Source organism: Cricetulus griseus (genome assembly GCF_003668045.3).
Source record: "Cricetulus griseus strain 17A/GY chromosome 1 unlocalized genomic scaffold, alternate assembly CriGri-PICRH-1.0 chr1_1, whole genome shotgun sequence".
NCBI classification, from domain to species: Eukaryota; Metazoa; Chordata; class Mammalia; order Rodentia; family Cricetidae; genus Cricetulus; species Cricetulus griseus.
In genome coordinates this window covers 140,467,520-140,611,698 of record NW_023276807.1, presented here as the reverse complement: position 1 = coordinate 140,611,698, position 144,179 = coordinate 140,467,520, and the positions used below count along the sequence as shown (strand labels likewise).

Genomic DNA, 144,179 nt, shown 5'->3' with positions numbered 1-144,179 from the left:
TAGAATTCTGAATTTTAGGAGATTCTAATTTCTATTTACATTCACCTTTAGGAAAAGCATCTTCAATGATGTGGTAACTTGAATGAGATGCCCTAACTACAAATGTTAAGCATTTGAGTATTTGGTTCCCCGTGGATGGCTGTTTGGGGGATGGGGGGGGGGCTTAGGAGGTGTGTCCTTGCTGAAGGAAGTGTGTCACTGAGTGACAGGCTTTGAAATTTCAAAAGACTCATGCTGTTCTGAGTTCCCTCTCTCTGCTTCCTGCTTATAGTTCAAGATGTGAGCTCTCAGCTTCTATTCCAGCCATCATGCCTGCTACTTCCACTTTCCATCATGGACTCTAACCTGGATCTATAAGCCCCAGATAAGCTCTGTCTTCGATAAGTTGCCTTGGTCATTGCAACAAGTCTTTCTCTGTCCTGCCAGCCAGCTCTCAAATAACAACACAGAGACTTATTAATTATGAATGCTCATCCTTAGCTTAGGCTCGTTTCTAACTAGCTAGATAAATTAACCCATTTCTATTAATCTATGTGCTGCCGCATAGCTTGTGTCTTTTGCTTCTCCTACTACACATCTGCTTCCTCTATGTCCAGCTGGTGACTCCTCATTTTATCTTCCCAGAGCTCCCTCTATCCAGAAGTCCCACCTATATACCTCCTGCCTAGCTACTGACCACTTAGCTTTTTATTAACCCATTCATGGTGACCTATGTTTATACAGTGTGATCAAATTATCTTGCAACAAGTCATGGTCTTTGATCACACCCCCAGAAAAGTAATGGTATATACTAATACAGATGGTATAAGAATGGAAATTTCCATGTTGTCTGTCTTACACCTTCATGCCCACCTTCTTGCTGCTGCAGAGCTCCCAAGTTCATGTTTGTGGACATAAGTGTGTAAATATAAAGTTGGAGCTTGAGTGGCCAGCTGCTTCACTGATGGTGTGTGCTTAGAATCCCTAATGTGTTCATGTCACCTACTAAACCAGGTAGTCAACTAGCTTTCCCAAAATATTAGCAACACATGGGTCCTCAGGTTAAAATGAGTTCAATCATTCTCCTGGGAAGAGGAATTTGTGGAATAAATGGGATCAATGTTGGGTTTTTGCTTTTGTTTTGAGGTCTCTTGTAGCATAGACAGGCCTCAAACTCACTTTGTGGTGGGAGATGACTGAATTCCAGCCCCTGCTTCCATCTATCAGGTGTTACAGTTACAGCATGTGCACTGCACCTGACTTATTTTTGTTGCTGATGGAGACAAATTTTCATCAAGGAGCCCAGAGTGACCTAGAACCTCCATTCTCTCTCTCTCTCTCTCTCTCTCTCTCTCTCTCTCTCTCTCTCTCTCTCTCTGTCTGGTTTTTCCAGACAGGGTTTCTCTGGGCTTTGGAGGCTGTCCTGGAACTAGCTCTTGTAGACCAGGCTGGTCTCGAACTCACAGAGATCCACCTTCCCCTGCCTCCCGAGTGCTGGGACTAAAGGTGTGCGCCACCAAGGCACCTCCATTCTCTTAATTAGCCTTTTAAGTGTTAGGATGACTGACATTTGACACCAGGCCCAGCTGAATAGTCTGCAGAGAACAACTAAAGAGAGTATAATATATGCACTAAAGATCAGCCACTGTTATCTAACATACTTGCCGGAACATACGCCAGTTATGTAAATACCGATGTTTTATTGATCTGCACTTATGCCACAAACTATTACTGAGCATCACTTAAGGGCATTTTGTTGTTTTGTTTGAAGCAGAGTCTCTGTATATAGCCCTGGCTGGCCTGAACTTGCATCAATCCTACTACCTCAGCCTCTCAAGTGATGGGATGACACATAGAGGTGTTCTGCCATGCCCAGCTTTGCTTCTGAAGATTTTTGAATATGTTCAACCACATTGAGTATGGTCTAACAGCCCCAGCATCTCCAGAAGCACCCATCCCTGCAGCCTAGTTGATGTCCTTACATACATCACACCTGTTACCCTAGCCCTTGGCTGTTTGTGCAAAAATTCCAGCAGTTATTCCACATTCCCATGAATGCACAGTTCCTCCCTGGACCATGCTCTGGTCTTCCCTCTACACACACACACACACACACACACACACACACACACACACACCCGCCAGGCGCTTCTCCTTTGTCTCGTTGACTCATCTGCAGTTTTCTACCTCATCAGCCCTTCCTCAACGTCATGGGGATGTCATTGACCCGCGCCATGATACCTCTTAAATTATATGTATTTCATGTGTATGAGTGTCTTGCCTGCATGTTAATCTGTGCACTACATGAGTGCCCACTGCCTGAGGAAGCCAGTATAGGGCATCAGATTCCGGACTAGAGCTATTGATGGTTGTGAGCTGCCATGTGGGTGCTGGGAAATAAGCCATATTCTCTGAAAAAGCAACCTAGTGCTCTTAACCACTGAGACATCTCTCCATTCCCTCATAATACCTCTTAAGTGATAGTTTTGCATGCTCAGAATGGTTCTTGTATTTATGTCTGTCCACTAAGCAGTTCTACAGTCCAGGGTCAATGTGCTAGACTTCAGTTTCACTGTTTACTCTCAGGCTGACTGGCAGTGTTTCCACATGCTCTCTGTGTAATGGATTGACATCCCAACACAATGCTGTCTCTTCTATAGAAAGTCCATTTCCCTCCTTTCTTTCTTTTTTGTTTGTTTGTTTTGTTTTTCCAGACAGGGTTTCTCTGTGTAGCTTTGGAGCCTATCATGGCACTCGCTCTGGAGACCAGGCTGGCCTCGAACTCACAGAGATCCGCCTGCCTCTGCCTCCCGAGTTCTGGGATTAAAGGCGTGCGCCACCAACGCCCGGCCCTCCTTTATTTCATAATCACATGCTTCTCATCTTACATTTTTATTATTATTGGCTTGTATGCGTGGTATGTGTGCGTGTTCACATGTGTGTGGGTTCACATATACACATGTGTGTACAGAAGCCTGAGGTTGATACTGGATATCTTCTTTGATAATCCTCTATCTTAGACATTGAGATAGGAGGGGGAGGGCGGTGGAGAGACGGCTCAGTTATTAAAGCTGGGTTTACAAGCAAAAAGATAGGTGGTAGCATCTCTCATATGAACTCAAAGCCCACTGAGTCAGTCCAGCCAGTCAGTTTGCCCTAAGGATCCTGTCTCTACCTCCCAAACGCCAGGATTATGGGTGGGTTGCCATGCCTGCCTGGTGTTTATGAGAATACTGGAAACCCATAGTTGGTTCCTAATCTATTTACTCACTGAACCACCCTCCCTTCTTTCCCTACTTTCCCTTCCCTCCCTCCCTCCCTCCCTCCCTCTCCTGAGGCAGGGCCATATGTATCACAGACTGGTCCCAATAAGCTAAGTAGTCAGAGATAACCTTGGACGCAGGATCTCCCTACCTCCGCCCACTGAATACTGGAGTTACAGGCCTGCACCACTACTACCAATTTATGTGATGTTGGGGATGGAGCCCAGAGCTTTGTGGTTTAGGAAACAGTCACTTTGGAAGCTAGGAGGCCAGGACTCAAAGCCTCCCCTGCGCACAGAGGTACAGACAGAACAATCGTGAAGACCCACCGAGAGCGCCAGACATAGAAGCACCAAGGCCTGGTGGGAGCCTGACGAATCGTGTTTGGTCGCCTGCATTCAGAGAATGTGAATTCTGCAGAATCCCCGACTTCTCCCTCTAGATCCAGGACCGGAAGGGGCGAGGCGGGCTGAACATCTCCGGCAGCCAATGGCCAGGCCTGGGAACCGGCTACTGCTTGGCCAGGCCCTGCCCTGAGTCTTTGCTGGGATTGGCTGGCTGCTCTCTGAGCTCTACTTTTGATTGGCTGCCTGTTTATGGCCCCGCCCCACTACACGATGCCTGGTTTCCGGGTCTTTCGTTTAGGGTCACAGGCTTGGCGGTGAGTGCCCCACAGGTAAGGCATCAGGGCAGCCTCCCCATGTCCCCTAGAGCTTTGCTCGCCTTGAGCTCCCGGCAACCAGAACGGAGGGGTAGCATCCCCTGGCACCCTGGCGACAGCGCTTTCTCAGGACCGATCAGCCAGGGTGTCCCCAAAGCCACAACAGGCTCCAAACAGCAAGTATATTCCTGGCCTGGAGCAAATGGAATGACCCAGGCCATGAGTACTTGGACACTGAGACATCTTGAGTGTTCCCGAATACTTCTGCTGCAGCTGCCAGATCTGGCATTCGCTTTAAACTAAACAAAAGTAAAACACCCCAGGATGATGTGGTAGACTTTGGGGAGCCCCTTTTGAGGGCCTTACCCTGCCTGGGGGGTGGAGGGGGGTTGGCTAGGGGCAGGTGGGATGTTGGGGATGAGGGGAGGAATAGGGAGAAGGGATTGACATGTGAAGCAAGCTTGTTCCTAATTTGAACTAATAAAAGAATAAAATAAAAAAATAAAAAGTAAAAAAAAGTAAAACACCTCCAGCAGAGAGGTGGTGGCACATACCTTTAATCCCAGCACTTGGGAGACAGGGGCTGGCGGATCTCTGTGAGTTTGAAGCCAGCCTGGTCAGGACATGTTTCAGGACAGTCAGGTGCTACACAGAGAAACCCTGTCGTGAAAATACGAAGAAGAAGGAAGAAGAAGAAGAAGAGGAGGAGGAGGAGGAGGAGGAGGAGGAGGAGGAGATAAAAATACCCAAATCGTCCCTTCCTGTCACAGAAAAGATAAAATACCCCAAATCGTCCCTTCCTGTCACAGAAACCAGTCTTCGAAAGAAGTCTCAGCTTGCTTTTTTTTTTCCTCCAACATCTTAGTGGAGGCTGCAGTGGTCGAGGCCACTCTCCAAGCTTCATCATGCCGCCTAAGGATGACAAGAAGAAAGATGCCAGGAAGTCTGCCAAGAAAGACAAAGACCCAGGAAATAAGTCTGGAGGCAAGGCCAAAAAGAAGAAGTGGTCCAAAGGCAAAGTTCGGGACAAGCTCAACAATCTAGTCCTGTTTGACAAAGCTACATACGACAAACTCTGGAAGGAAGTGCCCAGTTATAAGCTCGTTACTCTAGCTGTGGTCTCTGAGAGACCAAAGACTCGAGGTTCCTTGGCCAGGGCAGCTCTTCAGGAGCTACTTAGCAAAGGGCTTATCAAGCTGGTTTCAAAGCACAGAGCCCAAGTAATTTACACCAGAAACACAAAGGGTGGAGATGCCCCAGCTGCTGGTGAAGATGCATAAGCAGGTTCAATCAGCTGTACATTTGGAAAAATAAAACTTTATTAAATAAAAAAGTCACAACTGAACCAGAAAAAAAACTTTCATTCTTGTGAAGTTATTTTTGAAGTCATAGAACAAGAGATGAATTCACACTTACCCTGCCCGACCACCAGAACCACATAGAAAATACCTGTGTACACTCTGTGGACAGAGGCTAAGGCACTGACTGACTGAGACAGTGGGTATGCATAGCTCTTCTCTACTTAGGGTGTAAAATAGCTCAGAGTATCCATGCTCCCAAAATGCCTTAAGTCAGTCTCTCCATCCTTTCTGCAAAGACAAAAGATTATACAAATTTATAGCCAATGGCTCCCCCATCTTAGCCCTTTTCTAGTCACAGCCATGGAAGCCTCCTAATCCTTATGCCTCTCCAGTGCTGGGATTATAGGCATACATGGCCACACCCAGCAGAGCATAGCCTTTTAAAGTAGGCTTTAAAAAAAAAAGATTTTATTTATTTATTATGTATACAACATTCTGCTTCCATATATATCTGCACATCAGAAGAGGGCACCAGATCTCATAACAGATGGTTGTGAGCCATCATGTGCTTGCTGGGAATTGAACTCAGGACCTCTGGAAGAGTAGTCGGTGCTCTTAATCTCTGAGCCATCTCTCCATCCCTAAAGTAGGCTTTGAAAGCCAAGAGTGATAGCACATATTTGTAATCCTAGCACTGGGGAAACACAGACAGGAGATTGCTGCAAACTTGAGACTGACCTTAGTTACATAGTGAGTTCAAGACTACCCTGGGCTACATATGGTAGCATGAGCAAATAGTGCCATATGATAGCCTGTTATGTGCAGGAATTGTGCCTAGGATGTGACTCAGTGGCAGAGCACTCACTTAACCTGTATAAACTATCCCTGGGTTTGGCTCCCAGCCCTGAAAAACAAAGTCATAAAGACTTGTTATACTTGGAGCATATTGCCAATGTGTGTGGTCCTCACTGACCATACCTGCCATCTGTTTCATCCAAGTGCTTAAGTATCCATCACTGTTTGGAAGAACACACATTGTCATCTACCAGGTAGGACTCTTACAAGGTAACCGCCTACACTACCATCAGAATGAAATCCCTGGACTCAGGGCAGACAGACTAGATCCAGGTCATTGTATGATAATCAGAAGGTACTCCCTGTGGTTTACTTCAAACTAAAACATTCTAGAGCCTTCCCACAGACCCCAGTGATGGGGGAGGTCCTTCTGTGTATAAGTTGTCTTATTGGTTGATAAATAAAGCACTGTTGGCCAATAGGAAAGCAAGATAGGAGTCGAGGAGGATTCTGGGAAATGTAATAAAGAGAAGTCTTGTGATACAGGAAGTGACATAGCAGGCAGACTCAAAATATAATCAGGGACAAGCAGGAAATCGCTCTCTTCCTCCTCCTCTCTGGAAAGCTATGGATTCCTTCCAGACTAATATGGTTTAACCAAGAAAGACCCCTTAAAGCAGTGGCCCAAAACAGCTGAGATGATGCATTCATAGACCACTACAGCCAGGTTTCTGTGTTTTATCATGATCCCCATGGTATGGATATCACTCCCAACCAGCAGAAAGCAGTTTGGAATGAACAATGCCCAATTCCCAAATATTGTTTATAAATGTTTGTTTTCATTTAATTGGGGTTGGCTAAAAATGGTAATGATCACAGTCAATCTCTTTTTAAAGGAAAAAAGGGGAATAGGATATATTGGTATGGATTTTCATTTATTGATACAACTTTAAGGATAATTTTGTGATGTGTATATATATTTCTCCTCTTGTTTAGGTATTGTGTTTATACAGATCTTTTAAAATGTAATAAATAATAAATACAGATTATATAGTCACCTATAATAGTCAGAACTTATAATTAGGTTAGTTAGGTTTTCTAGATATACAGAGATGTATTTGAGATGGATAGATATTCTTCAAACCTTTCAAAGACCTACAGAATATATGGCATTTAAGCAGTTTAGGGGTTTTTTGACAGTGAGACACACTGCTCCTGGCACACCAATTACATCAGAAAGGAGGATGAGATTCGAAGAAACTCAATATGGAATTTGCCTTCAACATGCCTTTGGGCAATAAATGCTCTTGCCTGGACTGTTTGATAAACTGGACATGCAGGGCCCATAGGAAGTGACTGCTGAACTTACAAAACAAGATGGACAGTCCTGAAGGGTTCCTGCTTTATTGAGAAGTCTTCCAGACACACTGTGGCCTATAGGCTGAAGATAGATGCCCCAACGTTACAGAGGAATTTTGGGTGACTGTCCAGGTAGTGAGATGTCTCTGTCAGATCTAGAGTTTATATATTATCCTTCTGTGGTCTTTGATGGAGTTATAGTTTTCTTTAGTTATTATAAAAGATAAGCTACATATGAGACTTCAGACTCAAAGATAGGATAGATGATAGAATATTTTCTTTAAATCTTGCTAAATGTTAATGGACTAAATATTGTAACTGTAGTTCTTACTTGATAACTGAGCTGTCAGATAAGAAATCCTAGTCATTGGCCAGCAGCATTGTACCTAATATAAGTCTCTCTGTGTTATTTTGGGCACCCACATGGTGGCGGAGCTCAGGCAGCTTGTTGGAAAGATTTATCATTACACCCCAGTAGTAAATTACACCACGAAATAATCTTCATCTTGGACCAAAAACTTCATCTCCATATATTTGAAGGAACTCCCTTCCCTGACCTTGACATTTCTGACACCCTTTTCTACAGCTATGTCTTAGTTAGAGTTTCTATTGTTGTGAAGAGACACCATAGCAAGGCAATTCTTATAAAGGAAAACATTTAATTATGGCTGATTTACAGTTCAGAGGTTTAGTCTATTCATTATTTTCATGGTGGGTGCCATGTAGGCAGACATGGAGAAGGAGCTGAGAGTTATACACCTTTATCCTCAAGCAGCAGGAAGTGAACTGAGTGCCACACTGTGTGGAGTTTGAGCATAGGAGACCTCAAAGCCCACCCTGTAGTGATATATTATTTATGATTTATTAAAGGTTGCCTGAGGATTCAGAAAAGCAAAGTCATCTTCAAGCTATAGAGATCAGGCAGTGGTGATAGACATATTTAATCCAAGCAGCCAGAAGCTAGGAGGTGGTGGTACACACCTTTAATCCTAGGACTTGGGATTAAGAGATATACAGATCTCTGTGAGTCCACGGCCACCCAGATCTTTACAAGATTGAATCAGTCTAAAAGAGAATTATAGTTCACACTTTTAATCCCAGCACCAGAAGGGTATAAAAAAACAGGAGCAAGCAGTCAGTAAGAGGCATTCATTCTCCAGCCAGGCTGAGGAGAGCTTACAGTCTGAGGCTTGGTGAGAGCTCGTGGAGACAGGATTGCCCTGAGGAAGAGGAAAGAAGCTAGTGGTCAGCTGCTTTTGTATTTCTGATCTTCAGCTTGAAGTTTGAGCCCCAATATCAGTCTCTGAATCATTTCTTTTTCATGTTACACCACCCCCACAGTCACATTCTTCCTCCCACACCCACTCCAACAAAGCCACACCTATTAATAGTGCCGCTCCCTCTGAGGGCCATTTTCTTTCAAACCACCACAAACTGTTACTCTGAAATGTAAGGCTGCTGTACTGTTAGGTTTTGTTTTGTTTTGTTTTGTTTTGTTTTGTTTTGTTTTGTTTTTGCCAACTTGATGTCTGGGAAAAGAGAACCTCAATTGAGGAAAATACTTCCATCAGATTGCCTGTGGACCTGTGAGGCATTTTCTTGATTAATGATTGATGTAGGAGGGTCCATTCCACTGTGGTGGTGCTATCCCTAGGCAAGTAGCTCCTGGTTGTCTTAGTTACTTTTCTATTGCTGTGAAGAGACACTATAACCAAAGCAGCTTATCAATAGTTTGTTACAGTTGCTTACAGTTTCAGAGTGTTAGTTCACAATTACCCTGTCAGGGAGCATGGCAGTAGGCAGGCAGGCATGATGCTGAAGCAGTAGCTAAAAACTTACACCCTAATCTTCAAGTTAGAGAGAGGGGACAGGGAGGGAGGGAACACTAACTCAAAGCCCACTCCCAGTGACACACCTCCTCCAACAAGGCCACACCTCCTAATCCTTCTCAAACTGTTCCACCAACTTTGGAACAAGCATTCAAACATTTGAGTGTATAGAGGCCATTCTCAGTCAAACCACTATAGTTGTACTTATAAAATCATAATTATAGCATAATAACAATAATAACAATAACAACAGTAATAATAATAATAATAAAGCAAGCTGATTAAGCCATGGGAAATAAGTCAATAATCAGTATTCCACCATGGTCTCTGTTTCTGTTCTTGCCTCTACAGATACCTGCCCTTGATAGTGCAGTGATGGACTGTGATAAGGATGTGTAAGCCAAATTAACCTTTTTCTCCCCACGTAGCTTTTGGTCATGTTCTTTATCACAGTAGCAGCAAACCAGGACAGCCATCTTTACCATATATTTTGCCTATTTTTGGTCTTAGAACCCAACAGAGGCACATGGAAAATAGTCACATGTAAGGTCCAACATAACTAATAATAAAGGTCACAGAGGCATCCAATTCCAACCTGTGTGTCACAGGTACCGCTCTGACTTGGTCTGAAAATGGCCTTTGTAATTTATGTATGAAAAGTTATATAAAGATCTCAAATGATCAAGATAATGTAGACTTGGCTATCTGTCACCTTCCTAGCAGCTATCCCTGTAGGGGGGAAATGCCTATCTGGCACACTGCACTGCTAAATAAGGGACATGGCACACCATGCTCCTGAGTTTTCCCAGAAGTGAGAACAGTGAGTTCTGATGAGCATGAATAGCCAGTAGGGGCTTCAGGTGAGTCTGCACTCCCCATGTCTCCTTGTATGTGCTTTTTCCACATAGAGACACTGGTGGTGTGGGTGCTCACTGTCCAATCCAAGGTAATGTGCCACTGAATCACAGCTGATAGGCTTTCTCTCTCTCTCTCTCTCTCTCTCTCTCTATATATATATATATATATATATATATATATATATATGTGTGTGTGTGTGTGTGTATGTGTGTGTGTGTGTGTGTGTGTGTATGTGTGTGTGTGTGTGTGTGTGTGTGTGTAATAAATACTCCAGAGTAGTTTATCCATGCCTTTTACTAACCCACGAGCATATCAGTCTTGTCAGGGGGACACCCTGGTTGTGGGAGCCCACAAGTGACTCAGCTTCCATCTGGAGTCTATTCTGACTTACAGGTCATTAGTGTTCAAGCTTGCTTTGTTTCAGTCTCCTTGAGAGCTGTGATAAAGTTCTGATGAGCCCATGGGAAAGAGCATATTATCTAACTAACCAATTTCTGATGCCAGCAGAAAGGCACATAGAGATAGGAATGAAGCTGCTTGCTGCTAGTAGGACTCACATAATAGATATGGAGCCTGACTGCTGCTTGATTCAAGGACAGTGAAGGGAGCTGGTTAACTGACTATGCTTCTCTTTGTTCTGCTTTGCCTCTAGTCTATATATAAGCAGGGTCTAAATTAAACTTGGGGGCTGTCCCGTTTGCTGAAAGGTGTTTCTGTCTCTGTTTCTTTTATCTGTCTTTTCTCAATCATCATGCCCCCCCCCTCAGGTAACCAACCTGACTCATTGGAACAGGCTCCAACACCTGATGATGACCGCAAAGGCATAGCCCACCTTAGCTGTGAAGCAGATTGCTACATGCACATCTTGGAGCCTGCTGTGGCATTGGGGACCACTTAGATGCAGCCGATGACTCACAATCTACCCACATACCACAAACTCATTGAGCAATGTGGACCCTTTCTCCAAGTTTGAGAAGGCTGACCTGAATATTTCCCTGGGACAACACTCCCTGCCATTATGCAGTGCCACTTCTAAACTCCCAGACGGCGTCCTCTACACATGGAGCAGACAACTGGGAAGCGCTTATGCAGCTGTTGGCAAGCGGCACTGCCTCTATGTACATAAAAAGTAACGTCTGATCTACAGTGGAGACATGAACAGGTCAATGCCCAACATCAAATAAAGGCTGTGCTGTTGTTTAATTGGACTGACCTGCTTCCAGGAGTGAGAGCCTACTTTAGTGGAACATGGGCCTGTACGGTTCTCTTTGATCTTGTGAGCTTTTTTTCAACCTTGTTCTAATCTGTGTTCTTACCTTCCCTGGAGCTCTAACTCCTGACCTCTCACCTAAGTCTTGTCTGCAGTAATCGAGCCAGCTGTTGCCAGTGAAACTTCATGTCAGTTTTCCAGTGGACCAGGGAAGGGCTTGACAGCCCATCAGGATGGACTAAAAACTACTGAGTCGGAACATCTGAGCAAACAGCAGCTGCAAGGACAAACCTCATCTAAACTGCCCTTTGATGCATAGTACAGACCTTTTTGCAGATTCAGCTGTCACAACCCTCTGCAGGGAATGTCCTGAAATCGAGGAGACTGAGAACTAGGGATCCCCAAGGGACTGAGTGGCATAGACAGGCCTTATCAGTTCTTCCCTCTGAAGACTTGCATCACACACACACACACACACACACACACCACTCTTAGCTTGACCTGGATTTTAAATGTTTCTTGTAGAATGTTCTCTTGCAGTCAGATAGAGCATTAAAGAACAAGAGCTGTGTCTGAAGGATATAGCATGCCAGGTATAGCACCGTCAATCTCATATATTAAGAACCATTAAACAAAGATGCAACTTGTAGTGCCTGGTGCTAATGGTATGGATTTAAGCAATGTCACAATGTCAAAGTCTAAACTCAGAAAGAGAAGAGCCCTGAAATGGGGATGCTGTCATTGGAATGGTAAAAAATGTCTACTGGGAAGGAAATGGGAACTGCTCATCAAGTATCCCAGGTATTTTTTAGACAGAGGAAGCCTCAGGGTGCTGGGTCTCTTGTTTCTTCCGTTTGTATGGCTTTGCCTGCCAGTTGTGGGAATAGTTCCAGAATCACTAAAGATGGCATAAAATCACTTTTAAATTTTAAAACTCAACTTTTGCCACAGAGAACCCCTATCTCGAAAAAAACAAAACAAAAATCTCAACTTTTGAAAACATTTTAACTTATAAAAAAGAGATCCTATTTCTATGTATTTAAGTGCTCCATGGGCATGCAGTGTCCACAGAGGTCAGAAGAAGCCACTGGATTCCTGGAACTGGAGTGACAGACAGACCCTTGTGAGCCACCCTGTGGGTGCCAGGAACAAAACCCAGGTCCTCTGCAAGAGCAGCTGGTGCTCTAGACCACTGAGCTGTCTCTCCAGTCCCAGCACTCAGCTTTCATGGTGGGCAGGGGCTCTTTTAATACCTCTGCTTCAGAAGAAACTCAAGGTGAGCTGTTTGACAAGTGTGTTAGCCAGCGCACAGTCACAGGGACTTTAGCTTCTGCTTCCATCCAAATAGGAAAGCTATGTTAATCAGTTAATCATGGAAGTGTGTGTGTGTGTGTGTGTGTGTGTGTGTGCACACGCGCGCGCGCCCCCGCGCGCATGCACACACATAAGCACATGTGTGTGTTTTCCAAATTTAAAGTTTATTCCTTGGTGCTTATGCCTTTGACCTTCTTGAATTTGTTTTTGGAGTTCAGCACACACTTTCTAGTACTCCCAGGCTCATCTTGTATTCTTCCTGCCCATCACCTCACTCCCAAGGAAAGCATGGTTCTTACCCTTAAAAAATGGTTTTAAAAACTAAGATCTGGGCATGAGATGTACTCAGTATTTGCACTAGTTGGATATCTGTGCATCCACGCATTGCCTCCCTCGGGGACATAGCTAGGCCTCAGATGTGCATCTATTAGTCCTTGTATACACAAATACTATGTATCTAGAATGATTTAAGTTAGGACGTTCATATTGATTTCCCCAATGCTCAAGTCAGCACAGTAACTTTCATTCTCATCTCATTCCTTCATTGTTTGTAGCTTCATTTCTGTGACTGTCAGCCCTGCTTCCTATCACTTGAAATTTATTAACTTCAATTCAGCTGTGCTTAGAATTCTATGAGGTGCAGATTGCTAAGCCTTGTTCCTATGAGAAATGAATTCCCATCTCCAATACAGAATTTGTCTTTCTCATCAGCTTAACAGTATGTACTTTAAGCATTGTTCTCAAAAGTTAAGGCTACTGAGGGAGGATTGTTATGAATTCTAGGCCCATCTGGTCTACAGTGTGAGACTGGGTCTCAGAAGACAAAAACAAAAGTTAGATCAAGGGATGAAACCCTTTTGTGGCAGCGGCAGCCAGTAATTTTTGCTGTTTGAGAAGGCAAGTCAGGAGAATGCCGAGTTCAAAGGCTGCCTGTAAAGAATCAGCTCAAGGGCAGCCTGTGCAATTTGGTGAAACTTTTGTCTTCAAAAAGTAAGATGAGAGCTGGAGCAGAACTTACATGTTTGGATCTATGCCTAACACCACAAACAAGTAAGAGTCAAGTCTGCTCCCAGATTTATAGACGTGCATACATAGTCACTTCTTTTAAAGTGGATTCATTATTATTGGAATTCAGATGATCTAGGTACAAAGTAGAAGCAAAAAAAAAACAAAAACTATTCGCTTTGAGATAGTTTCCTCTTAGTTTTGCCTGCATGTACGTCTGTGTGCAATGTGTGTGCTCAGTGCCCAGGACGACCAGAAGAGGGTGCCAAATCCATTGAGACTGAGGTTACAGTCAGTGGCTGCTATGTGAGAGCTAGGTATTAAACCTGGGCCCTCAGGCGGGCATTGGTGGCTCATGCCTGTAATCTCAGCACTCGGGAGGCAGAGGCAGGCAGATCTCTGAGTTTGAGGCCAGCCTGGTCTCCAGAGCAACTGCCAGGATAGTCTCCAAAGCTACACAAAGAAACCCTGTCTCGAAAAACCAAAAACCAAAACCAAAAACAAAAAAAACAAAAACAAAAACAAAAAACAAAACAAAACAAAACAAAAAAAAACTGGGCATTCTGGAAGAGCAGCTAGTGCTTTGTTTTCTTTTTCTTTTTCTTTTTTCTTTTTCCTTTTAATCATTGAGCCATGCTACACACATGGACTCCTGGAGAATAGGTAATTTTGACTTTTCTGGTTACTTCCTTTCAACTTTATAAAATAATACTTGAATGTAGCACTCTTTTTGAATTTTTTTTTAAATTTGAATTAGAAACAAGATTGTTTTACATGTCAATCCCAGTTCCCACTCCCTCCCCTCCGCCCCTACCCCCCCCCAACACACACACACAAACAACTAGTACCCTACCTATCACATATCCTTTCTGCTCCCCAGGGGAGGGTGAGGCCTTCCATAGGGGGTCATCAGAGTCTATCATATCCTTTGGGATAGAGCCTAGGCCCACCTCCGTGTGTCTTGGCTCAGGGAGTATCCCTGTAGGTGGAATGGGCTCCCAAAGTCCACACCTATGCTAGGGATAAGTCCTGAACTACTACAGGAGGTCCCGTAGATTTCTGAGGTCTCCTCACTGAAACCCTGGGTCCTGGGTCTGGATCAGTCCATGCTGGTATCCCAGCTATCAGTCTGGGCACCAAGAGCTCTCCATTGTTCAGGTCAGCTGTTTCTGTGGGTTTCACCAGCCTGGTCTGGATCCCTTTGCCCATCACTCATTCTCTGCAACTGTATTCCAGTTCAGTTCGAATGTAGCACTCTTAACCAAGTGTCAGAGAGAGCAGTTTCATTGTTCCCTGGTAACAACTCTAACTCCTGATTTACTATCAATACCTTGAGGTCTGGAAAGTAAAAGGAAATGCTCCAGCTGACAAAAACAATGTGGTATACATTGTTGCAACTGAAGAAATGCATACTAAAGTAATTGTCTCGGGAAACTGGAGGTGACATTCTGTGTCTTCCCAACCAAATGCCAAGCGAGATCACATTAATTATTCCATGTGAAATAGGACATTTAAAACCTCTCTTTGTCTGGGAATTTTATTGAGAATGCATTTTTTTTTCTTTTTGGTTTTTTGAGTCAGGGTTTCTCTGTAGCTTTGGAGCCTGTCCTGGAACTTGCTCTGTTGACCAGACTGCCTCTGCCTCTCAAGTGCTGGGATTAAAGGCGCGCCACCACTACCCAGCCTTGAGAATGCATCTTAAGGAAATATTCTACCCTCTCATGTCTTCCTAATAATAGACAAGTCTCTTCCCTGTTTGTCTTCCCAGTGAAGAGTCTCTACAAGGATATCCAAAGAAGCTGAACTTATTCTTATAAAAATATATATTGCTAATTATTCCTATACCCCACCCCATCCCTCATCCCCCACCCCCCCTCGTATTTACCTGGCCAAGGGCAGCTCTGGTTGTTCTTCAGCAGCTATCTACACCTGACCTGCACCTGAGCATGGCTGGAATTTCATGCCTAAATGTGTAATCAGGCTCCTTTTCAAGTTCAGGACCATAAATCCAAGATAGATTTCTCCTGTCTGTCTCACAATTCCAGTGTGTGCTCTGCAAAATCATGGTCATAGTCATGCATGGTGTCATATATCTATAAACTCAGCACTTGCAAAGTGGAGGCCAAAGGATCAGGGGTACAAAAGGATCAGGAGTATGATCCCTAGTTATAAAGCAAATTTGAGGCCAGCATGGGCTCCGTGAGACCCAGTCTCAAAATCTCAAAAGAAGCAAACAAACAAAACCCCCAAATCATTGTCATGCTTCATGTTTTTTCTTGGAATATTCTTAGACCCCCCCCCCCGCGCTCTATGTTCTCATCAGATGAGCTGCCTCATGCTTCATGGGGAATAGAAGCAATTAGTTTATCTGTTTCCCTTCAACCTACCCCAGCCAGTATCCACACTGTCACCCCTCTTTCCATGAAGCACCCTTGCATGTATCAGTATCCTTACCTCCTATTCACCTTCAACATCTTCATCAAAGCGTCTGTCAATGGAATTGCTCATCAAAATTTCCATGGCCACCATCTTGCCAATAATATTACTAAGATTTTTTCCAGATTTATTTTTATTTATGTATATGTATCTGCATGCTGCATATTTGTGGGTTCCCACAAAGGCCAGGATGGTGTTTCAGATATCCTGGGCTGAAGTTAAAGGTAGCCACCTGACATAGGAGCTGGGACGTGAACTCAGGTTCCCTGCAAGAGGAGAAAGTATTCTTAAACACTGAGTCATCCAGTCCCCTATAAAGTTCTTAGATGAACCTACAGCACCATTCTGCCCAGTTGACCACTCTTCCAGTTGCCTACCCAAGTCACACTGATGGTTTTTTATGTGTCCATTTGGCTGGATTTGGGGGTACCGAGGAAATGGTTCAAGCATTGTGATTGTTCCTATAAGGACAGTTTTTAGCTGAGACTAACATTTAAATCTGTTGACAACACATAGAATTAAAGCAGGTTTCCCTCTGGTGTGGGTGGACCCCAACCAATCCACTGACCGTCGGAATAGAACCAAAGCATTCACAGAGTCCTTAGCGTATGCTACACATATTCTAGGTCTTAGACATAGACAGCAGACAAAACGCCGTCTTTTAGTCTGTCAAGAAGAGATGATTCTCAAAGAAATAGCACCTTGTAATGCATTAGAGTGAAAATCAGCAGATCATGTGATTGGGGTCACTAACAAGCTTCCTTGCAGACGGCAGGACAGAAAATCCAGTGACAGCTCTGTTAGAACACTTTCTTGCTGCCTGCTGGAGTTTTCACCTAATTCTTGGGATTCAGGTAACTTGTTAAAGATGACTATAATAATAATAGAACCTTGTCTCCTTGGGTTCTGAGAATGTGTACTGAATATCAAGTGTCGGTGGCTGCCATACAGAAGAATACTGAGTATCTTTTTCTTATTTAAATAAGAAGCTTGAATATGGCTTCTACAAGAAAGAACCATTTAAGCTGAGATCTAAAGTAAAAAAAGGATCCGGTCTTGTGAAATGGGTTGAGGATGACTATTGCGGGTGGAGGAACCAGCAGGCCCAAAGTGTGATGCTGGCTCTGGGGAGGTAAGTGGTCATATGGGGGCCTCATCGACCTGCCTAGGGATTTGGATTTTATTTAAGTGGGATGCGATGGTAATTTGGAGTGTGACATGATGAGAGTTGTCACAGTCTTATTAAGATCTCTAAAAGGATCTCACCATACCAGGCTGGAAGATGGGCTTTCAAGTAAGCAAGAGAGCGGTGTAGGGGGACACTGTAACCACACCTCCTAGGGGCTGGCTACAGGTGTACCCAGCCACGCCCATAAGGGCGTGGTCAGGGTGACATGGCAGAGGTTTAAGAGTCGGTAGCCCTTCTTTTTCCCTGCATCGTCAGCTTGCTATGTTTCCTGCCAGCTGGCTAGGTGCTCTGTAAGTGGGGCATACCCCTAATAAAAATACCCTAATCTTATCTGGTTATGTATTGGTAATTCATCGCTTATAGAGTGGGCAGAGGATGGGCTTTCAGGTAAGCAAGAGAGTGGGCAGAGGCCTGGTTAGAACGGGGTGGGGAGCAGGTTAGGAAGTTTGGAGACTCTGCCAGAATATTTGGGGGAGGGGTTGGTTGTTTGTTTATTTTGGAGGGGGTGTTTTGGGTTTTGATTTGATTTGATTTGGTCAATGTGCTTGCCCGTGTGTGTGTGTGTGTGTGTGTGTGTGTGTGTGTGTGTGTGTGTGTGGTGTGAGGTGTGGTGAATGTAAGAGGAAGTTTTCAGATGCCCTGCTCTTAGTAACTTGAAACAGGAGGCTCTCACTGCACCCCGGCACTGATCATTTGGTGTTGTAATTTGGTGAGGCTGGCCACCAGCAAGCCCCAGTGTCCTTCGGTTCCCACTCCCCTCCCAGCACTGGGGTTATGGAATCATATAGCTATTCCTGGTTTGAGGTGGTGGGGAATAGAACTCAGGTCCTCACATGAGTGTGGCAAGTGCCCTGAACCTAAATCACCTCCTAGACCTTATCTTGCTTTTTAAAACATCATGTGCTCTTTAAGAGTTGTTTTTAATTACATTTATTTGTGTGTATGTTTGTCCATGTGGTGAGATCGATCAGAGGACGAATGATGGAGTCAATATTCTCCTTTTACCATGTGAGTACTGGGGATCGAACTCAGGTCTTCAGGTAGAAAGGCGAGTGCCTTCAGCTGAGCCACCTTGACACTCCTCCTATGTCCTTCTTGGTTATTTTGTTTTCATTTACAGATAATTAAAATCATAAGGTCCTCCAATATCTTTCTATTAGATTCCTCAATGTGGATAGAAAATTACTTTCTTCCAATTGTGTTATAAATATTGTTTCAGCTAGGCATGTGGCACACACCTTTAATCCGATAACTCGAGGCAGGGACAGTCAGATCCCTGTGAGTTCCAGGCCAGCCAGGAAACTGACTCAAGACAGACAAGCAAGCAAACAACCTCAAAGTAATCATTCCCTAGTAATTTCCACTAATTTAAGCTTTGTTTTACTCTCTTTTAAAGGTTGGAGAAATACAACAGTGTGTGTTTCTGTCTTTTAATTCACTGTAGTAAAATTTTATGAAACCACTGAAATTCTCTAATTGCTGCATAATTGACTCTAAAAATTACTAATAGCCATGCCTTTTCACATATTCTTTTATATTTAAATTCACTTATTTTTATGTGAGTATATTTTTCCTCCATGGTACTATAGTGAAGACTGAGGACCTACTGTACACTATGCAAGCCTCTAGCTAAACTGTATATCCCACCCCTCCTTGTGAATTTTTATAAACATCTTCTCTATATTTTATATTTAGCAGTCATTGTAGTAACACACCAATTTTATATGCATTCATGTAATTATAAGCTAAAAAGGCATATAAAATACTCAGTCTTGGGCTTCAGAATTTTGTATGTAACCAGCCATTCAATGTCTCTCTCTCTCCCTTCATCTTTTGTGCAACAGTCTCAGCATGCTGAAGAACACGCTCTTCATATATTCACACTAGACCTTAGACAAAAGCCATGAAGCAATACCCCACACCTGCAATTCCCTCTCAGTGACTCCCATTAATGAATCTAAAAGCTAGCACTGAAATGGCATTTGCTGTATGTCAGAAACTGTCCTGAATACTTGACATATTCAAAAGCAGTAGTAAATACTAGTTGTGTTTGAATTAGCTTTTTTAGTCCTGAAGTGAACATGTCTAGAGTCTCTTTACTGAAATTTGTTCCACACATTTCAACATACAGGATCCATCACCCCTCTGGTAGCACCACTATCTCCATCATCATGAGAAACAGGCTGCTCAGAGACTTGCTACTTGGTTCTTCTTTGTTGTCGGTTTTGCCAGACATTGTGTTACTGTGTATCCCAGGCTGATCTTGGACTCATGACCTTCCTGCCTCAGCCTCCCCAGTGCTGGGATGACAGGCATGTACTACCAGATCAACCTTTCTGATCTTAAATTATGGACATCAAGTAACTTTGGCTGCAGGGTCTTAAAAGTGTGAAAGTGAATTTGGTTTGACTAAATTGAATTGGAACGTCTAGGAGTCATCGGTATGCTATGGATGTGTAGGTAAAGAGAACAAGAGCATCAGGTGAAACCAGATCATGTTGCTCCTGCATTCCAGTGACCAAAATACCCAGGAGGACGACCTAAAGAGGAAGGCTTATTTAGCTCATAGATTCAGGGGATTCAGTCTAGGCTGAGCTTCGTGGACTTGGACAGAATGTCCTATCTAGGCTGATCTCCTTGCACTTGGACAGAAGGTTCTAGCACCTACAGCTCATGACAGAAGAGCATCTTTACCTCTTGGCTGACAGGAAGCAGAAAGGGAAGCGAAGGGAAGGAGAGAGACAGGAAGGGAAGGAGGGAGAAGGGAAAGAGGGAGAGCCATGAGTAATGTTCCCCCAGGGGCCCACCCCAGTGGCCTGCTTTATCTAGCTCTCACCACCTAATATATTAAGAACTTTCTAGAATATCACCAACAGCTACAGACCAAGCATTCAGCGAAAAAGCCTGGGGGGAACATTTTATATCTCAACTGTAACAAGTGTTCACTAATTAATTTTTTAGGACTGTAATTCTCAAACATGGCTGCACATTTGAATCATTTGGTAAGATTTACAACTGACACTAATGCCTGAGTCCCACTTCCAAGGACTCTGACATAATTGGTCTGGAGTGTGGCGTGAAACTTTTGAAATTCAGGTTATTCAAAGGTATGGCCAGGTTTTATAACCAGTAACTTAAAGTAGTCTTAAAGCTATTTCCTCCCAGGTGTGTTGGTGCACACCTTTAATCCCAGCACTTGGGAGGCATAAGCAGGCAGATTTCAGTGAGTTCAAGGCCTGCCTCGTATGAATTTACAATGAGTTCCAGGACAGCCGGTGCAACATAGCAAGACCATGTCTCAAAGAAAAATGAGGAAACAAACACAAACACAAAAAGCAACCTATTGCCTACATTATACAAATTCCAGATTGGAGGTTTGTGTTACCTACAGTAAACAAGTATGTGTTGCATGAGCGCAAGTAAACATCATTTATCACAACACTGTTGAATAGTCCAAAGGAGGAAACCCCAATATCCATCAATAAATAAGTGGGTAGACAAAATGTGGTGTGTACAATACAGGGAGATATTATCTAGCCTTAAAAAGGAAGAGAATTCTGATGCATGCCACAAATATGGGTAAACCTTGGCTGAGTGAAATAAGGCAAACCAGGAGAAAATGTATGATCCCATTTGTAGGTGTGAACACAGTCAAATTCTTGGGGACAGGAAGTAGAATAGTTGGGTTAAGGGGGACCTGAGGAGTTTTTGTTTAATGGGTACAGAGTTTTCTATTTGGAATGTTGAAAAACCTTCTGGAAATGGGTAATGGTTGCATGACATTGTATGTGTATTTAATGCCACAGAATTATATGCCTATGAATGGTTTTTTAAAACAGATACATTTTGTGTCCCAGATATTTATTTGTTTGAGACAGGGTTTCTTGAAACCCAGGCTAGCCTCAAACTCCCTAGGTAGTCAACAATGTCCTTGAACCTCTGCTCCTCCTTCTTCCACTTCCAAAGTGCCAGGATTACATATATTTTAACACAAGATGGGGCTGGAGAGTTGGCTCAGTGGTTAGGAGTATTGACTGCTCTTCTAGAGGACCTGGTTCAATTCCCAGCACCCATATGGCAGCTCACAATTATCTATAATTCCAGTTCCAGGGGACCAGACACTGGTGGCAAAACACCAATGTACATAAAATAAAAATAAATTTAAAAAACCAAACAAAAAAACCATACAAAACAAAATGAACACAAGAAAATACACACACACACACACACACACACACACACACACACACACACGCACGCGCGCGCATAGGTGCCTGTGAAGGCTAGAAGAAGCCATCAAATTTTCTGAAGCTATAGTTAGAAGTTGTTGTAAACTGCCTAACATGGGTACTGACCACCAAACTCAGGTCCACTGGAAGAACAGCCAGTAATCTCAACTGTTAAACCCTTTCTTTAGTCCCTACTTATATTTTTAAAATTAATTTGTTTGTATATTTGTTTGCTTGCGTCTTTTAGGGATAAGATCTCACTATGTATCCTAGACTGTCCTTAAACTCATTGTGTAACTCAGGCTGGCCTCAGATACATAGCAAACATCCTCTCTCAACCATCTGAATGCTCAGATTAAAGTGCACGCTGCCACTCCCAGTTCCTCATACCATTTCCAAGGGAAGCTAAAAACTGCTAGCACTCTTACACCCTCACACATGTGTAGACAAGTAGGGCCTGGAGCTGAAGTCTGTAGAGCTCTGCTGTGAAGACCATTGTGTATGGAGCCTTTTGAAGCCAAGATAAAAGGTGTCTCAGTCACCCTCACACCTTTGATGCAGACCTGCCTGGAACGCACATGGACGTAACCAAAGCTGAGACATCCCTCCACTATTTCTTGTTTTGAATGTCCAGTGAGATTTAATGGGCAGCAGCTGCTTGAATTCTACACTGAGGGGAGGCTAGGAAGAGGAATGGCTTGCCATTATCTCTGAGTCACTATTTCTTAAGTGACACAAGTTATCAAGAGAAGTGTGAGTTGCTTCTGACTTGATGATTCTCCAAAGAGAAAGATGAATGAACTGAAATCTCTCTCTTTGGTATCAGATTTTGTGAGGAAAAATAAGTGTGGTCTTGACTGATGAAAAGCAATGAATGACATTGTCAAGGGAACCCCTCAGGGATTATAGTCCTGAGGTTCCACTATAGTAGATGTCCATAGCAACCTTTCTAGCATGATTGTCCTTCACAGATGATAAACTGATGTTGAACACATGTAGGTGTGTCTGCACCAGAAAACACAGAGTTCATGAGACCTGCCACACACATGCTTCCTTGGCAAGAGGAAGACTAGAACCTCACTGATTTGAGGTGTGCCAAACCAGTGCGGCTGCTGCCATAGACTCTATTAATTCCCATGGCTGCTCTAACATGTATGTGCCTTGAAGCAGTCTGTATGTATTAATTATTATACAGTTCTGGAAACCTGGAGACCAGGAATCAGAAATCAGTTTCACAGAGCCAACATCAAGGTGTCAGCTGGGCCATGCTCCCTGGAGGCACTGGGGGACAATGATTTTTTACCTGTCCCAGTTCAAGAGCTGTGGTCTTTGCATTTCTTGATTAGGGTCCCCTTTTTTCAGTTTCAAGGGCAGAAGCACAGCCCATAGTGCCCTCCCCACTTTAGTGGCTACATTGTGTTCCCTTCAGTCCTGTCATCAGATCTTCTTCAGTCCTCATAGGCGACCCAAGACAATTGTCCCATCTTTAGCTCCTGAGTTGAACTGCATCTGCAAAGCCCTTTGTGCCATATAAGACTCCAAGATTAGGAATCTTTAGCATTTGAAGCTACATATTTCATCCTATCTGATCAAAGAAACCCACGTTACACTTTCATCTCCAAAAGTACAAATGCAAAATAACTTGGTATCTTATTTATCTATCCAGAACTGTAAAATCACACACACACACACACACACACACACACACACACACACACACACACACATTACTTGAGACATGTAGCATTACTACTGTTGGGGCAGGAGCCACATTGGCATGGCACACCTCCAACCCATGCATTCTCGAATCTTCTGCTTGCCAAGAAACTGTGTTCTAAGTTTCTTGTAAAAAAGGTTTAACTTAAATATTTTGATATTTTAAAATTTGTTTATTTCATGATATGACTGTTTTGCCTACATGTATATATGTGTACTAAGCACGTGTGTGATGCACATGGAAGTCAGAAAAGGGTGTTGAATCCCCTGGAACTGGAGTTACAGATGGTTGTGAGCCACCGTGTGGGTTCTATGAACCAAAACCGGGTCCTCCGGAAGAGCACCAGGTACTCTTAACTGCTGAGCCATCTCTCTAGCCCCTGGATAGATAAATATTTTGAAGAATATCCCATCTCTAAACTCAGGAGCATGAAACAAAGCTGTAAATTGGCTTCACAACAAAATGTAAGTGTTAAGATGGATAGATGAAAGGTTGAAAATATCATAAAGCCAGTTTTACAAAGTATTAACAACAGAATGTATATGGTAGTTTTAAGGGATTTAATTTTATAAAATTATTTAAAATTTGTTGAATACTCAAGATGCTTCATAGTCAAATGCCAAGAAGATTCAAAACATTTGTGGGGGAGGGATGGAGGGACGTGCGTCACACACACACACACACACACACACACACACACACACACACACAAAAAACCATTAGCAGATGCTTCGCAAAGTTATTTCTTCGTAGCTAATCATCAGATGAAAAGATGCTCAGTGGGCCAGCATGGGAGTGAATGTCTGTACAGAGAAGGATCCATTCTTCAAGGCCAGGATCACTCCCTGCATGTGGGTAGCTGGCTCAGCAGAAAAGACCCTTGCCTGAATTCCATCCCCACAAACCCATAGGCTAGAAGGATAGAGCCAACCCCCTGAGGTTGACCTCTGACCTCTACATGTGCACCATGGCACAACCTTCCCCCATCCTCTGTCCCATAAGAAAATATTTTCTTAAAAAAAGTCATCCCCAGCTAAATGATTCATTCCAGTCCAGCCTGGGCTATATCGGACATTGTCTCAGAATAAAAACAAAATGAAAGCTCTCTTAATTATCTTAATTATCACAGAGATGCAAATTAAAAACATAGACAATTCAATTATCAGCCACCAAAATGGAAAAAATAAAGTGTGGATGGGAATGTTGAACTTCAACTCCTATATGTTGCTGATGGGAGTAAATTAACACAAATATTTCAGAGAACTAAAAATATCCAGTAAATCTGAACATGGCCATAACTTTGATGCAAGACTTCTGCTTGCTGGCATATGACCAAGAGATACACTTAGCATGTATCATGCTTCAAAAGATGTCATCGCCATGGCCACAGAAGCAATGTTTTAATAGTTTCAAAATGTAGATGACTCCAATCAACATTTGTCTGGATATATTTTATTGCATTCACACAATGGAATGGCATACATCCTCGTGAACAAACTACAAAAAAATATGGGTGACCCTCACAATGGCAAGTTAAAGAAACCAGAAACAAAATACATGTTGACATGTGTAGACACAAAGCTCTATCAGAAGGCAGGGTACGGTCCGAGGGTGGAGGAGAGTGGTTAAGTGTCTGAGGGGAAATATTTCAGGATGTTCATGCCTGAGAGTGATTTGTTTGTGAAATTTCGACAAACTGCATTAATTTTCCATGCATAAATTACCCGTCGTCTGTTATAGTGGAATAAAAAAGAGTCTGCCAGAACCTATAAGCGACAAGGGATCACAGGATTTGACATTTGAAAGACTCAGGTCGGATTTGAGAGACATGATCTGATTTGTATTAGGGAGAGATAAGTAGAGGATCCGCAGGAGAGAGGCCTTACCAGGCTGCTTGCAGGAGTAATCCAGACTGGGTGTAAAGCAAGTGCCACCCGAAGGAAAGACTACTGTGGATAGAGAAACAGCAGACATGATGGGACTTGTCTTTTTTTTTTTAAGTGTGTGTGTGTGTGTGTGTGTGTGTGTGTGTGTGTGTGTGTTTGCAGATTTTTTTATTTGAATTAGAAACAAGATTGTTTTACATGACAATCCCACTTCCCTCTCCCTCCCGTCTTCCCCTACCATCGATGGGACTTGACTTACTGTCTCCGAGTTCTTTCTTGAAAAATGCGAATAGTTGGATGCTACTTTGATGATTTAATGTTTAGTTGGTTGTAATTGCCATATTCCTCCTGCCCACGAGATCAATGCCCCTTGTATAACTACACAGAACAAGATAAAGTATAGAGCTAAGAAGGCTCCAAGAGAAATGAGTTGACAAGGTCTAGGCGACCCATCTTCCCCCAAGCACAGGTAAAACCACCACCCACTTGGGACTGGGTGACACAGGACAGAAGACCGATGGTTGGAAGAAGACGACAAGACCTTCCAGATCTTCGCGAAATGGGTCTAACGAACCAGAACTGCACTGTACTCTGAATTCCAACAGTCACTTTCTTCTTCCGGTGTCAGAAGAGGTACAGTCCTTCGGCGGTGCAGGGATTCAGGCAGTAGGAGTGGAGCTGGGGTTTGGGCTTAACCTATTACGTGCACTGGTGATTGGCAGTGATTGGTCCTGCGAACCCAGGGGCTTTTGTCAGATCCTGGAGTTGTTTTACTTCTGAGTCACTCTGGTTAACCAACCGCTCCCAGCTAGGGGACTTAAAGGTACTGCCATCTACCTCGGTCGTGAGAAGGGAGCCTCTTTCGTCATAATGGAGCCTTCTGCAGTGCCTGAGGCAGGGTTTGGTACCCTGGGTACGGGAATTAATTGCTCCTGATGTTCCCACTCGTTCTGTAGCTCATGATTTTTTTTTTTTTTCCTTTTGCTTAAGTGGGATAAGGCGACATTTATAGTTTAAGTGCCTTCCCTGTGCAAACACTAATCCCCTCCCTCAAAGGTAATTCGACCGCTCCAGTAAGGGACTGTCAATGTAGATCAAATTCCTTCACTTAGTAACTTCAAATTATCTTATACTTAATATTGTAAAACTTGAGTGAGAAGGTTCATAAAACGTGAACAGTGTTTCAAAGCTTATGCATTCTTGGTGAGAAGATGGGGTAGCTGCTGTGGAGAAAATTGGATGGCTCCTTAGAAATTAAAAGTAGAAATATCAGGGAATCCACCAATTACTTCTCAGTAAATATGTAGAAGATTCAAACAGATACTAACACACCAATATGTAGCTTAACGTTCACAATAGCCAAAAGGAGGAATTTGTCCAAATGTTCATCAACAGATGAACATAAATTCAAACAATATTCATCTGTTGTTTATACATACAATAAAACATTATTCATTCTTCAGAATTACTACCTTATGGATGAATTGTAGAAACATACTCCGTGAGGGCTTGGCCTCAGTTGACAGCATACAAGCCTAGCATACAAGAAGCCCAAAGTTTGACCCCAAGACTGGGAGATAAGCAAGAGGATCAGAAGTTCAAAGTCACCTCAGTGACATAGTGAGTTCCAGGCCCACTAGGGTGGCATGAAATTGTCTCAGAAAGAAACAGACAAAAACCAACCAAACAAACAAACAAATAAACAAACAACAAAAAACCCAACAGAACAACAAAAAAAGGTGTGGGGGCTGGAGATAGGCTGTGTTTGCTGCTGCCAAAGAGAACACTGCTTTGGTTACAAAAGCCACACGGCAGCCTACAACTGTTGAGTTCCAGTAGACCCAGTGCTCTCAGGCAAACTCAGAGTACACTTACATGCAGAGAAAACACTCAAAGCAATAAAAATATCTCTACAGACTCTGACCTGAAAACTAAGCAAAATGTTCTTTTTCAGTGTGTTACATTCAACTCCAAATGCATGCAGTATTTGCAGTGTGGGTTCCAAAAAACAGGATTCTAGATACCCAGCCATACACAGTGTATTATTCAGCCTGGAGACATCAGCATGCACTTTGTGATGTACTTGAAAATTAACTATATTGATTTTTTTCCCCATGAGTACCCATAGAAGAACTGTTAGCTTCAAACTAGCTCATTCTTTTGTTTTCTTTTTTTTCCAAGAGAGGGTTTCTCCTGTAACAGCTCTGTCTGTCCTGGAACTCACCTTGTAGATCAGGCTGGCCTTGAACTCAGAGATCTGCCTACCTCTGCCTCCCAGGTGCTAAGATTAAAGTTGTGAACCACCACATCCGGCTCAAACTAGCTAAAATATACAGGCCAAGGGCAGTTTTTTCGTTAGATTCTGTGTGGAGGTGTGTGGTGCTGTCTGCCATAGTGCGACACTTCAAGTATCACTCCTATTTACTGATAGTTGGGGAAACATAAACTTACCCTTTTAGGTGGAAAAAGGAAGGCTGAGGTGGTATAGTGCCTAAGCCTTCAATTCCCTGCAAGTTATTTGTATTTTTCCTCAATACTTCATGAATAGCTTGTGAAATTAACCACATAGTAGCTGTTGCTGGCATTGATTGGGTCATCTAATATAGGTTCTCAACCTGTGGGTTTTGACCCCTTTGGGGGTCCACAAATCTTATTTATATGACAAATCTTAACAGTAGCAAAATCATAGCTATGAAGTAGCAACAAAAATAATTTTATGGTTGGCGGTCACAACATGAGGAACTACATGAAAGGGTCACAGCATTAGGAAGGTTAAGAAACCACCGATGGGCTGGGCGGTGGTGGCGTACGCCTTTAATCCTAGCACTTGGGAGGCAGAGGCAGGCGGATCTCTGTGAGTTTGAGACCAGCCTGTCTACAAGAGCTAGTTCTAGGACAGCCTCCAAAGCCACAGAGAAATCCAGTCTCAAAAAACAAAAAACAAACAAAAACACTGATAGGGCTAAGTCACCTGATAACTTTGTTATATCTGATACCTCATCCAGTTACCCACAGAGTTCATAAAATGACTGAGGGCCAGAAATCTGAGGTGTGCCTGCAACCAATTAATTATGAGAAAAGTAGCTGCAAAGGTAACTCTCTGAAAGAAAACTTGCACACGAACAAAAAAGTTCTGGACAGATGTTCTCATTGTTACCTTTGTTGACTTTGCAGAGGCCAAAGCAAATAGAACAAGAACCTGTAACTTGGGTATAACATTCAGGATACAGACAGTTTCCATTGGTCTTGGGGAAATGTCTGAACATCTCTAAACTTCTTTCATTGGCTTCTTGAGTGCATTGTGCAGCCTGTGAAACTGGGAATGGTAATGCAGTACATGGAGTTGTTAATCCAGAGCCTAGCAAGCTCCTCACCTCAGGGTGAGGAACTAAGCCTGAGAGCACACAGGCCTCACATCTTCAAGGTGAGCTCGAACACTCAGATACCTGCAAGCTGTAAAACACCAATACAAAGCTAGAGACTGATGTGATTCTATATGGAAATGTCTCCAAAGGAACGAGGAATCCTGGCAGACAGAAATACTCAGACTGACAATAAAGAAATTCCTTCTGGAGTCTTCCTTTTTTTTTTTTTTTTTTTTTTTTTTTTTAGACAGGGTTTCTCAGTGTAGCCTTAGCTGTCCTGGAACTTGCTCTATAGACCAGGCTGTCCTCAAACTCTGTCTGCCTCTCTGCCTCCCAAGTACCGGGGATTAAAGATGTGCACTACCACAGCCTAGCTTGTTTGGTGTTTTATCAGCAGGAAACAGAAGGGCCAGGCATAATGGTGCATACCTTTAATCTAACTCAGAGTTGGGTCTCTTGAGTTTGAGGCCAGCATGGTCTACAGAGAATTTCAGCACAACCAGGACTACAGAGAGAGAAACTCTCAAATGAGAGAGTGGGAGGTAGGAGACTAAGGAATGTTGGGCAATTTTAAATCACTTTTTTCCTTTATATCCTCAATCCTTGTAAAAAATTGTAACTTATATAAACCTTAAATTTCTATTTTAAGTGGACTCAACAAGTGCATACTCAAACCAACAAGTCTATACCTGTTACCTTCCTCATCTTAATTTGTGTGGTCTCATATTTGTAACATAGCAACCTAAACACATTAATTACATGAAAGCCTACATGAGGTGCTCTGGGTATACTTCTTAATTTACAGATTTTGAGTATTTGCCTACATACATACTGTATGTGAATCAGAGCTTGCCTGGTACCCAGAGGTCAGAAGTGTCAGACCCTTAGAACTGGAATTGGTTGTGAGCTTCCACATGGGTGCTGGGAACCAAACCCAGGTCCTCTGCAATAGTCAGCCAACTCTCCAGACTGCTTTGCTATACTTTCAAAAATGTTTTCAGAGGTGCCCAGGATTCCAGTTTAAACTGGTGTTAAAGACAACCAAACAAAACCCATCAAATCACCCAAGTTTGCTTTTGAGACAGGCAAAACTACATGGTCTATATTTTGAGAGCAAATTTGTTCTCCCTATTAAATTTCAGTTAAATTTCTGTAAATTATACCTTTCAATTAAAGTGTTTTCCTTGTCCATTTTCTGGCTAGTGCATATACCTTCATACTGAGATTAGGAGAATCTTGGCAACCCTCGTTTTAGCCTTATGCTCATCTTATTAGTCAGTTTAATTCAAGAGCAGAATGTTTTGCTTCCAGCTTCCTGACTCCTGTCTTCTGCATCATCCACTCAAGATCTTAGGGTTCCTCAGAGACACACTTAGGATTCTAGTCAACATAGTCTCCACCTCAATCAAAGCCCTTCATCTGATTCTGTCAGGTAAGGACCTAGTCTTTTTTTTTTTTTTTTTTTAAGATTTACTTATCATGTAGTGTTCTGCCCGCATGACAGCACCAGATCTCATTATGGATGGTTGTGAGCCATGTGGTTGCTGGGAATTGAACTCAGGACCTCTGGAACAGCAGCCAGTGCTCTTAACTGCTGAGCCACCTCTTCAGCTCCAGGACCTAGTTTTCCAATCTTATTCCTCTACAAAGGACCATCTACAGATTGTCCAGTTTTTGAAAAAAGAAATTGAGGCAACAGGATATAGCCTTTACAACAGCATTACCGATAACCTATAAGTGAAAATTTGTACTGTGCTGCCCTGGGGTACAGGGCTACTGAGCACCTGGCGGTGTGGCCAACATGATTGCAGCCAAGTGTGCTGAGTTATCTAGTTTGGTCACAGAAGTGCTTTTATTAAACATTAGAGCTATTGTATAAACAGAAACATTTGATATTCAAATACAATCATAACAGCTATTGATAATTTTATACATTGTATCTTGATCCTTGTCTTCATCTATTAGCAACCAACTTTGTATCCTTGATGCCAGTTTCCTCTACAGTGTGACTTTGTTTGAAAAATAAAAAAGATTAAGTGCCATGCAGACTAATGACAAGTTAGATCCCTGGAATCAGGTAAAAGTTGGGTGTGATGGCCCATGTCTGTTCAAACAGACCCTTGCCCAGATGACCTTGGGCTCAATATTTAGCACTATTAAGTTCCAAACCTGGGCATTCAAATAAATGGCCGAGCAGCAGACCTGGCTCCCAGGACACCTTGGTCCCTGTAACAAGATATGGCTTACATACCCCACCCACTACCCTGAACTCTACCGCCCAGGGTCTGGGCTGTCCTTCCCCCAGTCTTTCCCATACAATCCAGACATTTTGGTATCTACCCTTTGGCCTCTTGGCTGCTGCAGCTGGTTCCCCTCTCCCCACATAGCCCACCTCATTCTGGTTATGTTCACTCTGGACTCAGCCAGCTGACTCCACCTCTATCCACATTAAATGTTCTCCACCATACCTAGGAGTAGCCATGCCCTTTCCTTTTTCTCATTTAATGTATAAGAGGTGATGTTTGTTAAGGACAAAACAGCCCCCACAGCCCAATGTACAGGGCACCAAGCCTGACATGACAGCCCAAGGTTGATCCTAGGGACCCACATTTTAGAACATACTATTCCAAGTAGTAAGGAGACACAAATGATTATTTTAGAATAAGACCACTATGAAATTGACTCAGGAAAAGCCTTTATTAAGATTCTGGAAAATCAGTGATACAGCAATATACAAATTAACATCTTGACTGCTGGCACATGACTAGACAGTAGCAAAGAACTTGTCCTAGCATTCAGGGGACTACAAGCACCACCTCCCACATGTTGATATTCAAATGACCTAGCCCTAGAAAGTCATTTAAATACCCTCCTTTGCTATATAGAAGTCCCTAATATATCATAGCCAGGTATGATGGCACAGTCCTCTTAATTCCAGCACTCAGAGGCAGAGGCGGGCTAATGTGAGTTCCAAGGCACCCAGGCATGGAGAAACCTTCAGTACAATCTATTACAAAGGACATTCTCACACAGCCCAGTCCTTACTCTGTATCTGGTGCCCCCCCACACACACACAGCGTTTCTCTGTGGCTTTGGAGGCTATCCTGGAACTAGCTCTTGTAGACCAGGTTGATCTCAAACTCACAGTGATCTGCCTGCCTCCGCTTCCCAAGTGCTGAGATTAAAGGTGTGCGAACCACAGCCCAGCTTTACTTCTTATCTGTAAAGTGGGATTACAGCACCTATCTCAGTAACAAAAGTGGGTGGAAACGAATTTGCTTCCACACCCCTAATCCAAAGAGGCACGTGTGAGCCTACTTCGTCTTGGAGGCATTACCCGCTTGGAACCCACTTCAAGGCATTCAGCTCACTTGTTTCTTGTAGCTTTCAACCTATAAAAAAGTGAATAAAAAATGCTTCAGGTAAGTGGGAAAAGTATATTTTCATCCGATCTCAAATTTCATTTCTAGGTTAAGTAAATGTACTCTTCTGTAGTTTTCTCTGGATCAAATTTAACAGCCCAGTTCTTAAAAAATCTAAGCCACTACTTAATAATCGCCAGAAGCGATGCAATTCTGGCTCATCTGTGACTCCAGACAGGATCCAAGGAGGAGGTGTACAGTCTCCTCCATGGGTTTTATGGAGAGTTTCTTTACCCTTCTGTGTTAGCCTCTTAAAGTACCGCGACAACCTTAAAAGGGCACAGGAAAGGGCGAGTCGGGAGGCCGTAAGTAACTCAACAAACACGGGCCGGGAACACTCGGCCGGCTGGGCCACGTGGCCCGGGCCTGCCTTCGACCAATGCCAGGGGACGTACCTGCGATTGGGTCCGGGGCAGACGCACGACTGGGCATTGGGGACCTGGCTCCGGAGGCTCGGCCTGCGGAGAAAAAGGGCGGTGGTGAGGGCGCCCGGGCCGGACAGCGTAGGGGATTTTGTGTCTCGAGCGGCCCCGGGCTGGGCACGGCCGCCCGCCCTGCGGGCCACCGAGAGCTGCTCTACCCCTCCGTTCTGGCCGCCGGGAGCAGCTGAGCTCGGGGCGGGCAAAGCTCGAGGGGACACGTGACGGTGCTCCCGCAGGACACCCTCCCTGAGGACACTCACCTCCAAGCCGGGGACAGAAAGACCGAGGCCGGGCACTCTGCGCTGATACTAGCGCAAGGGAGTGGGGCGGGGCTGGCCAGAAAGCCGCAGCCAATCGGCGGGCCGTTCGGAGGCAGGACAGGAAGAAGAAAGCAGCCAATCCTCAGAAAGACTGTGGGCAGGGCTGGTAGGGCGGTCAATCGTCGGGAGGTTTCGGATCCGGCAGGCAGGCGGGCGGCGCCATTGGCTGCCAGCCACCGGCCCTCCACCCACTGTGGAGTTTTCATAGGACCCCGTGCTAGGCGTCGTCCACGCGGGGGATCTGGTGGTCTCAGGAGCGGTCCCAAGTTCTTCCAGGCTGCTCCAGGTCAAAACATTCCTTTCCTCAAGCTATGCCGGTGCTCGATGTGTTCGGACTTGGATCTGGTCTTGTTCATCTAGTTTACGCCCAGGGCCTCTCTCTAACCCTATAAGGACCTCCCTTTTTCCGAGTTCATTTTCTTTGTTCGTGGAGAATAATCATCAAGAAGTAGGGGTTTGGGGGGAGAAGTGAGGTGGGCCACCATCAGTGTAGTCAAGGTGACAGACTCGAACTTGGCAAACAGTAGATGAACGAAGTAAAATTGGAGTATAGCCAAAATGATAATTTTCCACATGCTTTCCGATCTGTTTGCAAGTTAATTCCTTAGAATCTCTTTTTCATCAGCCTCAAGGTGTAGATGGGCAAGGGGACATGTTGAACGACTTACAGGACCAGAGAGTAGCCTAGCAAGGGTGATTCTGCGATTTGAACCCAGATCATCTATCTGAACCCACTATGAGTGGGACAGAAAGAGGGAAATGAACAGCCTCTGTTTGATTGGAGATCTATAGGCAGAAAGAACAGTGTTTGTTCTGGGTCCAGAGGTAGAAAAGGAAAGTGTTTACCCACTTGTGGGCCCCAAAGTGTAAATGGAGCGAAAAGATGCTGGGACGGTGTGGCTTTGGATGAAGGTGCTTATGAAGGCTTTCGGAGGGCCCAATTACATTTGTACCAAGAATAAAAAGCTGTACCAGTGTTTCTGCACAGGAGAATGGTGGGATCTGGTGTCAGGCATGGTTAAGGATTGACTAAAGTGATTTGGGTAGAAGAAACTGAACAAATTTTAGGAATAAGTGTTAGCAGTCAGCCACTACCATGTTGAAATGACAGGACACCAGTTTATTTGGACAACGGAGAGACATTGCTTTTGTTTCACTGTAGCAATTGTAGCCCAGCTAAAAACAAAGACGCTTGGAACTGAAAAATAAATCTCAGGAGACTAATTCAGTCATTCGGTAGCAACCTGGAAGGATGATTCTGGAAGGGTGATTCTGTCCAACTGTATAGCCTGACCTCAGTGCTCTACCCCTCCCAAATCCTCTTATATTACTTTGAAACAGTGTCTCACTAAGTTGCCCAGGTTGACCTTGAATTCACTGTAGTGCAGGCAAGCCTGGAACTTTCCATCCTTTTGCCTCAGCCTCCTGAGTAGAAGGGACTACACCCCTGTACCACCATGCCTGGATGTATGCTTAACATATTTTTAAAGAAAATTTCCAGGGTGTGAGATGACTTTATTTGCAAGTTTTTTTTTAATAATTTTGGAAGAAGGAAAAATTGCCAAACATGCATAAAAAAAAAATTCAAGGAGCCACACCTGTGCATTCTTCTCCCAGGAAACAACTATTCAGCCCAGACTACTTACTTTGTATACTCGTTCTAGCTATCTTTTTTGTTTTGTCCAAGTATTTTAAAACAACTGAACCCTCATTTATTTCACCTCTAAATACTTCAGTATTTACTTATAAAGAAAAGACACAATCATGCTTGAGGACAATGCCAATGTAATTGCTTAAACAATGGCTCCAAGTTCACACCCAGATTCTCTGTTGTCATACAATGTTACTTCATAGTGTGTTCCTTCCTATAACTATTCAAATAAGGTTCATTCATTATGCTTATTTGTGTTTCTTTTAATCCTCTTGTCTAGAAAAACAATGACCTATTTTGTAATGTCACTGACTTTTTAGATAACTTTTTGAGATTAAATGCAAGTGAACAAATCAGTATTTTTAATATTCCTCTAGATTTTATAATCACTACAATTGTCTACTCCCAGATCATTTGCACAGTCTGTGTTTTATTAAACAAACAAGCCCCATAGGGCTGGAGAGATGGCTCAGCAGTTAAGACACTTGTTCTTCTTGCCCAGGATCAGAGTTCGGTTCCTGGCACCCACTTTAGGTGGCTTACAACTGCCTCCAGCTCCGAAGTCCTCCTCTGGCTTCTTTGGATACCCACATGTTCATACACAGATTCACATGTATACACATAAAAATTAATAAATACATTAAAAAAAACTCCAAACTTCACCAACCCTTGGAAAACATTCTCTATGGATTTTTCTTTTCTACATTTTCATAGAAATGGAATCACACATGTGGCCTTTTTAAAATTAGGCTTCCTTCATTGAGAGTTGTTTTCTCCACGTTATATCACAAAGCACACATCAGTTTATTTTATGGTTGACCAATAATTGCCTTATAAGGAACAGCATTTTGTATAGCCATTCATCAGGTTTTGTGTAGTCTCTCTCCTGCACCCTGCAGTCCTGGCAGACTTTGAATTCCTCATATATAGCCACAGCTAGCCTTGACCTGCTTCCTCGTCTTGCTTCCAGGGATTACAGAAGGCATGGGCCACCACACTTTACTAGTTTTTACCTCTAGAGACCAGGCCACTGTTCTGGAGTTTGACTGATTGTTTATTTCTGATGTTTTTGCTTCTGTTTTTCTCATAAACTTGAGAGAAATTTCATGTTCTTTATGGTTTGATTGTCACACTTCAGTGTATGAATTAAACCCCCTGGTCTGCTTGCTAGTCATACAGATTACCAGCCTGTATTACCAGAGAGTAATTAAAAAATTAGATTTATTGATTTTTATTTTATGTGTGTGGGCATTTTGTCTGCATTTATGTCTGTGTATGGTGAGTTTGCCTGGTGGCCAAGGAGGTCAAAAAGGGTATCAGATTACCGTATGGGTGCTGCATGGATCTTTGAGTTTTCTGGAAGAGCAGCCAGTGCTCTTAAGTAGTAAGCCATTTCCCCAGTACCAGAGAATGATTTTAAATGTTCTCTGGGGAGCCTGGGACTTGGTATATTTAACAGATCAGTTGTTCTGTTCTCAGATACTGAACACAATTTCAACACATGTATGTAAGAACTATATAAAAAAATTCCTAAGTGTTCTTAAATCTTGGCTTTAGCAACACCTAGCATTACATAGGAAATGCCATAAAAACAACTGTCAGGCTCCCTAATACGTTTAAAACATACATTTGCAAATATCACTTTTAGAATGACTAAAAAGGGCCTAAGGTCTGAGGTGAAGCTGGACATTTGCCAGAATGATGGCCATGAGAATAACGTGTGGTGTTTATTAACCTCCTGTGCCAAGTTTAGCTTTATAGGTGATGAAAGCCAGATGCCTCTGATAACTAATTTATTGTACAGGTCTTTACAGTATTGACCTCCAGATTTGCAAATGTGCTCTTATTAATTAATGAGAGAGAGAGAGGGAGAATGATACAGTGCACGGTCAGAGGGGGCAACATTTGGTTCTCTTCTTCCACTTTGGGATCCAGGGAGCCAACTCAGGTCACCAGGCTTGTCAACAAGAACATTTACCTGATAAGTCTTCTTTCCAGCCCAAATGTGGGGAAACCAAAATTATGAATCCAATACCACTTTCTTATATTTTTGGTTGTGAGGCTAGCCTTTAACAGCTGAGCCATCTTTCCAGCTCCCGATACCACTTTCTTAAGTTGACCCAGAACAAATCAAATTATGACTGTTGTAATATGGCTGTCATTTTACCCTAGAAGTAGGTCATAACAAAGGGCAACCATTACTGCTTTCACATATTGTCACTATGTAAACAATGCATTTTACAACAGAAAAGCTCCCAAATATGAAGAATTGTTTTCTCTCAAGTTCCTGGAAATGCGTTTATAATCCCTCAATAGATAAGTAGTGCATTTTATGATGTGCTAGCCACTCTCCAAGCTGCATATGAAGTTCCATATACTCTGATCTCATAAGCTGTTAAAGAAATGGTAATTAAGACGTGCAGGGAAGTGGTTGTGCACACCTTTAATCCCAGCACTCGAGAGGCAGAGGCAGCTGGATCTCTGTGAGTTTGAAGCCAGCCTGGTCTACAGAGCAAGTTCCAGGACAGCCAGGGCTACACAGAGAAACCCTGTCTGGAAAAAGCAAAAAAGAAAGAAAGGGAGGGAAGGAAGGAGGGAAAGAAAACAGAGGGTAACTACTGGTACTTTTGGGGGGGGTTGGGGGTTTAAATGAGAATGGCCCCAGTAGGCTCATATATTTGAATGCTTGGTCCCCACTTGGCAGAACTATTTGGGAAGGATTAGAAAATGTGGCTTTGTTGTCTCGACATGTAAGCTTTCAGTTATTTCTCCAGTGTTTTGCCTCCCTGCTGGCTGCCATCTCCATGATGGCCACGGAATCTAACACCCAGAAACCATGAGCCCTCAAATGCTTTCTTTTATAAATTGCCTTGGTAATGGTGTTGGTTACAGCAATAGAAAAGTAACTAAGGCAAGGGGGCTTTGAGTGGAAAAAAAAAAAAAAGACATGGATTTCAGGAAAAGTAAATGATGGCTTTCTGAAAGGGGTTTCTGAAATGGCTGTAGCACTGTAGCATGCACAACTTGATGGGGTGATCCACTAGACACAGGGAGTAAAGGACAAGGGATGAGCAGAACCCTCTGCAGTTATTCTTAATAGATTTACCAGACAATCAAGAAGGCAGAGTGGACAGCTTAGCTCTTCTGTCGGGGCCCAACTGACAAGAGCAGGGCTTTTAGTCCCTGGTTCCTTGAAGGGCAGAGTCTTGATTGGGTTTCAACTGCACAGCATTCTTAAAACTGTAGGGACTATCCCCCCAACATCAGATCCTCTATAATTTGGCTCTACACAACAAAGAACTAATTTCCCTTGTGAGTCATCAGGAACACAGTATGGCAACATCCACCTCCTCACACCCTGAACTATTCTTCCTCTGGCCCCAGAGGCCCCCCACCTTTCTTGGTTTATGTCATCTCACCAGGCAACACACATCATCATCTTGCATTCATATCTGAAATGTGAAGTAGCTCAATTGTCATCCACTGTAGTCTTGAATTGCTCACCTCCCTCAGGGAACACATTTTCCATATTTTATTTAAGTCTTCTAATGCTTGACATTTAGAACAAAACATGCATTTAGTTGGTTTTCCATAAAAGATGTTCCATTTTTATAGCTTCATTTGTCTTTAGTTATTGAATTTTAAAGAGCATTGTTGAATGCATTGACTCACAGAGGTAAAATGAAATACTTAAAAATAAAAAAAAAGCTTCCGATGTAGAGATCTCCTTGTCAATTGTGTTTCCTGCTCAGGAGAGAAAGCTAGATCACATCTTCTAGCAATTTTCTCAGCATGTGCTTCTGAAGAAGGATGTAGAATAGGTTCCTGGGGATGAAGAAATCCTGGTACTCTCCAATGGGCACACCCCCTGAGTGTTCCAGAGAAGTCCTGCCAACATTTAGCACACAGATAGGGCAGCAACAAAAGGCTTGGGCACTCTACCAGGGCCTTGCAGGGGGCACAATTACAACTGTCCAGTTTGAGAGTCTTCAGTTGCTGCCAATGTCTTGGCATTGTTGTGTTCAGGCAGAAACCTGGCCTTAGGAGAACTGGCGGAGGTCAGGGTTTGGGAACTCAAATGCTTATTGTTGCCAAGAAGGTTGCATAAGAGGTGAGGAGGCCTGGATAGAAGATTGTGGTGAGTCAGGGAGACATATCACTCTTGAAGGAGGCCACTCAACTCAGCTACTTCTGGCCACAGTCGGAATGTGGATCCTGAATTGCTAAAGCTTTTGAAAGCTCAAAGATACTGATAATGTGGTTTTGTTGTTGTTGCTTTTTTTTATTGTGTATATGTGTGTTTGTGTGTGTATGCACACATTTGTGTTGATGCATATGAGCAAGTGCATGTGAGAGACATGTGATAACCTCTGCTGTCATTCCTCAGCACTGCCTACCTTGTATTTTGAGGCCGTCTTTCTTTGGCCAGGAGCTCACTAAGTAGGCTAGGCAGACTGCTAGGGAGTCCCAAGGATCTTCCTGTCTGATTATCTAGTACTAGGATTACAGGGGCTTGCCACCATGCCAGGCTTTGCTAAAGTGTGTTCTGGGTATTGAACTCAGAACCTCATGCTTGCAGGATGTAGTAGTTTGAATGTAATTGATCCCCATAAGCTTATAGGGAATGGCACTATTAGAAGGTGTGGCTTTGTTGGAGTTGGTATGGCCTTGTTAGAGGAAGTGTGTCACCAAAGGGGTGGCCTTTGAGGTTTCCTATGCTCAGGATACCACCCAGGGTTTCAGTTGATTTCCTGTTGCCTGCAAGATGTATGGCTCTTGGCTACTTCTCCAGCACCATATATGCCTGCATGCAGCCATGCTCCCCGCCATGATGACAATGGACTGAACCTCTGAAACTGGAAGTGAGCCACCCCAGTTAAATGTTTTCATTTATAAGAGTTGCTGTGGTCATGGTGTCTCTTCACAGCAATAAAAATCCTAACTAAGACACAGGACAAACACTTTACTGACTGAACTATCTTTCTTAGTCTCAATAATCTGAGTTTTTGATGGTTTCTTTTCTGTCCACATTTTCTTTGGAGATAATGTATCATGTTGCCCAGGCTAGCCTCAAACTCATTATGTAGTCAAGGCTGGCAATAAACTACTGGATCCTCTTGTAGTGTTGGGATTACAGGTGTGCACCATCATGCTTGGCCTTGATAATCTTAAGTTTCATGTGAGTTCATTATATTTGAGAATATTGGCATTGATTTAAATGAATCTTAAGCAACAGTTCAACTAGATCTGTCTATTGGCCTTCACTTTAGAACTTTGGAAACAGAGAGCATAAATACTTTAAATTAATGCCAAAAACTAACAGAATAGAATTAGATTAGAGATGAGTAAAAATTGCATTATAGCAGATTTGTCAAAGCCATTATTGGAGACTCAAACATTGACCTTGTAGGGACAAGTTAAATGTGCTATGGTTAGGAACTAGAGGCCAGACTTCTGTGGATGGGAGCCATTGTCACATGGCTGTTCAGGATGAAATGGATCCCTCAAGCCCCGTCCCGCAAAGCTCACATGCTGAGGACAGTGGGCTGGTGTTCTGGTCCTTCTGTGGGAAGGCTGTCCTATTACAAGGTTCATACTCATCAAATGGAAAGGGGGCGGTGTATATACAGGGATTGCTTTAGAAGACCCTCAGTCAACCTGTGGGTTGTGACCCCTTGGGGGTGTCAAACGACCTTTTCACAGGGGTCACATATCAGATATCTTGCATATCAAATATTTACGTTACAATCCATGGCAGTAGCAAAATTATAGTTATGAAATAGCAACAGTTACGGTTGCAGGACCAGAGGGGTGTCATCACAACATGAGAAACTGTATTAAAGGTTCACAACATTAGGAAGGTTGAGAACCACTGCTCTAAGCCTTGACTTGCTGTTGGAGAAAGCAGTGGGAGGAATTTAGACAGACTGCTCTTGTCTTTCTGAAGAGTGATAGGCAGATACTATGTTCTGCTTGGATTGGATTTCAGCATAGAGTTGTCTGCTAATTAGCTAGGGAGAGAAAGCATGGCTATACAATTACAGCACACAGACCGACCAGTCTTCCTCATGGTTAGCTGAGGACATTTTAAAAAGGAACCCAAACTTTGAGAAATTAAATTGAGTCTTCGGAGAAACACCAGACTTAAGTAAAGTCATATCGGGGAGTAATTCTGGGAGGCTGTAGTGCAGGAAGCAAACTTCTAAGTCTGGCTCACCTAATGCTGCTGAGGTTCTGAATGCTTTTGGTTCTAACTTGGTTTAGTTAGGTGAATCTTGATGTCATGCTTAGCTATTCCAGTTTATTCTTTATTTTTAAATTTAAAATTACTTTTATTTTATGTGTATGGGTGTTTTACCTGCATTTATGTAAGTGTACCACTTGGGTCCCAAGTGCCTATAAAAGCCAGAGGAGGGTGTTAGATCCTCCAGGACAGGAATTACAGATGTTGTGAGCCATCATGTGGCTCCGGGGAATCGAACCAGCCAGTGCTCTTAACCGCTGACCCATCTATTTCTCTTTATTTGAGTTTTTAAAAATTGATTGCTTCTCTGTTGCTATTTACAGTTGCCGACTTAATTTGTCTAACTTCTATTTTATTTTTCCAGTTTTCAGTGCTGGGAATTGAACCCACAGCCTTGAGGCAGCTCTCTGCCATTCAACTACAGCCCTACCTACCTGCCCATCTCATTTAGTCCCAAGGAGAGGTTAGATGAGTCCCTTGGCTCACTAGTGGCTTCATGTCTGTGTTGGTGCTTTTGTATTGAAACCAAGATGAAAGGAACTAGGATACTATGGGGCCATTGCTAATGGTCCAAGCTGGCCTAGAACTCAACATCCTCCTGCTTTGGTCTTCTATGTGCTGACCAAAAATACATTTAGAAGCATTATGAAGTTATCTATGGTTTGCCCTATTGTGCTATAAGCAAAACCACAATTTCTTTATTAAAATACAGTGTTTAAAACAAATTACAGAGTGAATATAACTGTGTTGCAGTTCACTAAAATTCATTAGCAAGCCATTATCTAAGTCCTTGGAGACTGTAGGACACAGAACTCTGATATTCTGCTGGAGGTAAGTTAATGGAATCACCTCAACACCAGTTTAACATTGTCTCCCAAAGTTCATACTCATGAGGTAGATGGCAAGCAGATATGTGCACATGTACATTGACGGACATACAAAGTTCCAGCAACATTTTTGGTGATGAGGTCATGTAGAAAAAAGAATACAAAACACCCAAATCTATTGTAGATGCCTGAGGAGAGTTTCATATAATACACTAGAATACTATGCAGCCTTGGAAACCAATTAATTAAAGCTTTTTTCTTTCTTTCTTTCTTTCTTTCTTTCTTTCTTTCTTTTTCTGAGACAGGGTTCTCTGTAGCTTTGGAGCCTATCCTGGCACTTGCTCTGTAGACCAGGCTGGCCTCCAACTCACAGAGATCTGCCTGCCTCTGCCTCCTGAGTTCTGGGATTAAAGTCGTGTGCGACCAGCAGCTTTTTTTTTTTTTTTTTTTTTTTAATTCTAGGATGATACTCTAGGCCTTGCAATATCGCAGGCATGCAGGTTACCACTGTGACTCAGTCCACCATGGCCTTTCTGAGCAGCATGGATGAATCTCATAAATATATTTAGGAAAAGAAACCAAAGCACAGATACATGATTTTTAATGTGAATGTACAAACAAAAACACACAGAGAGCCAAACTATGGTTTGGAAAAGAGGAAGGGGTTTCCTGGGGGAACGGAAGAACAATCAGGAGGGGAGGTCTCCCTAGCCCGCTCTGATTTCTAACTGGCTTCACCTGGAGCATCTTTGCTGTCCTTCAACTTTCCTCACCTAGGGTAGCCATCAGAGCAATGCTTTTTCAGTTACAATGTATTATCAAGTAAAGATCTAATCATACTCCAATCTATCTCAAAAGTCCTTCAGTGGCGATCGAAACAGGCTGACTATTCTGAGGGCTTGCAAAACTGTAGCCCCAGGAAATCCATTAATGGAACTACAACATGACGCTAGATGCAGTTATTCCATTAGAGCAGTGCTTCTCAACTTTCCTGATGCTGCAACCCTTTAATACAGTTCCTCATGTTGTGGTTGTTAGTATTCAGGCATCTGTTCTGGCCTGTCCTTGGGGTCCTGACAGGACACGCCCTCAGCTGCAGCCACTAAGAGCACCACCTGTGCTCATTCACTACATTCCCCTTTAAAAGGGCCCTGCTCACCTCCCATCTTCTCTCTCCCTCCCTCCCTCTCTGCTTCTCTCCCTGTCTCTGTCTTTCCCCACCCCCATCTCTCTCCTCTTCTGTAGCTCCTGCCCTGTCCCCAGAGGCTGTTCTCTCCTTTCCCCTGCCCCCTTATCCCATTCACTTCCCCCACAAATTAAAAACAAAAAAAAAACCTCCACCTAAGTTCTGCTGCATGGTGTCTTTCTCTCGAATGCCACTTTCTAAAATTACAACAGTGGTGATCCCCAACCATAAAATCATTATTATTTTCATCGCTATTTAATAATTGTAATTTTGCTACTGTTACGAATCATAATGTAAATATCCGTGTTTTCCATTGGTCTTAGGCAACTCCTGTGAAAAGGTCATTCATCCGCCAAAGAGATCTCAATCCACAGGTTGAGAACCACTGCACTTCTGATGTGATGCTTATTCCAAAGCTGGCCTTACTTTATACTAACAATACCCCAAAAGCAGCAAAGACTTTCCTAAATGGCCACCACAAACACTGCTAGAATTGGAACAGCTCCAGTGCCTGTCTTGGTTTATCCCAAGCCACCAGTGTCACTCACAGGCTGTAGTGCAGACAGTGTCCAGTGTTTGTTGGATGCATGGTGATTCAGGGATAACGGTTGCCACGGGCAATGCATTGGTTCCTCCAGTGTAACATGTGGGCAAAACAGACTGTCCTTGCATGTCTAATGAGGGTTAGGAGAGCAGTGGATATTGGAGGAACAACCTAGGAGGCAGACCTTGAGCTGTCTGGTTAGAGGGCAGAGAACAGAAGACATAGGAATATGGCTTCAGAGTGAGCTAGCTTGCTGAGTTCCCAGAGCCAGCAGACACTGATGGAATTAGAATTCCTTCAGTCTTTCATGGCAGGTGCTCAAGTTGAACTGGTCAGGGAGAAGAATGAGTTCACTGGTTTGTGTTACTGAAAAGTCTGGGATTTAGATATGGCAGCAGTAGAACAAAAGATGATATGATCTCTCCTCCATGCCCCAGGACCATTTTTCCTATGTTGGCTTCCCGTTCCATCAGCTTTGCAGCATCAGGAATGGGGACAGGACCTGTTTTTTTTCCACCAAAGTCTCAGGGCTAAAAGCTGTGTAAGGTGGTAGTTCACACCTGTAATCCCAGTACTTGGAAGGATCGGGGTAGAATTGCTTCAAGCTTGAGGCCAGCCTGGGCTAATAGTGAGTCCCTGTCTTCAGAAATAAGACAAATGCATCTGGGGAACATTACCCAGTAGGAAAAGTGCTTGAAATGGAAGCGTGAGGACCTGAGTTTGGATCGCAAGTACCCAGGTGCCAAGATAAGCATCTATAACACCAGCACTAGGAGCTGGGCATTGGTGGTGTACGCCTTTAATCCCAGCACTGGGGAGGCAGAGGCAGGCGGATCTCTGTGAGTTCGAGGCCAGCCTGGTCTCCAGAGCAAGTGCCAGGATAGGCTCCAAAGCTACACAGAGAAACCCTGTCTCAAAAACAAAACAAAACAAAACAAAACAAGAAACACCAGCACTAGGGAAGCAAAAACAGGAGGGTCCCTGGGGTTCACTGGCTAACTAGACTAGCCAAATTAGTGAGCTCCAGTTTCAGTGAGATGCCCTATCTCAAAAAATAAGGTGGAGAATGATTGAGGAAGATACATGTTAACCTTGCCTACACACACACATGAATACATACATACATATATATATATATATATATATATATATATGTATATATATATATATACCAGTACTCACACTTACTGCACATGAAGTCCCAGGATGACTCCTTACTGAACAAATCAGTGTCTGGAGCCTAGCCATTAGGCTTCCCTCTGAATCTAGTACAAGGTAAGATGCACCTGAACCCTAGGGTCTCAACATGGGAGATGCAAAGTTCCCAGAGTAGGTCCAGAAGTGGCTACAGAATGATTCCAGGGCAGGTACATTGTGAATTCCAGCACAGTGGTTGGCTGTTATGAGGCAGGTTTGGCCTGTTATGAGATGGACACAACTTAACTACATGCTAGCAGATGCCAGTGCTGGTCCATGGATCACATTTTACAGCAAGGAGCACACTACCCAGAGTGGCCACCTCTCTCGGGTCCACTTATGCTGATGCTGGCTTAGAGGCCGTCTTTCCATTTACTATGCCTTTCCTCACTGAATATCTCATACCAGCTGCCCTCTAGATGTAGAACAATTTCCCTCAAAACTCCCCCATCATCCAGGCACCATTTTCAAGATTTTTATCTCCTTCCACCTGTGAGTAGTATTTCCTTGCTGAATGAGGCTAAAGTTACAATTCTTCAACCCAAGCCTTTTGTAATTGAGACTTTTGAATATCAACCTTGTCCAATTGTATAACACATTTAATCATTCATGAGTTGGATAAACTCTGCTATGTTCAATTGATTTGTTGACAAACCCACAGCCTGAGTTTCAACTTTTTGTTTTTCCCTCCAGAGGTAGAAGTTGAGACAGGGTCTTGCCACCTAGCCCTGGCTGGCCTGGTACTCACTGTGTAGACCAGGTGGGCTTTGAATGTGTAGGAGCCTTCCTGACTTAGCCTCTCAACTGCTGGATTGTACTACACCACATTCAGATTTCAACTTGGATGTCTGTGTTGTGTACATAGTTTCAGGTGGTTAGAAGGCACACAAATAATCTTATTTCTTGTTGGCACAGCACCCAGGAGCCAGGCGCTGATCAGTTTTCACTGTGTCAATGTTTTTGTGTGTAAATGTGTATATGGTCATGTGTGAGTACATGTTTGTGTGTGCCAAGACCTAGGGTTGATGTTGGGTGTCTTTCTCAATCCCTTTCCACCTTATTTTTTGTTTGAAGATCTATTTTTAACTATGGATGTGTATGTAAGTGGTGTGTGCATATGATGCAGGTTTCATGGCTCCCAGAAACCATGGGAGCTGAAGTTACAAGTGTGAAGTTACAGGTGTTTGTGAGTCAGCCTACTTGAGTGATGGGAATTGAACTCAGGTCATCTGGAGGAGCAGTTTGCACTCTTAATCATCCATAGCCCATACACTTTACTTTTTGAGACAGATAGGTTCTGACCCTGAACCTGTTGCTTTCAATTTGGTTAGACTCATTAGCCCAAAAACACAAACCCCAGGTATTCTGTCTCTGTGTCTCTAGCACTGGGTTATTTATACACTGTTTATATCATGTTTCTTTTTTTGTGGGGGTGGGTTCTGGGGATTGAATTTAGTCACCCATACTTGTGCACTAAGCACTTTTTTTTTTAGTTTTTCAGAACAGGGTTTCTCTGTGTAATAGCCCTAGCTGTCCTGGAACTAGCTCAGTAGACCAGGCTGGCCTCAAACTCACAGAGATCCATCTGCCTCTGCCTCGAGTGCTGGGATTATCCTGCACCACTACCGCCCGGCTGCAGTAAGCACTTTCTGGCTGAGCCATCTCTCCAGCCCTCAACTGTGCTTAAAATCCAGTAGGCTTTGCAATCAGTGCACCCATGTTGGAAGAAGTCATGAACTTTATCACTGGAAAAACTCCCATATTTAAAGCTTTGGACAAACCACCTGTGAAAACGAGGCCTTCAGCTTCCAACATTTCTCAAATCTTTAAGCTTTTCTGGGCCTCAGTGTTCTGGCCAGTTATAGTTTGGGTGTTTTACCAATGTCTTTTCCCAAAATGGTGCCCAGCTGAGGTTAGCACACCTGCATCTATGCCATTTGGGTAGCAGAAACTGGGTAGGACACCTGATCTCTAAACCTTATGGAGCTAATTGTGCCTATTACGCATAGTCATGGAAGAAGTTGAAGGACTCCTAAAGTATATCGTAACTGGCAGCAGTAAAAAAATTAAAAATAAATTTTAGGTAGGATGACTAAGTGTGAGGAGGAATATTAGTCCTTCTACACACTGAAAAATGCAGTATCCACTTGATCCCCCAAATCTTCAGTCAGTAGTGTTTGTCTTCTATTCCCACCCCAGGTCCTAGAATTACCAATGGACAACTCTCACATGTTATGTGTATAAACCTATTTTCCCCCAGTTAGTTACTTTTGGCTAGATAAAGCTGTCTTCAATTATATTAATTTCTCTCCTAATTTAATTTGTCACAAAACACACTGGCCCAGCAATTTATCACGTTTCACAAGCACTGCTTCCCTGTGGGAAGCATAGAATTGTAACCTTGTCTACACAATTGTTCCCCACGTTTGAGATGGATTCTTTCAATCCTCATGAACTTATTCTTCAAGCGGGGTACACATTTGCAACCTGAGGTCTCTGCTTCTGCAGGACATGTAAAAACTCAAACAGCGTCCATTTCACAAAGCTGAGATCAGGAGCTCCGCGGGTGGGGGATACGGAAGTTTTGTTCTCATCTTTCCTGGACAGCCTCTAGTACCGCCTAGAACCTCTGCCTCTGTCACAAATCTCCGACAGTTATCTGCCTAGATCCGGAATTCTTTCCTTTCTGGCAGACCTTTTCCCAGGCTTCGGGGTTACTGCTGGCTAGGGCTTTCTGGCCACGCCCATGTCCTGGTCGTTTTTACTTTTCGGGTTCCGGCGGATGCCATCTGGCTGAAACCCAGGCGAGAAACTTTAAAGTTGGACTACAGTCACCCCTACTCCTTATATCCTCCGCTAACCAACACCTAAAGCTCAAGGCTTGTTGGAGACCAGCAGGAACAGAGGGAAACAGACAGAGGGAAATCGGGAACCGAGAGCTCTCGTGTTCCCGCGGTGCAGGTCCCCGGCCGGCGATCGGCCAGCGTCCAGCGCCCGGTGCGGTCCTGGGTCAGGCGGGAAGGCCGTGGTGCTGGGTTTATCTGGGGACCGTCTCTCGGTGCAGCCTGAGCGGAGCAGGACCCTGGGGCAGCGGAGCAAGAACGGCTGGCTTCCAGCGGGGTTGGGCGAGCGAGTCCGGGGGGACGAGCAGGCTGGCAGCGTGAGCCCAGGATTCCCGGCTCAGCGCCTCTCGACTCCGGGCTCCTCCTCCTCCCGCCGGCCGCGGCCCCGGCTGCGTCGCTCCGCCACTCCCCGCCCGCGCCGCCGCCCGCCCTCGCCGCGCCCGGCCTCTCTCGCCAACCCCACTGCAAGCCGGCCCCAGGCCGCCTCGCCGCCGCCCGGCCTCGCTGCGCGCCACCATGGACAGTCCCGTTTTCCCCTGGTAAAGATGGCGGTGCGCGATCGCTGCAACCTTTAGACTAATGACTGTCCGAAACATCGCCTCCATCTGTAATATGGTGAGTGGCCGCCGAGCCTCCGGGGGTCGCGCCCGCGGCGAGTCAGGCAAAGAAAGGGAACCCCGGGCTGGAGCTGCACGCGCGCCGTGGTGGCCGTAGGGGCTGTGCGGCCAGAAGTTCCCGGCCCCGGGGCAGGGCCGGCTGACCGCAGTCCCTAGCCTCTGTCCCAGTTGGGGACCTAGTAGATCCCGGGGATCCCCAGGGCGGCCCCATGCCCCCGCCCTCTAGCTGCGGTGTGGGCGGTGGGCGGTGGGTGGGGGCGAAGGGCTCGAGGTGGCACACCGATGTCCCGGGGAAGGACCGTGAGGGTACGAGCCCGGAGAGGGAGGACGCAGATCCTCCTGGTGCAGTAAATAAACCCTCGTCGGACTCCCTGACTGTCCTCTGAGTTCAGCCTCGATTGTATTTAAGATTCACTTTGCAACAGCAGTGCTCTTACCGGGAGAAATTGGATAGACATAAAAGCAGTGGAAAAAAATTCAAGTGCAGAATCTGGCTAGAGAGGTGAAGTAAAGCCGGGTATCAGAAAGCACGGAGGCGGATCTGTTCTGGAGGCCTCAGTTTACCCCACCTGCAGGAGAGATTGTACGGCAGTAACATTTGCAGGCCCTGGGGGAGCGAGGCAGCTGTGGGTGTGAGGAAGTCTGCAGGGGTCATCCTGCCCCGCCTCCTCTCCACTTAGCTTGGGCACTGCCCGGCATGTCACCGTTGTGATGGACTGAGGGGGCATGAGGAGTGGGGAGTGGGAGGTGGGGCATAACCCACCGGTCACTTCAGTGTGGATTTTCCCCATTACTTTGCTGTCCTGTTTAGTTTCCCTGAGACCTGTTTCCAGCCTTTGGGTCCCCTGTTACCTCCACTTGTGAGAGCCTTAGGGAGGTCAGTTTGGGGGTAAGGCATTGCCCACTGTGTGGGGCTTCAGGCTCTGCCTACACTCTCTGGATCCTCTCCCCTCTGAGCCCCTTCAAGCTGGAACACTGGTGTTTTTTGCCATTTTGGGGACCCCCTCACCCCACCAGATAGATAGTAATACTAGCCCCTAAAGGGAATCTGAGGAGGCCTGATTAAGAAGGCTTTAGGTAAGGTGATCTGGCTGCCCTTCCCCCCTCACACAGCCTTTTAAATCTTCTGTCCCACATTCTGTTGCAAGATCAACACATGGCACAGAGCATTAAGGAGCCATGTGTTAGCTCAGGTGGAGTTGAGACCTGCTGAGGCTGGCTCCAGCTTTCAGCACCGGCAGCCAAGGCCATGCCAGCAAGGCAAATGCAGGAGCTCCCAGAGTGATGGCTGCCTGCTTGGTGGTACAGGTCTCCTTAGATGATGGCAGTGGCTCCTGCAGCCTTGACATTTCCTCTTTCTGCTTGAAGACACAGGTTCCTGTCCAGTGGCATTAATGTCAATGGATGCCCTGAGAAGACAATGTATTTCTTCTCAGTGTCTTTGCTGTAACCCAGCTCCTGGGGCAAACTGTGAAACCACAGTGGCTTGAATGCTGTTTTTCCCACCTGTGGGGGTGGCCTCAGGCCTACAGGCTCCTGAGACTCAGTGCCTGCTTGTGATGCTGTTCTTGTCCAGTTTGTATTCAGTGACACTTCTCAGTATTGAAGCAGGGTGGAAACTCGAGAGCTAGCATGTCCCAAGAGGAAGTCTGCCTCTGGCTTGTTCTTGCCCTTGCTGTAGCTAGGACTTCTTGGCACACCTGGACATAATGTCACAACCTGTTTTCAGTGAAACTCAGCCAGAGAGACAAGCTTCTGGGAGGGCATGAAAGAAATGGGCCAGTATTGTGTCAATAGAATCAATGCTTCCTCTGGTGACCTAAAAGTACCAAGTTAAGGCCCATTACCCGCGCCCACCCCTTCCCATAGTGAAGTAAACCTAATACCTTCCTGTTTAAGCAAGTGGAGAGATATTTGCGTTCTAAGGTAAGGCTCTAGGTTCAATCCTGCTGATGTATTTATCTGTGGCTTGGATTTTTGAGACAGTCTCAATAGCCCAGGTAGACCTCCAGCTTGAGACTGCCTTAAACGCTGGATGACAGGTGTTCTTCACCCACCTCTCAAGTCCTGCTTGCAGCACACACCAGCTTTGTTTCTCTGATCACAGTGCTCTTTGCCTTGCTGTTGACTTGTAGAAATGGGCTGATAATGGTTGTGTTGAGTGATGAGTTCCTGGGGCTCAGGGCCATGAGTTCTCAGTGAGTTAGTTCCAGCCGCTCTGCTCAGTACTTTCTTTCTCATTGTGATGCCACCTTCCAGTCATTTCAGGGGCCATGGAAATCATGTCTTCTCCTACCTGAATAGAAACAGTCCATAGAGTCACTTATGCAAAGCCGGTCTGAATGACACTCTAGGAAAGCTGGGGTGGGAACTGGAAACCCCGCCCCTTATAAAAAGCTGCTCAGGTCGGTTCTGCCCCTCCCATTCTCATTTCCCAGTGGAGAAGAGTGGTGATGTGGAGACTGCTGTCTCTGACCCCACCGTGAGATACAAGCTCACTCTACCTCCGTGTAGAGACCTCACTTAACGATGAATTGTTTCCAGGTAGGTCTCTTCTGGGTCTCACTTGTTCCTGTGTTTCTCACCAGGTCTCTTACTTGATCCTTCCTGCTTTCTCCTTTTGATCCCCAGCTTGTTTGAGGAGTTGTAGGGCTAGCAGGTGTTGCTTTTTTTGTTTTTAATTTACTTATTTGGTACTGAGTGGCTCAAAAGAGACCCTTGCACATGCTAGGCGAGTAGTCTACTACAGAACAACACACTCAAGCTGCTTTATGAAAAAGAAGGTATTTGGTGTGTTTTAAACATTTTCTGTTTGTGTTCTGAGTGTTTAAAGATACTATCTTCCTAGGGGAGATAAACAGACGAAGATCTAGCTCTGAGGCTGCCCTCTTTCCTTCATCGGAGCTTAAACAAGCCTGGCAGCAAGTTCTTCCTGCGATGGAGAGCTAAGCGGCATCCCCTTCCTTCCTCTTGCCCATCCCACTGAGCTTCCCTTGTCCTTTTGGAGCTGGTTCCCATTTACATCTTGTGAATGCCTCCCATAGTGATGCCTGATCAGCTCTCTTAGGCAAGTCAGCCTGACCACATGGCAGTGTGTGGCTGGAGATAGTAAAGCTTGTTCGGCTGGTGTGTTGTAATTTTGAGAATGCTTCAGCTGCTACCAAGCACAAGGAAATGTCCCCTGTTGATAATCCTCTGTTGTTCTGAGCAATGCATTTCACTCCCCATGTGTTTCATGGCCCTTCAAATGGAAGATATCATTTGTGGTTATGTTTTGTTTCCTGCTTCAATTGAGGAATTTTCTAAAAAAGAAAAAAAAAGGAACCAAATGTGACTTGGCTTGAATCATTTCTTCATTTCGTTTGTTAGTAGTGCTGGTAAAATGTGTTTCACAGGGAATGCCTGTATCAAGCAGTAGATTTGGGGGTGGGGGGTGGGACATGTAGTTTAGGGGTAGAGTGCCTTAAAGCCTGTGTGAGTCTTGGGTTTTGTCTCCAGCAGTGTGTGTGTATGTGTAACAGATTTTGTACCTATGAATGACATCTGTGAAGGGCCAGCTGTGTTAATGTTGGCATATACTGTATACAGGTTTTTAATGAACAAAGACACAAGGTCCACAGTCCCAAGGAGCTCAGGTGTTCCTTAGCTTGTGGCCCGATGGTGGAAAAGATGAGACAATTTTAGCACACTATGATAGCCACACAGATGGAGTGAGCAGAATCTTAGAGGTATGGAAGTGGTCAGACTGATGACCATTACAGGACACTTCCATGATATTCTCACACTTTCTGCTTGAGGTTTTTACTTTTCATGAAGACTTGATCATAGTCAACACCACTCAGAATTGAAGCTGTGTCATTCCAGTAAGTGTTAACTTGTGTACAGCCAGTACAGTGTTTATGGCCTTTGCTAAGTTATACTTCTGGGGAACCTTAGTTTTTCTCATCTTGTAAAGCTATTTAATACATTTTTGGTCAGGAGATGTTTCTTAATGATTGGTATTTCTTAAAGTCTTTCATTTCTTAATTGACTCAGTAACTTCAGTTGGTACCTACCTTGTTTCAAACCTTCTTGAACTTACCAGACATTGGTGGTTTAAAATGTACTGCCCCAGGATGTTTTCTGAGGCCATTTGTGTGCCAGATTTGAACCCTTTTATGTATATGAAATCATCTTCAAATGAAGGAAAAGTAAAACCCGTAAACATTTGCTGCAAAACCGAGAATTTGATTTTACATATATGAATGTTCACCTGCTTATATGTCTGTGCACCATGGGCCTGATGCCCACAGAGGCCAGAAGAGGGCATTGCATCCTAGAACTATAGGTACATGTAGTTGTGAGCTGCCCTGAGGTGCTGGGAACTGAACCTGAGGCCTCTGTAAGAGCAGTTGCTGAGCCATCATTTCAGTTCCCAAACTGAAGATTTTTATAAAAAAAGGTTTTATCTTAATAAATCAACTTACCTAAAGCAAGTAGTTTGAGAATAATCAGAATTTCATTTATTTATCTATTTTTATATTTATTTATTTATTTATTTATTTCTGAAATAGGGTTTCTCTGTGTAGCTCGGCTGTTCTGGAACTCACTCTGTAGACCATTTGGCCTCAAACTCATAGAGGTCTGCTTGCCTCTACCTCCTGAGTGCTGGGATTAAAGACATGCACCACCACTGCTTTAGAATTTATTTTAGTAATAATAATAAAAAAAGAGGCATTCTCACCGTGTGCATGAAAAGATAACTTGTTTCCGTGACTCATGTGTTCTGTTTGTAAAGATAACTGGCAACTGGATGTGGAGTTAACTGTATCAGCTGGGAGAGGTTACAGTTATGAACAGGGGTCCATTCTGGGTACTTGCTAGGTGTTTAACAAATGCAGCCTGAAGTGAGCTGGGTTGATGTTTAAAGAAGAAAAAAATATTTGCTCTCCTGGCCTACTAGGTCTAATATGTTGGAGTTTATTTTAGGTTAGAACCTGATAATTAAGTCCGTAGAATTTTCTCTTTTCCTTGGACCTCTGGGGAAAGACAAATTGGAACCCCAATATTTGGCTAGAATTGAAGATTGAGATCAATTTTCTGAGTTAGAAGCCCAGTGTTCTACCTAACCATACGCAGGTCCTGCTTGTTTATATTCACTAGTGTGGGATCTTCAGGTATTTGGGTTAAAACCCAAAGAAATGTTGAACTTCATTGCCTTCGTAGCTAAGAGAACCTTGTCTAGTTAGGCGTGGGTCTCCTTCCTGCCCACTAGATATCTGAACCTGGTCTTTGCAGTTAGTTGAGGTTTTCCGATGATATTAAGCTTGGTGACATCATCAGAAAGACACCCCTTGCTGGTTTGAACTCTAGTCTCCCCATAAAGCCAGTCCAAAGCAGGCTGACTGGAGGAGTTGTGAAGGGGTTTTTTTTTTTTTTTTTTTTTTTTTTTTTTTTTTTTTTTTTTTTTTTTTTTTTAAGTCTGGCTAATTTGGATGGTCTAAATACTTTCTGGCAAGTTGTTAACAATCGATTGGCATTTGTGGTGATACCAAGGCCTCGATTGGCTTTGGAGAGAAAATACCCCCAAATGAACCAGCACAAACTTTCTTAAGATAAATACGTCCTGTATTATTTGCCATCACTGGTGCTATAGACTTTTTGCAGCGTTGCTGTTCTGGGATTATGGGTTAATTAAGGGACATTGTAAATCCCATATTCACATGATGGTGATTGTGATTATTTGCTGTGGATCCCTTATGAAGATCATAGGCAGAGGCCCAGCGGCTCCCAGTGCCTTCCTTGCCATTCAGTTACTTTCAGCCCCCTCCAGCTACTTTCAGAATTCACAGAGTAAATACACTCAGTCCTGGAATTCCTTCTTAGGGTGGAGGTGAACTTTAGGCATCCAGAAAGGTATGTGGAATAATAGAGCCAGCAGCCAGCACTCCCCACCCAGGGAAGAAATGAACTATGACACAGTTAAAACCTCCCATGAACGTCCGCCCCTCATCACTGCTCTCCCTAGACACAGTGCCCATTATTCCACATGTGGCATTTACCATGTGTTTCATACTTTTACTAGATAAACCAAATATGGTACATTGACAAACCAGATATGGTACCGATTCTTGTATTTTAAACATACTCTGTAAATATGAGCTCAAACCAATTCTCTATATTAATTCAATAATCATGAGGTTATTTGATAAAATGTCCATAATTCTATTTTGTTTTATCGGCTGTATAATATTCCCTCAAATGAATGTGCTACCTTATATTTGATTTTAATAATGGGGGGGCTTATAATTTGTTTTGTTAGTGTATCTCAGTGCTATAAGCAGTTTTAAATTTGTCTCCCTGTGTAAATGTTTATAGTTTCTCTGTGGTAAGATGTCCAGAAGGAAATTGCTGGGCTGAAGGAAATGGGCATCAGCTGTAATGTATTGACAGATTGCTCTCCAAAGCAGTTGTACTGATTTGCATTCTAGCCAGCATGGTTGGGGGAGGGGGCCCAGTGTTTCCACACGCTTGCTGACACTTGATATTGTTAGATGTGGCGTTTTGCCAATCTGATGGGTGTGAAATTGCATCTCTGTGGTTTAGACTTGCACTTTATTCTTTGCTAGTGAGGTTGAACATCTTCTCATGTGTACATCATGCTGTGCTGTTTCTAACCCAGGATCAGTGTTGGATTTGTCTGAACACAGGGTGTGGGATGATGCAGAGGAAAATCAGGGAGACCAAAGCAAAAGTCAGGGAAAGTGGTGAGACGTCAAAAGATACAGTGGAGGAATGATGCCAACATGTTCTGGGGGAGTGGTGGATACTGGCAGCATGGAGGTGATGCATACTCTGGGGACATCCTGAGTGTGGCAGGTGCATTCTGGATCTGTTCTTGTGTTAGCTGGGCCCGTTTCAAGACCCATTTGAGCTCAAGTCCATGCTTTGTTTGAATGAAATCGGCTTTGGTGAAAATCATGTCAGGCCTCTTCTGGCACACACAGCTGCAGGGCTGGACCTGGGGAGTTTCCTTTTGACCCAGTTGCTGTTTGAAGATCTTTTAGATGCTGGTCTTATTCTGAAAGTGAATTTCTTTGTCCTTTGGGTTAGATTCTCTGTGCAGAAAGCCTGGTGTTCAGAAGGTTTGGCTTGAATGTCCTGGTGCAAGTGCTGTGTTCAATATCAGAAAACATCCCCTTCACCCCAACTCTAACACCATGAGCGTCACCACACTGAGCACAGGAGGTGCTAAATGCCTTATAATTTAGTGGCTCTTTCTGTATCAAAGAATGGAGCACACTTATGTGTTCTCTTATTAAGAATTTAATCTTAGTACTGAGGCAGGCAGATCTCAGTGAGTTGGAGGCTAGCCTGGTTTGTAAAGAGGGTTCCAGGACAGTCAGAGCTGTTACACAGAGAAACCATATCAAACCAACCAACCAACCAACCAACAAACAAACTCAGGGAGTCTGCCCCCAGAGATTTTGAATAACTAGGTCTCAGGTGGGGTCCTGGAGCCCGAATTTTAAAGTGTGTAATCCTTCTTATTTCCACTCCACATATACTCTGAGGATAAGATTAGAGAAATACTGAGTTCCTGGGTAATAGCACCAATCTCTTAAAATATTGTTTAGAGAAATTACCTGCCACAAGAGAGGTTTTCAAAAATCAATGTAAAATTATTTAAGGTGGTGATTTAACTTCAAAAGCCAGAGATTGTTGCCATTCTCTAGTTGTATTTCTTGACATTAAACAACTAGGTTTTTATTATTTTCTCCTTTTCACAACAGAGATTCTGAGTTCTGGCCGTGTATCACCTGTGAAGCCTTTAAAAGAAACTTAAAAAAAAATAAGCTGTAAGACATCAACACAAACATGAAAAATGTAATATATGCCATATACCTAAATATCTACTTTTCAGATATTAAAATGTAGCCTTATTGGGTTAAGTTGTTTTTCAGACTTTATGCTTAGAAAGCAACATTCAACACTCTCTTTCCTTTCCCTCTCCTCCTAGAACAGACCATTTCTGGAGTTGATACAGCATTCACCAAGCATGCCCTTTATTTGTGATTCTCTAGGCAGCCTGTCAATGTTTGTGTGTAAGACGTGCTGGACGGCCTTTTGCAACTCTCTGGCTTTGCTCAACAATTATGGGTGAGAGTATGTTGACTCAGAAATCCAGTTTACTCATTGTGATTGCTTTTGATGGGACATTTCAACTTGGCTGGGGTTCCATGATTCATTCTCTTCTTCAGGGGCAGGTTGGATAGCTTCTAAAATACTCTATTCTGAAAATAGGGCTGCATCGGATGTCCCTGCTGTCTTAGTATCCGTGGCCTAGAGTCCTGCGGTAGATGTGCCACCTGCAGCTTTATGAGGTGATATGTTTTGGGTACAGGTGTAGGGTGTCTGTTGAGGGTGTTGGAAGCTTGGTTCCCCAATAGAATGGTGGAGCCTTTAAGAGATGAGTCCTAAAGAGAGATGCTAGATCATTAGGGCACACCCTAGGAAGGGATTGGTATTGTATTTCTGGGATTCCACTGGGCTCTTTCATGAGTTGTCATGAGAAGGCCTTGATGGGGCAAGCCCTTCCCTGGGCTCTCTGGCTTTCTGCCTCACAGTATGATTGCTCCTGGCCACAGGTGCTCCTGTCATTGTGATCCATACATGTGAGGCTTCCACCAGAGCCCTTGCCCTATGCTGTTTTGACTTTCAGCCTCTAACGCTGTTAGCTTGGGGCCAGAGAGATGGCTCAGCAGGTGAAGGCATTTGCTGCCGAGCTTGATGACTTGAGTTGGATCTCTGGGACCCATATGGTAGAGGGAGAAAACCAGTCTCACAAATTGTCCTCTGATTCCACAGTCTTCCTGTAGCACTTTGACTCCATACACATGCATGTTCATGTGTGTACATAAACACACACACACACACACACACACACACACACACACACACACACACAATATGTACTATAATGTAATATATAAAGTATAAGGTAAATAACCTCCCTCCTTCCCTCCCTCCCTCCTTCCTTCCCTTCCTCTCTCCTATGCTTTTGGTTTCTGAGACAGGGTTTCTCTGTGTAGTCCTGGCTGCTCTAAAACTTGTTTTGTAGACCAGTCTGGCTTGGAACTGAGATATCCGCCTGTTTCTGCCTCCTGAGTGCTGATATTAAAGGTGTGCATCTCTATGCCTGGCTTTTGTTTGTTTATGAGACCCAGTCTTGGGATATTTTGCTATAGCAGTGGAAAATGGAGTAAATACATTAAGTATTGTCAGTGTTCCCCAAGTGTTTCTGACAGTGGGAATTTGATACTCAGCTACTAAAGGACCTTACACCCAGAGTTTCTGACTGTATGTAGTTTAGGTTGGTTGTGTGTGTGTGTGTGTGTGTGTGTGTGTTTTAAGTGCCATGGTTAATTCTGAGCTGAGGTTGTTAAACCACCATATTTTGCAAAATGAAAATGTTACTTTTTAAGGGATGTGTGTGCATATATGGGAACACCTTTCAGGTCTTGATTCTCTCCTAATGTGGGATCCAGGCATCAAACTCATGTTGTCAGTCTTGTGCTGCAAACACTCTATCCACTGAGCCATCTCATTGGCCTTAAACCATGTGTTTGATAACCTACCAGGGCAGGAGCTAGGCTTATCTCTTGGTGATTTCCCATCTGTCAGCTTGGTGCCTGGCATATTTAAGTGATACATGTTCAATAAATAATTCTTGATGAATGAGTAAAGAGATCTAGCTTGGTAGCATGGAAAAATTACTTTGTAGCCAGTGGTATCTACTTGGAATTGTAGCACTTGCAAGGGGAGAATAGAAGGTTAGGGGTTCAGAGTTCAAAGCCAGCTTGGCCTAAACCAAACCAAACCAAACCCACAAACTTTTTCATAAATCAGTACTCCTCTGGGTATAGTGTGCAAAGAGTTTTGTGAAAACGTTGGTTCTGATTGGCAGGTCTGGACTTAGATGGAGATTTGACAAGCAGCCCCCTTTCTGGGGAAGAGGGTGTTTCTGGCCGGAACACGGACAGAGCAGCAAGATCTAAGGAGGGACACCAAAGGATGGCTTCCTTGTAGTTGCAAGGTGATGGGTGTAGGATTGGAATCCTGCTTGGTAAATCTCAGGGCCCATCTCCTCACGCCTTTATAAGAAAAGCAAACAGCCACATGCCCTCCTCCCCACTTTCTCGGGCATCAAAGGGACTCCCCCGTGGAAGCACTTGGCAGGCTGTGCTGGCCTTGTGCATGTTGCTTTTATAATTATCTCCCTCTGGTAGTGAGTTAGTATCTCCCTTCAGTTTGCTGAAAACACAAAGCTCTCAGTTTCTCAAGGTCCAAGAAGCCTCTGCTTTCCTTTTGATTTGCCACCTGTGGTTAGTGGGACACTTCATCTGACTTTGGGAATAGTGACATTGGGGGTAAAGAGGCCACATCTACTTCTTGTTGAGATTTCATGGGTGCAACATCCCTGCCATGTCTGTAAGACACTATCTAGCAGCAGGTGTCCTGGTCAGTCAGTGACAGTGCCCGTTGACTTGCTAGTGTGGGTAGTAGAAATTTCATGAGGCTTCACCCATAAATGAAGAGCTACGGGCAGTAAATGGCTGCTGAGAGGACAACAGTCTTGGCTCCCTGAAAGATTATCCCATCCCAAGCAGTCAGCCCTAAGCACATGTACATAAGGGGAACACTAAATGGACTCAGTAGGTTGTGTGTGTGTGTGTGTGTGTGTGTGTGTGTGTATGCAACAATAATTTAAAAAGAAGTCATGAACTTGAGAATGAGTGGAAGGGACATGAGAGAAGTTGAAGAGGGAGTGGAGGGGTAGAAATTATGTAAGTATAATATTCATATATGAATTCTAAAAAAATTAGTAAATAAAACAAATCCATTCCTTGCCTTCATTCTAGCTGTGGGTGTTCAGAGATGAAGGGGGCCCTGTCTTGCTGCTTCTGTGTTGTCAGAGAAGACATCTAGACAGCTAGAGAGGAGCCCACAGCTATCTCCTAATCAGCCTTGCACTGTAACATGAGACTAATTTATTCCCCAAATCAGACCTCTGAAAGTGAAAGTGATGCTGAAGATGACTATAAGACATTGGTCACTGCACTGTGCCTGGAATCCAAGCTATTCAGGGAGATACCCTGAGAGTGAGCCACTACAGGACCCTGTCATTTAAATGCCAGGCTTCAGAGCGCTTTGACAAGTGGAGGGGACTCTGTCTCATTGGTCCAGGAGAAGGCATGTGGTGTGGAGAAATGAGGGCAAATAAAAAGGTTAAGTACAGTGGCATTCAGAAACAAGCATGTGTGTGTGTGTGTGTGTGTGTGTGTGTGTGTGTGTGTGTGTGTGTGCGTGTGTGTGTGTGTACACTGGGGGTGAGGTACCTTCTTATTTCCAATTCTTTTTCCTCTAGAAAAAAATGGTGGAGTACATTTTAATTTTTTTCTTATATGAATGGGTGCTTTGACTGCATGGATGTCTGCATACAATTTGTGGCCCATGGAAGCCAGACAAGGGCTTCAGGTTCCCTGGAATTGGAGTTACAGGAGTTATAGATGACTGTGAGCTTCCATGTGGTGGCTGGGAATTGAACCCAAGTCCTCTGGAAGAGCAACCAGTGCTCTTAACTGCTGAGCCATCTCTCCAGCCCTAGTCAGTGACTCTTAATGCTGATTTTCACCTAAACTTATGGAATAGTTTTCCTTAAATCTGTAGATTTTATTTTAGTTGAACCTCAGAGTTTCTGAGGGCAGTCTGTGACTGAGATCTGGTTTGAGTTTCTCTATGCTGTTGGGTGAGTGTGAAAACTCAGGGTTCCCACCTTTCACAGACTCCCTTCTCATCCATATCACATGGCTGAGGGATGAATTTGCCTCCCTGGTCTATTGTTGGGCTCAGAAGGAATCAGTTGTGTCTAGGGCTTCATGTGGTACCCATAAATTTTGTGACATACATTGAGTGTCCCACCTTTTCCTGTTAGCAGAGGAGTCCAGACCGTTGAGGTGGTGAGCCTTGAGCCTTAGGCGTTGCAGGACCCAGCCTCTTTCTAGTTCAGCAATGTCAGACAGGTCTCTTTGACCTGTCGGGGCCTATCCAGTAAGCACTTTGGCTGTGGGAATGGCTTGTTGGAACTTAGTTGGCTTTAGTCAGAGAAGGCAAAAGGAGGAAGGATCTGTGACTTAAGACTGAAATGTCATCAGGGTAACCAGGCTGATAGTGTGTGGCCAAGCTTTGGAATCATCAGTTAGGATGTATTGTTTACCCATTCCCTGATAATGAGGTCACACAGTCTACTGACAGTTATTTGATCATCCAAGGAGTGCACAGTCCCCCTTTTTGAGTGATTTGGTGTGCACAGTTAGGTGTTTCTAACTGGGAAATATATAATAGTACAAAACACAGTCCCTTTAAGTTTTTGAATCAAACCTTTGAAGAGGTGATTTGTGTTCATGTGGCAAAAATTTCAAGGTGTGTGAATGAAAAGCATTAAAAAAAAAATTACACTCCAATTCTTGCCCTTGACATCTACCAATGTTTATAGCCTGTGTCTTTTCAAGACACATCTTATGTAGGTACAGGCAAATGTGTTTATACTTCTGGTTTTAATTTTTATTTTAGCTAAAATTGTTATTTTGAATCCATTTATTTTATCTCTTTTTATGTATGTAATTTGTCTGCATGTGCGTACATGTATTGAGTGCGTGCCTGGTATCTTTGGAGGCCAGAAAAGGGCATCACATCCCCTGGAACTGGAGTTAAGGGTGGTTGTGAACCACCATGTGGGTGCTGGGAACAGAACCCAGGTCCGCTGCAAAAGCGACAGGTGTTCTTAACTGCTGAGCCATCTCTCTGGCCTCCTTTTCCAAGTTTTTAAAACCCCAGTCTTATTTGTCACACATGGCTTGCCCTGATGGGCCTCTTGTTTTTGTGTCCTGGACTCAGTAAAGAGCACCTCCATTCTCCCATTGCCGTGGAATATTCAGTTGCTTGAGATGTAATGGATCCCCTGAGCCAGGTCTCCACCAACCAGCAGTTTTCTTGTCTTCGGTTTTTATCAACAAAACTGTAAGGATCAACTTGTTCATATATCGTGTTGTCAGTGGAAGGGCGTATCTGTGAACTGACTTCATAGAAATGGTTTTGTATTGGTAATGCTGAGAGATTTTGCCAAACTGCCCTCCACTAGCCACATGTGCGGCTTGTGTGACCACAGCCTTGCCTTAGCTGGCGTCACCCAGAGACTTTTTGTGCTTGGCCAGGCAGGGGACAAATGGCATGTAGGTGTATTATTTTGCTTTGAATCTCTTTTACTAGAAATGTATGTGAGGAGCTGATCATGATTTTAAGAGAATAACTGAATTTCATTTCGGTATTTGCTGTTGACAATGATTTTCAGAGTTTGTAGGGAGGGGTGTGCTTTATTTTTATTTTCAATCTGTCTCAGACCCATATTTTTTTGGTAAAATAAAATAAAATAAAAAAGGATCACTAGCAAAACTGGAATAAAAACCCAAGGATAAATAAAACAGAAGCCTCATTTTTTTTTTTTTTTTTTTTTTTTTTTTTTTTTTATGACCCAGCCTGACAGATACCAAATTGCTGTGGCTGCTTGTTGTGGTTGTGTGTTTGTGCTTTCTGAGCCTGGCTGGAGGCTAGTGCTAATGCTTTCAAGTAATATTATGTTGAAGTGCTGCTCACTCCTCTCCCTTCTCCCGCCACTGCGCTCTTTGGCACGAGGGGAGACAATGCAGAGTTTTATATGTCTGCTTTCACAATCTATACATTGTCCATGATTTCATCATATTAAAGGATCTTTCATGGTGCCATGATGATCTGGAAGGGTGTGGCTCCTAAAGGTGGTGAGGCAGCTAATACGCCAGCCTGGTGACTCTGCTCTGCCCATGCCTGGCTCATGGTTGTTTTCACTGGAAACCTTGAGCACGGAGACAGGGATGGCAGGCTGGGGGTGGGGAAAGGGGGAGAATGGAAGGATGACATGATAACATTTTCCAGAGCTGGCTTCTAGCCTGGGGCCTTGCCAGGATGTCACCCCTACCACCATTCTTTGGAAAATGACAAGAAGAGAACATGAGGGCCAGTCAGAATCAAGGGGACATCATCCCTGAGTGAGCATAGCTGACTTCCTGCTGAAGCTCCAAGAGGTGCCAGGAAAAGGCTCTTCAACCTGGAGCCGGGGTCATAGAGTTTGGCTGCCTCTGCTGAGACCTGATCTTGGAGAGTCACTTCAGCTTCTTCAGCATTGTGGTCCACACCTCTCCTTTGCCTGTGATGTTGGGGTGGGTCACGCCCATTGGTGATTTATTGGCAGGGAGAGTTAGGTTCAGTGTTGCTTAGTGGTACAGCAATTCTGTGGGGATGCTTGCTAGGTCCTAACCAGGATGGCCATTCCTAACACTCGGGGATGTGCCCAGTCAGTAGCCAGGAAATACCTTCTGGCTATCTGCCTGTTCCCTCCACTGGCAGCGAAGGAAGTACTAAACATGTGAATGAAGCATTATCTGGCCTCACTCATTGTCAGCAGTGGATTCTAGAGACAGATGCTGTGGGTTTGGGTCCCTGGCTCTGCCCTTACTGGCTCAGTGAACTCGGCAGCTGTCCCCTAACGTTTCCATGTGCGGGATGGGAGGCCTCTGCTTTGGGTTTGTGGGGGACATTGCATGAGCACACAGATGTGCAGTTCTTGGAGAAATTGAGTACATGCTGTTCACCAGCCTTCCTCATTTTTCCAAGTATGTTCAGTGAGCAGATGTGGCAAGTTCTTAAACTGCTAGGTGTAGGCACATGAGTCAGACATAATAACTTTCAGAGGAGACTCTGGACTGATGGGTCTAGTATAGAGCTGGTGGGCTTTTCTATAGAGGGCCAGATAGTAAATAGTTTAGATTTTGTGGGTCATAGTATCTTTGCCACACTGCCATGATCCCACTGTTCTCTCCTGAACGTAGTTGCAGTGAGTATATGAATGGTCACGGCTGTGTTCCAGTAAAACTTTATAAAAACAGTTGGTTGCTCAGAGGAGGTCTGTGAGCTGTAATTTGTACACATGCCTCTAGTAGGAAAACATGGAGACTCTATTACAAATTGGGATAAGTGCAGAAAGGAAACAGGTCTGTGAGAAACAAGGGTCAAGGAATAAGTGGCATTGAAGCCACATGGTGAGGTTGAGATAGCTGGAAGGGGAAAGTATGCCCAATAGGGTGCAGCTCTGAGGAATGGAGCCATGGCTTAGATAGTTCTAGGGTCTCGCATCCCAATCTGCTTTTGTATGTTTTGAAGGTGTGGTAGATGCACTTCAGCTTGCTTTGGATAAAATATACATTTGAATAAAATATATGTCTAAATAATCCAACTCCAGTTTTCTCTTCCTTTTCTCTCTTCCCCCATAGCTTTACTACAGAAATAAGAGCTGTGTCCATAGACTAAGACATGTTTGTTCTGCATACTCTAGTAATTATGTATACCCTCTCTCTGTGTGTTCCCTTGCTTTGCTACATTGTTTGCAGCATCTATGCAGGAATTTAGAAGTTGGAGGGGTAAGATTGCACCTGATTGTATTATTTGATGTTAACTGGTTTACTCCTTAGAATTCAGTTCTCTTTTTGCCTTTTAAAATTTAACGTAGTTTTATTAGTTGGGTAAAAGCTTTGAAACAATGATGGAAAAACCTTTTTTTTTTTCCCCTTGACAACATCTCATGTCCTGTTTTTGCCAGCCCCAGTGGTTCCTTTCCTTCAAGCAGGCAGTAGTGTCCTATAAAGGTTTTGTTTATTTTGTTTTGCTCTTGTCTATGTGTGCTAACATGTATGTCTGCACCATGCTTGTGTCTGGCTCCCAAGGAAGCCAGAACAAGGAGTTGGATCTCCTGGGATTGGAGTGACAGAAAGTTGTGAGCCTCCCTGTGGATGCTGGGTACCAAACCCTGGTCCTCTGATAGAGCAGCCAGTGCTCTCAACCACTATGACATGTCTCCATCCCCTGGTGGAGATTTTGTTTAAGAGTATTGGGATGTTTCCTATTTTAAGGAATGCCTCTGACATAGGGGTGCTAATGTCTAGCCTAATGGATGAGCTCAGATTCAGTGAGAGAACTGGTCTCAAAAAATACACTGGAGAGTGATTGAGATAGACACAGCATCATCCTTACTTCCACATGAATGCGCACACACCCTCTCTCTCTCTCTCTCTCTCTCTCTCTCTCTCTCTCTCTCCTTCTCCCTTTCTTTCTCTGTCTCCCCCCCCCTCTCTTTTTCTCTTCTACTGGGAAGAATAACTGTACTCACCTCACTGGATTGTTGTAAAGATTAAAATGAATAAAATGTGCACAAAGCCCTTGGAGAAGTGACTACATGCTGCTTTCCACTTATCTATTGTCATTGAGTATGTATAAGGCACCAGGTCCCTTATTCCTCCTGAGCCTTAATGTTTCTCTTGACTCATTCCACAAACTTGGACTACATGCTGTCCCTGGGCTGTGTGATGACCTTTGACACTGGAAATCTAGGAATACGGTCCTTTTGAATGTCCCATCATCCTGTGGACATTTAATTGATAGAGCAGCTTTTAGAACATAAATCTACAGTTCTACCAGTGACATTCACCACCCCTGTCATCTGGTTTAATTCACTCTCTATAATCAATTAATTCTTCTGTATGCATTTAGATATAATTATTGGCCCTCCCTGGGAGGGTCTTGGAGAGGTGACATGTCCTGGGATGCAGATAAATGAGCTAGCTGCCTTTGGGATATCTAGGGCAAGGCCATTTATTTCTCTGGCATTGATCTTTACCCCTGTCGTGTGGTCTAGCTCACTTCCAAGGACCCTTGTGGCCTCCACGTTTTTTTGTTTTGGACTGTCATATATTGCAGCAATGTGCTCACCATTTCATATAGACTTTGACCTTATCTTGATGTTGTTCTAATTATTTCTTTCTCTCGGCCAACCTCCCTCCCTGGAGGAATTCTAACTTGTTTTCCTTGTAAATTGCCTTTTAAAATTGTCTTAAAAAAGAAGTTCCTTTTTGTGCCATCCTATGCATTCATGATTTTATCTTTCAAGAGTTGTTTGTTGTGTGTGTTGGAAGCACCCTTGGCAGTCTCTAGAGGTGCTTTGAAAAGCTAACATTGCAGGCTTGTTGGAACTTGTCCCAGCTCAGATTCTATTTTTAATAAAATTCTTTGTATTGTTTTTCAAAAGGTTCCCCACTTTCTTAAACTGACTGAAGTAAGAACTTTGTTTCTTATGCTTCCCATCCTGTGGTTTTCCCACAAGGATTGTTTTTTTTTTTTTGTTCAGAATCTGGTCATACAGCATTTATGTTTTCAGGGCCTCCAATTGCCATTTGTGCTGTTATGCTGGGCTTGCCCAATAGGAGGGAAAGCTTCGTGTATATAATGCACTTCATGACGGACATGGCGCCGATACCTTCACCTCTCTGTTGTCCTTTGGAATAGGCAGGCTGCACATCAGCACCAGAACCTCTGAGCTCCAAAGAGAAGTGAAGGGTCAGAGCTCAAAAGAAATACTAGCAAGAAAAGGCAGGCAGCAGTGAGGGATGTGCACACTTAGCTCGATACTGTAGAGGATTAGCTTATTAAACTTTTGTTATACTTATTAAATGTGAATTCCAACATAATATATCTTCATAGTAAAAAGTTAAGAGTTAACGGGATAGAAAGGAAAGCCTTGGTACTGGAGGGATGGCTCAGTGGTTAAGAGCACTTATTACTCTTTCAGAGGACCCAGGTTCGGTTTCCAGCACTCATATGGTGATTTTCAACCATCTGTAACATCAGTCCCAGGGGATTTGATGTTCTCCTTTGACCTTTGGTAGGCACACCAGTAGTACACATACACATATGCAGGTAAAACACACATACACATAAAATAAATAAATCTTAAAAAAGAAAAGTCCCTGTTCTCATCCCTTAGCCATACTCTTTGGCAGTATTATTGATATTTTCCCGAGTGTTAGCCAGAAGCAATGCTATGCACTCATAACCCCAGCTACTCTGGAGGCTGAGGCAGGAGGCTGACTTGAGCCCAGGAGTTGAGCTTTACCTGGGACAATGTAGAAAGAGTCTGTCTAAAAAATAAAAACAAAACCAACCACCCAACCAACCAACCAACCAACCAAACAAACAAACAAAAAAGTGCCCCAAAACAAAGAAACAAAAAAGCTCACAAACAAAATGAAAATAAACCCTCAAGTTAAAAGCAAGTTATTTTTCAAGTATTCTGGAAATTTTTACTAAAACACACAGGTTGAATACAGCGGCTTGCTTGGTTTTGTTCATCTTATTCCTCAGATGCAGAAGAGTGTGATGCACATAGCAGGCACAAATAGGGTCAGCGTATGCTGCCTGAATAAATGGCTTTTCCAGGGTTGTCCTATGTACACTGTCACTATACTGTGTTTTGCTTATCATTTGTCTTGTACAGTTTTACATAGCAGTACCTATTTTTTTTAACTTTAAATACCTATATAGAAGGAATGTAGGAGGTCATGAGTTTAATTGCTGTACCACAAAAATAAAAATACTGACATGGTAGTCTGTTATATAGACTTATATAGATTACCATAATTGTTTAATCAGCTTGTGGTACTTCTAATTTTTTCTGTTACAAGTGTTGAGACACTGCCTGCTGATTGTCTCTTCTATATCTCCTCTCTATGTCTAGTGTAAGAGGAATTTTTAACTGGTCACGGATGCTTAGGTAATGACCACTTTTGCCAGACTCCCTTGCAGCTTTGTGGCACTAAGACTGAGATTTTTGGCCAGGGGGTTTATAAGCAAAAGTATTTGTTGTACCGCTTAAGAGCCTCCTTGCAAAGGGAGCCATCCCTCCATCTTGGTGGCAGGAGCTAGAATAATCATCTTGGTTCCAAAGCTGCAAACTGACTTTTGCTCACAATGAAAGTGACAAGATATGAGGACCCTGTGTCCACAGCCACAGCACTGCAGGGCTGCTGCAGCAGACTGGCCCTGCGTCTACTCGAACATTTATGTGAAAGAGACAAATGAATTTTCATTTTGTGAAGTCACAATATGAGTTGGGTCATTGTTACAGTTTCTGTATCTACCTGCGTGAGTATATCTATACAATAAAAAGGAGAATTTCAGGATTGAGGGACACGGTCATTTAAATTCTCAATTAATACCGTCTAATTAGCCTGCAAGCACTCTTCATCATTACTGTCACTGTGTGGTGAGGTAGTCATCATCGTGTCTGTATCATGGGTGCATTTACATTTTATGGATATAACCCCCAAATCTGTTGAAGATTTACAAAGATTCATATTACCAAAGAAAAATGCTAGGATGTAAAAGCAAGAGCTTAGTTCCAAATGTCAATATCTGTTATATTCTGTATCCATGGAAACCAATTCTTGTGTGTCTATAAAGGGAATGGGGGAATGGGGAAGTGTTGGAGGGTACTACTCATGCTTCGTACATCGAGAGGCTACACAGATCTGTGTCCAAATTATCATGCACACACTTGTATCACAGACATCCCTAACCACCCCTGTCAGAGCCCATCCAGCAGACCATTCACTTAGCCTACAGATACTGGGGGCCTACTATGTGCTCATCACTGAGAATATGTTATTGGGAAGGTCATATGGTCTTTGCTGCCACATTGTATAGATTTTAGGGACCAAATGTTAATGATTATATAAGTAGTAATATTGTCACATGTCCGACAGACAGTGTGCATAGAGAGATGTGGAAGAGGTATATTAGTTTCTTCTTCATGCTATGAAATAATTACCCTAGTGGCTAGAGAGATGGCTTAGTAGGCAAGCTGCGCATTCTTATGAGGACCTGCATTCTTCTCCTAGCATCAAAGTAAAAAGACAAGTGTAGCAGCTTGTATTTATAATTCCAATGCTGGGGGATGAGGCACAGCTAGGAGTTCCATTAGGGTTTACGAGCTGCCAGCTTTACCTTTAGGGAGAGACCCTGCTTCAAGGGAATAAGGTAGAGGGTTATAGAGTATGACACCCAATGTCCTGCTCTGGCTTCCATATGTTTGCACAGAAGTATGTGCACCTGTACACACAGGTAGAAATCTCTCTCTCTCTCTCTCTCTCTCTCTCTCTCTCTCTCTCTCTCTGTGTGTGTGTGTGTGTCTTTCTGTGTGTCTCTGTCTTTCTCTCTGTCTCTTTCTCTCTCTGTTTCACCTTAAATTAGTAACTCAAAAAGAGCAGCCTTATTTTTTACAGTATGTGGCCAGATTGCTCACTCTCCTGAGGTTCTAGGGTTCATCTGCTTCCTGGCTTTTGGGATTTCTGCAGACTGTCTGTGTTCCTTGACTCACGGGCTCTTCTGTCTCCAGAGCCAAAAGTGCAGTGGTTTCAGTGTCTCTGAGCTCTGTCTTCACTCACTCTGACCTGTGGGGACACTGACCATCCTGCCAAGACCATCTACCATCTAGAGAAACCAGAACAAACCTTCTTTATTGAGATCCTTCATTTAGTCTTGTCTCCAAAGTCCCCTTTGCCATACATGGTGACATCATGATGGAATCCAGGGATAGGAAGTAGACATCTGGGGAGGGGTTTCATTCTGCCAGCCACAGCACTGGTTTCGAAGAGAGGGGCTGCCCTGTGAAGAATTCCCTGAGGAGCTGGCCTTGAAATTAGGCTTGTGAGGTACAGGCAAGGGAAAGTGAGAAGGAAAGAACTTTGGGTGACCAGAGACTGGAAGGCAGCCATTGGTTTAGGCAGGGTGTGCAGGAAAATGAGTGACAATTGAAGTTAGTGACAGCAGTGAAAGCCACTAGTGGGATTCCCAAAACAGTTTTGTGTTTAGAAAGAATACTACTCCTGCATGGTTAGGGGTGGCTAAGGAGGATGATGGAGGCTGTGTAGGAGCTGGTGGTGATACGGATGAGAGATCCTGCAGCCATGTCTAGCTGCAGCTGAAAAAGAAGTGCTTGGAGTGGAGAGACTGAAGGAGTTTGTCCGTAGAGCATTGAAATGGATGAGGGTGATGCAGCAGCAGATGTGGTGTGTGACCTGAAGGCTCCAGCTTGAGCCTGATGAGGGCAGGGCCATTTGCTAAGTGGGAAAATACCAGAGAAGTGAGATGTTGCATTGGATAGACGGATGTTGAGGGCTGGTGGATAGGCACGTGTATTAATGCAGCATGGAGCTTGAAGGGAAGTTTGCAGGGTGCAGATAGAGTTAGGCATGGTTGGCTTGCAGCTGCTGATTGGAGCCCTGCAGTGGCTTCTGCTGGGACACTGGAGACAGAGGCAGGGAGAGGCCTTGGTCCACCTCTGGCACCTCTGGGAAAAACCAGCTGTCTACAAGTGTCCCTTCTGGGGAGCTTACTGTGTTTTTAGCTTCTCCGGGTGATGTGGGGGTGAAATCCAGGAGATGTATTTTTGTTCTGAGTGCTGGGATTGAGTCTAAGGTCCTTACAGATGCTAGGTGCTATATGGAGATGAGGAAGTACAGACAGTCCTTACAGATGGGAATCATTAAACACTCAGTGTTAGTTTCCTAGGCTGCTGTAGCCAATTATATTATCTTGTGGCTTAAACAATCCATTTACTATCTTTTAAAAACACTAATTTACTTAGCAATGGTTGATTTATTATTGCTGTTGTGTGTGTGAGGAGTATGTGTACCACAGTGAATGGGTGGAAGTCAGGACAGTGTTTCTGAAGTTCATTCTCTACTTTCATCTCTACATGGGTCCTGGAGATCAAACTCAGGTCAGCAACCTTGCAAGTCAAGTGATTTAGCTGCTGAGCCATTTTGATGGCCCCACATTGACTTTATTATAGTTTTGAAATCCAAAGCAGGTCTCACTGGGCCAAAGCCTAGCCTAGTTGGTGGAGGGGCTGCCTCCTCCTCCTCCTCCTCTCCTCCTCCTCCCTCTTTCCTCCTCTTCCTCCCCCTCCTCTTCTTCTTTGTGTAACCCTGGTTGACCTGGAACTCACTCTTTAAACCAGGCTGTCCTCGAAGGATCTGCCTGTTTCCCTAGTGCTGGGATTAAAAGCATGTGCCACTATCACCCAGCCGGAGGGTTGCATTCTTGTTGCATGAGCTGTAGGGCTGCATTCCTATTTGGAGACTTCAGAGGAGACTCCTCAAGCATTTCCATGGCAGAGACTGGAGCATGCCTGGACTTTGTCCCTTCCGCCAGCAGCTTCTGAAGTTGTCACACAGCATCGCTGTGCTGTGCCTTGATCATGCTCCCATTTCCAAGGACAGTTGTGGGCATTTCGAGCCCACTGGATAATTCAAAGTAAGCCCTATTGGAGTTTTAGAAAAATTTTATTTATTTTATGTATATGAATGTTCTATCTGCATGTATGCCTTTATGGAGGAAGAGGGCATCAGATTCCACTCTAGATGGTGTGAGCCACTGTGTGGTTGCTGGGCATGTGGTTGCTGAGCCATCTCTCCCCCCCCCCCAAATGTGAATTAATATCATCTCAGTTTTCCTTTGCCATGTAAGGTAATGTATTCACCAGTTTGGGGGATTAGAACAAGGGTGTCTTTGCTGGGCTGTTATTCCCCCAAATACACATCCAAGTGCTGCTGAATAATGTTTTGGTAAATGTTGGGCCACATTTACCACACTGATTCTATAAGAGTATAATAGAGCTAAAAAAATTCTTACTGCCTAGTGTTGTATGGGAGAGATTTTTCCCCTGGGGAGACATAATTCTCTCTCTCTCTCTCTCTCTCTCTCTCTCTCTCTCTCTCTCTCCTCCCTCCCCCTCTCTCTTCCTCCGTGTCTCTCCATATACACACACATCCACTCACTCACATGTATACACACACATGTATATATGTATGTGTGTATGTATATATGTATGTATGAATGTATATGCTTTTCTTTTTTTCCCCAGAAAGGAAGCCAGGACAGACCAAAGTAATGACTGTACAAAAGTCTAACTTGGGGACCTAATCAGTTTCTGTTCGGGTTCTTAACTAGAGTATGGGTGAGGGGTTAACTTACAGTAGCAAGTAGACTCAAAAGCAGCTGCATCTGAGAAAAAGGGTGAGGACTCATGGAAGCTGCAACCCTGGAGCACTCTGCATGACTTGCAGGCAGCTCAACAGGTCAGAGAATGTCCCCTCTGCAGTTAGAAGGGTCACAGTCTCCTCCCCCAGCAGTTTACTGCTTCTGCAGCTCTGGAGAGTGACCCCCATGAGTGTTGCAAGTTTCAGCTTTCCCAGGCATGTGAAGTTGTTTACCTCTGGGTCTCCTGAACCTCTTCACTGTCTCCTGGGAAGAACCTTTTGGCTTGGAGGGCTCTGTTGCATTATACTATCCAAAGCAATGCCATCATGGTAACAGTGTGGCATCTACCCCTCAGTGTGACATGCTCCCGCTGCGTCTTTGTGGTGACATGTAGAAACAAATCTATTACTAATTGTATGAAAGAACAGTTCACACTATTATGCAGGGCACAACACACTTGGTAATGATAATAAAAGCTTAGTAGCTGCATTAAGTATTTACTTTACTGTGCTTTGGGCTATTTCAGCATGCACTCACTCCATTTATAGTTTCCTGTTGTGTGCAATGCAATGTCAGAAGTAGCATCATATGGTTCCTGCTTCTGTCTCCTAAATTTTGTTTATTTTTATGTGTATGCATATGTGCTTAAGTGGGTTTATGTGCTTCATGTGGATGCAGGAGCCCGTAGAGGCCAGAAGAAGGCATCAGATCCCTGGAACTGGAGTTGTAGATGATTGTGAGCTACTTTCTGGGTGCTGGGGACTGAACCTGGGTCCTCTGCAGAGAACAATAGGTGCTTATAACCAGTGAGCCATTGCTGCAGCTCTCTTCTGTTCCTTCTTGATCTCACCATTTTCTCTTGCACTTGATTTGATCTTCTGTTTCCTTTGTCATGCCCCAAGAAGCAATAAATCATTCCATACCTATGTACATATATGTAATGCACACTTCATATAGCATAGGTAGGTGGTAGGTTGTGTTTTTCAGGCTGGTGTGTGTATTCTGATAAAGTGGCCTAAATAACACATTTCTCAGAACATGTCCTCATGGTTAAGAGATGCATGAGTGACTGTAGCTGTAAAAGTATAAACAGAATAGTCCAGTGAACCCATCCACTCAGTCAGTTAAGGGAGTCCTGGACTGCTGGCGTAAAAGCTCTTCATTCCTTCTTTTCTTCCTTCATTCCTTCCTACCTGCCTTCCTTCATTCCTTTTCCTATTTAGCTAGAGAGGGTTAGGTAAATGGGATGATCTAGAAAAGCAGGAAATAGCAACTGCGCTCTATGATGTTGGAATGCAGTATGTCTCTCTTTCTCTCTCTCTCTCTCTCTCTCTCTCTCTCTTTCTCTCTCTTTCTCTCTCTCTCTCTGTGTGTGTGTTTGTGTGTGTGTTTGTGTGTGTGTGTGTGTGTGTGTGTGTGTGTGTGTGTGTGTGTGTGTGTGTTTCAGTCAGGGTTTCTCTGTGTAGCCCAAGCTGCCCTGGAACTCGCTTTGTAGACCAGACTGACTTTGAACTCAACAATCCATCTTCCTCTGCCTCCTGAGTGTTGGGACTAAAGGTTTGTCTCTGTGAGACTGCAGTGTGTTTATGAGGCCTCCAGAACTGGGTGAATCTAGTCAGTGTGGTCGTTGGACCTTTCTTTCCCTCTAGTACAGCATGTTTGTCTGGGTGTATATTCAGAAAAAGATGGAGAATTTGGTTTATAATGAGTTCCTACTTTTCGTGAGTGGATAGTATGACACCTCAGGGTCTCTCTGTTCTCAATACATAAGAAATAAATAAAAGAACATACAGCATTATAAATCATTTAGAGATTTATTCTGTTACTTATGTGTATCTGTCTCTGTGTGTGTGTGTGTCTGTATATGTGTGTGCAGGTGTGTATGGAATCCAGAAGAGAGCCTCAGATCTCCTGGAGCCAGAGTTACAGGTGGTTGTGAGCCATCTGACTTAGGTGTGAGGTCCCAAACACAGGTTCTCTACAAGAGCAGTAGACACTCTTAATTAATGAATCATCTCTCCAAGCCCAGGAGCATTACTTCTTAAAATAAAAAGCTTAACTTTCTGTTCTTTGTTTCCCAAATCCTTGTGTTCCTGTGAGCTATAAGTCTTCCATGAGAAGACGAAGACTGTAGTTGATGAGGGAACATCAGCAAGGGACTCTGATCCCACGCACTGCTCCTTCTCCATGCATGGGCTCTGAACTCACAGACCAGTCAAACGCTGGTGGGAGACATTTATGCATCTCACTGAGGACTCAAACTGTCTTTATTCCCTAAACAATACAGTGTACTAACAGTTTATATGGTATTTATATGATATCAGGTATTATAAGTAATGTAGGAAAGAAAGACAGAGTTGCAAAATTGCAGTTGTAAGTTAGCCAACAAAATGATTTTATGGTTGGGAGGTGGTCACCACAACACGAGGAACTGTATTTAAGGGACACAGCATTAGGAAGGTTGAGAACCACTGACTATACCATTTACGTAAAGGAACTGAGTATCTTTCTAGGAGGCCTGGAACCTGTTCCCAGTGGCCAATGATGACTGTACCTGACTGGAGTAAGCTTTTCCTACTTACAGCCAGCCCACTCAATGTTAGGGAGAAATGACCATCTATCACCAATGGCTAGCCCCAGGTAGGGGGGCTTCATCACTTGATTGATAGGCTCTGATAACATTTGGATGAGATTGAACCTCACTCCTCAGTTCAGCCTTTGGGAAATTTGTTACAATGTCTGGTAGGTCCACCTAGTCTACCAATGCCTGTCTACCAATGCAAGTCCCAAGACCCCTGTAGTTGCTCAGTCCATGAGGCTGGATGTCTCAGCTGGTCTTCAGTACAGGCTGGAATCCCAAAGTAGTAGCTCTAATGCCAGTGAAGGAATGGACTTGCCAGTGAGGGCAAGAGCAAGCAGGCAAACAGAGCAATTTTCCTTCTTCCATGTCTTTTACATAGGCTGCCAGCACTAGGTATGGTCCACATTAAAAGTCGGATCTTCCTACCTCAAAAGATCCAGATTAAAAGTGGATTTTCCCACAACAAATGACTTAATTAAGAAAAAAATATCCCTCACAGGTGTACCCAACCTTTTGGGTTTTAAGTTAATTCCAGATGTAGGCAATTAAAAATAGTTATCACCAATAGTTCTTAGTTCCTGTGAGCTTCGTGAGAATAAACTGCACAGTCTCCAGCATGGAAGACACAGGAGCTGCTACTCTTGCCATGCCGGAGTATCACCGGGCTTAGCAATTGGATGCATCTGACAACTGTCAGGTTTCACACTGGATCCTTTCATTGTCTGTGACATCCTCTGGACACAGTGCCTTCTCAGTGGAACCTTCCCTGAATGCTCTAGTTAAAGGTACAGTTGTGCAGCCCATACAACTCTCATGCCCCCCAGCCCCAGCTTCCCCACCGACCCAAACCCATCTCATAGCTTATTTTTGTTCATTGTACTCATCACTTCTTAGTGTATTGTCTAATAGACTTGCTTCATGGTTCAGGCTGTCTTCAGGTATGAAAATGGGAACTCAATGAGAGTAGCATGTGTGTCTGTTTTGTCACCATTCTTGTTAATGCCTGGACCTAGTAACTGGCTCAACAGGTCTAGCCTTATTAGAATAAAGAAACTGACTTTGAAAGTGGTCCTGTCTTCCAGGTACCCTGTTTCTGAAAGTTGCTGCAGCTGTCTGCAATGTTTTATTCAGAAGATCTTTTTCTCATTTCCATATCTATCTCAAATATCCTCCCCCAATGGGAGGTGACTGAAACCACACAGTGCAGGGCTGGGGCAACATATAAGTTGGGTGAGAAGAACAGTGATGGCATTGGTAGCGAGTCTCCTGTTTACTTCTGGCATCGGCACATCCCTCTATATGTTGTTGACAAGGATGCTTGTTTCAGGAGTGGTCCAGCTCTCATCACCTCATTTTCTCATCTGTATTCATGCCACAAAACTCTTGTTATGTTCTCTTGTAGGGCACCAATGCCTCTGCTCTGGAAAAAGACATTGGTCCAGAGCAGTTTCCGATCAATGAACACTACTTCGGATTGGTCAATGTAAGTATTTTTTGTTTTCAATATTTTAGGGTATTTGATGTAATGTGCTGGCTGACTTTTTTGTTTTTGCTTTGTGAGACACAGTCTTGCTTGCTATGTAGTTGGTCCTCAACTCATTATGGAGACCTGGCTGGCCTTGAACTTTCCGTGATCCTCCTGCCTCTGCCTGAGCACTGGGATTCCAGTTTTATGGACCATGCCCAACTCCCTGCTGCCATTACCATCATTACTCATTTTTAAATAGCTGTGTGCTTTAGTTAGTAGAAGAAGCAAATACCGGAGATGGGTATTTTAATCTACTATTTAAAATGTACTAACAATTGTCCCCAGCAAAGGACCTAATTACTCCGTTATTGATTGAATTCATGGCCCCTTTGCTGCATGCCTTGAGGGATTCCCTTTGTATGTGTCACTTTCATAGTGATTTCATTAGCATTCACGGCCAAAGCTGCTTTGAGTTATTTGTTCTCCCTTTCTCACAGTGTGAACATCTCAGTCTTTGTTTTGGTATGGGCCAATCCAGCTTGACCTGTTCTTGCCTAATGATATAGCTTGTATTAGAGATATATAATAATATAAGTAGGATCTCCACTTGAGGTAGGGGGTGAGCTGTCAATTAAGGACCAAGGACCATTTATCCCAAAATTACTTGGCCCCATTGTTGTGTGACAAAACTTTTCCTGAGAGGTGCACATACACATCTCCTCACCCCAGATTGGGAGCTCACAACAGACCAAATTACAGATACCATCAAAGTCCAATTTGGTGACCCAATGAGTTTTATTGGGGCTACTTACAGGAATATGGGTGAGGGGTTACCTAGAGGAGCACAAAGACAGCTGCATCACCAAGGCCCACCCCAGCATGTGTGACAGACAGTCACTAAAGCCGGGAAAACTGGAGCACACTGCACAGTCTGAAGGTAGCACAACAGGGTAGACAGTGTCCTCTCTGGGTGCCTCTGGTCTAAACCTCCTCCAGGCAGCTCGGCTGGTTTCTGCTTCTTCCAGGCAGCTGTCTAGTCTGAGTCTTCTCTGCAGCTTTTGTTCTTCTGATAAACTCCTTTGTAGTTCAGCTCTGCTGACTCTGGCAGGGAGGGGCTTAGTCGATCCAGTCAGTTTCAGGGACTTCCTGAAATTATTCTGAGTTGGTTGCTTTCTTACTTAAGGAGCATCCTTGGGGGATGTGGTGTTTCCAATCTTGGAGGAAACTTTCACAGCACTAATTTCCTTTGGGCTAGGTAGTAGCCCCTAGTACTTGGCTCTCCTTATGCTCCTTGGTAAGGTGTGAGTCAGGTGTTAAGGTGGGTTACCTGGGGGTTAGGTAGTATTGCCTGGTTGGTATTAAGGTGGTGTTACCTGGGTGTTAAGGTGGTATTGCCCATCACCCCTGTGGGCTTTCTACTTTACTGTTTATATCCTCTTTATAGAAGTTTTAGGTGATAAGGGTGTTAGCTCCCAGACACAGATTTCTGGAGCAGCTCCTCTGCCAAATGCCAGTTTCCTGTTGTGAAGTGTGCCTGGAGATGCTGGACACATTCTTTGCAAGTAAATGCCATCTTGGATATAAAGGAAAGAGCTCCGTTTTTATTCTCCCTGTACGGTTAACTGGGGGTATGAACTTGGCCTTTCTGGACCTCCATTTCTACATTAATAGTGGTTGCAATGGTTTCTTCTTCTTGAGCCCAAGTGATGGATGAATGAGAGGCCCTGGGAAAGGCCCTGATGGAGGCTTGGGCAATGCTTCTTTTATTTCCCCAGAGTTGATCACTAGTTCAGGCCAGTTGTGACTCAGGGGTGTCTGGGTGAAAGACACTGAGAAGCAGAGAGAAGACTGTAGAAAGGAATGCTACGTAAGGTCCTGGGAATATAGGTCGTTGTATTGGCAAAACCCAGTCTTCTAATTTTCACAGAGTTTATTTTAGCCACTGTGCAGGGGCCTCCACTTAGCTCTCTGGAGAAAGTTATTCAATTCGTGGGAATTTTTCCTTGACTAAGGAAAATAAAAATGCAGACAATGGAGAATTGTGGATATTGCCTAGCTAGTAGAAGAGTTACCAAGTTGTATTTATTAATAGCTTCATTTATGATTCCTTGGTTGATAACTTATGAGATGCCAGCCTCTGTGTGAAGGGTTTGTCACCTGTTACATGGTCTGTCAAGGAACATTCAAATATATAGGAATCTAAGATGTTTGCACCCAGAGGCCATTCAGAAAAGATGCCCCTACGTGGGGCATTTGACCCTCTATGGCGCTTGGGAATTTGGGCTACTAATCTTGTTATTTCTTTGGAATTTCTTCCTGTTCATTTTGTGAGTGGGACTGGCTGTAAAGTACAGGTCTCAGCTGGGTCCTCCCACAGAGTTAGGCATCCAGCCACTTAGAAGTCAGTGAGATAATGATTTTGCCTCCGCAGTCAAAATCTTAGTGTCTGTGACCTGAAGAGGGAGAGACTGTTGCTGTGTGGGCCCTAATATGATTATAGGGGGACCAGGAACTTGTGTGATACCATATTGGGACAATTGCCACCTTGGAAGAAACACAAGGCAGGGTAATTTAGGAGGTAAGAGCTAGGAAGTTGGGAGGGTGGCCTATGGAGACAGTTTTTGCTCCACTGCGTTGGAGTAAGTGAGACTTTGCACTCTGGGGCAGTGGCCACTGCAACCCTGTCAGAAAAACAGGCTCTGTTCCCTAAAGGCTTGTGTTGAACAGGTGCTTCTTAACTCCTTAAATAATTCTCCCCACTGCTGTGTGTGTGTGTGTGTGTGTGTGTGTGTGTGTATGTACACATATACATACACACATATATGCCTACACATATGTGCATATATACATATATCACACACATATGTACATAATCCCCCACATATATACATATATCACACACACATATATACATGCATACGTCACACACACACACACACACACACACACACACACACACACACATACATCTCCCACTGAGCTACATCCCCAGCCCCTTCAGGTTTTTGTTTGTTTGTTTTTCAATTTTTATTTTTATAGTCATGGGAGGTTTTTGTTTTGTTTTGTTTTGTTTTTTTGAGACAGGATCTCCCTTTATAGCTCAAGCTGGCCTCGAACTCATTGTGTAGTACAGGCTGGCTTCTAACTTGCAATGATCCTCTTGCCTCAGCCTCCCGAGAGCTGGAATCACAAATGCGCATCACCATGCCTGCAGTCATGGGAGCTCTTTTATATTACACTGTACCTTTTCTTAGCCAGATGCTTTTCTGAGTCCCCATGCTATGTACATTTTTTATTTTATTTTATTTTATTTTATTTTATTTTTTTTTGAGGCAGGGTTTCTTTGTGTAAAAGCCCTGGTTGTCCTGGAATTTGCTCTGTAGACCAGACTGATCTTGAACTCACAGAGATCCTCCTGCCTCTGCCTCCTGAGTGCTGTGATTAAAGGTGTGTACTACCACTGCCCAGTTTCTTGTCTTTTTTTCTAAGTACCAGATCTCATTAGATTCCTAGTTAGAGTGCTTATTATAAGTTAGACTTTGATGGATCAGAAAAGCACTAGAATTAGTAGTCTTACCTGTGGGGGATGCATTCCAGGACCCCCAAGGGATGCCTAAAACTGGATGGTACCAAACTCTGTATAGACTGTGTTTTTCCTATACATATACTCTGATGATAAAGTTTAATCTCTATGTTGGGCACAAGAGATTAAATAATCTTCTAATAAAATAGAACAGTTCCAGGAAATCATCAGTATTAGTTTGTTTCTTGATACTGGATTGGGGCAATTGTTGAGTAATACAAAGGTTACTTGTGATACCCAAGATGTCTAAGTGGTCAGTAGGCAGGTACCACATACAGTGGTAGACTAAGGGATGATTCACATCCTGGGCAGTTTTTGTGGTGTAGGATGGTGTGAGATTCCACCACACTGTTCAGAATGGTACAGAATAGAAAATTTATAGATAATTTATTTCTGTAATTTTCCACATAATGTTCACAGACTGTGGTTGACTCTGCGTAACTGAAAGCATGGCAAGCAAAACTGCAGCTAAGTGGGGATGACTTTGTACTACAGTGGTTCTCAACCTGTGTGCTGCCCTCTGGAGTCAAACAACCCTTCCAAAGGGGTAGCCCAAGACCACCAGAAAGCACAGATTTTTACATTACAATTCATAACAGTAGCAAAATTACAGTTATGAAGTAGCAACAAAAATAATTATATGGTTGGGGGTCACCACAACTTGAGGAACTGCATTAAAGGGTAGCAGCATTAGGAAGGGTGAGAACCACTGTTGCTTCCTTTTGTTCCTATCCTTGTTAATCAGATCCACTGTTACCTAATTTGGCCTGTTGGGCTCTGATATGGGAATGTAGGTATTGGCAGGGTCCTGGATCCTGGCATCTCCCTCTCCTCCCTTGCTCAGAGGTGGCTTGTCCCCAGACAATGATTCCAGCCACCCCTCTTGTGCTTTGGCAGTTTGGAAACACGTGCTACTGTAACTCCGTGCTTCAGGCATTGTATTTCTGCCGGCCCTTCCGGGAGAATGTGTTGGCATACAAGGCCCAGCAAAAAAAGAAGGAAAACCTGCTGACGTGCCTGGCGGACCTTTTCCACAGCATTGCCACGCAGAAGAAGAAGGTTGGCGTCATCCCACCAAAGAAGTTCATTTCAAGGCTAAGGAAAGAGAACGGTGAGTGATGTGACCATAGTGGGGTTAAGGCTCTGAAGGAAGGGAAGGCAGCGGTTCTGGGCAGCCTCCAAATGGAAAGCTCATGCTAGTTCTCTAAAGGGAAAGTGAGTGTACTTAACTATAGTGGCTTCAGGGACTGGAGAGATGGCTCAGTGGTTAAGAGTGAGCCTTTTAAAAGAGTTCCCAGGGCCACCTGTAACTCCAGTTCCCCAGGGATCTGTTACCTTACACATTACATATACTTCCCTTCTCCTCTGAGTGTATTTTGTCACAGTCATGAGGTGAGTAACAATAAAGTAGGTGACAAGATTTCCAGTTGGCAACTTTTGGTTTTTGAGGGGAAATGGTGCTAGAAATATGTTGTCTATTCCAGAAGTTTCTACATTGTTAGTTTTTAAGACTATGGGAATATTTGATGTGTCAACTGGTATCTGCCCCAGTTAGCCATGTGTTTGTTTTTACAAAGTCTTGTTTAATTTGATTGCTAGCTTTAGAAGTTGCAATATTTTATGTATGCTAGAATAAAAGTGACCTGAATAGAGAAGGAAGCCACCTTCCCAGTGTAGTTGTGAGCATGACTAGTATTAGGGGCTTCCAGCTGCTTGCTTGTTCTGACAGCAGGGGCAGCAGTAGGCTTAGGGTACTTGAGTTTGTTTTAGGACCACTATGGGAAAGATATCTGTTCATATATGCTCCACGTTTCTCTTTCATCTTTCTTCTAATAGTCTTCCAGGCTGGACTTAGGGTTAATATGACTCTCAGGAAAAGAATCCAGTTGCTATAGCAAAGTGACTCAATGACTTATTAGTCACTGGTGGTCGCATCATATTCAGAATTGATACTCAGGCCTTCAGGAGATAAAGAACTTGTCAAGCAAGTGACAGGACTAGAGTCCAGACCCCCAGCACTCACATGAAAAGCTGTGCAGGTGTGGTAACCAGCCTGTAATCTCAGTAGATAGGATGTGGAGGGTGGAGATTGGAGATTAGAGCAAGCTGGGTAGCCAGACCAGCCAAATGAGGGAGTGGCAGAGATAGCCAGAGACCTTTTCCTAATAGAGAAAGTGGAGCATGACTGACAAGGATGCTAGTGTTAGCCTTGGCCCTCTTCATAGTCAGTATACACACAAGTGTGCACCTGCTCACATGTGCGCTCCCATCCCATGTAAGCATGCTTGCATACATGAAAAAAACAATAGATATTTTATCAGGGTTTTTGTCTAGTAATTTTGGTTCTTTTCTAGAACGATTAAACGTTGGTTCATTATTACAGGTGACTGTAAAGAGATAGGGGATGTTAGTGTTTGGTGGGTAGTAGGAAATAGGAATAATTCTTTGGAAAGTTACTCATTGGAATTACATAGTAGGGATGAAATATATTTATACGCCATGACTGTCCATTCTTTTGATATGAATATCGAAGCATGGCATGGAAAGCTACCCCATCTGTCCACTCTCCAGGATGCAGAGTGTGCAATCATGGCCTTCTCCTTTCCAGATCTCTTTGACAACTACATGCAGCAGGATGCTCACGAGTTTTTAAATTATTTGCTAAACACTATTGCGGACATCCTGCAGGAAGAGAAGAAACAGGAAAAACAAAACGGGAAATTAAAAAATGGCAACATGAACGAACCTGCAGAGAGTAATAAACCAGAACTCACCTGGGTCCACGAGATTTTTCAGGGAACACTCACCAACGAAACCCGATGCTTGAACTGTGAAACTGTGAGTCCTTGGTTGGGGGTGGGGGATGATGATGTCTATCTTTTTGGACATATGTGTTGGGACATCACATGCTTACCGTTGCCTTCAGTACCTGTGGGCCATTCTGTCTATTATATCTCTGAAACTCAAGTGGAAACTCTTGGAAGCCTGGGTTCATCATGATGTCTCAGCTAGGGGAAAAAAAAATAGATGTCCTAGGTAGTAGGAATGGAGTGATGAGTACATTGTCCTTAAATGTTGGGTTATTTTACTTCATGGACAGATGATAGGACTGAACATTGAAGTATTGACCTAGATTGTGACCCACTTAATTAGAAGAGGTCAGGTGTGACCCACTTAATAAGAAGAGGTCAGGGGTCATCATGAAGAGGTCAGGGATGAGGTAGGGACCATTGGCCTGACTTCTGGGAGTCTACTGTGGTACAGCCCAGTGGTAGAGGAAGATTGATTTTGACTTGTCCTCAGCCAGCCGGTTAGGTGAGAGGCCTGTCATGGGGTTTTTGTTGTTGTTGTTGTTGTTGTTTGGGTGGGAGGAGTTGGTTGCATCTGGAAGCCCTTAAAGTGACTTGGATTTAAGGACATCCTTTCTAGAGAGTGACTCAGGGTGACATATTTGCTTGTTATATTTAACTTAAACTTTGAGAGTACCTTCATTTTTTGCTAGGGCCAGCCGCCCAGGTTTCCATGCTGGCCCTGACTTGCCATCACATTGTTGCTTTCTTCTGTGTCTTCACTGTCCTCATCTGTAAAACAGGGTTGATGTACACAATATCCCATTGGTGGCTGGGAAGAGTGGATTTGAAGATGTCTGTTAAATGCAGGGCCGTACTTGACACACGACAGAGTATGTAAAGAATGTTGTCTGCCGTTTATTCTAATGTCGCCTGCCATTTATTATAACTGCTAAACCCACAGAAAGTCTGTGACTCTCTAGAGTTCCTATAGTTTCTTGATTCGGACAGATCTGTCTGCATATGCATTTTTTGGGAAGGAGAGATAAGTAGCTTATAACAGAATCTGCTAAGGGTCCCTTGTCATGGTCGCCCCAGCTGTCATTAATGGTGTCATCCATCATGGGTGATTTAAACCAGGGCTTCTTACTTTTTTTCTACTTGTGACCTCTGTTAGCCCAAGAAAATTTTATGTGACTGGTTTATACCGTAGTCATATAAACCAAACATTTATAATAATCATAAATTTATTTTACAAAAGTTCTTTGGGGGACTACATAATTTTGCCATTTATTAAAGGAGAAAGCATATTTACATTCTAATGAGATGAATTTTCTTATTTATTTCCCCACAAAAAATTTAGTAGTGGCTGACTCTTTGATGCTGTGGGGTGCAGAACATCTTCACTGTTTTTCAGAGGTGATCAGTATTTTGATTTTATAACCATCAGTATTGAGAACACTGCTTCATATTAACACAAAGGAAAAAAATGGCAGAAGTATGCTTAGGACCATTTCATAAATTTTTAGAAATTCTATCCCTCCTAAGACAAAATTAATTTACCTTTTTTTTTTTTACTTTTGCTTTTGAAAGATATATTTATTTTTATGTGTATGTGTGTATGCCTATTTGAGTTTATGCTTACCACATTCATGTAGATGCCCTTGGAGGACAGAATGGGGTGTTGAATCCCCAGGGACTGGAGTTATAGATGGTTGTGAGCTGCCCTATGTAGGTGTTGGGACACAAGAACAGTGTATGTTCAGGGCACACAGCACTCTTAGCCACCGAGCCATCTCTCCAGTTCCTGTGTAACAATATTAAAAGAAGCTCAAGTCAGCAACGCTTAACAGCAATGTTTAAAATCAAACATTCTAACACACTCCAAACATATACTAATTTAATACTTGCATGCTGAGGAATGATTGCAAGGAAACATAAAAAAGACTTTGTTTTCTGTAATTCAATTACTGTTTTTATAAGAGCAGAAACCTTTGTGCTGTTCATGCAATATGATAGGCTCAGGTCTGAGCCCTCGTGTTTCAGCCAGTATTCATTGGCAGTGGTGAGATGGCACCAACAGAGCCAAGGGAGTATGTTGTGTGTTCAGAACCAAGACTGCAATGAAATCTCAGGGCAACAAAGCACAGGTGACATCATCAGAAACACCGCAGGTTCACTGTGTATTTGATTTTGACTAATTTTGGTCAGTGTACATTCAGAAACTTCTCATTGCTAAATGTTCCGCAGGTCCCACATTTAGTTATGTGAAGTCATGTGGGGTCACAATGCACGCTTAAGAATCAAGCGCTTGAATAGTAGAGGTTTATTCCTCACAGCTTGGAGTCTGGAGGACTGAGGTCAGGAGGCCAGTTTGATTGGGTTCTGGTGAGGGTGCTCCTCTGGTGGAGACAGAGAAAGCAAGCGCTCTCACACCCATGCATAACCAAAGGCTCCATTTCCACATAGCGTAGCTTTCCTGAGTGGAAAGTCAATGACAGTATTGGGAGGTCACAACAGCCTTTTTCGAGTTGTGATCCTTTAACAGTTGAGAAATGTAGACTCACACTTAAGTATAAGAGAGGGGCAGAAGGCATTGCATCTTTGACAATCCTTTTGGTTTCCTTCTCAACACTATTTGAATCAAGATTCTGATTCATTCCTCATAGAAATGGTTAAAAAAACAAAACAAAACAGATAAGTCAAAAGAAGACTAAAAATCACAAGGATTCTTCACATCCAGAGATGAAAAATGTATAACATCTAAAAATGTGATTATATTTGTTTAGAGGTCAGCACTTGAACATATAAAATTGTAACCAACAAGGCATTTTTGGCACAATCCTATTTCTCTGGGTCTCCTCTCCCTTCTTTCCCTTCCCCTTATCTGTCCCTTTATACCTTTTTTTCCCCCCAGTAAAGTTCAAGTGGATGCAAAAATAGAGAAAATTACAATGCATTGTGTGTGTATGTGTGTGTGTGTGAGAGAGAGAGGGGGGGAGGAAGGGAGGGAGAGATCTAGGATTGAAGGATTGATCATTTTCATTTTCTCTCCTTCCACACCTCTCTTCTTTCAACTTGCTTTATTTTTTTAAGCAAATCCCAGATATTGTTTCACTTGTAATTGATTTATTATCTGTATATGCCATTCTAAGTCTTTCTAAAAGCACAATATCCTTTTTATATCTAAAAATAAATTTATAAAAATAATTTTATTATTATTCACTCATTGTTGAAGTCTATCTGATTATGTCCTGTTCTTGTAGCAGAATAAAATAAAAAATATTACATTTTTTAAAAAAATTTTCCATTTTCTCGTGTGTGTTGCATGTGTGGGTATATGTGTTCGAGTGCGTGTGAGTGTACATGCATGTGCAGGCATGAACAACCTTGGAAATCATCTTTCATCACTCTTCCACCTTATTCATTGAGGAAGGGTCTCTTAGTCAAGCCCAGGGCTTACTGGTAACAGCTGATCTCTAGAGTCAGCTTGCTTTGGGGATCCCCTTTCTCTTGTTTTTCAAGGCAGGAATTATAAGTGGGTTACCATGCCACTCAGCATTTAAATTGTTCTGGGACTCTAAAGTCCGAGTCGTGCTTGCACAGCAAGTGATTAACCACTGAGCCTTCTCCCCAATCCTAAAGTTGGTTAGTTTATGATCCATAAAGCAATATGTGTTAATCTATAATTTATCCCTACCCTCCTTCTCCTTTATGATTAATTTGTTTTGAGAAATCAGGTTATTGTCCTGTAGTATTTCCTACATTTTGAAAACATTTTTGTGGTGTTATTTACCTAATTAAAAAAATTTAAAATGTTTTAAATTACGTGTGTGTGTGTGTGTGTGTGTGTGTGTGTGTGTGTGTGTGTGTGTACACGCGCATGTACATGCAGGTGCCAAGGTGGTGGTGGGATGTCAGAGGACAGCCTTCAAGTGTCAGTCCTTTTCTTCTACCATGTGGGTCATCAGGTTTGGTATCAACAGCCTTTACTACCCCCCATCTCCAAGTCATCTTCTTGACTCCTCATTTATCTGACTTTTACAATAAAATGTAGATCTGTTTCTGAAAAGACCCAGAAAGACTTTTGCCTGTGTGTACCAAAAGACTTACTTGCAAAGGAAGGCTTGGAGCAGCATTTTATTTTATCTAATTGTTTTTCCACATAATATATTTTGATCATCTTTTTTCCCTCCCCAACTTCTCCCAGATTATTCTCATCTTTCTGCTCACCCAGCTTCATGTTCTTTCTTGCTATTTTCCTAAAACAAAGCAAAAACTGGAAATCAAAACAAGCAAAAAAACCAATAACACAAAAAAGAAAAAGAAAAAGAAAACAAGAGGAAATAAAAAGGCTATAAAAGCCCCATGATGTTAGATTCTTGTTGGCCAACAGCTCCTGGGCATGGGGCCTACTCTGGAGTGTGGCTGATGTGCCCAGTGACACTCTGTTGGAGAAAGCTGATTTTGGAACAGCATTTTTTTTTTTAAAAAAACAAAAACTTGCCTACGTCACCAACACATAGTTAGCAATAGAGCATTGCCAACACCCTGATGCCTCTGCTTCCTTTCAACTTTGTTTTTCCTCTATTCTCCCTATACCTTTGAGTTCATCATTATTTTCTGTTCTATAGATTATTGGTACTTGCTTTACAGTTTTTCTTTTTTTGTTTTTTTCGAGACAGGGTTTCTTTGTGGCTTTGGAGGCTGTCCTGGAAACTAGCGCTTGTAGACCAGGCTGGTCTCGAACTCACAGAGATCCACCTGCCTCTGCCTCCTAAGTGGTGGGATTAAAGGCGTGCACCACCAACGCCCGGTGCTTTGCAGTTTTTAAGAGTGTTTATTTTCATTATTTTTAGTTATGTATACATGTGAATGTCTGCATGTGGGTTCAAGTGTCTATGGAGGCCCAAGGCACCTGGGCCTGAGGAGCTAGAGTTACAGAAGTTCAGCTGCCTGACGTGGATACTGGGAACCGAACAACTTGTGTCCTCTGAAAAAGCAGCCAGTGCTCTTAACTGCTGAGCCATCTCTCTAGTCCCCTGATTTAATAGATGGAATGGTTCTGCTAGTTTATTACTAGACATGTACTTGTGTGTGTGAAATCATATGCATACAGTCTTCTGATTTGTTTTTCTCATGCTTTTGAGATTCAGCCATTTGTTTGTGTGTATTGTGGTTTATTTTTTTACTGTTATGTAGTGTTTTATTTTAGGAGTGTACCACAGCTTATATGTTTTGTGTTTCTGAGACAACACTGCTGGAAAAATTCTCATACACATGTGATTTGTGTGTGTGTGTGTGTGTGTGTGTGTGTGTGTGTGTGTGTGTGTGTGTGTGTGTACACACTTCTTTTTAGGGTATCCCCTCAGGCATGGAATTGCTGGTCATAGGACACGCACCTCTTCAGGTGTACTAGGTAAAGTTGATTGTTTCCAACATGGTGGGAGTGAGTTTAGTAGATTTAATCATGTAGAACCTGCTTTGTGTTTTCATAGTTTGCTCCTTGTCTCTTACGTACATCCTCGGATTTGGACATGTAACAGTTTGTTTATCATTCTGCCACTAGTTTTTAGTGAAATGGACTGGAACTTTTCCTTTCTTGTAGTGTGCTTGCCTGTTTTGGGACTCAACATTATTTGCAAAATCAATTTTCTATATATTCTGATCTCTCTCTCCTCTGCATGTCTGCCAGGACTTCTCTCAGCATTCTTAAGGTTCATGGTTCAGTGTGGCTTGTTGTTGCTGTTTGTATGAATGGCCGTGTTGCCTTTTGTTCTTGCTTCCTTTGGTTAGTATTACCCCTGGTGAAATTCACTGCATCATTGCATGATACTTTTGTTTATTCTTTATCACTGCCATTGGTGACTTAGTTATGAGTGTCATCATCTATTAACCTACTTTATGGTTGATGGCTATGCAGTCATTTTTACTTTGGGGTAGCTGTGAACAATGCTGTCATGGATCTTATAATACATAAAATCTAGCCTCAGAATCCAAATGTCTCTAGGAAATTATACTATGTCTCATGAAAGTAGATTTATGCGATAAGATTACAGTGTTTATCATTGATATCATTAGAATGCATCCAGTCCCCAAGCATTATACCAGTTTACACCCTGTGTGAGCATTCTCTTTCGTTTTTTTTTTTGTGTGTGTGCACAGCCATGTATGTGCAGTTTGTCAGGTGTATTCCTCTATTGCTCTCTGTCTTTGTCCTTTAACAAAGTATCTCTTACTGCAGCAAGAGCTTGTCATTTCTCCTCTGGGCTGGTGGTTAGCAAGCTGCGGTGGTCATTTATATTGGGATTGTGGGCACATATGGCTGGCAGTGCCTGCTGTTTATGTAGGTGCTAGAATTCTGAACAGAGGTCCTCATGCTTGCAAGCCAGTGCTGTTACCCACCGAGGAGGCATCTCCTCCGCATGTGTGAGAGCACTCTTAGTGCTCCATCCCTTCCTCTAACATCACCTTTGCTGTCTAGTAGCTGTGTCCATGTTCTTATACCAGCAAATGTCTTTCCAACACATGCTGCCTGCTAAGGCTAAGCCCGGGGATACAGCGCCTACTCTGTGTTCCTGCCATGGAACCAGATCGGAAGGCCAAGACCATTCTAGAATTAAGATCACTGAACCCTGTGAAGGAAGTACAGACTATTATTCCATGTGCTTAGGAGGTGGGAAGCAGAGTGTGTGGCATTGTGTTCCATGCTGGCAGCTGGGAAACCTGCACCATGTCTACAACCTGGCTCCTCCTTTCAGGGTGTAATTTAACACTGTTAGTAAATCCTGCATGGCAGTATTCAGTGTGGATTTTCAGGATGACTCTGATAATAGGCTCAGTCATATTTATAGTTTAAAAAATCTACGAATAGAACAAATGATCCCTCAAATGCAAATATGGCATTAAGTACTCATGCTGAGGAAGTTACTATGGAGCCTTATTTCCCAAAGGCCCAGACAGGAACCTGTATGCAAAGATTCCACCCCAGTTCTTTAATTATATGGAAACATTTGTATAATGGGATTCCAACTGTTTATATTTTATAGGGTACAAGTGTGTCTTTCTGGAGAATAGAAACAATCTATTAAAATTGGTTTTACACATTCATATTGGGGCTAGAGAGATGCTCAGTGGCTAAGAACACCAGCTTCTCTGACAAAGGACCCAGGTTGGTTCCAGCATCCATGTGGCTGCTCACACCCATCTGTAGCTCCAGGTCTAGGGGAATCCTCTCTGTCCTCTTTGGGCACTGAATGCACCTGGTATACTTACATACACATAGGCAAAACACTCTAAAAATAAAAATAAACAAGAGATGGCTTAGAGATTAAGAGTACTTAATACTCTTTCTGAGGTCTTGGATTTGCATCCAGGCACCTTACATGGTGACTCAGGACCGTCTGTAACTCCAGTTCTAGTGGGTCTGAAACCCTCATCTGGCTTCTGTGGGCACCAAGCATGAACGTGATGCACAGCCATACATGCTTGCAAAACACCCATGCAACATAAAATAACAACAAAAGTGAAAACAAAATTAAAAACTGTACATGTTTATTATTATATTAAAGTGATATGTAATGTTGTATAAATTGGACTACAATGTGATCTTTGAAACTGTATACATTATATAAAGCAAGCCTGGATAATAAATGTATTCACTGTTCCAAATACTTATCATTTCTTCCTGGCAAAACATTCAAAATTCTGACAGAACAATCTTTAAAAAAAAAAAAAAAGAACTCCCCCCACAAATGATAAATCACTTGAGACAAGAGTATATATAGATTTATTTATTTTTCTTCTCTGGTTACTTGAATAGTCCCCTCTGTTTTCTTAGATCCCAGAACTGGACAGACTCCTCAGAAACATCTAATCCTTGTTTTACCAGTGCCCAGTATCTTCTATGATGTCCCAGCCAATGGGTCACTGTCATCTAGTGGACTCTGGCCAGAGGCAGGGAACCCAATCTCCCAAGGAGGCATTCCATTTTTAGCCAGCCCTAATTGTTAGAAAGCCTTGGACTTTCTAAGAAAGTGAATGACCTGTGGGCTTTTCCTGTTGTCGAAGTGCAGGACTAGTTTCATAGAGCATCTAACGAGCCCTAGGGATCTAACTTTCCTTTGGGAATCCCCTTAGAGTACAGGCTGTGCACTGACTTCAATCAGAATTGCCAAAGCCCCCATTGTGAAATCTCACAGTGGATTAAGCTGCCCTAGACCCTGAGTAGCAAATTAGCCCTGGGGGCACCTTTGTCCCTGCCTCAGCTTCTTGTCCTCTTGCAATTGTGGAAAACCTTTGTGCCAGTCTTCAAGTTCCAAAACAATGACTGATTTTCTACCGGGCCTCTCTTGCTAAAGCATTGCCTGTGATTGCAGTGCAAATGTCAGATGAAGGAGTTATGGAGACAAATGGTTTCCTCTGCCATAGATCTAGAGGGGCTATTTTAAGGGGGTAATCAGGACTCACTTGTCCACATAACCTTGACAAAAGCACTTCTGAATTTGGGATTTCAGGATTTTTCCACTCGGGCCTAACTGTTCCCTTGGTTGTTCCTTTGTTTGCTTCATAAGATTTATTAGGCTGGTTGGAGTTTAATCTTGCTGTTGTTTGTTTTAATTCTCCCTCTTTTTATGTAAAGCTGAGTTTTTGCTTTGCAGATCCGTGCCTTTTCTTCTCGGTGGCATTATGACACATTTATATTTGTTTCTGGAGCCAAACTAATGTGCAAAGAGCTGTTTTATTAACAATAAAAAGTCTACAGCTCTCAGTGTTTAGTTTGCAGAGGTCCATATTGCTCCGGCGGAGCTTCTGAGACCTCCACAGATAGAGAGGGTGGAGCTGGCTGAGGTAGGAGGGAGGCCAAGCCTTCAGAAGAGCAGGAGCTACTTTCCCCAGTCCAACCTTGGGTGTCAGCTGGGGCCATGTCATCATGGTAGAGACCTAAGAAGCTGTCTGTCACCTTTCCCTCTAACCCAGGAAAGTAATCAGGGGAGCTACAGACGACTTCACTTGTGTGTGGCAGATAGCTGATTTCTTGTATTCACTGAATTATAATTATTTAAAACTGAACAAATAGGGCCTCTTCTCTTTATAAAGGCGAATTTTTTTTTTTTTTTTTTTTTTTTTTTTTTTTTTTTTTTTTGCGTGGGGGTGGAGGGAGGACACCAGGCTCAGATTTGAGGAAAAAAAGGAGAAACGGCTGTAGGCTGTTCACGCTGAGAGTGTTGGAATTTCTTAGTGATGTGTTTCCTTGGAGACAAGCTGTGTTTTCCCTTAGACCAGATCCTTGTGTGGGGGAAGAATATGCTTTCTTGACAGTTTGCTTGAAGAAGAGACCCCTCCCAAAAGACCCCCTTACCACACCCACCCAACCAACCAACAAAAAACTGAACAGCCCCTCCTTGTCAAAATTTTAAATACCTCCACAGTGTATTTCTTGACCTCTCGACTGTGACTTCCTGGGGTGGGGACAGAGAAAAGTCAGGATGAGAAGATGTGTCAGGTTTGACCCCTCCTCTCTCCTCTCCCCCCAAGGCTGACATACTGTGCAGAGCTTTATCACTCTCTCGCCCTGAAGCTCTTTGCATTCAGAACAGAGAATGGTGCAGCAACTTTCCTCAGTTTCTTAATGAGATTCCTACCTTTCTCCAGCAACTGTCAAGCAGAAAAAGATTTGCATCCAATCCCACAGATTGTGTTTTACCTGCCTCTTTGTACCCTATCCTGGTGTGATTCCACTTGGCCCTAATCCTTTGTTTTCTCCCAGGGAAGGGCTGCTTCAGTTGAGAGAATGCTTTACCAATTTAAATATAGAATATTTGTGGGCTAATGTAAAAAAGAGAAATATGTATCAAAAAGAAAATGATTCATGTTCCTGCCTCTGGTAGGCCACTGATTTAGCTATCTTTCCATTTGTTCAGTTTTTCTTCAGTTGAGTAATTCATGTAGTGTATACTTATGTGTACCTGCTGCACACTGGAAATTATGTCTGGTACTAAGGATAGCACTTATAAAAGATGGTCCCTGGCCTTCTGTCTGCTAATGTACATGTTTAAATTGCGAATCCTGCTTTAACTATAACAGTAGCAGCATTACTACCATCATCATCACCATCATCACCACCACTTCCACCATCGTCACCACCTCCATCATCATCACCTCCACCATCATCATCACCTCCACCATCACCACCACCTCCACCATCATCACCACCTCCACCATCATCACCACCACCATCATCATCATCACCTCCACCATCATCACCACCATCATCATCATCACCATCATCACCATCACCACTACCACCACCAATACCATCATGGTCACCATCACCACCACTACTACCAGGCAGATCAATTTCTGAGTTCGAGACTAGCCTGGTCTGATCTACCAAGCAAGTTCCAGGAGAGCCAGAGCTACTCAGAAACCCTGTCTCAAAAAAAAAAAAAAAAAAAAAAAGAAAGAAAAGAAAAAAAGAATTCTCTTCCTTTTGCCTCTATTTTTGAAGGGTTTATTTGTGGTGTATTAGAATTCTGCATAGATAAGGTTTCTTTAGGCATATAAAAGATGGTGTTTCACTGTCTTGTGACCTCTGTGGTTGAGACCTCAACTACTGCTTGAATCATTCTCTTGTATGTAATGTTTCTTTTTTCCCTTCTGTGTACTTAAAATTTGATCTTTGTCTTTGGATCCTGACAATTGGTCTTTGATATTTCTTGACATTTATTCTGTTTCTGACCTTGCTTGGTGATTATTGAATTTTATTTATATGTACACACTTCATCAAACTAAGTGACTGGCCATTATTTCTAAGATAGTTTTTCTTCTTTATTCTCTCTCTGCCCTCTTCTAGGGTTCTGGTCATCTGTATAGTAATGTCCCAAAAGTCCCTGGACATTTGTTAATCCTTCTTCTTTATTCTATGACTGCACAATGCCCATTGCTATGTCAAGTTTACTTACTCCCCTCCCTTCAATCTCCAGTTTGCTGGAGATTCATCTAGTTTATTTTTCAGTTCTGTAAATTTCTGTGATTTCTGCTTGATTCTTCATTGTTTCTGTTTTCCTTCTGGTCTGCTCCCACCGCTTGTGTTTTTGAGACAGGATCTCTCTATTATGTAGCTCTGGCTGTGCTGGAACTCTCTATATAGACCAGGCTGACTTCAAACTCACAGAGATCCACCTGCTTCCTGAATGCTGGGATTAAAGGTGTGTGCCAGCACACCTGGCCTGACTTATTTTTTAATTTATTACAAGCATGTTTCCTCTCCCCCCTCCCTACCCCTTCTTTCTCTTTGTAGCCCTGGTTTTCCTGGAACTTGCTTATATCTTTATTTTCAAGACAAGATCCCACTATATAACCTTGGTTGAGCTGAAAAGATGGGCAGACATGCTGCCCTTGAATTCATAGAGCCTCCTGTCTCTACCTCCCAAGTGCCAAGTTAAAAGCACATGCTACCATGCCCGGACACAAGTGTATTTTCTTTTATTTTGCTGAAGATGGTTATAATAGTGTCTTTTTTTTTTTTTTTTGTTCATTGTCTTTTTCTCCTTTCTTTCCATGGTACTGGGGATTGATTTAGTTTAGAGGGCTTCTCTTAAAATCCTAATCTGCTAATCCTAACACTGGGTCATCCCAGGGTTGGTCTCAGTCAGTTTTTCCTTGTCTTAGAATGTCTTCCATTCTCCTGTCTCCTCCTGTGTTTTAAGTTTGGGTCTTGTTGAAGATGGAGAGCATTAAGTTGCAGAGATTCTGTTTTCTGTTATCCTTCTTCAAAGAATGTTAGGTTTCCTTAGTTTTGTAGTTGTTTCATCTTGAACTGAAGGCAGAAATTCTGCTTGTTGGGTGGCAGTTTGACTATTTGGGTCTGCTGGGTGCATTGAGGGTCCTCCATGCACAAGGAGCTCAGTGGTCAGTCAGGAGTGGGCAAATCTGAAGAATAATCTCAGATTTGTTCTTTTCTGGTGAACATAATTTCTCATATTCTAGTCTTTCCCCACCCCCAGACCAGAAAGACTGTGTTTTCCCACACAGACACCCAGGCAAAGACAGCAACCTATGATCTCTTTCTTAATGTCATTCTGCACAGCTCTTCCTTCACAAATGTATTATCTGTATTCATTCTCCAACACCTTTCAATACCTCCTTCTCATGTATGGTTACCTGAGTATATAATTACCTGGAGGGACTTATAGCTTTTTGGAGGCATATTAATAAACTAAGATTTTAGTTACTATCAAAGCCAACCTTCGAAGCTTTAGTAAGAAAAATAGATAACATATAATGTCTGTGGTTGTTATTGGTTCTATAGTGTTTGCTGTCAGCTCTAAGGCCTAAGTGCAACTGTCAAGTATTATTGAAACTCATGTGATATGTGTTGGCTTAGGGTCAACTGATTTAGGCTGGACTTGCCTGAAGCTGTGTGTGGTCAGCTGGCTTATTCCTGTGTCATATAGGTTGTCTGGGGGCTTTCCTTCAGATGAGTAAGAGACTGAATTCCTGGGGTCAGTCTGGACTTGCTCCTCCTCCTCCTCCTCCTCCTCCTCCTCCTCCTCCTCCTCCTCCTTGTCATCATCGTTGTCTTCTTCTTCTTCCTCAAGACAAGGTTTCTCTGTGTAGCCCTGACTGTCCTGGAATTCACTCTGGACCCAGACTGGCCTTGAACTCACGGAAATCAACCTGCCTCTGCCTCCTGAGTACTGGGACTAAAGGCGTGCACCATCAGTGGTCAGCTCCTGGGCATTGTATTCTTATGGTGATGGCAGAAGTGTATGAGAGTAGTGTCATGGTGCTGGGGAGATGATTTGGTTATGGGCACTGCCCCCCCCACCAGGACCCAGGTTTGATTCCCAGCACCCTTATGGTGGATTACAACTGTCTATAACTCTAGTTCCAGAGACCCGACCCCCCTCTGCTAGTCTGTGCAGGCACCAGAAATACATGTAATGCATAGAAGTACATGTAGGCAAAATACTCACAGACTTAAAATTAAAAAAGGGCAAACAGTTTCACCAGTGTTTGTCCAGCCTCTGTTTATAATGTGTCTTCCAAAGTCTCCCCTGGCTGAGACAAGGTACAGGGCTGCACCCAAATTCAAGAATGGGGAAACAGCTGGGTGCTCTGGTACATGCCTGTCTGTCTGTGGTCTTCTGGAATCCCAGTCTTCACGAGGCCAAGGCATGAGGATCAGGAATTCAGTTCAAGGCCAGGCTTGGCTGTGTAGTGAATTACTGTGTCAAAATCTCCCTCTCTCCTCTCTCTCCTTTCTCTCCTCTCTCCTCTCTCTCTCTCTCTCTCTCTCTCTCACACACACACACACACACACACACACACACACACACACACACACACACACGAGCATACATGTGCACTCGTATGTGTGCTCACACACACAAACGTGAATGGCTTCCACCACACCACAGCAGGAGTAAGGAGTAAGTGTCATACACTGTTAAAGCAGGTGACAGGGAGGCAGAAAGGCTGCCCATACCTTTTAAACAGAATTGCGAAGCCTACTTTTTTCATTTAATGTAACTACCATGTAGCAAACCATTTCTAGCTTTCTGAACATTTTAGGCCATTAACCATTTTTACCACTCCTACGGAATGCTTTGTTTGTTTGTTTGTTTGTTTTTGAGACAGGGTCTCACTATGTATTAGCTTTGGCTGTCCTGGAACTCACTATATAGACCAGCCTGGTCCCAAACTCTGCCTCCTGAATGGTGGGGTTAAAGGCATGCACCACTAAATCCTGCTTTTTTGTTGTTGTTTTGTTTGTTCATTTAAGATTAGGATTCTATGTAACCCTGGCCAGTCTGGAACTTGCTGTGTACATTCAAACTCACAGAGAGCCCTCTACCTCTGCCTCCCAAGTCTGGGATAAGAATGTTCCACTATCGGGGTCTGGAGAGATGGCTCAGAGGTTAAGAGCTCCGACTCCCAGCAACCACATGGTGGCTCACAATCATCTATTATGAGATCTGGTGCCCTCTTCTGGTGTGCAGATATACATGGAAGCAGAATGTTGTATGCATAGTAAATAAATAAAATAAAAAAAAGAATGTTCCACTATCTAGGCCTGAACAGTTACTTGTTAGAGCTCTTGAGGTATAACAGAGTCTAAGTAATGGCCCAACTCATCCACTTCCTAGGCAGCAAGGGCAGCCTCCATTTTTATGTTTACCTGTAATAGTATCAGAGTGTATTGAGTACTTCTCTGGGTCATTTTCGTTCCCCTAGAATCTGCTGTTAGAGTAGTTGTTGCTCTTTTACCTGAATGTGATTTTCACTGTACCATGGCTGAGGGAATACTTCACGTTTGTTGCTGCATCAGCTCATTCCTTCCCCTCCATCAGCAAAACTCTAAAACCTCAAGGTTGTTGAGTGAGTGGAGCATAAACAGTCACTCGGGGAGCTTTGGCCAACAGGTGAAGTCCTGTGGAGCAACCAAGGCCAGTGAGCTGGTTTGACTGAAAGTGGTCTTCGTCACGATGGGCTATGTGACCAGTTCAGGAATAACAGCAGAGTACTCTGCACATGGTGACCACTTTGGAAGGGCAGCTTGATGGGAATTAGCATGACAGTCCAGCTCCTTGGTCCCATAGGGCTTGTCTGGGCACTGGAGGAAGGGAGTGACTTCAAGGCATTGGATTTAGTGAAAGGCCACCGTCTGGATGGAGGCTTCTTATCTATTGTCCTCTCTCTGTCAGCATGAGCTCCGCTGATATTGGTCAGAACAATGAGGAACATAGCTGGAGAGGAAGAGAAACATGGTTAAGTTTTAGTTAGGAAGTTTTGAATCAGAATCATGAAAGGCATGAAGGTGAATTGGGAATCTGGGATTGGTTGGGATCTTTTGATTGGTTGGTGACTCTTTGTGGCTTTTACTGCTGGCACATGTTGGGTTACCCACCAATACTCAAAGTTTTAGCTACCATGTCTGCTGTGTATTTTGCACCTAACTCCTTACTCCCCTTTTTATTTTTTTGCTTCAGGTGAGTAGCAAAGATGAAGATTTTCTTGACCTCTCTGTTGATGTGGAGCAGAACACCTCCATCACCCACTGCTTGAGGTAACCATTTGCATTTGGCTGGGGTTTGAGCTTTTGACCTGGTTGGTGAACACAGATGGGAAATCAAATCTCACATTTCTTCCAGTGTAATCTTGCTTTTAAGCCAGTATGTTCTTATTATTTTATATTTCTCTCCAAGCGATTAAAAATAAACACATGTGGTCTGGAGAAGAGTCTTATGGGGAAGACAGGGGATCTGGTAGAAGTAATTAGTCACTGTAGTTAAAATGAAAGCTGTAATCTTTAATACAGATATGTGTTTTAGCTGTGTGTATGTATGTGCATGCGTTCATGTGTGTGCATGTGTGAGTCTGTTTGCCTCAGATATATACTCACATATTTAAGTTAATAAATGATACAGGCCAAGCATTACTCATTTTCCAAGGTAACATCTTAGGTTAACATTTATGTGCTCTGAGAACTAGTGATAGAATTGCCTTTTCTGCATTGTTTTAGTATTCTGTAGACATCTCTCATTAGTGTTGAGAGACAGGAATGAGCCACAGTTTAGCAGTGTTCATAGGATTGCTGTAGATATGTTCTATGTTGGAAATGTGTTCCAAAAGGCTGGAGAGGTGGCTAAGTATAACTACTGTTATGTGGTCACATTGTTCTCCCAGGGGACCTGAATTCAGTTCTCAGAACCTGTGTCAGGCAATTCCCAAGTACCTATAATTCCAGCTTTAGGGGGACCCAGTACCTATGGCCTCCACAGTCACATATACATAGCTAAATAAATCATTTATTTATTTATTTATTTATTTATTTTATTATTTATTATTTACATTTATTATGTATACAGTCTTCTGCCTGCATGCCAGCAGAAGGTACCAGATCTCATTCAAGTGGTTGTGAGCCACCATGTGGTTGCTGGGAATTGAACTCAGGACCTCTGGAAGAACAGTCAGTGCTCTTAACCGCTGAGCCATCTCTCCAGCATCTAAATAAATCTTTTTAAAGGAAAGAAAATGCACTTAAAATTGTTGCAATGACAAGATTCTCCTCCCCCACTCTCTTTCAACAAGGAAATAGGTGCTTATAATTTTCCTAGGCCTGTCTTACACAGGCTGCAGAAATGAATGTCAAAAATGACCAAGCTCTAAGGCTTGAAGACCTGACCACTTCAAGTCAAGTGGAACTACACAGATGGCCCTCAGTGTATAGAGTGACTGAGGGCGAAGGTGCTGATGTAGACTGAGTGGTAGGGGTGGGCTTCCCCAACTACAGATGCCACAGCTTGTGGAAAGTCTTATCGAAGTGTAACAAGACTCTGTTGATTTGCCCCAGTGAGGATCAGGAGGCAGGAGATTGCTGGGAGGGGTTTTTGGTTCATCTGGGGTGCAGTTGGTCTGACTTGGGAGCTGATAAGATTTTCCATTGCCCAGGGGCCTGAGCATTGCCCACTTCCCATTTCTCTTCTCTTCACTCTCAGCAAGGAGCGAGCCAGGAGAGTTTGCAATGTGCTTTGTAGGCTGGCCTTACTCCACCTTGGTTCTGTTAAGGGGCTGGGTTCTCAACATTCCTGTAAAAACAGACCATCTTTGGGTCCCCCTAGAGTTTTATGATTATAGTGAGTGGATGCCTGATGTACTTGGCTGGAAAAAGAGGAAGTTGTCCCAACGTTGATCCTTTGGGGAAGTACATTGCCGGTTCCTTTGCTTGGTAGAAATTTGGGTTTGAAGAGATACTGCTGCTTCCTGTGCCTTGTGGGGAATTCCTGGGCTTTTGAAGGCAGGTGGCAATAGTAGATGTAGCATTGAAACCGGGCAGACAAAGTGCTGAGTGGTTAGTTCTGACTTTGGACATGTTATAGAGACCTGAAACACAGGTTTCTGTTTCTGGTGAGGAATGTGAGTGTTGGTCCAGCTTCCCCAGCAAAAATCAAGGAAGAGGCGGTTGGAAATGCCAAGGCTGGGGTGGGGGAGTGTGCAGTACCTCTTACGTCTCTCCTTACTGTGATACAATGCCAGCAGATGGGCACTGTAGGGGAGAAGGGTTGATTTTGGCTCACAGTTTGAGGGTACAGTCAATGGCAGTGTGGAGAGTGTGGTGGCAAGGTCATGGGCAGCCAGTCACACTGAGTCCACAGTTAGGAAGCAGAGAGGTGAATGTTTACGTGCAGCTCACCTCCTTTTTTTTTTTTTTTTTTCCTTCCTGTTTTTATTCACTCCTAGACTCCAGTGCATGTGAGGATGCTGTCTGCATTCAGTGTGGGCCATTCATTCCCAGTCATTCTGTCTGGAAATACCCTCATAGCTACTTCCAGAAGCATGTTTCCTAGGTACACCCTCCGTCCCCGCCCCCCACTAAACCCAGTCAAGTTGACAATGGATATTAACTATGATAGTCCCAAACTGACCTTTTAGACATGTCACATTCCTAACTGAACCAGCAGACCTGAAAAGTATTCCAGAACTTTGCATCACCCCTATATTAGATCTGACCCGGGTCACCTACACCCTCGTGTCATAAAGAGTCTGCCAGCTGCTGCCCTTCACCATTGAGCTCTGTGATGGGGCTGCAGCTTCTGTCCCTTCTGTTGGAAGTATAGGAGACCCAGCCATTAGCTGGTTTTTGTTGTTGTTTCCAGCCAAATAAATCTTTGTGTTAAGGTGGCTGTAGTGCCGCACACTTAATTCTAGCACTTGCACAGTAGAGGCCAGCCTGGTATACATAGTGAGTTCCATAGTAACCAGGACTCAAATAGACAAACAAATAAATAATAATAATAATAATAATAATAATAATAATAATAATAAATAAAGTCTTTTGATTTAGAGAAGGAATGATGATGGCATTGGCCTCTGTGACTCGATTTGGATTATATTTATTTTATTTGTGTTTCAGTTAGGAGCTCATTAACATCCCCTGTATTAACATTTTGTGATGTGATGTTTCTGTCTTTCACTTATTTTAATGACTGTTCAGGAGTCAAGCTGAAATCTTGGGATCTGAAGTAAGTGCCCAGCCATCTCCTTCCAGAAGGGCTTTGGGTGGCATACTCCAGAGTATTCTCACTGAACTTTTGTCCCAGAGAAATGGTATCAATAACAGTAAAATTCAGAGAACAGACCTGAGAGAAGCCACAAATCCACACTGTTATCAGACTTCAGACCTTAGTACAGTGCCCTGGGAAGGGTGAGCAGCCTGTGACTGAGGAGTCTAAGAGAAGGGGTGAGCCTCCCACCACCCTCACCCCCTCCGAAGAGCTCAGCCATGCCCTCAGGCAAAGACTTAGCCGGTGTTTGGTTTGTACTGATTGTCTTTCCAAAGCTTTTCCCTTGAGTGCCTTTGCCTTTCCCTGCGGCTCTTCAGAGAACCCAGCCCTGGTCTCTTAAGAGCTCAAGTTTAAAAGGTCTTTCTCCCCTCTTCTCCTCACTTGAAACCCTCTCTCTCAGCCAGGTCAGCCAGGTGTCCGAGCGCCCTTAGAATCCTCTCAGAGCTCTCTCTGTGTGAAAACTGATCTTTGGGAATCCTGTTTCTTCTTGCTTTGAGTTTACAGACACTGTTATTCTTACTGCTTGTTATGTGTGCCCCTCCTCTATGTAAGTGACCTTTGTTTTAGGTTTGCTCATTAGTGACGTGGAATTTCCTGGGATGTGACTTTCGAGGACTTCTTTCTTTTTTTTTTAAATTAATTTTTTAAGTTAGGGTACAAAGCAGTGTGTTTCAGGGTGGCATTTTCAGACATTATAATTTGTTCTTATTTACTCACCTTTGCCATCTCCTACTCTCTTTGGTTCCCTTCTCTCTCCACATGGTCACATCTATCGCATTGCTTTGTTATCTCCCTCCTGCCTCCCTTCCCTTAGAGCTCCCTTCATAGATCTTTATCTGTTTCATGTCACACACACACACACACACACACACACACACACACACACTCCGTATATGGAAAACTTATCTTTCTGAATCTGGCTTTTTTTGATTAACACAATAATGTCCACTTTCATCCATTTCCCTGAACGTTAGGATTTCATCCATTGGATATATGTACCACATTTTCTTTATGTGTTCTTCTGTCAATAGACATCTAGGATGGTCCTACCTATTGTGAATTAGGTAGCCATCAATATGGATGTACAAGTGTCTCTGTGGTGTTAAGCTGGTTCCATGCATTGTGAATAGTGTAGCAATTGGATCTATGCATATCTCTGAGGTATGTATGAATCCAGTAGTGGTAAGCTGGGTCACTTATTTTATATTATTGTTTGTTTTTGAGGAACCTCTATACTGATTTTCATTGCGTATGTCATTTTTCCATCCCTCTGCCTCGCCATTCCCTCCCTCCCTCCTTCCCTCCCTCCCTCTCGCCCTTCCTCCCTTCCTTATTCCTTCCTTCCTTCCTTCCTTCCTTCCTTCCTTCTTTCTTTCTTTCTTTCTTTCTTTCTTTCTTTCTTTCTTTCTTTCTTTCTTTCCCATTCAAGTCAGTGGTTCTCAGACTGGTGTATATAGCAGAATCACCTGAGATAACAGTAAAGACAGAGGCACAGAGCACATTAAGAACTTCAGTGAACCTGGGCTTCTGTCTCAGATATATGTTCTAGTGATTTTGTTGCCACCAAACCTTGAGAAGCTCAGTTCCAACTCTTTGCCATCTTACAGAGATCAGTGAACCAGCAGCACCATTGACCCTGCTTGGGATGTTGCTAGAAATGTAGTCTTTAGAATCAGATTCTGTATTTTGACCAGTGTCCCCAAGTGTTTCATTTGCATGCTAACATCTGGGTGGACTGGAACAGCTGGTCTCCACCCTGGCAGCTCAGTGGTATTTCTAAGATGGTAGAACACAGTCATGCCTCGGTTTTATCTGGAGGGATCTGATGAACTTGACTGACATGAGAGTGGAAGGTGGAGTATTGATTGAGATTGCCTTTAAAATATGGAACACTTGGGACTGGAGAGATGGCTCAGTGGTTAAGAGCACTGGCTGCTCTTCCAGAGGTCCTGAGTTCAATTTTCAGTAACCACATGGTGGCTCACAACCATCTGTTATGAGATCTGGTGTCCTCTTCCGGTATGTGGGTGTACATAAGTATATGTACACACACACACACACACACACACACACACACACACACACACACACACACACACTAACTAAATCTTTAAAATATGGAACCCTGGGTAGGAGAGATGGCTCAACAGGTAAGAACACTAGCTGCTCTTTCAGAGGACCTCAGTTCAGTTCCCAGCGCCCATATTGGGCAGCTCATAACGACCTTTTACTCCAGCTCTAGGGGATCTGAAGCCCTCAGTGGCACACTCGTTCTCCTCTCCCACACTCCCCTCCACATACCCACCCACCACCATAAGCACAAACCCAGACAATTAAAACATCTTCAAAGCAGACACAAATTTCTTAGAGGACAAAGCTGAGGTTCTGTGGAGGAACCACAGGAAGGGGCAAGGCATTCAAAGTACCACAACTTCCTGTTTCTTTTCTTTTTGGTTTTGGCTTTTGTTTTTGAGATTTCTCTTTGACCCTGGGACTTACTAATTCAGCTACAGGGAGCTTCAGGAATGTGCCATAAAGCATCTCTCCCAAGTACTGCTGCTACAGATATGCGCTGTCCCACCAGTTGGCTCTTACATGGGCGCTGGGGACCAGACCCAGGTCCTCAAGCTTGTAAAACAGGCTGTTTAATAACTGAGCCATCTTCTAAGCCCCAAATGTCACATTGTCTAATGCTCAGCTGGTGGGATAGGGGGTCAGCATTCTAGATGCCTGAGCTAAGCTTCCCAGCACTGGGGAGCATGGGTTACAGGTGTGTGTGTGTGTGTGTGTGTGTGTGTGTGTGTGTGTTGACCCTTCATCTCTGGAGAGACCTGGCACAGCCTGGCCCTGTCATAATCCATGACAATGGCAGTTTACCATGCAGTGTCATGAAGATCAGCAGAGGCATTGCCTAAGGGCTTTTTCTTCCCAGCACTGAGCAGGGAGTGCACAAGAACTCCCATCCTAACAAAGAATCTATCTCTCTGCAATTGACAACAACTTGAAAAGGAAAAAATTACTTTTCTCCAATCAAGTCTCACTGGATATACAGACTACACTTAAGGGTGAATAACACAAAATGACAAAACAAACTCAATGGCATTGTTTGGGCAGGGTTTGTTGTTGATTTTTAATCTTACTGATACTTTACCTTTATGTTATGGTTTCTGAGTTTTTGTTTTTGTTTTCAGTGTGTGTGCTGTGTGTGTGTGTTTCTGTACTTTTTTCTTTTCTTTCTTTCCTTTTATTTTTAAATTCTGGTTTGTTTGTTCATTTGTCTGTTTGTTTTCCAAAGAGAGAAGAAGGTGTGGGGTTGGTTGGATCTAGGAGGAGATGGGGACAGGAAAATAATGATTAGAACGGTTGTAGCATGAATTTTCAATTAGAAAAAGAATTTTCTCTTCTGAATCAGTGTTGGTTCTATTTTATTGACTAGCCTAAGGTTTTAATTGAGGCAAGCAAGGTGGCTCAATAGGCCAAGGTGCTTGCTGCCAAGCCACGGGCCCTGAGTTCAATGTCTAGGTTCCATGTGATGGAAGGAGGGAACAGGGTTCCCGTAAGTTGTCCTCTGACTTGCCCATGTGTATACTCACGTACATGTATTCACACACACAATGAAAGATAAACGTAATAAAAAGTATTGTGATTGAAACTATTACAAGTCTGTACGTTACTTGGGGATGCTACCTATCTGCATGCAGCATGGGAACACCTTCGCACCCAAGAACAGTCTTCCCTCACTTACTCAGGCTGGGTATGACTCCATGAGCTTTCAAGTTTCTTTATAAAGGCATGCATTTCTTATTAGATTTGTTCCCATGGTGAATCTTAAAATAATGCTTGATTGCTATTACGACCCTTTTTTAAAAGCAACACAGAGCTTTCTGGCCTTCCCCAGCCTTCTCTGTGCATCAGAAATTTATCCTGAGTTCTAGAAAGATCTCTCCATTGCCTCCTGCCTATTTTAACTTGGCCTTGGAAAACTTCCCTAACCTTTCTTGCTTGCTTTGTTATTATTTTGACCTTGTCATGAGAGATAGAACCTTCTTATGCATTCCAGGCTGGCATTGAACTTACAGGTGTGCAGCACCATGTTTGAAGAACTACTGCTGTGATCTCACAAAGCTGCTCTGCTTTTCTTAATGCTGGGCTGGGCCCTCATGGCCTACCTTCCCTGTCCATTTTTCAGGTTCATTGTCAAGACAGCAATTATGATTCATATAGTGGCATTGTGCTTCTGACCCCCTGGGAATGGAGAGGATGGTGGTGGCCCTTTTACAATGGGCCTTTAAATTAATGCAGGTTGTATAACCATTATCTAAATGCATAGGACTAGAAGTATTTCAGATGTTGACACCAGGGATGCTCAATCAGTGAGTGCTGCAGCTGTATTTTATCCTATCTCTATCTACAAAGATGGAAATGTGTTGGGTTCCATGCTCTTTGCTATGCTTTCCTTGATTGTTCTGATCAAGGAAATGATTGCAAACAAAATTTCCACAGCAGTTACTCAGTGAGGTCTTCATTCAGCTGCATTTTGAGTCCAATTGCTCACTAAGGACTTGAAAGCTGAAGGGTCGTCATGATTGCCTATCAAGGGTTTCCTTACCTCCCGGCCCCTTCCAAGCCTTTCTCTGTAGTGCTGTTGAAGGCAGTCATTCTCAGAAATGCTGTCTGCTTCTGTCTCTCCTGTGATGAGGCCTGTTCGGGAGCCACTGAGCTGCAGGGGCCATGTGGGCTTCTTAGTAATACCCAAGGTTTCGTTGCTCACTGCAGCTGTGCCCCCCCCACCTCCACCCCCAGTGTTGTGCCTCACATCTGTGTCTCCCTGACACGCTTCCTTCTGTGAGAACCTAACTTGGACAAATGCCTTGATTATTCCAGTACACTTTTATTTTCTCTTTTCTCTGTGCTTTTCTCCTGGACTTTATTCTTCTGTCTTAGTTCATTCATTCATTCATTCACTCATTTATTCAGCAGGGTCAGGCTGTATATCTACCAGTGAGTAAAACAGATGCAATCTCTCCCTGCCCTTAGAATGCTCAATCTGTAATACAGAGGCTCAGAGTCAGGGTCCAGCATCTATGATTTAAACCCGGAGTCCATCTTGTGCATGCAGGTTACCCACAGTTCTGAGGTGCATGGAGGTGGGATGATGGTTGGATCTCAGGACTAGCTGAGAAAACACAAGTCTCAGGTTTGGGAAGAGAACCTGCCTCAAAGGGATATGAGGAGAGTGACAGAGGAAAACATCTGTTACCTTCTTCTGGCCTCTGTGCATATGTGTGTACTGGAGAGAGCTCACACCTTTAAAAACAAAACAAGCAAGCAAAAGAAATCCAACTACAATGGGATTGAAAACCTGGTGGGGTTCCTCATATGGTCAGGAAAATCCAGTCTGGAGAAGGAGTGGTTCCCTGAGTTCTGAATAGGTAGCCTTCCCAGCCATGGAGGCCTCTGGAAAGCACTCTCATTGCTGAGGAAGTAGCCCCTACCTGTGTCCCTTGCGTAGAGGGCAGCCCAAGGCCCAGGTGGCTGCATCAGGAAGAGGCAGAGTAGAGTAGGAGACAGGGTCTGATTAGTGCGGTCTGATGCCCAGGGCCTGCTGTGCAGGAGTTGGACTGTTTCTCCTGAGTGCAGACGGGGACCTTAGGAGAGAGGATCTTGGGCAGGGATCACCTCTAGTGGTTTATGACTCAGCTGCATTTATTTGCTCATTTGCACTTGTCTCTGTATGAGTACAGTTATTCTCCAAATCCCCAGGACCTAGCTCCTATCTGGGAATTTAGCAAATGGATAATGGCTTCCTTTTGATGTGTTCTTTGTAAATGATAGATCATTAACACCATTTTCTGTTTAATAAAACCCGATCATTCTACTGCTAGGAGACTGTGTGAAAAAGGAAGTGTAAATAGGCATTTTTGAAATTGCAGGACAGTATATTCTAATGTTGTTTTTTTAGTCTTTTGAAGGCAGCCACAGAAATGCAGAGTTTGACTCCAGAAAAGAATGAAAGGCTGAGACATAGAGAAAGTGAATTCTCTAAGTAGCAGGCAGAAGCTTCTGATGTTCTGATGAGATTATACGTAGTACAGCCACCATGACCTTTGTTTTTAAAAGTCGGCAGATTAAAGTGCTTATCCTGGAGCGTGTGGGAGAGCAGGGGTGAGAGGAAGATCACCAGCGCTTGTGTGTGTGTGTGTGTGTGTGTGTGTGTGTGTGTGTGTGTGTGAGTGTGGGGTCCAGACCAGGCTGGTGAAACCCACAGAAACAGCTGACCTGAACAACGGGGAACTCTTGGTCCCCAGACTGATAGCTGGGATACCAGCATGGGACTGATCCAGACCCCAGGAACGTGGGTTTCAATGAGGAGACCTCAGAAATCTACGGGACCTCCTGTAGTAGTTCAGTACTTATCCCTAGCATAGGTGTGGACTTTGGGAGCCCATTCCACATAGAGGAATACTCCCTGAGCCAAGACACATGGGCCTAGGCCCTATCCCAAAGGATACAATAGACTCTGATGACCCCCTATGGAAGGCCTCACCCTCCTGGGGGGGCAGAAAGGATATGTGATAGATAGGGTTTTAGTTGGGAGAGTACGATAGGGGGATGAAGAGAGGGAGTGGGATCTGGGATTGACATGTAAAACAATCTTGTTTTTAATTCAAATAAAAAAAAGTCTGCAAAGAAAAGAAAAGAAAAGAAAAGAAACAAACTAGTTTAAAAACAAACAAACAAACAAAAATACCACTTTGGACATTATGCTTGCCTTTTTGGGACCTCACGATGTAAGAGTAGGCTTTTGCTGTGGATGGTATTTTTCTGACGTACAAGTATTGTTATTATTACTGAATACTGGCTTTCCCCCTCCTGAGTCTGTTAGAAACTGTAGCTTGTATCTGTCTGGGTCATCTTAAATAAAAGTTGGTTTGTTCTGTTTGGGGTCAGGGGCTGCTTTTGAACTCACAGTGTAGCTTAGGCTGGCTTTAAACTCCCTATCCTGTGCCATAGCCTCCCCAGTGTTGGGATTAGAGGTGTGTGCCAATGTTCCTAGCTTAAATCAAGCTGTATTTCCAAACCTCTCATAGTGAAGCCATAGCCCAGGCCTGTAGACATGCTCTAATGGTGTAACAGTCCCAGCCTAAAGAAGGCTCTTTTGTGATTATTGTTTTCTCCACTTTCACTTGGAAATTACCCTTCAGGTAATAGAGGGGTTTACATGTGGTGTATTAAGTATGTCTGGCTTTTTTAAAAGGTGAAAATATTTTTCTCTACAGAGACTTCAGCAACACAGAAACACTGTGTAGTGAACAAAAATATTATTGTGAAACGTGTTGCAGCAAACAAGAGGCTCAGAAGAGGTGTGTGAGGGGCTAAGCAGGGGTGGGGTGGGGGTGGGGAGTGGAGGGCTGAGGGGGGGGAGTGGGGAGAGTAGGGAGTAGAGGGTTGGGGGATGTCTCCAGTCAGAAGGGCTCTGTGGGTCTGGGATCTCAGCTTCACAGAGCCTGGGAGTCACTAACCTTCCTCATCAAGGTAACCTGGATAGGAATGCTGTCCTTGGAGGGAGGTCATTTGTCTGTTTGCTCATCTTTTAAATCCTCAACAAATAGCAAGTGTTAGTTACTGCCTTCGTGCCAGATCCTGTGCTGGTAAACAAGTGGGGGTCAGACATACTCACTGCCCCCTTAGGATTCAAGATAAATTCTATAAGGGACTTTTCATAGTGCACTATACAAAGCATTGCTGCTTTTGGCGGTAGGCCTTGGCCCTCTCATTTATAGCCAGAGATTTAAAAAATAATCTGTTGTTTAATAAGGACATATCAGGTGTTATGAAAGTCAGGACAGCCAAAGATACACAAAGAAACCCAGTCTCGAAAAACCAAAAACCAAATAAATAAATAAATAAATAAATAAATAAATAAATAAATAAATGAAAAAAGAAAATAAAGTTACCATGTTCTGACTTGGCATCTTTTCCAGGGTATCCCCATCTTTTTTTTTTTTTTTTACCAGTACCTTCCAGTCTCAGCTCTTGAATATCCTGAACTAACTAGTTGTTCCCTGTTACCTTATCCCCAGAAGGCAAGAAACTTGAAAGTTTAATCTTCCTATGAACTCCTGCATAGGATAAGTTTATCTTGTTTTCAAGATTTCAAGATGGTTCGGAAATACTCACTGGTGCCCTCTAAAATGGAGGATCTAGACCTGAAGTTGCTATGATTTTTCTGCCTAGCCTCCCTCACCCTCCACATTCCCCGTGCATATCTTTCTCTGTGGCATCCACATGAGAAGGCCAACTCCTATAGCAGGCAGCAGGTGCTGTTAGGCTAGTGGACACTGACTCTGCCTCCCAACCCCTCAGGCAGCCTGGGTCCGCCTGTGTGGTGTGAGGTATTTTCTGTTCAAACTTGGAGGTTTCGTGTATTAAAATGATATATGTTCCTGTGGAATATGAAGGCTTCGTATAATTATTATTTTCTGCTGATTTGTTTTTATGAGACAGGGCCTGGCTGTGTGGCCCAGGCTGGTCTAGAGCTTGCCCTCCTTCTGTCTCCACCTCTCTCCAAGCATTGCGATTATTAGGCATGTGCCATCATGCCTGTCTCTAGTGATGCTTTTATTTTGTTTATTTTTGTGAAGAGGACTTTTTACATTAGTAGATATCTCAATAAATATTCTCTTAGAATGGGTTGCTTTCAGACAATACATGCTAAAATGTGCACAGGTCCAGCTGTGTTTGTGCTAATTCAGCACCTTCATCCATGGGGCTAGTGGGGTGGGTTGGGCAAGGAGAACTGGGTGCTCTTGCCATGGTATCTACACGGGCTGTTACTGTGTGACCGTTTACCCAGGAATGTTAATTAATGGTCAGATAGCGGAGGGAAAAAACTGTTTATGTAAGGTTGAGACCAGAACAATTCCTCCAGGGCAGTATCTCTCAAAACCTCCAATGTCCTATTCTATGTGAAGGCTTCAAAATGGGAAGAAGCCTTGTTCAAACTTGGCCATAGTCCCCACCCCTAATTTACTAATGTAACCAGGACCTTGGAGTTTAGTTTGTGAAAGCAGCCCTAAGGTAACCTCTGCACTTTATAAACATTGAGAGTGAGAACCATGGTAGGGGACCCATGTGGCATGAAATCACAAGAGTGAGGAGTGGTCATCGGTAGTGTTTAATGCCCAGGTATGTGCCAGAAACTTCCTTCTGCTGGTCTTTAGCACCTGAAGTTCTGCCTGGATCATTCTGCTTGGTCTTTTTCCCAGCTGCATTTTCATAATTTCTCAGCCCTCCTGTTCAAGTACGGGACGTACTGTCCACATACATTCCATTCTGCAGGCAGAGGCACAGGGAGAGAATGTCTGCCATGACCACATGGAGAGGCATGATTGTGCTTTTCTCTTATTTGGGTTAGCCAAGGATGCAGCGTGCACACCTTTCTGCTTATGTAAGGTCTGGATACTTGCTGGGCCCCTCCTGCTCTTGTTGGTGTAAGACAATAGTGTGTTTTCTTCCTCTAATGGCACTGGCTACAAATGGTTTTCTGTTTCATGCTTTCATAGGATGAGGGTAAAAAAGCTGCCCATGATTTTGGCCCTGCACTTAAAGAGGTTCAAGTACATGGAACAGCTGCACAGGTACACCAAGCTGTCTTACCGGGTGGTCTTCCCTCTGGAGCTCCGGCTCTTCAACACCTCCAGCGATGCTGTGAACCTGGACCGCATGTATGACCTGGTTGCTGTCGTTGTTCACTGTGGAAGGTAAAGGTGGGCTGGGAGGCAGGTTTCTGTGATAAACATAGGGCTTGTCCCTTCATCAAGAGACATCCAGGTTTGGTGGTCAATGTCTTTACTGCTGAGCCCCCTTCCTGGCTCCATTTCCCCACATTCTATAGTAATATTTAAGTGAGACAGAGAAAGGAAGCCTCTAGATATGAAGAAGCAAAGGGTATAGTTAGAGTTTCTGTTCTGCCTGGTCGTACAACCGTTTAGCCCCAAATAAACACACAAGGACTTATATTAAGTGTAAACTAGTTTGGCCAATGACTCAGGCTTCTTACTGGCTAGCTCTCTCTTAATTATTAACCCATAACTATTAATCTATGTATTTCTATGTGGCCTTATCTTACTAGAGAATGCTGGTGTCCTATCTTCTGAGTAGCTACATGGCATCTCTCTCTGCCTCTTCTCTCTGCCTTCATCTCCCCAGAATTTTCCTCATCTGGTAGCTCCTGGCTACTGGCCAATCAGTGTTTTATTCATCAATCAATAAGAGAAACATATATACAGAAGAACATCCACCATCAAAAGGGCTTTGCACATTAAAAAAATCCCTATTTTCTATAATTATGGGGAAAGTATATTGGAAATTCACTTACTGTTTCCATTCTTCATCTGGTTGGAGTGGCTAAGTGGGTGGGTGCATGTTCTCTCTTGGAAGGGGGCAGGGTCCTCCCTGGGTGTTGGTTTTTGGCTTGCAGGACATCATTTTGCAAAAGTCATTTCCTCTCTGCTTGGTTTGAAGACTGCAAATATACATTTCCTAAGATGACACTGTTACCATATCAGGAATGGGCTGCTTAATTTTTCACCCAGCAATGGGGAGAATAGCATCAGACACTGATTTTCCATCTGACATGTCCCATGCTCTGTCCTGAGTATGCCACTTCAGGTTGCTAGACATTTTCTTCTCAGTAAGTTAGATTTATTTCTTGGCTAGTTGTGATCCAACTTTGTGCTCTGCTGAACAGTTCTAATGGTTATTTATCTGAAGAACATAGGGTCCCAGTGATCTAAACCAGGTTATGACCACAGGACACCCCACAGTGGGGTGGAGTGGAGGAGGTCTTGGGCAGGCAGAGTCTAGGGATGGGTGGGCCTCATGGGTGGGGATGAGGGAGTGGACAAGTGAGGAATTCCAAGGAGGTTGGGCAAGGAGGAAGTAGAAGTACCGATGAGCAGGGTACTTGAACACTTTTAGTTTAACTTTCTGTGGGGACCCAATTCTATTCTTGGGAAGACCACTGTGGGCAAGGCATCAACCTATTTAGCAAATCCCTGGGGAAGCCAAGCTCTGGAATTATCAGTTTCTTTAATAGGGATACAAGGTCTCAGCAGCCCTGGCCACAAGGGACAGTGAGTGCCAATCCTCACAAGTTACTAACAGCTGTTTCCATCTCCCTATAGAGGAAGTCCATTCCTTATTTAGGATGGGACTGATGTGTGTAGGGAGTGGATGGCTTCTTGGGGTTTGAACTCTTATTTCCTGGGTTCTATGTCGGGATCTGAACATACGAACATACCAAAACAGTGAACACAACACACAACATGGTTCTCACCAGCCCTTACCACGTTGAGAGTCTGGTGGGAAAGATGGGTAATGGGCAAATCCACAGTGTGGCTGTATCACCAAACTTAGCCTCTGCAAGGTAACTTAGGATGCTGATCTGAAATGGAAGCAGGAAGAGGAAAGAGAAAGGGATGAAGGATGCCGGTTCAAGGACAGTGGCCAGTGAAGGTTGTCTGGGGAGCTTGAGTGGGTAGAATGGGCCATGATTACAAATGTAGAAGAGGCCCCTTTCAGCCAGAGTTACAATAGATGAAGGGGCCACACACAGGTGGTGGGTACAAGAGCTCAGTGGGATGGAGCTCAGGAGAGAGAAGGGTGGGAAAGACAGGAATGATTAAACATTTACAGCATCTTGTGTGTGAAGAAAGTAAATGAGGAGTGAAGAGATTTCTTATGCATAAAGTGCTTGACTCAGAAACATGAGGACCAGAGTTCAGGTCTTTGGAAACAAGGCAAAAGCCAGGTTGGTGTGAGTCTGCCATCATCCCAGGGCTCGGGAGTTGGAAATAGAGGACTCCCTAAGCAAGAGAGCTATCCAGAATAACCAACTGATGAAGACACCATATCAACCTCAACCTTGGGTGTCTCTCTCTCTCTCTCTCTCTCTCTCTCTCTCTCTCACACACACACACACACACACACACACACACACACACACACACACACACACACGCTTGCATGCATGCTTGCACGCAAACACACACATGTGCATCCACATGCATACATGGTAAGTGACGAGGGGAAAAGAATTTAGACTTTCAATTTTAGTAGTATGTGTATTAAAAAAACAATTCTAGATTTAGGATTAAAATCTCCATTTTTGTATAAATCTAATGCAAGTATGTAGCTCCACTTCCTTCCATTGCTTTTCACAGTGCATAGTATATAGAGCTGTGCATCCTGGTGCATGTAAGTGTGCATCGTAACATACTTCTGAAACTTAAATCAGATCACACCTCTGCTAGAAATTCCCTGTCCCATTGACCCTCTCTCCCCTTTGTCCTCCCCTGGGGTTCCTTGGCCCCAGCTGTTCTGACTTCTGAATTGATTGGTGTGTATTTGCTTTGTACTCGACTGAACCGTCTACCATGCAGTCACATGACTTCTCTCCTCCATCCCATCTCCCTCAAGGATCACAATTCATTGGAGAGCTCTCCTTTTGTTGATCCTTCTTGAACAGCACTTCCCCAGCATCCTGCTCTATTCTCCCATGAGTTTATGTGGTTGGTTTGTTTATAGCCTATGGGACTCCCACCCCCACCCCAGGCACCTCTCTCTTTTGTACTATTATAACAAAGTTTTATATAACATGAGCCATTTGGCTCATAGTTTTTTGTTGTTGTTTTGTTTTGTTTTTTTAAATTCAAGGTCCTGTGGAAGTGCACCTGGATTGAACTTTCTTGTCACACCAGGGCATAGCAGAAGACACCATGTGGGAAAAGTGTACAAGAAAGGGAAAGGGAGCCTGATCTCTTTAACAAGTGCACTCTCTTGTGGGAGGAGGACCAAGAATTAAATGAATAAGTCATAAATTTTGAGGTTCACACTCAACCTAGAACACCAAGTCCCAAGAGAAAGGGAGGTACTTCGTCTTGCTCACTGTTTTTCTGGTGTGTAGTAGGTGTACAGTAATTCCTAGCGTTAAATGATTTTGAACCCATGCTTTCCCCATTGGGCCTCTGTTACCCCTCCCCCATAACCAGCATGGTGCCAGCACCCAGGTGCTCTGCGATATTTGTGCGCTTGACAAAAACTAGGTCCACAGTTCTTTTAATTTGGAAATAGCATCTCTATGGCACCCAGGCTGGATTTAAGTTCATACCTCAGCCTCCAATTGCCAGTGTGCTGGCTGTACTTGATGACATTAGATGTGTACATTGATAGTTGGAGTATTATAAAGTAGGACATGTTTACCTAGTGACTTTCTCTCCTTCATTCTTTTCCAGTGGTCCTAACCGTGGACATTACATCACCATTGTGAAAAGTCATGGCTTCTGGCTGTTGTTTGATGACGACATTGTAGAGGTGGGTATGCAGGTTGCTCTCCCATGGACTTAGGGTAGAGAAGGGATTTGGGGTGGGAACAGTTGTACATGGCACCTAAAATAGACCTGTTTTCCAGTAGTAAGGAAATATTTAGATTGATTATTGTAAATTCTACCCCAATGGTGGAATCTTTATTAACCCACTAGGGTAGCTGTTTTAGTAGAATAGACACTAAAGGAAATGAGCTCCAATGAACAGGAAGAATTGTGCTTATTCACAGACCCCTCAGATTACTATCTGAAAGATAGACTTCCTAAGTTTTTTGAAGGGCATCTATGTATAGTTTCAGTTAGATGAAAGGGTTGGGATTTTTTCCCCAGCAGTTTGCATCTGTTAATCTCTAGAATTAACTATTTGCCGTCAAAGGTTCCTAATTACATTTTTAAACCAACTCATGTTCTTACATTTAGATTTTATTTTCCCAAGAGTCTTAGGAAATAATAACATTATTTTATTTTTTTCCCTTCATTGCAGAAAATAGATGCTCAAGCTATTGAAGAATTCTATGGTCTGACATCAGATATATCAAAAAATTCAGAATCTGGATATATTTTATTCTATCAGTCGAGAGAATAACTTAGTGGAGCGTGGGACTAATTCAAGCGGGGAAATTCTCAAAGCACTATAGCCTTGTTTCTCTGCAGACTTTCCTCTCCCCCACCTGCGGCCCACCGATGTTATCACTGATGCCCACTGGTCTGGCAGTGTTAAACTTCCTTCCTTTGTGTTTTTACATGCAGCACTACTCCTGGGTTTCTTCTGGTCTGAGGTAGAGTTAACTGCAGCCAGATTCTAGTCAGATTTTTATGAATTAACTTGTTAATTTGAAGATGGAGGTGAATGTGTTTGTCACATCTGGCTAAGCTAGAGTGACATTTTCTGTAAATGTCACAGCCCATTTTGAGTGTTTGTTAGATTTCCTGAATGGTTTTCGGGGGTCTCCTTTCCATGCATTCCTTTGACATGTCCCTGGGAGTGTTGCTACTAATTGTTAGCTTGCCTGCCTGATGGCAGGAAATAGATGTTCACCCGTCAAGGCTGCAACCATAGCTTTAAATTTGTGCAAGCGCAAATGTTTAAAAGTGAGTGACGTCGATGCCGAAATCATCCTCTGCATTGGAACAGGGTGAAGCAAGGCTGTTGATGGTGGCCCGCATTTGCACCCAACAGTGCTTACCTAGCTGGTTGAATCCCAGGGGCTAAGACTGTGGAGCTCAGGGCAGGCAAAGCCAAGAGGAAGATGTTTTTGTGGATAATGAAAAGTTACTTATCTTTCTACCAAAAGCCAAGTTTCAGGAAAACAATGCAATGCTGTTCATTTTCAGTAACATTTTTCTTCTGTCAGGTCCTGTAGTTGTATTCTTCTTGTATCTGGCATTGCCTAAGCTTTTCAAGCTGTCTTTCCAACCCTGCTGATGTTTTACAGTCAGTAGTATCAGGACTGAGATACCAGTTGGCTGCCTCTGGCACATCTCTCTCTTTAGCCAGTTAATACCAATATCCTTCCTAGATGAGGAACATGAATCAGAAACTTGGTTCACCTTGACAGCCATCAGCAAATTGTACAGCATCTTTTTTTAAAAAACATACTCAGTCTGTTTACGGGGGCACTGGTGAGTTCCAGGGCTAAAACAAAACTCTCCCTGAAGGGAATGTTGGAGTTAGTGGAGTGTGAGATGGTCACAGGAAGTGTTGGGGGTGGGTGGTGGGGTGAACAAGATGGCGGCTGTTTCTCTTCCTCAGATCCCTAGAATGCTTGACAAGACAGTTTCCCGGGAGAACCTCATCTCACTATTTTTCCCTTTTGTTATGTGTGTATTTATTAGAGCATTTGAATATTGGTACCTTTTATTAAAAGGGTTGATTTCATGTTTTACTGTTGAGTTAATCTTAGTTTTCCTACAAATACTATGAGTCATAGATCTTGGTTTCCTTTGGGATGTCAGTTGACTTCCATACACTATAATATACTGTGAATGTGTTATGTTGTGACCTAATACATCGGCGAAGGAACATGCAAACTCTTGGCATAATGTGAACTAAAACTGTAACTGAAAACGTCAGTGGCCATTTTGCAGCAATGAAGAGGATAGCACTTTATCTAGGCGAAAACTGGACTTTTTATTTTTGAAATATCTTGAACTGTTTATGGCTCAGAACTTAGGCATGCCGACACTTCATTTGTTCATGCTTGAAGGGAGATGTTTCACTCTTCACTGGAGAAGACGGAACAGGGTTATTTCATGTAATTGTCTTATGCAAGTGGCCAAAATGGACCTTGCTTTGGTTAGAGGCAAATGGATATTTATTAATAATACTTTGTCTTTTTCCCCCTCCATGAAGCATATTTATTGATCACTTTTACCTTCGAGGTGAACCTTTATTCTTTAAAGAGAAGCACTTTCTAAATGAAAGTGATTGATGGAGGGAAATGTTTGTACCATATACAGCCCAAATATTTTGTGGGTTACAAAGGTTAAGAAAATGGTTACTGGTTTCTAATATATTTGGAACTAATCATAGAGCAAGAACTATTAAAATTACCTTTGAAACAACTCTTGAAGCTAATTTATTAGACCGAAATGTTTCAATTGGAAGCCCAAATGCTATCATAAGGTTCGGCACATTTTCTTTTCCTTTTTCTTTCTTTCTTTTTCTTTTTCCTTTTTTTTTTCTTTCTTTGGTGAGCATGTAAAGTTTTCCCCAGTAATGTAACCAAAGTCATTGCTTTTAATAGAAAAGGTAAGTTAAAATTCAGTATTCATGAAGAGTTTTTTGGAACAGAAAGAGATAAGCATGAAGACTATTGTACTGACTTTCAGTTGGTTGCGATGCAGGGAAAAAGATTGGAGAAGACCAAATATGAATCTCCATCAACACGCTATTAGTTTCTAAAACATAGGACTATCTGGTAATTATTTCCTTCTTTTTCAGTAGAAACAAACTGGAGGCAGCTCTGTTCCACCCCCATCATTTTTCTTTTCATGGAGAAATCATGTTCTCACTTGCCGTCCCTGGTTCCAGCATAAAGCAGGGAATGACAGTGGCGGTGGGACACGTGAGACCCCTCCAATGTCACAGTGATAGCACAAAGACCCAGCAACAGTCCCCTAGATGGGGTTTGTGGGTTCTTTCTCCAGCAGGAGTGAGAAAGCCTGCTGCCTTTCTCTTAATTTCTCTAATTGCTGGGTATTTAAAAAGAAATGACAGTGTCTTTAAAAAGACTTAAAAACTTTTTTTAAAAAAATGAAATGTTTGTTTTATTGGTTACTTGCTAGCTTAACATCTAGAGTATGGTACAGTATGCTAAATTTTTTTGTTTCAAAGCACATTTTAGTAAAATGGTGACATGTATAGTGCTGGTACATTGATGTGTTTTTCCATTCCAAGCCATCATCAGGTAGACTGGCTTGAAAAGAGCCAGGAATAATACAATCAGGGTGTCAGTCTGAATAGGAAGCCATTCCCATGTGGTTTAATGTCCTGGTTATATTTTGGGCTTAACATAAGATGGAAAATGACAGAAATGGTCCCTGTGCATTTGTTTTCATGGGTACCCTTAATCTCATGGGCATGTTTAACTCGAAAGTGTGTTCTAACTGGCACATAAGGCTTATTTTAGATACTGGAGTGTAGCTTTATTATGGATGGATTTTATCTTTCAAACATTTCATTTTGATCAATTTTGTATATTCATGTGTATTAAAATATCGTGCACTAAATGTTCTCTCCTGGTTTGCTATTACCTGGTCAAGGCATTGGCCAGCACCATTGTGATTAGCTCATGCGAATGGCATGGGCCAGAGGAAATTATTGCCTATTTTTCTGCCTAATTAAACTTCTGTTCTCTAGTATTACATTAACTTATTTTTGGCTTCTATTTCTGTAACCAAAACAGTTACTGTATGTGTGTGGCATACACTTGATTTTGTTGCTTTAAAAAAAAAAAAGCTTGTAGTTTTTATTTAAAATAATCTGTATCTTAGTTTGTTTTTTTTCTTAGTGTAACCAACTCAAGCACTTTAAGCAATGCTGTCAATCTCGTGAGATTTCATTCACTTCAACACTCTGCCTCTAGAAGCATTTGCAAGAAAGATTAATAAAATAGGATTTCTCTTCCTAGAGAGCCATATTAAGGACTGTCACACATGTGACCTTAGGTCCTCGACATCACAAGTGAGCCAGTGATGAATTCCCTGTGCAGGGAATCATTCTGAACCAAGTCTTGAAAATGCGAAGGCGATTCTGCTTATTAGGTTATGGAAAGGTAGTAGCTCAGTTGAGGCTAGTGAAACCCATGTCCTGGACACAATGTACTTCATTTTGTGTAACAGAAGCCACAAACTGCTACTGAGGAAACAGCACACTGTGAAAACCAGTGGCAAGAATGTGGGCGGCAGCTAGTTAGACTTCACAGTAAACTTCTTGTATGGGATCTTACTGGTTGTAAGACACTATTCCTAAAATAAGGATGTGGGCCCCAGCTCTGGGGTCCCATCAGCACTGGTTTCCAGGAGTAGGAATGTTTTCCTAGATCTGAACCTTCTGGCCTGATTTGTGGGGACCCTTCCCTTAAAAATCTAAGCTGGATGCAGTCCACTTCCTACCCACATACATGAATGAGTTTAGGTCCTGCCCTGTGGTCAAGAGTAAAACCCACCATTGTCACTGTCTGGGCTTTTCTTACCAGCTCATGATTTCAAGGGGGTCCATGTGTGGACTAGAAATTGTGACCTAAGTCCATGGCTAGGCCTCAGTATGGAAAGACAACTCTGCAGGCCAGGAGCAGAGACTCAGGATAACTGTAAGTCTCCCTGTTCCTGCATCTTCAGCTGGGTTCATGTGCTTAAACCTTTCTGGGCCAAGCAGACTGTTGGGGAAGCCCTTGACTTCCAGGACAGCCAGAGGAATAGAGGATCTTGGGAATAAGATTTTCTTTCCTATGCTTTGTTGTCTTCCTCTGTCAAATGGGCTTCTCTACAAGCCATTCAGGTAACTATTTCTGGAGAATGGGAAGCTTCTCTCTTCATCCAATGTTCTTCTGTTTTCATTGATGCTTAAAACAACTCTATAGGGCTAGAGAGACCACTCTGTTTGATGACTTATGAAATAGGCCATCTGAAGAACCTGTCTTTGGGTGAGGGCCTGTGTAAGCTGCAGGCAAATAAAGTCATGGGTTCTGGCGAAGAGTAGGGGAACAAGGTTAAGACTCATTGTTACTTAGCTTCTAGCCTTGGGTACCCTGCCACAATTTGGGTTTGGCGTCCTCATCTTCAAGGGGATGAGATTGAACTCAGGCCTTATGTATCATAAGCAGTTACTATACCACTGAGCTACATCCCATCCCTGTCCTGAAAGACAGATGGGACCTAGGGCACAGATGCTTAAGGGGCACAGAACACAGCTGTAAAGTGACAAAACTATTAATAGCTAGTTGCTCAAAGAAGTCAAGCTGCAAAATCCTCTGGCATGTACGTATACACACCACACATATCACACACACACATCACACACACACACACACACACACACACACACACACACACACACACACACAAATCTCTTCAGAGTGGATAAACATCAGCTCTTCTGGAGATGAACTCTAACATGCAGAGACCTACAGCTTTTTCTCTTTTCCTACAAGAACTCCTAGGCATAAAGACAACACTAAAATGAGGTGAGAAAGGGGAACTCTCTGTTGACAGCTGGGAGCTAGCCTGAGAAGCTGCACCTTGAAAGCTGTCAGGGGCTGGCCTGCTTCTCAGAGCTAGGCCATGGGGTCTTCTTGCATGCCACAAGCAATCTCACAGAACAGCATCCTTGGACAAAGTCATGCTGTGACCATGATGAAGCCAGACAAGAAACGTGTCAACTTCATAATTTTCTCTAAGCACAGGCAAGAACAAGGTCGTGGTGTAAATGGTAAAATGCTAGCATTGCTCTCTGAGTCTGAGTGTAGGGGGGCGGGCCTGCTGTTTTACCAATTCCCACTATATCTCCTCTTGCATCTGACCCAGATAAGAGTAGCAAGATATACAAAGAATCAATCCTTCCTCCTGATGGTACCCAATCCTGTAAAGCCATTGTTGCCCTCCTCCAGGGTCCCAGCCAAAGCCCCAGGTGCTAAAGCTCTGAAGGCCCTTAGTAGATAGATGCCCAGGGTTCTGCATGATACATGGTCTCTGTTGCAGCCAGCTCTGGACTCATCACAGCACCATAATTGTGTATGTAGTCTGGCTGGAGGGTGAAGACAGGAATGGGTTGGAAAGAGAGGTAAGCTATTTCCTGTGCCTTGTTGATCTGAGAGCAGGAAGGAAAAAAGACTACAGAATACACTATGAATGTGGCGATTCTTGTCTAAGGGCTTGATTGTATAGGCCCAGACACCGAGTCTTCCAACTTTGTGTAAATAATGACTTTAGTTCTCCCTACCCTGTAGCAGGAGATCAATACAACAGAGTTATGATGAATAGAAACCTTGGAAAAGTGCATTGGTAAGAGCCTCCACACCCACTCTTGGAGTTCCTTTGGCTCAGATGTGTCTGTCTTCAGAACCTTTCAATTTGCTGAGACACCCGAATCCCCACTGGAGGACCTGAACCCCAAGTGGGGACTTGAGAGCCTTCCTTGTGGAAGGCTGGAAATCCCACCCAGCCTCAGTAGAGACGGTCTCTCCATAACCCTAAGCTTGGACTTGGATCAGGTGACTGTGGGGCTGACTCAAGACACAAGTGTAGGGTCTGGTGCCCTCTAGTGAGAATGGCCTAAAACACCCCTGAGTTTTCTTAGAAGAGCAGTTGCACAGGTGCTCGCTTTTGTTCAGACACAGTCTGTCTATGGATTTGCTGCTAAAGGAAAACCCCAAACTAAAATATCAAATCAATGACTGCTGCTGTGAAAACAAGCTGAGGCTGAAGTCAGGTCACAATCACCTTCCTGCAGAATAAGGTGATAGAGCAGGGGATGCTGGAGAAGACAGGGGCCTCATGGAGTCTGTGTCCTGCTTGTCTCTCAAACCTTGTGTCTCGTGAGGCTCTTGAGAGAAATGCATGCATGGTATGGATGGGGTCTGAAGTTCAGTGAGCTGAGATGGAAAAGTGAGAGATAATGATTCCACTTGTCACCACCACAAGTCCTCTGGCAAAACAAGATGCCACTACACCACTTTCATTTAACTTGTTAACGTTACAAAGAAACAACCTCCTGGTAGAGGAAGGAAGGAAAGGGTGTCAGGGTGGGGACAGAGATAAGAAATGGGTGGAAGGCTTATATCAAAGACCTAGGGGCCACTCTCCAATTTTAGGAAGTGTTGGGAGACAGCCTAAAGTAAACTCACAAAGGGAACACAGCACAACTGCAATCCTGTCCTGCCAAGCACCGATTGCTGCTGTTCAGCTTTCTGATACAATGCTCTACAATCTATGGAACTTTGCTACCAAAAATTTTATGATGAGCCAGTGAGATTGTTTAGTGCTTGCCTCCAAGCCTGTCAACCCATGTTAGATCCCTGGGACTCATATGATAGAAGGGAAGACCTGTTTGCTCCAAGTTGTCTTTGACCTACACACACACACACACACACACACACACACACACACACACACACACACACGAGTGCACATGCACAGGTATGTATATATACACACTGTACACTCGCACATACACAGACAGATGAACATAAGTGCCTACACACAGACAAAAATGTATATACACATGCATGCACACAGAGCACACTGTAAACACACACACACACACACACACACACACACACACACACACACTTAGAGTATGTAAGACCTTCTGTAATGTGGTGCAGAAGAAACTGTTTACTGTTAGAGAATTTCTGACAAATTAGTTTACCAGAAACTTTGGAACACTCCTACTACATTATTTTTTGCCAGAGACACTTATTTGTCACTGTGTCTGCCAGTTCTAGGCCATATAATAGGACTCCGACACATGAGCCTCATAACTTGTCTCTTCTTCATGTGCAGACACGGTTGGGGGAGTGAGGCATCCAACAAAAAGTCTGCAGTGACATTCTGGGAACAGGAACTGTGAAGAAGCGAATAGTGAAAGTGTGAGAATATCTACCAAAGACTTGCAAAGCTGAGCTGAAGGGAACAGGGAGAAAGAACATGCTATTCTTCTTAGGCATGAGTAGTTTGTGACTTCTGTCACATGAAAATTTAGAGGAAGCTGCCTCATGGAATTTATTTTAAAAACAGACTTCAGGGAAAATATATTTTATTTATAAGAAAACTTCCTTATTATGGGGAATTAAAATGCATAAAGGTAGACTAGAATACAGAATGAGGCTGAACCCACAGTTACTACAGTTCTTGTTGGGGTCAGAGCCTGGCATCTGGAAGGCTCAATAGGTTGGACTTAAGCCGGAGTCCCCACCATGCTAATTAAAGAGGCAATAGTGAAAAGGAAAGAAAGAAAGGAGACCTGGGCAATGTGGTCATATTGGGAAGAACAAATAAAGGGGCCCAGCGGCCTCCAAGTCTCTCTTCCAGGATGGTGACTTGATATGTAGGCTTGAATTCAGGGCAGGGGCCTGCATGGATAAGATGTGGTTCTGCTCCATGTTGTCTTGCCTCTGCTAAGTGGTCAGAATTGTGTGAAATCTCCTCTTGGGAGGCGAGTTCCCCCTTGGGCTGGGACTTCAGCCTTTCCCTTCCCTGAGGGGATTTCAGTTCCTTGGTCATTTTCTCCCCAACAGCAAAGTGCCTCTCCTTTAAATATCTCCCCTCCTTTCAGGAGGTTGCACCACCACACAGGGCAGCAGGCAGCCAACTCTGGCCAACCTTTCTGCAGACTGAAAAGGTGATCAGAAAGGACTGGAAAATCACCCGAATATCAAGTGTCCTCGTCTCAGGCTTTCCAGCCCCATATAGAGAAACACGAGAGGTGTGAATGTGGCCCAGATGGCATCTGGCTCTAGAAAATTAGCCACTTATCTGTCATCCCTCTTAATCGAAGCTTCAGTAGACGGAGTGACTACATCTCTCTGGAGAATTAAAGTAGTTATGAATAGAGTTTTATGTACATTTGTGCAAAAGTGAAAACTTTCACATAAATCATGCCCCTCTTCTAGGGTTTTCATCTTTCCAATTGTCCCTTACTTTTCTGATTTTTTTTTCCCCAAAAGAATGGGGTCACACACGTAGACAATGTGCAGAGTGAGACCTTAGAACACTCTGTCCTAAATGGGTTGTCTTTATCAAACCCCTCCCCTCAGAGCTCAGGGAACTCTGTGGAAGAGGAGGAGGAAAGAGTGTATGAACCATTGGGGTTGGGGACACTAAGGAAACAGGGCCCTCCTGACACAATAGGTCTGATTCACACATGAACTCACAGAGACTGTGGCAGCATGTACAGGGTCTGCACAGGTCCAAGTCAGATGGGGTCTTAGCACTGAGAGGGAAAGCAGACATTTGCTCCCATTCTAATCAAGAAGCTATCTCCAATTGACAACTGCTTGCAAAGAAAGAAGTAGGTTCCTCTAATGGAATCTTACTGTGTATATGTTTATATACACTTAAGGGTAGGCCCATGCCTAGTAGTAGATGACCAACACAAAATGAACTCAGTAGGATTTTTGTAGATTGTTTTTTGCTTTATATTGCTTTGTTTGGGCTCTTTTCTTTTTAACTTCCTTCCTTCCTTCCTTCCTTCCTTCCTTCCTTCCTTCCTTCCTTCCTCCATTTCTTTCTCCCTCCTTTCCTCCCCCTCTTTCTTTTCCTTTCTTCCTTTCTTCCTTTCTTTCTTTCTTTCTTTCTTTCTTTCTTTCTTTCTTTCTTTCTTTCTTATCCTCATGGGTTTTTATTGTTTATATTATGGTTTCCAATTTTGTGCTTTTATGGGTTTTGTGTGTGTGTGTGTGTGTGTGTGTGTGTGTGTGTGTGTGTGTGTGTGTCTATGTGAGTTTTTTTTCTTTTTGCCTTTTATTCTGGCTTGTTCATGGGTTTCTTTTTTTCTTTTGCTTGTTTGTTTTCCAGAGGAAGGGGCTGTGGGGAGGTGGAGAGGTGGGGAGGGTCTGGGAGGAGATCTCAGAGGGGAAACTGTCATCAGAATAAAAATTTTATTTCAATTAAAAAAAAAAAGGATGGGATCAGACTTGATGGTTTGTCCGACCTTTCTCTGTGGTGTTTTACCTCATGGCATATCATCCATAGATTTCATAGATCACTGGATGATATTAAAGAATTCCAGAACAGAAGGGAGTTCCTGCTAATGGACCAGACTTGCCAAAGGATGCCCTGACATTTTACCAGACTTGCTTGCAAGGTTTTCTGAGTTGGTATCATCTAGAGTAACAAGGGGTGTGTGTGTGGTGGAGATCCTGCCCCGAGGCAGTTCCTCCACACTGTGGTGATCCACACAGGAGGAAGTGATGTGAGCTCTCTGGTGTGTGCTTGTATATGTGCACTGGTGTGCAAGCATGTGTGTGCTCACATATGCAGAGGCCAGAGGTTAACACTAGGTGTCTCTCTCAGTGTTACCCCCCCTTCCTTTTCTGAGGGGGTCCCTAGAGGTGTCCTACAGAGAAGTGAACCACACAAAGAGATAAGAATGAAAACCTGATGCAGACTGACTTCATCTACCTGGATCAGACTTTGGGGAATCTAGTAACAGGTGGTTTATTCCCAATGTGCTTAAGTCCAGTACAATTTGAGAAAAAAATGTTTCCTGGTGTAATACAATCCCTGCCACACAAAAAAAGCATAATTACTTTGAAACTCAGCTCAGAGGATATGTCATTTTCTCCAAAAAGATGCATTCTAGAGATAGGTACCTGTACTAGCTTAAGGGTCTAAGGGTCTAGATCATACAGATAGTGTATAGATTATTTGGACTGTTTGTCACCTCTAGTCCTGGTGGTGGGAGCTTGGGGGAGCCTCAGGTTATCCAGGTCATTTAGACTACTAGCCATCAAGTTATAAGAACTTAATATGGTCTGGCCCAGCAGACAACACAGATCACCAGGCTGTTAATCACCTACAGTTCTCAGTTTTCTGGACAGAAGAACAAGTTTTTCATCTTTCCCATTGGAAAGACAGTCAGACCTATATGCTTAACATTCCTGGTTTCTCTGGAGATCTGTGGACACAAGGAGCTTCATGCTATTTTCCCAACACTTTTGAGACAGGGGCTCTTTGAGCATGGAGCTCATGGGTTTGGCTAGACTGGCTGGACAGAAAGCCCCAGGGATCCTCCTGTCTCTGTCTGCTGTCCTGTGCTTTGGTTATAGATACACTGTCTCCAAATTTGGTGCCAGTTGCACTCTGCTACACTAGGCTTCTCACATAGGCTCTGGGAATCTGAACTCAGGGCCTCATGCTAATGCAGCAAGTGTTCATTAACTGGCCCATTCCCCAGCCCTGGGAGCTCCTTTTTAGTTCTGTGTCAGCTTCTCTCCTGGATTCTGCAAACAACATCCCAGGGAATCATGTGGGCCTGAAGGGTCTGGGCGAAAAGGAGGAGGTTGTGGTCGTAGCAGTCAAGGGGGACACAGAATTAGAGCCACGTATGTAGGGTTTCACCTCTCATATCTTCCAAATGATATGGAGCTGTGTAGGTGTGTGTATGAACATGTGCACATGTGTGCTATTTTATATGTGAGTCAACTGCAATATACTCCTCAAAAAACGATTTTATAAAGTTAGTTAATGAGAACAACGAAGCTTTCCAATGAATGTTTGAAATCTGGGATAGTTGGTGACAGGAACACTCTTCGTCACCAGTTAATATGTGAGTTTTGTATTGTTCAGATAGGATTGTGATAATTCAAATATACACAGACATATTATTTTCAACAGTGATTTTTGGTTATTGTTCTGTTTTTAGCACCTGCTTTGCAACATCTGGAATTCTGCTAAAAGGAGCAGGAATAGAATGGGAAAGCCTTCATTTCAGGCCTCTTCAGAGAAGTGAGTTAACCTGGCAGGTAACCTCAGGTCTCCCATGAGTTAGAACTTCATTTATAGCACATTTGAGGGTGTTGGTAGGTTATTGAGCCCAGATATACTTTGAAAATGAAATTCTAATGAGGAGATTTGTGGAACTCCTAGAGCAGAGTTTGATGAAACACAGTTTGAAAGCCATCAATCCGACATTTAAAAAGGTAATGCTTACCTTTTGTTCTTACCCACATCTTTCAGCCATTGCTCTTCCCTCACACGGCGCATTTTCCCTGGAGAGGCAGTGCTGAACTCATTTTAACTCAGATTCACCAAGGGCTGAAAGAGATTGAAGTAGCAGCGTGTTCCCCCTAGGTCCCTACATTCACACATCAAGTGAGGACTGAGCCAGACCCAAGTAAAACCATCACACAGCAGGACTTCTGGTATCCCCCTATGTTAGATACCTTTGTTGGGAAGCCTATTAGTCTTATTTGCATATCTTGTGCCACCTGTTTTCCTCCCCTAACATATACTGCATTCCCAAGGTGATATATATATATATATATGTGTGTGTGTGTGTGTGTGTGTGTGTGTGTGTGTGTGTGTGTTTTCTGTTTTGTCTACAGTAAAGTCTTCCTCATTTAGCCTCATTTAGTGCCACATGACCAGAGTGTGCCTTGGGTGGATGTCTCCAGCAGAACTGATACACTAATCTGTCTGATACATATTGACTGGTACTCTTTTGCAGATATATATTATTTCTTTTTTTAATTTATTTATTAGTTCTAGTTAGGGAACAAGCTTGTTTCACATGTAAGTCCCTTCTCCCTCTCCCTCCCCTCACCCCATCCCTCCTCCCCCACCCCCAGCCTACCCTCCACCCCATCCACCCACCACTCCCCAGGCAGGGTAGGGCCCTCAACGGGGGCTCTGCATCTTTTGCAGATATATATTATTTCTATCACATATTCATTGAGCAATTATTTTATGCTGCATGGAAAGCTAAGCAATTGTGTTACTCAGACTCTTTGTCACTGTGACAAACACTTAATAGAAAGACTTATTTTGGCTGTGGTTTTATAAGCCTTAGCCCATGCTGGCTGGCTTCATTGTTTTGGGGCCTCTGTGGAGACAGAAGATTATGGCAAAAATGGTGTGATTAAAGTTGCTTGTCACACGTGAAACAGAGGTATAACAAGAAGGAACCTGGAACAAAATGTTCCCTTTAAAGATACAGCCCCAGTAACCCACTTCCTGTAACTAAGCACCACCTTCCATAGTTTCACCACCCACCAGTAATTCATTCAAAATACAACTATCAGTGTTTTTAAACCATTGATTAAGGGGGTGAAGAAAGGGCCCAATGGTTAAGAGCACTCACTGCTCTTGCAGAGGACCTTCTTTCCGTTCCCAGCATCTACAAGGTGACTCACAACCATCTGTAAGTCCAATTCTAGAAATCTGAAGCCTTCTTCTGGTCTCTGTGGGCACCAAGTACATATGTGGTATACATACATTGCATACATACAGTCAAATACTCACATGCATAAAATTTAAAAGCAAGTAAAAATGAAACTATTTTAAGTTACTGATGAAGTTGGACCCCTCCTGGTATAGTTGTCTCTGGAACCTTCATAGCCACAGAGATGTGGTTTACTCGGGTGCCTCTCAATACCATGTAGGTGACAATCATGATTAGCTCACTGGGTTCCCATAACAGCCTGGAGAGATCATGTAGGGAAGGATTAGATGTGAGGGAAGCAATGAGACTGCAGCTGTATCTTGGCAGATGTGTCTCCCGATGGGATAGGTTGTTTGAAGAGAGGGAACCAAGGTCATTGCTGCTGTGTCACAATTTTCAACAGTTAGAATGCCTCTTTGTGGTTAGAGATCCTTGAAGCTGAGGTTAGGCTCTCTCACCCTCTCATCAACATAGAAACCAAGAGACATTCCAGAGCCACCCAGGGATCTCCTTCTGGGCTCTTCTATGGAACTAACTGCCTTTGGTTCCCCTAGTTGCAGTCAGATAAATTATTAATCATTTTGTTTCCAAACACTTCACTTTCTATTTGTTTGCTTTTTATTTGAGACACACAATCTTGAGTCAATGTGAAAAACTCTCTCTCAAACAGGATAAGAGATTGTTTATTCTGGAGCCAAGTGTGAGTGACCCTGGCCTGGAAACACAGATTTAAGTTACCTTAGATTCCATGTTCCAAGTGGCAACTGTTTTATGAAGTTTTTATAGTAACGGAACCAAGAAAGTCATAAATCAAACATTTTCATGTGTGTGTGTGTGTATGTGTGTGTGTGTGTAATTTCGAGTAGGCAAACTATAAGGTGGGGAAATCTCAGCTATAGCCCTCCGAGACTACCTCATGTATTCTTAGCTTTTGGGCTGCTGGAAACTCAGGTCTGTTTGGACATTCCAAAGGATTTACCTAGTAGTCACAAGGATGTTTGGTTAAACACAGAGTCAAGCAGTAAATGACTACTAAGGGTTAAGACAGCTCAAGATCATTAGACTTTGGGTCTGTAATTTTAACCCTCTACAATCAGTGAATTCCTAAGCAACTGGTCAATCTTGTACAATGCTTAACATGACTATGGGCCTGTCCTGAGAACTTCAGTTAACATTTGTATGTAGCTCAGGCTGGCCTGGAATTCCCTATGTTGTCCAGGTTGATCTCAAATTCGAAATCCTCCTGTCTCAATCTCTCAAGTGCTAGGGTCACTAGTCTATTATTTTGAGATAGCATCCCACTAAGCCGAAGTCTCGAGTTCAAAAGATCCTCCTCCCTCAGCTTCCCAAGTGGCATCACTGCACACAGACAAGACACTGGGTTTTAAAAATATAGTTGAGTTGGGTGGTGATGGTGCACACCTTTAATTCCAACACTCCAGAGGCAGATGGGTCTCTGAGTTCAAGGCCAGCCTGGTCTGCAGAGCAAGTTCCAGGACAGCCTGGACTACACAGAGAAACCCTGTCTTGAAAAACAAAAACAAACAAGAGTTGACAATTAAGAAACATAATACAAAAACATCTTAAAAATTTTTTGCCATTTTATTGCCATTGACTTAAATACATGTATTTTTTGTTAAAATTACAAAAAATGAATGCCAATCATGATTATAGTTAAAAATTCATACTACCCAGTCAAATAGAGAACAAGCAGAAAAGTTCCCTTCACTTAATCCACTTATGCTTCTCTCCCAAATGAAAGTTTGCCAAAAGCCCTTACCAAATTTCCTTCCTTGAACACTTGTGTCTGTGTATGATCCACATAAGTTAGCATTTACACTGACTTTTAAAACTAGCACCATTAAATTTTGTTCTGTAGCTTGCTCTTCTCCCCAGCTTGAAAGTCTTGAAGCTCTTTCAATCCAAAACCACTGCATATATTTCCAAAATATGGATGGTACATAATTTATTTAAAGATCACTTGCAACTCTTTTGTTTTGTTTTTTTGCTATTACAAGCAACTTTGTACTGAGTATCTTTGTACACACACCTTTGAAGGAACAAGATTTTTTTTTTTAACTTGTAACTTCCCCCCACCAAGCATGAAGGCTTTACACTACGGGGCGTACAAGGGAACATTGTCTCCACACGTGAGTGTTAAATTAGCCAGAAAAATGTAATTGGGTAAGTTGGAGGACCATTAAATCTTTTGGACCAAAAGCTAACACGGAAAACCAGTGCCATTCCATTTTATTGTATGCCAAGAGTCTTGTGTACAGTCCATATTTGCTGATGTGCACAACTGGTCATCCAAGTTTGGCAAACTGAGACATAATTTAGAGTTTGCTAGAAGACAGTATCATTTGCTTAACATCTGTCCCCATCTGTGCGTGGAATTCTTTTTTCTCAAGTTTCCTAAGCCTGAGCGACGCTTGAAAGTTGATAGTGTATTTTTCCACTGTTGCCATTTGAATAGGCTCTAGAATTTCCAACAGATCCAGTTGTGAAACTTGTCTTCCTGATGAAATATTCCTCTTGATTTGTAGTTGTTTCATAATCGGTGCCAAAGTCACACCACAGACATTGTAAATGTAACAAAATTTACTTTTGCTTTTTGTGTGCCCATTTTTGAGATAAAAGGTATAAGTTTAAAAGTTGAAGGACAGGACTTGGAAGGAGGACTCAGTAGACCACCAGTCTGAAGCTCACCTCACTTTACGTTTAAGGTCTCTTACATAATCTTTTGTTTGTCGGACAATCTTTGTACCATGGCAACCTAAGGGTAGATCTGCTCTGAAACACTGACAGGAGCCAAAGGCACCATTATCAGAGTCTAGAATGCAGACTATGCCCAAGGCAGTGGGTAACTGACATGACTGTACCTCATAGTGGGGGGCTTTCACCACCACTTCCATCATCACCAAACAAACACATCAAGATTATCACTACAATCACTACAGCCAACACCAACACTATGTACAGCACCACCAACACCAACAATATCAACGTCACCAACACTATTAATACCATTAATACCAAAGACAGCACGAATATCAGCATCGAAAATCACTACCAACATCAAAACCACTACGAAGAATCACCATTACTACCAACAATATCAACAAAACCAGTACCACTAATACCAACAACAATGCTACTATCACTACCACCTGCACCACCAGCACCAGCACCACCGACACAGCCTCACTGTCTCTCTCAACATCTCCTGGACTTACAGATGCATTTGGTCAGAGTTTTGGCATGCTCATTCTTTATTATTACAATGGACAGGAGTTGTTATGGAGTTAATGATGATCACAACAACGATGTGACATCTAATACTTATATTGATGGTGATCTCAATAATTATTATGACATCTTGGAAATCAGGTGCAGTATGTTAATAGATCAATTACAATAAACTCACAAGTGCAATTTTGTTGGCCTGTATGAATAAAACATGGTCTTTCTTTCATTCCCAAGGCTTACTCCTCTATTTTCAAGACATGTGTCAACAGCAGAAGCATCCTCTACCAACTTTTGAGCCCAAGCCATCTTTTGCTCTTTCTGGGTCTGTCTTTTTTGCTCCATTCAATACATCTCTAGAATAGTTCATAAACCATACCAATAATGGAAAGCCAATGACCATGGCTGGAAACCTCTGAAGCTGTGAACTGTATTTTCTCCTTCCAAGTAGCTTTTCTCAGGTATTCATCATAGCTACAGTAACAAAACAATTACAGGCAGAGTATGTGTACCTGGCATATGCACAGGCTAGTTTTGTGACAACTTGACACAAGTTAGAGTTTTATCTGAGAAGAAGGAAACTATGAGTGGAAAAATTCCTCCATCAGATTGGCCTATAGGCAAGTCTGTGGGGTGTTGTCTCGATTAATGATGGTGGTGGGTTGGCACAGGTGGTGACACTCCTGGGCAGTTGGTTCTAGCTTGTATAAGAAAGCCGGTTGAGCAAGCCATAAGGACTGAATCTGTAAACACTGTCCCGGCCCTGGCTTTCCTCAGTGACCAACTTCTAAGCTGTGCAGTAAAATAGACCCTTTCCTTACTAACTTACTTTTTGGTCATGGTGTTTTATATCAGCAATTGAAACATAACTAAGACAGTATACTAACTCCCACAGGACTCCAGCAGATTGTGTTTTAAGAAGTTTTTTGGCAATTAAGAGAATCTAAAATGTAGCTTTTTAAAAAACTTTAAGATATTTTGTTATTTGAAACATTTCTGGTCTCTTAGGCATAGAAAGCAAGTGTGCTAATATTTATAAAGCTAGAGAAATGGGTAAAATAATTCCACTTAGGATTCTTAGTAAAATGACAAGCTACTATTGGTAACATGTGCTGTAAAATCCCACTCCAGACAGAGCATGTTGCTTCACAGAAGAACCCATGTTCTTGAGGTTCCAGGAGATGAATCTGTACAGGATGCCCACAGGGAGTGTGCTGGTGCGTGAGGGTCTGGGGTCCTAGGTGGCTCCCACCTTCTGTGTACTGTTCTCACAAGCTGGAGGGCATGAAGAAATTATAGGGTAGAAATGCAGAAAAGTTGGCAAGATATTGCAGAGGTCCCTTGAGTTCTTCACACAGTTTCAACTTTCAACATCCTCCAAAGCCTCAGTATGCTCACTTGTTAACCCTGAGAAACCAATGTTGCCCTACTTTTACTATAACTAAACTGCATACTTTGTTCTCACTTTCCCACTAATGAGCCCTTTCTGTCCGGTGATGCAATCCAGGAAACGTCATTACATTTGGTGGTCATGTATTCCTCGTCTTGCCTACTCTGAGACAGTTTTGCACTTACTCCCTTGTCTATCATGCTTTTCACAGTTTTGAGTATTATTTGGGAATTTTATGGAATGTCCTTCAGTTTGGGCCTGACTTTTTTGTGCGTGCGTGCGTGCGTGCGTGCGTGCGTGCGTGCGTGCGTGCGTGCGTGCGTGTGTGTGTGTTTGTTTTCGTTTTTTTCCTTGGCTGTGAATTCAACAGAGGCAAGGTACTCTTCTCACAGCATTGAACCAGGAGAGCTTGCTATCAGCATGGCGTCCCTGATGATTGGTTAATTGAATCTGTAGCATTAGCGGGCCTGGTGCTTGCTGTGTAGTCTAGGCTGGACTTGAACTCACAGAGATCTACCTGTCTCTGCCTCCCAAGTGCTGGGATTAAAGGCATGTGACATCACACCCTACACAAGTTTCTTATTCTTATTCTATGTTCAGTTTTTGGAAATAAATCACTAACTCTAGCAATATGTGGATAAGAGTGGAGATAAATGGTTTTTAGTGTATGCATTTCTTTTATGATTTTAAACTTTAGTTTTTTTCTTTCTTTTCAATTATTGGGGATGGAGTGGTTGTATTGTTTTGGATCATATCAGCAACAGCCTGAATATCTCCTAATACTGATAGCAAGTATCTTAGTGTGACATCACATTTCCTAGCTGGTTCACAGTAGTGGTACACACCTTTAACGCCAGCACTTGTACTTGGGAGGCAGAGGCAGGTGAGTCTCTGAGGCCAGCCTGGTTTACAGAGCAAAGTGCCTTAGTGTGATGTCACATTTCCCAGCTGATTCACAGTGGTAAAGGATGTGCTGAGAAACTCATTTGTGTTGAAGATACTTTGGATTTGATGACAAAAGGCTATTCACTCACTTGTTTAATAAATACGTATTTACTGAGTGTGTGGCATATGTTGCACAGTGTTGGGGAATCTGTGGATTGGTGGCCTCATCTTACAGTTTTGTGTGGGAGAATAAATACAACCACAGACATTTGTTAGGAATCTACCGCAAGCTGAACCTGGGGCTGAGTGGTCTGTGCTTATCAATAAATCATTTTGCTAGTTCTGCAAGTAAATCTTTACTATCTCTAGATTATTCTAGGTTAAAATTGATTTGTAAATCTATATCTTATACCCGTGTAGTTTAAAAACTCACACAGCACCAAAAGGTTACTGATGAAACACAGGCATTCATCATTCTTAGATACACGTTAGCCGAGAATCAACTTCATCTATTCTGGTCATTTCTTATGGTAATGGCTTCTGCATTTATAAATAATATAAATTATTTCAAAACCAAATGTTATTCAGAAATTTTTAATGTACTTAAGGTAAAATAAAAGCAGATCCAAAACAGCATGCAAAGCCAGTGGCTGACACTGTGATTGAATGCTCTTGCCATCACTACATGCCAAGAAATAGAATGCTGGCAGATCCTTCTTGAAGTCCTTCCATGTGTCCCGGCCCTAGTCAAAAGCAACCACCTTCCTCACTTTCATAGCTATCACTTTCTTGGGTCTCTAACAATAATTTTATTACCTAGTGCACATGGTTGAACACCATGGTTCAATTAATTTTCTTTTTCTTATAATTGACCTTTTTGTTGCCCTTGAAATTTTTTTATACAATCCATAGTCTGAACTTTCTTGGGTTTGATATTGGAAGGCATTTGTCTTAGTTAGTGTTCTATTGCTGTGATGAAACACCATAACCAAGGCAACTTATAAAATGAAGTATTTAATTGGGGGCTTGCTTACAATTTTAGAAAGTTAATCCATGTTCGTTACAGTGGGAAGCAGACAGGCATGGTGCTGAAAGCTTTACATCCTGATACACAGGGAGGGAGGGAGAAAGGAGGAGGGAGGGAGGGAGGGAGGGAGGGAGGAGGGAGGGAGAGAGAGAGAGAGAGAGAGAGAGAGTCTGGTGAGGGCTTTTGAAACCTCAAATCCCACTCCTAGTGACACACCTTCTCCAACAAGGCCACATCTACTCCAAGAAGACCACACCTCCTAATCCTTACCAAACAGTTCCACTAATTAGGACCAAACATTTAAACATATTAACCTATGGGGGACATTTTCATTCAAACTACCACAGCACCTTCCATGTGGGCTTTGTGTCCTCAATGCCTAGAATCCAGTGCTGGATGGACACTGCTGGATAGACTGCTCTCAGAAGCATGTTCTCATTTCTTATTCTTCTGGAGAAAGATACATCAAAACATCAAGCAATTTGAAAGCAGGAAGATGAAAGGTATAAATAAGTTTGGTACTTGGTAGTGATAGACAAGATTCTACCCAATACTTTGACCTTTAACAGGCAGGAAACAAAATTTCTGCTTTCTGCATAGTCTTAAATAATAATAATAATAAAACCCTTTTTAAAATAGCAGACATTGGAAGTAGGCACTCTGGATTCTTGCCTCACTTTAAGACCTAGCCTTTCCGTATATAGTGGCTTCTGACTGAGCTGTGTGAGTTGTTGTTACCCCAGTGTCCTTTTCTGGAATGTGGGATGATCACTGTCATGAGCTGTTGTGAGAATAAAATGAGAAGATACCTACAAAATGCTCCAAGCAGTAACTGGTAAGCATGAAGCAAATAAATACTCAGTATTTATGCCATTATTATTCTCTGCTACAGAAAACAGACAGAAATAACCCACTTAAGTCGAATGTACACGCTCAGGGTTCTCAACTCTTTTCTTGTTTTGTTCCTGGAAAATTTCCAGCTCTCATTCATGTGACAGGGATAAAATTAATTCATCCACAGCTGCTCTTTAATCTGTGGCTATTTTCTGGCTCTTTGGCAAATAAATTATCAGCCTTTAAACTAAATAATTAGTACTATCTTGAAAGAACTTGTATACATCTCCAAGGCCATGAACCATGGGACAAATCCTTTGTTTCCTGTGTTTATTCATAAATTCCAGGGTGACTACTGAAAGCTCTGCTTTCCTGCAGGGCTTCTTGGGAAGACAAAAAAAAAAAAATAAACAACTATAGCAAATTAATATTTGGCAGCAAAGAGGAAGCGGATGTTTTTCTATACATCCTTAAAACTCGCAAATTCTCTGTCTCTCCCTTCTCTCTGTCTCCTACAAGTGGAATTATGATTTTAATAAATAGATAATTATATACTAGTAGTGAGTTCAATTGTAGCCTCCTGATCAATATGTTCAAGTCCCTACTCCTGATACCCGTGAGTGTGAAATTGTTGCAAAGAAGTAGACACAATTAAGTATAGAATCTCAAATGAGACCACTCAGACAGAACTTATGGGAAGAACTGAATTAAAAGACTAATCTCCTTAGAAACAAAAAGTAATCAACACAGAGCTATTGGGCATGAGCTAGCTGGAGGGTGGAGTGATATGCCAGGAACTAAGAACATGGGAGGAGATGGCAGCCACTGCCAGAGGTGAGGCCAGGTGAAGAGAGAAACAGTGATGAGATTCCCTGAGTCTTCAGAAGGAACCAGTCCTGGCAAGGCCTTGGTTTCTGTCTTCTGCCAGAACAAAGAAGGTAAGTGTTTGTTGTTTCAGGCTGTGGAATTTATGGTAATTTAGTATGGTAATTTAGTAGGACAGCGATTGACCTCTCATAGTAATAAAGGGCATTCTGAATAGTTTGTATCTGAAACTGATGAAAGTAGAGGTTGGGCTAGACATCTTATGTCTGTTAGTAAAATCAGCACTCCCCTTCTCTCTTACAAAGCACACTATTTGTGTAGTTAAAATTAAACTTCAATTTTTAAAAAATAAATAAAATATTTTTAAAAATAAAAAAAATCTTTAAGGTTTTGTGGAATGAGTATAGTCCTCTGTAGTGTTTCAACACTGACATGGTGTGTGTGTGTGTGTGTGTGTGTGTGTGTGTGTGTGTGTCTGTGTGTGTGTGTGTGTGTGTGTGTTAGGCATGTGCACCAGAGGGAGACTGAACCCAGGACCTTTTATTCTATCACTGAACCACACCCCCCACCTCCCCCACCCCTGTCTGCTATATGATGTAGGTACCAAGCTGTGTTTTTTACTGAAAGGGATGCACTTTCTGGCCATATTTAGGGTTTAGAAATTTACTGTGACATTCATGAAATCCATGGTGGGACAGAGTGTGAAGTGAAGGGGCGGGAGACAGATGGAGGTAGTGTGTTAGCCAATCAGGGCTCCTGAACCTTAGAAACCTCCTTCACCCCAACCTCTGTTATGATAAAAAAGTTCGAACTTGAAAAAGGTTCTTGCTTTTACATACAGGATTCAGTTTCCTTGTTGGTTTCTGGGGGTACTCCACGATCTGGGCATAACAGTGACAGTGAATAGTTGGAGGATTACCCAACATTGTCCTCTTTCTGGGAGCAGAGTGGAAAAACATTTCCCAGCCTCCTTTGCAGTTAGTAGGGATACTATATGGAGTTCTGGCCCAAGGATCAATAACCTAAGCATGTTAGTTACCTTTGCATGATTTTAGCCAAAATACTAGAAAGAACAACATAAGTTGGGAAGATTGCTTAGGCTCAGGGTTTCAGCCAGTTGACTGCATCTTGGTGAGGAAGGCATGCTCAACACCTTCCATAATGGTTGATGGAAGTAGAGACAAGGAACAGCCCAGAAACGCAGTATCACTTTCAAGGATTACCCAGTTACCTACTTCCTCCTGTCAGACTCCATCTCCCAAAGTTTCTACAGCTTCCCAAAATACCACCACCAGCTGAGGGCCAAACATTCAAAACATGAGAGAGCTCATGGGTGGCATTTTACATTAAACCCCATCAGAGATGACCATGGCTAGCAGCAGGCTCATGAATGCTCCCTGTGCTCTCCTTCCTCTGTTGCTAAAACAGGGGCTTCCTGGACACCCCAAGACAAGCTGTAAGATAGCGGGTCCATTAGGCTGTGTCCCCAACAGCCAAGAGCTTTCCATGAGCAAGGGAAAAAATCAACAAGCATATTGGGATAAGCCCCTGGAATTGGGTTATTTGCCTTAATAATGAGTCTATGAGAGAGAGCGAATGGGTGACAATACTTACATTTCTGTTTTGTTCCATTTTATTTTATTATTAACCCAGATAGAGACCCTGGATTAGTTAGGTAGAGAATGCCAGCCTCTCTCTCTCTCTCTCTCTCTCTCTCTCTCTCTCTCTCTCTCTCTCTCTCTCTCTCTCTCCCTCCCTCCCTCCTTCCCTTCCTTCCTTCCTTCCTTCCTTCCTCCCTTCCTTCTCTTTCTTCTTTCTTTTTTGGTGGACTAAATCTTGCTCTATGTCATTTTAATTAAGCAACAAGCCAAAGAACAATTCGATGTTCTTTTAACTTCATTTCCTAACAAACTGACAAGTGGGATTTAAAGACTATGAATTCTTTGAAACTTCAGGGATACACACTCTGATATTAATCCTATTCCCCAATCTTATTATCCCATGGAGAAGCCTTCATAAGATTTACAGGGCTTTAAGTACTGCTGGAAAAACATTAAGTACAATCCTGTATTTGGAAAGGTGGTTTTCATGGGGCTGTGTGATTTGTGGAATGTGGTCCCAGGTAAGCCTTCTTGGCAGGGGTCTTTCATATGAATGGGGATTACTTCTCTTGAGGAGCCCTTTAGATCAGTCTGATCAGCTGCAAGGGGCAGCGTATTCATTTTAAAAACCAGGCTCATACTTGGAGTGGAAGAAAAAAAAAATACAAAATGAACTCTATGCACTCCGTGAAAACTGGGCATTTTGTTTTGGAGGTAGGCCAGCACTCTGGGGCAGTACTCTAAATTGCTACAGCAGGCTTGAGAAACCAGAGCAGCTTTGCAATAGCTGGGCATGTCAATGGAATGGCCGCAATATATCAGGATTGATCTGAACATCTACAGCATCATGCGGTTCACTTTACACTCCAGCTTTAAAAAGGACCCTGGGGTTTGGAAGTGTTCTTTGTGTGATCCAAATGGTAGAACCCTGTGAGAATCACATTCTACAAGGCAGTCCATTAGTCTCCCAATTATAAACACTTAAACCACACATCCTCCCTTACTCCGTAAACAGAGAGGCACAGCCTTCCCTGACAGAGGGGCATCCGTTTTCTGAGCTCCCAGTGGTCAGGGTCTGTTGTTTGCAAACCTCTCCTAGAAAGCCTTCTGGTTGGTGGCTAGAGGAACCCGTTTTCCTTCAAATTCTATCAGTGGGGTGTCCTTTCTTGCTTACTATGTGATAGTAGCCATGATGACTTGATAGCTGGACTTCAACTATGCAAGAGGCTGTAAATTTAATATAAGCAGACAGAAGTTAAAAATCAAAAAAAGGAGAGTCTATTGTAGTCATGGTCCTCAGTGCATCACCATACTGAAGGTGAGACCTAGTATGAGGTCTTCAGAACACTGGGGAGCATGCTTGAGAAGGGAACCGTGGGACCCTAACCCCATATACCTCTCCTCCCTGTTTTTCACTTCCCAGTCATATTGTAAGCAACTTTCTCTTTCTTTTCTTTTCTTTTCTTTTCTTTTCTTTTCTTTTCTTTTCTTTTCCTCCCCTCCCCTCTCCTGTCCTCTCCTCTCCTTTGTAAACACATTTTAATGCATTGTGAAACATTTTATAGAGGGAGAGTGGTACAGAATGTAACAGTGAGCACACCAGGCTGCCTTCCGAGTAAAGATCAGAGCTCAGCAGGACTCCTGTGAAGTTTCTATTGATCTTCTTCACCAACATCCAGAGACAACCATTCTTCAGAATTTAGTGGTTAGTATTTTCATGTATTAAAAAAATCATTATATATATATATATATAATATATATATATATATATATATATCCGTATGCTCTTTTCTGAACTTTGTGAAATTCACTCATGGCGATGTATATAAAAATAACTTATTTGCAATAACATGTAGAATAATATTCTATTGGACAACTGTGTGTGATTAGCTAATTCTCCTGTAGATGACATTTTGACTGCTTATCATCTGACACCCACCACTATTAAGAACCAAAGTACAAGGCACATTATTGTCTTTGCACATCTGGGCAGGTACTTTAGGACACATACCCAGAGGGAATTGCTAGATTGCAGGAATTCTTTTTTTAAATTCTTTTTAAAAGATGTATTTATTTTTATGTATATGTCCGTTTTGCTTGCATGTAGGTATGGATACTACATGCATGCAGTGCCCATGGAGACCATAAGAGGGCGTCGGATCTCCTAGAACTGGAGTTGCAAATGGAGACTTTGCAAGAGCAGTAGGTGCTTTTTTTCCACAGAGCCATAGCTCCAGCTTCCATCCCCCAAATATTAATTATTTTTAGTGTACAAAATAATGGTTTTCATTGTGTGATTTTTCATATACATATAATATATGTGTCATATACATATGACACATCTATGTATATATCAGTAATTGTGCTTGGTTTATTTTTGTCATATGTATCTCAAACTTTATACTCTGAGTGTATTCACCCACTCATTACCTCCCTTGTCTACTTCCTACCCTCCTGCTTGTTCCCTTCCTCCCCACCCCAGACAGTTTCCCTCTGAGGTAAGCAGTTTTGTTCTGCGACATGTTCCCTGCCATATTGTCTCAAAAGCAACAGGGTCAATCAGCATGGGCTGACACTTCCCGAACTGTGAGAAAGAATAAACAAACCTTGCCTCTTAGGAAGTTGTCTCCACATTTGCTATAGTGCTGCAAGGCTGACAGCTTCTGCTGGGAAGCCTAGGGCTCTGTTTCTAGTTTCCAGCACTGTTTGATTCAAGGCTGTAATAACGTCCCCAGGATCTTCTCTTCAATAATATCTATCTTTTATTTCCTCTTCCCCCGACTCTAATTCTGTATTTTATTTCTATTCTTCAGGCCTACCAGGTTCGAAGATCTCCCACTGTCTTAGCTTTTAAGTTCATTAAGAACACACGTTGTTTTACCATAGATTTCCCATTGTATTTCACTGGTCCTGGTGAAATCATGTCCTTGTAGCTTAAACCAAACACTGTGAGTTGGAGTTTCTAACACACAGCTTGGCTGAGGTCACATAGGCTCTGTGAAGTCATTCTGGGGATGCAGTGTGCACCTGCATCATATGAGGAGAACAGGAGGATGGATGTCCCGCAGAAGATGACAACAGCAACTGCTAGCAGAAGGGAGGTGAAAGGTCACTGGACCAACAAATGCCTGCTACCAGTCTGTGCCCTCTATTACTATAAAATGAAACTTTTCATACCTTGAATAATAAAAGAGGACTCCAATATTCCTGGCTGTGGACTTCTATGACAAATTTTATCTAGAGTGAAAATCCAAAGTTGTCTTGGGGAACGAATTTTCCTATAAAGGGGACGTTATTGAAAATGTATATGTATACTCTGGTCCTTGACCAACAAGAGGAGAGGGCAGGGTGGCTGCTGCTACAACTATGGCATCAGTGTTTCCCTCAGCACTTACACATGTCTCTGTGTCTGGGAGAGATTGCACAGACATTAAAAGTGGGAACGTTAGGTCCCTAGCCTATCAGTGGGGCAGTGACATCTAGCCCAGACTCTCTAGAGTGGGTGGTCATTCCAACTCACTGTCACTGTCCCAGCGTGGCCATTGTATCTTCTGTGCTTACCAAGATGTAGATACCCAAGTGTATAACAGGTATTTGCTTACTGAGTTAGAGTGGGTGGCTAGGTTGTCCCTGAAACTGGTTTTTTTTTTTTTTTAAATTTGAATTAGAAACAAGATTGTTTTACATAACAATCCCAGTTCCCTCTCCCTCCTGTCTTCCCCTACCACCCTCTCCCCAACTAAAACCCTACCTATCACATATCCTTTCTGCTCCCCCTGGATGGTGAGGCCTTCCATAGGGTGTCATCAGTGTCTATCATATCCTTTGGGATAGGGCCTAGGCCCACCCCCATGTGTCTTGGCTCAGGGAGTATTCCTCTATGTGGAATGGGCTCCCAAAGTCTACACCTATGCTAGGGATAAGGACTGAACTACTACAGGAGGTCCTAGAGATTTCCGAGGTTTCCTCACAGAAACCCATGTTCCTGGGGTCTGGATCAGTCCCATGTTGGTATCCCAGCTATCAGTCTGGAGAGCAAGAGTTCCCCGATGTTCAAGTCAACTGTTTCTGTGGGAAACTGGTCTTACTGTGTTTAAAAGTAAGTTTTGTGACATTCCCAGCAGCATGGAAGCCTCAAGAAAGCAAAGATCTCCTCCCCACACCCATTCTTCCCTTTTGTACCCTCAGCATGTAAGGAGAGAGTGTCCAATACAAAGTGAGAAGCCTCACCTGATCCATCAGTATCTCATTCCTCCTGGGTTTAAACCTGCTGGGTGTCATCCAGAGAACTGTCACTCCCAGGGACACAGAAAGAACTCTCTAGAGAGAATAATCACAGGGAGGGAGACTGTTCCCAGCAGCAGAAGCCTGGTGCATCTGAATTCATCAGGGGCAGCTCACAGGGGTAAGTGACCCGCACTGCCTCATTTGTGCCCACAGCTCTGGAACAGTGTTTTTCAAGGCCGAGGTGGCCCTACTGCTGAGGGTAGCTTAGAGTCTAGTGACAGCCACGGAGTATGGAACTTTTTTACAACCCTCAGTAATGAATCCCACAGTGCATAAGACTTAGCGATAGCTGGCCCGTCAAGCTTACCAAGGAGCCCACTAGTTCACAGGCTCTGTGCAAAAGAGTTTCTACCCTTTTCTTACTTCACTCCTGAGCTAGCTTATGAGGCCTTTTAATGTAGGTAGAGATGAAAGATTATACCAGGAAAGGCTACACACACACACACACACACACACACACACACACACACACACACGAGTTAACTCATAGTAAGTATAGAGTATGGGCTACCATACTGGGCCATCAATTTGACCCACTCTTTCAACAGGCACCTCCAAACTGAGAGTGGAGAGCAGTGAGAGGATTTGCAGTGTCTGCAAGATAAAAGCCAGTCAGTTCTCCCTGCTCTCTTCTCTTATCACACCATACCCTCAGTGATGGTTGTCATGGAATTCCGGTTAGGACTCCCCTTGTGTAGATTGCCTCTCCTTGGGGGCATCTGCACAGCATTCCAAGAAGCTTTGTTTGCTTTCCCTTCACTGCAGATGTCCAATACACCTGCGGAGACAGCCCCGTTCTCTCAGAAGCTGGGCACATTCTGTCATGGCCCCTCGCTTCAAACTCACCAATCTTTTGATTCCCTTAAAGAGACTAAAGAGACAATGGACATTAATTTGAAGAACAAAAATATGAGGAAAATTTCATTGCAAGGGTTCACTTTAAAGCATTCACACCCTAGGAGGAATATTGGCTGGGATGTCTGCTTTGCCACGGTGGCTCTGTGGAGGCTGGGGGGTTATTCACACTCTGTATGCACCGTGGGTCAGAGCTTTAGATCTCCCTCAAGCAAGCAATCATGCGATTAAACAACACAGGGGCTACCTAAGACTCTTGTAAACTCACTGTGTGGGAGTGGAAAAAAGGATCTTTTCTTCTGCAGGCCTGAGCGGGTTCCTTTCTGATGTTTCCCAAATATATCATTACACCACCCCGATGCATAGTGCAGTGTGGGGAAATTTGTCTTTTCTTGCTTCCGGCAAAGCAGAAGTTTGCCTCCTTATTGAAAATCGATATGGCTACAAGGTATTCTTAGTTTACATCTTCTGTTACATGCTATGGTCTAGAGACATGCTAGCATTCAGAGGGAAGATTACACCAAGTGTGGGGAGTGTGGCAGGGAGAGGTTCCAGCTTCCAGGTCTGTAGAACTGGCTCAAACCTGCTGCATCATTGCAGGTTGTCTGACCATCGCTGAATTATTTCACTACGCTAGGCCACTGGCTTTAAACTTAAAATGTGGAATTAAAATAATACCTAGCTCACAGGTTATTTTGCAGAAAAACAACATAAGTGACAAAATTTGGGCCTAGTGCCTGGCACAGAGTAAATTATCAGTGCTGGTAATTACCAATGACAATGACAGTGGTGAGGGGAAAATCCAGAGCAGAGATCAATAGGGAGACACTTAAGCCCACTGGGATTGATTTTTTTGCCCAGACTCTGTTGTCAGCATAAAATTACCAACAGAAAATGAAAATAAGAGCACCACACTTCAAAGCGAAAAGGATGAGCACTGGTTCTCCAGGCAACCCTTCAGGAGTTCAGACACCACACCATCTTACACCATATCTAGGGCAGTAGGCTCTAAAGTCCATTCACAAGTTGCCTGGAAAAGTGAGTTCACAACTGGATAGTCTAGGCAGACTTCTCCAGAGTCAATGCTTCCTTGAAAGGTCCCAAGGAAGAGACAAGGACACTGAGGCAGAAATACCAAGATTGTGTATGTGTTATACCATGGTATCTAAGCATGCTAATTTTAGATGAAAATATACAAATGAACTGGGAAGTGGTGGCACATGCTTTTAATCTCAGTACCTGGGAGGCAGAAGCAAGTGGATCTCTGAATTCAAGGCCAGCCTGGTCTATAGAGCAAGTCACAGAACAGCCAAAGCTGTTAAACAGAGAAACCCTGCCTCAAAACCACCAACCAATCAACCAAGCAACCAACAAACCGATAAATAAATAACATGATGGTACATGCCTGTAATCTCCCTTGAGGAAGAGGCAGGTGGATATCTATGGGTTTGAAGCCAGTTTGTCTACATAGCAAGTTCCATACCAGCCAGAGCTATATAGGGAGACATACCAAGTAAAGCAAAGCAAAACAAATAACAAGAACTCAGATGACACCAATTGAACGGGTTTTGAAAAGAGGAGGCCTCCGTGTCTGGCACCAGCACTCAGCACTTCATATTGAGCTGGCTTTTGTCGCAGTGAGTGCATTCAGTGGTGTGCAGGAAGTGTCACAGAAGCTCCCAAGTATTCTTTGGCTCCATGGCATTCTCATACTCACACCATCCTCTCACTTGGGTGTGGGCTGAACTTGGCAACTTGGCTTCTCACGCACAGGAACAGTAAGGCAAAGTGATGGCATATCACTTCTGGGATTGAGTTACACAAAGATAGGGGTTTCTGTGTTGTCCATCTTTTCATTGGCCTGCCCTGTTTTAAGCTGTTCTTCAAAAGGCCTGTGTGGAATTGAGGGAAGGCTGTGAGCTAGCTGGGTTAGATGACTAACATGTATTCCCCTTTGAGACATGAGCCATGACCAGCAGCTTGATGTAATGTTGTCAGACCCTCATCCAGAAGCAGCTACATTTCTAACTCATAGGAATTGAAATAACACAGGTTTTAAGTTGATAGGGAGAGTCAGATAGCCATGTTTAAAGGTAACCTCTGAAGCTGTTCATCTACCACCCGTGGTCAGACTAATGCATCCAGCATCATTCGATCACTCGTTTCCTGCTCAGCATGCTGCAGCTCCTCCCCTGCCAGCTTCAGGACCAGTTCCAACTTTCCATTCTTGATTTAAGATGGTCTATACCCCATCCTCACTACCTTTCATATGTCTCCATGTCTTCACACAAAGCCCCATTCATCCCTATAATCTGCACTCTATCTTCTCAGTCCTTCTGAGAACCTTTCTTAAGGCATCGTCTAGTGAAAAGATTTTCCTGCCATTCTTAAAGCCACACTTGATTTCAAAGCATTGCTCTGTTCTAGGTTTGGAAAATTCTGTACGACCTCCTGTGTGTCTGTCTGTGTGTCGACTTGACACAAGCTAGAGTCACCAGAGAGAAAGGAGCTTCAGCTGAGAAAATGCCTCTTAGAGAGTCAGCTGTAAGGCATTTTCTCAATTAGTGATCAGTCGGGTAGGGCCCAACTCATGGTGGGTGGAGCCATCCATGGGCTGTTGGTCCTGGGTTCTATAAGAAGGTGGGCTGATTAAGCCATGAGATCAAGCCAATAATAGCTCCCCTCCATGGCTTCTGCATCAGCTTTTGCTTCTAGTATCCTGTTCAGCTTGAGTTCCAGTCCTTGACTTTCTTCAGTGATGAACAACGATGTAGAAGTGTAAGTCAAATAAAATATTTCTTCCCCAATTTGCTTTATGATCATAGTGTTTTTGTCACAGCAATATAAACCCCGACTAAGACACTTCTTGGTTGTCTATGTCCAACCATTTTTTGTCTCTTTGAATGTCACTGATTTAGGAAGTTAAGTATGTGCCTTAGGAGCAAAAGAGCTGAGAAAGAGGTAGCTGGCTTCTGCCCAGGGGAGGAAGAGCCACAGGTGGCCAATTTGTTAAATGGAGGACAGGCTCAAAGGGAATTGGATGACTAAATATTCTGATAATTATTCATTATAACATTACAGATTCTGGTTTGAAGGTCCTCGTATCTCTCCTCCTGCTACCTAAGGCTGAATTGTTCTTCATCAGCAATGCATGAATCATCTATTGCTTATAACAAATTACCCCAAAGTAGCTTTAAAATTTCTACCATCTCATAATTCTGTTGGGTTAAGAATTTCATTGATACTTAGCTGAGGGGCTCTTGCTCAGATCTCCCATAAAGTTTCTGTCAAGCTG

General features: G+C 43.3%; 3 protein-coding genes and 1 non-coding gene across 4 annotated transcripts; 2 read left to right on the top strand and 2 right to left on the bottom strand.

Annotated features, from left to right (window-relative positions):
- Window positions 1-3,845: 3,845 nt before the first annotated feature.
- Window positions 3,846-5,230, top strand: LOC100765587 (40S ribosomal protein S25). Its single transcript, XM_027390889.2, has 2 exons — window positions 3,846-3,918; window positions 4,769-5,230. Exon 2 carries the CDS (start codon window positions 4,809-4,811, stop codon window positions 5,181-5,183), a length of 375 nt encoding a protein of 124 aa, XP_027246690.1. The 5' UTR covers window positions 3,846-3,918; window positions 4,769-4,808; the 3' UTR covers window positions 5,184-5,230.
- A 25,844-nt stretch (window positions 5,231-31,074) lies between these two features.
- Window positions 31,075-32,781, bottom strand: LOC103159937. Its single transcript, XM_035452244.1, has 3 exons — window positions 32,501-32,781; window positions 32,214-32,276; window positions 31,075-31,788 (listed from the first exon to the last, which is right to left on the bottom strand). Exons 1-3 carry the CDS (start codon window positions 32,764-32,766, stop codon window positions 31,764-31,766), a joined length of 354 nt encoding a protein of 117 aa, XP_035308135.1. The 5' UTR covers window positions 32,767-32,781; the 3' UTR covers window positions 31,075-31,763.
- Window positions 31,979-32,100, bottom strand: LOC113831088. Its single transcript, XR_003480236.1, has one exon. It is a non-coding gene; the product is annotated as a small nucleolar RNA SNORA26 (small nucleolar RNA).
- A 14,706-nt stretch (window positions 32,782-47,487) lies between the features above and the next one.
- On the top strand, window positions 47,488-116,423 carry Usp46 (ubiquitin specific peptidase 46). The gene is made up of 9 exons (XM_027390887.2): window positions 47,488-47,667; window positions 74,654-74,734; window positions 79,200-79,413; window positions 80,911-81,140; window positions 96,088-96,164; window positions 106,443-106,526; window positions 108,729-108,926; window positions 112,461-112,539; window positions 113,035-116,423. Exons 1-9 carry the CDS (start codon window positions 47,632-47,634, stop codon window positions 113,134-113,136), a joined length of 1,101 nt encoding a protein of 366 aa, XP_027246688.1. The 5' UTR covers window positions 47,488-47,631; the 3' UTR covers window positions 113,137-116,423.
- Window positions 116,424-144,179: the final 27,756 nt, after the last annotated feature.

What these genes read in the sequence shown, in the direction of transcription:
- Usp46 (XM_027390887.2), top strand. Translation starts at nt 47,632, where the DNA reads ATGACTGTCCGAAACATCGCCTCCATCTGTAATATG. An exon ending in ACTACTTCGGATTGGTCAAT is followed by an intron (nt 74,735 to 79,199) that starts GTAAGTATTTTT and finishes GTGCTTTGGCAG; the next exon opens with TTTGGAAACACGTGCTACTG. An exon ending in TCCATCACCCACTGCTTGAG is followed by an intron (nt 96,165 to 106,442) that starts GTAACCATTTGC and finishes TTTTCTCTACAG; the next exon opens with AGACTTCAGCAACACAGAAA.
- LOC103159937 (XM_035452244.1), bottom strand. Translation starts at nt 32,766, where the DNA reads ATGAAAACTCCACAGTGGGTGGAGGGCCGGTGGCTGGCAGCCAATGGC. An exon ending in TTTCTGTCCCCGGCTTGGAG is followed by an intron (nt 32,277 to 32,500) that starts GTGAGTGTCCTC and finishes TTTTCTCCGCAG; the next exon opens with GCCGAGCCTCCGGAGCCAGG. An exon ending in TGCCCCGGACCCAATCGCAG is followed by an intron (nt 31,789 to 32,213) that starts GTACGTCCCCTG and finishes ACTTTTTTATAG; the next exon opens with GTTGAAAGCTACAAGAAACA.
- LOC100765587 (XM_027390889.2), top strand. Translation starts at nt 4,809, where the DNA reads ATGCCGCCTAAGGATGACAAGAAGAAAGATGCCAGGAAGTCTGCCAAG.